General features: G+C 38.9%; 2 protein-coding genes and 1 pseudogene across 2 annotated transcripts; 1 reads left to right on the forward strand and 2 right to left on the reverse strand.

Annotated features, from left to right (window-relative positions):
• Positions 1–41697: 41697 nt before the first annotated feature.
• On the forward strand, positions 41698–59881 carry LOC149185654 (protein DMR6-LIKE OXYGENASE 2 pseudogene; annotated as a pseudogene).
• Positions 59882–60141: 260 nt separating this feature from the next.
• LOC149185655 (putative receptor-like protein kinase At1g11050) lies at positions 60142–61512 on the reverse strand. Its single transcript, XM_089409102.1, has one exon. The coding sequence runs from the start codon at positions 61510–61512 to the stop codon at positions 60142–60144; it is 1371 nt and encodes a 456-aa protein (XP_089265228.1).
• Positions 61513–99534: 38022 nt separating this feature from the next.
• On the reverse strand, positions 99535–101401 carry LOC149185656 (uncharacterized). The gene is made up of 4 exons (XM_089412453.1): positions 100967–101401; positions 100602–100892; positions 99961–100134; positions 99535–99784 (listed from the first exon to the last, which is right to left on the reverse strand). The coding sequence occupies exons 1-4, from the start codon at positions 101027–101029 to the stop codon at positions 99623–99625; spliced, it is 690 nt and encodes a 229-aa protein (XP_089268579.1). The 5' UTR covers positions 101030–101401; the 3' UTR covers positions 99535–99622.
• Between the last annotated feature and the right edge of the window lie 42778 nt (positions 101402–144179).

A 144179-nucleotide genomic window follows, 5' to 3' on the forward strand; every position in this document is an offset into this window, starting at 1 on the left:
TTGAAAAAGGAACAACAAAGTGGTGAGAATGATGTTCCTTCCTAAAAGGAACAACAAAATGAAAATGAAAAAATATGTACAAAAAATAATTTATGCTAACAAAACAAAAGAATTATGTACAGAATGTAAGAACAGTCTTATCACTTAATGAACCAAAGGTGAGGAAGATCTCTCTTCCTCCACTAGAATCTGCATGTCGGAGTCTTTGCAGAGTTGCTGGTAGAAGGATTCCCGAGTAAGTGGTTTGCGGTATAATCGAACTCGGTGGCCGTTTGCCTTAAAGGTATGTCCGGATCCATCAATGGTGGTTAGAGTAATGGCACCATTATCATGTACATTCTAGATTTCATATGGCCCCAGCCAGCGAGTTTGAAGTTTCCTCGGAAAATCCTGAAACCTAGAATCGTATAGGAGCGCCCAATGTCCTTCGTAGAAGACTTTCTTTTTAATAAGGGTGTCATTCCATTTGGCTCGCTGTTGTTGGATCAATATAGTATGTTGAAGGGCAGACAACCTGATTTCATCTAGCTCATTGATCCGCTGTAATATATTAATCTGGGCCTCGTTTAAGTCTAGATTGATTTCTTGTGCCATTCGCAGTGTCTGTATTTTGAATTCTATTAGAAAGATGGGTTCCTTTCCAAATGCTAGTTGGTATGGTGAATAACCAGCAGTACTTCTCCATGTTGTTCTGTAAGCTGACAAGGCTTCCGACAATCTTGTAGCCCAATCACGTCTATGTGACGCAATGGTTTTTGTCAGGATTGCTTCTATTATTTTATTCATGCTTTCTACTTGACCATTTTCCTGTGGGTGGTATGGAGTAGTAATTTTATGTTGGGTATGATAGTTTTTTAGTGTTGTAGCAATTTTATTACCAACAAACTATGGTCCTCCATCCATAATTATATCTCTTGGGATGCCATATCACACAAATATGTGGAACAGTAACTGTATGACGGAATCCTCTATAGCTCTCGGCAATGCCTATGCTTCAACCCATTTGGTGACATATTCTGTTGCTACCAAAATATATGTTTTCTGGTTTGATTATGGGTTAATTGGACCAATGAAATTGAGGGCCCATTGTTCGAATGCTTCAATGACTAGCTGTGGGTTCAAGGGAATTTTGTCGGACTGTCCAGGTCGTCCTGCTATTTGGTAGCTGTCACAAGCTTGAATGAACTTCTTTGCATCTTTGAACATCGTGGTCCAATAATACCCTATTTGCAGCACCTTGTGACCAGTTCTCCAATCTGTGAAATGTCTGTCACATGGCTCGTCGTGACAAGCTTTCAAAATGTCAAAAATTTCATCTTCACAGACGCATCTCCTGATGTGCATATCTGCCCCTGTATGGAACAGGTAGCCCCCAATCCAATAAAATCGAGTACTACGCTCGACAATCTGCTTTCGTTCATTGGGGATCAGATGTTTCAGTAATTTGCCTACTGCTAAATAATTTGAAACATTATCATACCAGGGTGTTTTAACAGTGACAGCGAACAAATGTTCATTTGGAAATTGATCTTCGACCGCTGCTACGTCCATTGGTTTTGGCATTCATGAGCGAAAGTCAGCTACATGATTTTCTTTCCTAGGTTGGTCCTTTATTGTGATATCGAATTCCTGCAAAAAAACAGCCATCTGGTTACTCTACCATTTGTGATTGGTTTATTTACTAAATATTTTATGGCAGAGTGATATGTATATAAGATAACAGGATATCCAGTGATATAATGCCTAAATTTATTGACAGTATGTATTACAGCTAAAAATTCTTTTTCAGTAGTGAACAATTAGGTCAAACTCGGACGAGAGATCGATAGACGGAGGCTGCTGGAGGCAATTCAAACTTCCCGCGCTTGACTGGTTCTACTCCCCAGGCTCTGCCTGGCAGGCTGCCGCCAGCCACTGCCTTCCTCCCTCCTGCGCTTCCATCCTCGGGGGCCTCCTTCACGGCCCTACGCTGGGGCCCTTTCCCTGATCTCGCCCTTTTGAGCTGGCTTCTCAGTCTTGAATGGCTGGAAACACCCCCCCTGATCCAGAGAACCATGCAGAGCTCTTCGCTTCCCTGATCCCTGATATTGCCTCTACAAAAACTCGTCCCTCTGTCTCTAATTTTATTAAGAAACTGGATGAAATCCCCGAGGTATCTCTCCCTCCATCTCTTCCAAGGAAATCTACAATCACCGTCGCTGAAAGAGGTCTCGTAGGTCAATTCACAGGCCTCTGGCCTTCTCCAAGATCAGTCCAAAAATGGGTGGAGCGCAACTGGATCGCAATGACACAAGGGAAAATAGCCATCAAATTTTGTGGAAGGGGCTATTATACATTCATCTTCGAAACAAAAGAGGACAGGAATCTCATATTTAGAAACGACCCCTACTTCATGGACTCAAGAGGCCTCTATCTGAACAGATGGACTCCAGACTTCGATCCGGAAATGGACATCCCAAACGCAGTTCCGGTCTGGGTCCGCCTCCCACACCTACCGCTCCACTGTTGGGGGGACGAATCAGTAAAGGTAATAGGGAATGCAGTCGGCAAATATATCGACAGATTCGAGCCAAGGGAGAACATGCATGCGTGCGCCAGGATTTGTGTAGAAGTAGATCTTGGGAAAGGCCTGCCAGAAGCCATCAAGATCAAGGTTGACCAATGGATGCACATCCAACAGCTGGACTACGAGCAACTGCCCTTCAAATGCAAGGTATGTCACGAATACAGACACTTTGCAAATAGATGTAGCAAATCAAAATCAAATGAATCTACTGAAAATGAAGAATATCCGGATGGCCAATGGGAACAAGTAAAAAAGAAAAAATCTTCTTCCTCTCAAGGGCCCAGCTCTAAGCCCTCCCTGGAAACCCCCCCCCCCCTCCCTCCCCTCCCCCACCCAACTCAGCACCCTCTTTTCCCTCCACCTCCAACCCTTTTGAATCCTTGGAAGTTGAAGATCCCTCTTCTCCTCCCCCTTCCCCTCGCAACAACTCATTAGCTGTCATCTCCTCTCCTTCGATCCCTCTACCCTCCCCTCCTCCAACAATAGAGAGAATACTCACCAGAAATAAACTAAAAGAAACCAGTCTTTCCTTAGATCCCCCAAGAAAGGCAGGTAGAAAGTCAAACAAGGAACTTAGAGACGAGGCAGCAGCAAAAGAAATGGCTACTGGAGCACAGCAACCAATGGACTCCTATCTAGACAGGCAAAAAGGAAGTGGGGAAAAAACCAAGGAGAGAAGCGAGACTCACCCAAAAACTGGTAAATGATGAATCTGGTCTGTTGGAACTGTAGGGGGATGGGCTCCTCCTTAAAAATAAATGCAGTTCGTGACTTAATAAATCAGGAGCAGCCAGACATTGTCCTCATCCAGGAGACCAAAATCTCAGACCAAGATTTTCAAAAGTAAGTTAAACTATTCAAAAATTTTGAAGGTTACTCAATAGGATCAGAAGGAGCATCAGGAGGTATAGGAACACTCTGGAACAAGAATAAATGGATTCACATCAACCTCCAATCTTGCAATTGGTGGATAAGAACAGAACTCAGAAACAAAGCCTCTCAAGAAGTCTACAACATATACAACATCTACGCACCAAACCATTACAGGGACAAATCAATGTGTTGGGACTCTCTATCCTTAGAATTACAGTCCTCCCACGACAGTAACATAATTCTGGGAGGAGATCTGAATCTCATAAGAAATGTGGATGAAAAGTTAGGAGGAAACTTTCATTTGGACCCCTCAAGAGAGGCGCTGGAGGCTATAATTCAGTCTCATAATCTCATTGGCATACCTCCCTTCAACGGGAAATACACATGGAGTAACAAAAGAACAGGCTACCACAATATCAAAGAGAGGTTAGACAGATTTCTCGTGCAGGAAAGAATCGCAGCAAGCTTCTCTACCATCAAGAGCAAAATCATTCAAGCTTCGGCCTCTGATCACAAACCTGTGGTGATGAACATGGAAAAAGGGATAAATCTGGGGTCCCTCCCCTTCAAATACAATAAAATATGGGATTATAAAGAATAATTTCACTCCCTTGTTCAAAATCAGTGGGCAAAGGAAGTGTGGGGATCGCCTTACTATATATGGGAAACCAAATTAAAATCCCTAAGAGCAGTCATTAAACAATGGGCCAAGGAATACGCTGCAATGGAGAAGAGGAAAAAAATGGATCTGCATATGCAAATGGAGCAGTGGAATAAAGAAAATGAGAAAAACCAACCCACAAACGAAGATATAATCCATGAAAACGAAATGTACAGGGAGCTATATAGACAAAATCGAGCTGAGGAAGAGGAACAAAGGCAGAAATCGAGGTGCCTATGGCTGAGGGCGGGCAGCAAAAATACATCCTTCTTCCACAACAACATAAAGCTCAGGCGCGCTGGGAATCAGATAGACAAAATTGAGGCAGAAGGGCATGAGTACAGCGACCAAGATGAAATTAAGGAGGCGACTTTCAACCACTTTAAATCTCTTCTAGCAGCAGCCCCCCAGCAGTCAAACAACTTTGACTTCCTTAGCGCAGTTGAAAACAAAATCTCAGACCCTCAAAACAGAGATCTGGATCAGGAGGTCACAGAAGAGGAGAATAGGGAGGCAACATTTAGTATGCAACAGGACAAGGCTCCGGGCCTTGATGGTTTTACGATGGCCTTTTACCGAAACCATTGGGACACAATCAAAAAATACTTTGTGCGGATGGTCAAAAACGTTTTTAAAAATCACAAGATGGGAGACAACACAAAATCCTCACATCTAGCTCTCATCCCTAAGGACGTTAACCCTCGTTCTTTCGACCGCTTCCAACCAATTTCCCTTTGTAATGTTTCCTACAAGATAGTAACCAAAATTCTAGCCAATAGGCTCAAAAAGCTCCTTCCTTATTTAATCTCAGAGAACCAAGAGGGATTTTTTCCCCACAGGCAAATCACAGATAATGTCATACTTATTCAAGAGGCAATTCACAGCAGCATCAGCAGGAAGGAACGAGGAATGATAATCAAACTTGATATGGAAAACGCTTTCGATAGAGTCGACCACCACTTCCTAACTACAGTTCTCAAAAAGTTCGGGATTTCAAACAACTTCATAAGCACCATCTCTGGTTGTATCTCCAACCCTTGGACTGCCCCTCTAATTAATGGTCACCCAAGAAGTTATTTTAGAAGCACCAGGGGATTGAGGCAAGGCTGCCCTCTCTCCCCTTTCTTATACATCATAATGGCGGAAACTCTGAGTATTCACTTAGAAAAACTCCGCAAGCAAAAAGAGATCATTGGAATTGGTATAGAAAGAGGGACTAAAGAGATTAATCATTCTCTCTTCATGGATGATACCCTTCTCATTGGGGGAGCCTCAAGCCTAATGGCAAAAAGATTCAAGAAAGTCTTGGACGCCTTCCTAGCTACCTCTGGAGGGATGCTGAATAACAAAAAATGCAAGATCTATACCTGGAATGTCCTTGAACAAATAAGGCAAAGAATCTCTCTGATTCTGGACATTCCAATGCAGAGGAACTGGAGTTATTTCTCTTATCTTGGTCTGCCTTTAGCCAAAGAAACAGTTAAGGCTGAGATATGGGCCAAACACATAGAAAAGATGAGAGGTCTCCTTCAAAGTTGGGGAGTTTCTTGGCTAAATCTGGCTGGCAGATCGACCCTTATAAAGGTTGTTCTCTATGCTCTCCCCATCTACCAATATGCGGTCACTTTGGCTCCCGCCAGCCCACATAAGCACATGGAATTATTAATGAGAAGTTTTCTCTGGTAGGGGGAAAGCAAGAATCCAAGAAATTTAGCCTTGTCAAATGGGAACAAGTCATCCTTCCCTATGACAAAGGTGGGCTTGCCATCAAAATTCTGAGCTTCTCCAACCGGGCTATGGGCTTTAAACTAATTTGGAGAATCCTCGCCAGCAAAGGCTCTTGGTGGGTGGAAGTATTGAAGAGGAAATATCTGAATGGACCAAATTTTAATCTTCTTTCTGAAATAATAGCTGAAAGATCTTGCACCCTTGTTTGGAAGCTAATTAAAAAATTCCTTCCTCAGTTCAAAGAGAACATTTCCAAAGTGCCCGGAAGCGGCCAGGAGGTCAATATCTGGACTGATAGAATCATGGGCGCCAGACCAAGAACCCACAACCAAAATCTCAGGCCTCTGCACATCTGGATGGAAGCTAAAAACTTAACCTCCTTGTATGATATTTCAACTTGGGACCGAAACACCTGGCAGGGCTGGAAGGACCTTCAAATCCCCAATGAACTCAGAGAACTATGGCTTAATCTTAAGGTCTCCCTCACAGGCGCAGCACCCACCAACAGAGGGGCTGAAGATAGGTATATATGGGACCCAAGCGGTGGGAAATTCACTGTCAGAGATGGTTACAAATTCCTCCAGGCATCCACTTCGACAGCCAAATGGAACCTCTTCACAACTGTTTGGAAATCAGAATGCATTCCAAAGGTCAAACATTTCAATTGGACTCTCCTCAAAGGAAAGGTGCTTATCGCTGAAAATCTAAGGAAAAGAGGGATCTTGGGGCCATCAATATGCTGCTTTTATCGCATTGAGGAGGAGAGCAACCATCATCTATTCTTCCACTACCCCCTCGCTCAGAGTTGTTGGACTCAGATTGTCAGACCAATGAAAATTGAAGAGACTTTTGATCAGCTATCCTCCCTTCAAAAAAACTGGGTAAAATGTTATCCATATTCTAAGAAAGGTAAAAACAATATCACCCATATGTGGAAATGCATCCTAGCTACCCTTAGTTGGCAAATCTGGTTAGCTAGGAATAGCTGTATTTTTAATGACAAGAAGCCCAACCTTGTCCGCATACTGGCAAAAACAACAGCGCTCATATCTGAAACAATAAGTGCAAACTTGGTAGCTCCTCCAGACCAATCAAGCTGGCACAAAGAAGAGATGGAATGGTATAACAAATTCAGCATCAATCACAGCAACAATCAACTAGCACACCCCAAAGCTAGCACGAGAAGAATACATTGGAAGCTCAGAGGCACAAGGGAAGAAGTAAGTCAATGGATCCTAGATCAGAATCACCCTACTTTGCATTTCGACGGGGCCTCCAAAAATAACCCGGGGGAAGCTGGAGCAGGGGGTATCATAAAGGACAGCCATGGCAAAACTCTGGTAAGCTACAAATGGGGTTTGGGCCAAATGTCCAACAACCTGGCTGAAGCTTACAGCCTCTACTTAGGCACCCTCATTCTAAACCGGCTGAGATTCAGGAATCCAATAATAGTGGGAGACTCGACCATCGTCATTGCAGCTATGGTGGCGGGAACAGAATTTAAAAAAGAGGCCCTTAATAATGTAAAGCTCAGGATTGAGGATAATGTCAAAGAAATGGGAGACACGACTTTCAAACACGTTCTAAGAGACAACAACACTGAAGCGGACCATTACGCCACTAAGGCATCCAGCAGACAGATCGGCCAAGTTAAAGAAAATGATATCATATATGAAAAACCAGTCCCATAGTCGGCTTAGTTGCCTGCCAAACTCTCCGACCAGTCATTCCAGCATCCATTCGACCTTCTGTCTTATCATTCCCCACCCTCCTTCTTGTGATCTCTGGCCAAAATCAGTCAAGTCGCACGCTGCAAGCCAGGCTTTGAATTTCGATCCCCCCTTCTCCATGCCCACCTCTCAACATTTTTGGTCCGATCATAGGATCTCGATATCCCAGCTTTCTCGTGACTCTCCCATGCAGAATTCAGGTAAAAGTCTTTTCACGATCTCCTTAGACTGCTGCATAGATTTTAAGATGGTGCCTAATCCTAGCCAGATCACTGAGCTTATATCGCATCCTCGACCCGCTCACCCTCCCACTCCGCTCTATATATTCACCAATCCTTCTCTCTACGAGCACATCAGAAACACGTCCCTTTCTTCGCAGGAGAGTAAAGGTTCTATTCCTAGCAATCAGCAAAAGAAGTTCGACATCAAGAGAGGCCGCTATCTGTTCAAATCGGTTGTGAGATCGTTCTCAGAAGCTCCCAGGGAAGTTAGCAATCTCCAAGATCAGAATATCGCCTTCAGCTCGGCTGCTCCTCTCCTCCTCGACAGTTTAGTAAAACTCTGTGCCTGGTTCTCCATTTTAAGTGCGATTTCTCCCCTGCTCTGTTCCTTCTTCATAGAATTTTCCCTCTTTCGTGCAGGTCTCCTTCCTCTTCATCCCAGCTCCTTTTCCCTGTTCCCGCTCTGCATCCATATCAGTTCGCTGGAAATGGCAGAGATCCCGGAAAACAGAGAGCATACTAAGGCTCCGGAAAATCGAGAGATGCCTGAGAATCCTCTGGACAGAGTGCTTGGAAACGGCAACTGCACGCTGTGTAAAGCCCATTGCTTTATGATTGCAAGGTTTGTCAAACATTTCAACGAGCTCAAAGAGGACTTTCAGGCAGATAGCAGATCAAAGAGAAAGGAACTGGAAAAACACAAGGTAGAGATAGAAAGCCTAAAGGAAAAATGCAAACACATGGAGGAGGAAATCGCCCACATCAAATCCATCACTCAGAGTATGCAAGCTGAGACTTCAACCAGAGCAAGCGTCAAGAAAGAACCCCAGATTGATGACTCTCTCAATCAGCTCTAGTAATCTAACTAATGACTAGCAAATTTTTTCTTCTTGCAGGTCTGTTTCTAAGGCTATACATCTGTTTTCTTTTCCAATCTACACTACTCAAGTTTGTCTATAAGAATTCAGGGTCTACGAACCCATTTTGGACTTCTCTTTATCTACTTCCATCCACTTATGTAACTAGATTTGGCTCCAAGTAGTTTTATAATATATAAGTACCCGATCATGTTAAAAAAAAAAATTCTTTTCCAGTAACAGTATAGTTCAATTCAGCAGGAGATAAATTCTTGCTAATATAATAAATTGCATATGGTTTTTTATCTTCTTCCTGCCCAAGGACTGCTCCAATAGCTGTGTTTGAAGCATCTGATGAAATTTGAAAGGGCAGGTCTCAATTTGGACCTCTAAGTGTTAGGGCCATTGACACAAGCTTTTTCAGATCCTCAAAAGCATAGTCACATTTATATGTCGAAACAAAGTCAACATTGCCTGCTAGTGCATATAAAGGTGCAGCGATATGAGAAAAATGTTTTATAAATCTTCTATAATAACCAGAAAATACAAGAAAGTTGCATACCTCTGTCTGAGTGGTAGGAGTGGGAATTAACAGAATTATTTGAATTTTGTCCAGATCTACTTATATTCCAGCTGATGAGATATAATGACCTAAAATAAGTCCTTCAGTCATCATTATATAGCATTTTTCATGGCTCAAACAGAGCCTGGTGGCAATGCATCGTTGTAGCACTTTTTCCAGTGTGTCCAATGTTGGGTCGAAATCATCTTCGTATGGTGTAAAATCATCCATGTATACTTCGAACCCTTCATTTATTAAATCTAAAAAGATGCTGAGGATAGCCCTTTGAAATGTGGTAGGGGCATTACATAGGCCAAAAGGTAAAACTCTGTAGGCAAATGTTCCCCAAGGACATGTAAAAGTAGTTTTGTCTTGGTCTTCAGGGTCAATCTAAATCTGATTGTATCCATTGAAGCCATCTAAGAAAGAAAAAAGTTTCTTTCCTGCTAAAGTATCTAATACCCGGTCAATGAATGGAAGGGGAAAGTGGTCTTTTTTTGTTGCTTTATTTAGCTCTCTGTAATCTACACAGATCCTCCATTTTCCATTCTTCTTTGGCACCACTACAAGCAAAGAGACCCATTTTCTATCAGAAATAGGGTAAATGAAGTTTACATCTAAAAGTTTTTGAAGTTCAACTTTTACAATGTCTTTTAAATGAGGGTTAAGTCTCCTTTGTGGTTGGTGAACAGGTCTTGCATCCTTCTCTGTGTAAATGTGGTGTGTACATAACTAGGGATCAATTCCTTTCATGTTAGGGTAATCCCATGCAAATGCTTCCTTGTATTTTCTCAGTAGTTGGATTAGCTTCTATTCTTGTTCAGGAGTCAAGTTGCCATTAATGTTTAAAGCTTTTCTTGGCTCAATTTCTACAATTTTGCTATTTGAGACAGAGGTAGTAGGTATTGTTTGATCGTGAGTGCCTTTGAGAGGATCTTCTTCTAATTCATTATCAAATGATGCTTCTATCATGTGACATTGTATGTGGGATATAGATTCAGCTTGGCTAATAAAAGTTTTAATGACATCATCTTCCATTTGATCTTTGAAATCGAGGGCATCTTCTATGGTTAATGGGGATCTAATATTTTCGGTGAGGTATGATACAGGATGTTTGTTAGTTGTTATTATTGTGACACTTGGCCAGGCCAGGAGGGTATAAATCTAGATTCTTGATATTAGCGCCTTTAGTTATGGTCATACTGCCTTGTCGACAGCCAATATAAGCATCAGCAGTTGCAAGCCAGGGTCTTCCTAAAATCAATGGATGTCCATCAAGTCAGTTTTTGGGGTTTATTATCAGCAAGGCAGCAGGATATTCCCAGGAATCAATGGATACCATGACATCATGCAGTGTGCCTTTTGGCCTAACCACGGATCAGTTAGCCAGTTCTAACAAAGTGGAAGTCAGTTCTACTGATGTAATGCCCAGTTTTTGACAAGTGGTGGTTGTTAGGATATTGATTGTAGCTCCTAGATCGACTAAGGCATTTGAAAAGGTTTGTCCATTGATTTGTACTGTTACTATTGGATTTCTTGGGTCTTCGTATTTAACGGGTGTTTCTTTTCCTGATAATAGATCAGATAAGGTGCCAACTACTTGGACTGTTGGGTTATTTTTTATTCTCCTCCTTGGTTTTCTTATACATAGTTCTTTGATGGTCTTCGCATATATTGGGATATCTTGGATGGCTTAGAGGAGTGGGATTTTTATGTATAGATTTTCAAGTTCTCCCAGAATGTCAAAATCAAGATGTTGTATAGGTCGAGGTATAATTAATCGTTCTAGGAATGGGGGAGAAGATGTGGTTGCTTGATCGTGAGTTTGCTATCTGATCACATCCTCTTCTTGTGGTGGTTGTTCTATAGGTAAATGATTTTCAACTTGAGCGGTTTTATCTCCCTCTGTTTATATAATGCACCCAGATCTTAATTCAAGGTCATTACACTCCTTTAGATAGGTTTCCGGTTCTAGTGTTTCAATTATTTGGATAGATTGAACCAGTCTATTATTTGGCTTAGGGTTGGGCTAGACCGGGAGTTGCAGTCTTAATTTAGACTGGGGGTTTTGTTGTAATGCTAGCAGTGTATGTTGAGGGAGTGGAATGGTTCCTACTGGCTGATTCATCAGTATTTGCCAGTTTTTCTGCCAGGCTTGACTCTGTGAAGTAGGAGGGGACCATTGTACTGGGTATACATTGTTTTGCCAATATGGTGGGGCATAGGGAAAATTTGGCCAATTGGATTGACTTGCTTGATTTGGCCATGGTGATGATGAAGGAAATGGTTGCTGTGACCAATTTGAGAGGGGAGGTTGACTTTTCCACATTGTATTATATTTTTGAGCATGATATTGTGGAGGATGAAAAGAAGAAGCTGGATCAGGGTACATACCTGACTATCGCGGCTGCCATTGACGATTCTGATTGAGTAGGTACACTAGTTCTGGCTCTTCTTCTGCTTCCTTGTATACTGCTTTCAATCCAGGAAGTGAGGGACAACTCTCTGTAGAATGGTCTTTTGTATAAATGGGGCAAACTTGAACCGCATCTAATGGATACTCTTTGTGGTTGTGTTTCTTTCTGCATCTAGGACAGAAGATTGCCAAATTCTATTCTTCCTTTGCTTGCTTCTACTTGGCCTGCATAATATCAAGTTGCATTGTCAGAGTCCCCAATATGTCAGTTTTAAAATTTTCTAATAAATTTCCAATTTCTGCGCAAGTTACTCCTTCTGTAGAGATCTTTTTGTCTCTTGTAAACCTATCATGTTCCGCTGCTTTTAGTCTTGTGTTGCCTCTCGAACTCCTCATACATAAATCAATAATTTCAGCAAAATTTTCCTGATAAATATCCCCTTTTCCCATAATATTTAGTGTTTCAATCCATTGTTCCTTCATTCCTCTAATTAATGTTGTTTTTAATAAATTATTAGGTAAGAGTAATGATTAAGGATATCTTTGAAGATTATACTGAAAACATTCCACATACTCTTCTAATGTTTCATTCGATCTAGGTACTATCTGAAATAATTCATCTTTTAATTCTCTAGACCTGCAATAGTCCTGATATTTTTTCATAAAAGCATATTTCATTTGATCCTAGTTATTTATAACACCACCACCCAATCCCATAAACCATCTTAAAGCAACCCCTTTTAATATAGAGGGAAATAATTTCAGTTTCTGGGGATCGGTGATATAGTCATATCCTCTACACAACACATCAAATTCAAACAAGAATGCATCCGGATCTGCTGATGTAAGGCCATGGAATGTAGGGATATGCTGGAGAGGAATTTCTTTCATATGTGCATTAGTTGCAGTATCCACAATGGGATATTGTAGTGTAGAGGTTTGGGTGTTTGGCTGGTTCTGGGCCGTTTGGTCAAATATATGCTAATAATCTTTTGGGATGTCTAGGAGGGTATTCCTAGGCTGACGAGGGGGAATGGCTTCAACAAGAATGGCCTTAACAGCACTTCCTTTATCTGGGATGATGAGAGTGCCTAATGTCTGGGGGGAATTCTAGTTCTTTAACTTCGTTTTAAATGATTTTTGCAGCACTTCCCTTATCTGGGCTGCTTAATGGTTGAATTATCCCAAGAGGAGATCTTGGTTCTTCAGTTTCCCCTGTTTCTCCTCTCCCTTCACAGAAGTTGCTAAGGTTCCCTTCTTGCAATGATTTTGGGCTAGAATTCTCAATTTCTTGAAAATATTGCTCTTCGGTTTGACTATGCACCTCAGCAAAGACTATAGATGGTGATCCTGTGGCTTGAAGGGAACTAGTAGGTTGTCTAGAAGAAACTTTTCTAGGTCCTACTGAAGGCTGAGATTCTTCCTTCTTAAGGATTTCATCTATAAAGGTCAATCGGCCAAGGGTCACCAGCCCCTTAGCTTTATCAGACTTGGGTAGTGGTTTAGGATTATTTTCAGGCTTTTTCTGCATAGTCATGCACACAAATCAAATGCTAATTGCTACCCAAAAAACAACAACAAATCTACAAGAAAGAGGGCAGGGGAGCAGAGCTATTACATGCTCCACGTGCAGGTTCTTACCTTTTGTTTTTAAAACCCAATTCTCTCCTAGCAGGTTCTTACATTACTTTGGAAAAAAAAACAAATGGCTACACTCTTCCCTAGCAACAGCGCCAAAATGTCGAGCAGTGAAAAGGGTTTTTTTCACCTCTATTTACCCTACATTAACTGTCAATCCAGGAACAATTTGTTATCTCAAAGAGTGTACTAAGTTTGAGGCGGTCATCTGTGAAAGTAATGCTAGTAGTATAGTGCTCTAAATACAAGAGTAAATGGATGCTTGGGATAAGATCTACCTAGAGAAAAGAAACTTAAAACTCAAATCATGCACTCAAAAAGATATAGTAATTTATTAGTCAAGGGTACAGTAATGATAACTCCTCCCTCTAACAAGTGAATAAGCTTCTAACTTGGAGCTGAGGGCACTAACTGAGGGCGCAAACTGGAGCTGAAGGTGCGAAAAACACTGTGGGCGTGATCCGGAGCTGAGGGTGCTAACTGCGGAACAGTTGTAGGCTGGAAATGCGCGTCATCGGAGTTTGAAAAGGTTTAGGGCCTGCCTCCAATGGAAACGAGTAGGGGAGGGAGCCCCCCTCCCTCCTACAAAACTATGGTAGCTAATAAAGGTAAGTCCCCTCTGGGCAGAGTCAGAGATTTGGAAGAGGAGGAACAGAGCAATAATGACAAGGAAACAGAGGGGGGCAGACCCAAGGAAAATGTCAGCACTAAAGACAAAGAAGAAGAAGACAAAAGTCAGGGTACTAAGAACAATAAACAAAAAGGACCGTGTAGACCCAAAATGGAGGTCACTCCCAGAGTGGTGCTAAATGATCCTGCTCTTCAGGCACACAGAGAACATATGGGGACCTACGCTATAATCTACAAGTTTATGGGCATATGGCCCACAGAAAAGGCTTTACAGTTATGGATTAAGTACCACTGGAAACCCAAAGGAAGCATAGATCTGCATCTAGGGTCCAAGGGTTTCTTCATGGTGGTGTTCACAAATATCAAAGAAAAAGACAGAATATTCGAAGGAGGACCCTAATTTTATGCAGCAGCTGGCCTCTACATACGGCCTTGGAAAATGAACTTTGTGCCAAAGCGGGAGACGTTCACCTCGGTACCAGATTGGGTAAGACTTTATTCTCTTCCTCTTGATTATTGGAAAACTGAAACGTTGGCTGCCATAGGTAACAAACTAGGACGTTTTATCAAAGCCTTAGAAGCCACAGGAAGAGGCAAATACACTTCATATGCAAGGATCTGTGTGGAAATGGATCTATTAGGAGCCCTCTCGGATGAAGTCATCCTGGAAGTTTTTGATGAGGAATGGGTTCAAATAGTAGATTACGAACATATCCCTTTCAGGTGTCGTAAATGCCATGAACACGGACACTTGATCAGAGATTGCCCTATTAGTCAAGCAGAAATTAAAAGTAAAACTAAGGAAATGAAGGATCAAGACAACTTCCAAAAAGTTATTAGCAGAGGAAAAGGTGGCAAAAAAGGACCAAGGCAACCACGTAATGAGGGACAAAAGGTTAGCGAAAATAAGTATCATGTTCTGGAGGAAAATGCAGAAATGGCAAATGGAGAACAATCTATGGCGGATGGCCCTAAGGGTATGGATATGGAAAGGACAACAGATTGCAACCCATCACAAGAGATGGAAAATAAGAAATAACAAACATTGAATGAAACAGAACCAAAAATGGATCAGGAAATGACCCAAAGTGAAACATATCTGGAAGACCATGAGCTTCAGAAAATTCTAGATAAGTAGCAGCTAGATCTAGAGGGATTCTTAAGGCAGGGGTCCACGGGAGGGATAGATTCACTACCATAAGAAGACTGTAACAAGATTCAGCAACTATTCTTATGGAAAACTCAGGATACATATTTAGAAAATGGAAAAATCAGTGATAAGTAGGAACACAAAGGAGTTAAGATAATGAAAGCTATTCCAGGGATAGTAACAAGAAATGCAGGAAAAAAGAGAGGAAGGAAAAAGCAGAAGGATCTCTTAGTGGAGTGTGGAAAGTTAATGATAGACTCAAATAAGATGAAATATCTAACTAGTTATTCTTTTACTAATCTTTAATCATGAAGCTCACATCATGGAATATTAGAGGTCTAGGTAGCAAAAGAAAACAAAGAATGCTCAGTCATAGAATGAAACTGGAAATGCCAGATGTTATCTTCATCCAGGAAACTAAATGTTCCATCTAGAAGTTAAAAAAACTCCATAGTAAATGGCTTAATAGATTTGATTTCCTAGAGGTTAAAGCGGAAAACACAGCTGGGGTATTCTAACTCTGTGGAATCCAAAGAAAATCATTATTACTGATGCAGAAGCATCTAGGAATTATTTATCAGTGGTCCTGCAACCAGTGGGGGATCCAAAAATGTATCTGGTCACCAATGTGTATGGTCTTCAAAGAATGTATGACAAACTTAAATTGTTAGACTCCCTTATCGATCTCAGGCACAGACAGGCTCGATTTCCTTGGATCTTGGGAGGAAACTTTAATATGATAAAATCACTCTAAAAAAAAAAGGGAGGTACGAGAATGCTCTTTAGAGACTCTTTAGCGTTTCATATTTTCACGGAGGACATGAAACTGGTAGATGTAGCGATAAACAATGGATTTTTCACTTGGAATAACAAAAGAGGAGGTAAGGCATAGGTTGCCTCGAAGTTGGACAGGTTTCATGATTTCAAAGGAGCTATTACTTATTGATACAGAATTAACTGCAACGGTCCTTCCCTTTGGCAACTCTGACCACTAGCCGATCCAATTGGATTTCAAGGGTTTTTTCTCTCCCATGAATAGGCCCTTCAGATTCGAGAACATTTGGCTCTCTCACCCAGATTTCATCAGCAATATTGAAAAGTGGTGGACAGATGATTTGCAATTCCAGGGCACAAAAATGTTCCTCCTTCATAAAAGACTTAAGCATGTCAAGTTTAAACTAAAAGAGTGGAACAAAAAGGAGTTTGGTAATATTTTCGAGAACAAAAGAGCACTGGAAATCAAATTACAAGAACTCAACTAGGCCCTTATCAAAGATGGATTTGACAAAATCAAAAGCGATCAGGCTGATAAATATCACCAAGAATGTGATAATGCATGCAAACAAAAGGAAACTTTATGGAGGCAAAAGTCTAGAATACTGTGGCTCAAGGAAGGAGAGCGAAATACAAAATTCTTTCACAGATCCACAATGGCCAACAGAGCACACAACAGAATCTCAATGATAAAGGATGAAAATGGATAGGTACAGAATACCCATATTAGTATTGAAGTGGTGCTTGTCCAATATTTCCGAGATATCACCCGAGAAAATAATCTAGACAGGGAACTTTCCATCAAAGAAATCACAAGGCACATTCCCAAATTAGTGTCTAGAGAGGATAATTTTAATCTCAACAGGCCTGTTACCGGTGATGAAGTCAGTGAAGTTCTTAAAGAAATGAAGAACTGCAAAGCTCCAGGGCCGGATGGTTTCAATGTGGACTTCTTCAAAGCTTGTTGGCACATTGTTAAACAGGATATTCTGGAGGTGGTGGAGGACTCCAGATCCAGTAAAACGATCCTGAAAGCCCTCAATACTTCCTTCATCTCCCTGATCCCCAAACAGGAATCAGCCCAAACTGCAGACAAATACAGACCCATTGCTTTATGCAATGTGGTTTACAAGATCATCTCTAAAGTAGTGGCAAACAGACTTAAACCCCTCCTTCCTTCTTTAGTTTCCGAGGAACAATCAGGGTATGTGGAGGGCAGACAAATCTTGAATAACATCATTCAAGCCCATGAGGTGGTCCACACACTTAACAATAAAAAACAGGTGGGGATGATAATGCAATTAGATATAGCAAAAGCCTATGATAAGGTCAATTGGAGCTACATCAAAAAAGTTCTCAGGGCTTTTGGGTTCGACCATAACTGGATACGCTAGGTCATGGCTCTGGTAACCTCTGCCAGTTTTTCAATTCTAGTGAATGGTTCCCCCTCAGAGACTTTTGTTCCTTCTAGAGGCCTCAGGCAAGGGGATCTGCTCTCTCCCTTTCTCTTCATTCTCATGATGGAGGGTCTGGGCAGATCTATTAAGCATGCTAAAGAAACGGGAAAAATCAAAGGTCTGAAATTATCGAAAAATGGTCAAGCTCTGACTCATCAACAATTTGTTGATGATACCTTGCTGCAAGGGCTCCCCACAGTCAAAGAAGCTTCAGCCTATAATCTAATCCTGAAGGAATTTTCTCTGGCTACAGGTATGGAAGTTAATCTTTCCAAGTCAATTTTTTTTTCTTTAATACTAATATTGCTATTCAGAATAACATTTCGAGAATTCTGGGCTTCCAAAGGGATTCCCTCCCTACAAAATACCTGGGAATTCCTCTTACAAACAGACCAATGCACAAAATTATCTGGGAACAGATGATTAATAAATTGCAAGACAAAGTTAGAAATTTGACTTTCCGGGTCATGAATCTTGCAAGTAGGTTGGTTCTAACAAAGGCGGTTTTTCAATCGATCTCAGTCTTCATGTTATTAGCCCTCCTAGCTCGGAAAGGTGTTTTAGAAAAATTCAGAAACATTCAAAGAGATTTCCTCTGGGGTAAAGAAGAAACTAAGAAGAAATGGCCCCTGGTCTCTTGGGACAAAATCTGCAAACCCAAAGGACAAGGAGGGCTAGGCTTGGATGATCAGGAGATTCTCAATAAAACTCTAGGAGCCAAGCTTTGGTGGCACTGGGTCAAAGAGCCATAAGCTCAATGGGCTAGAATCTGGAAAGAAAAATATGCAAGCTCTTGGCACATCAAGGATCTAATAAGAATGTCTGGCTATGTGAAAGGGTCTCACATCTGGAATAGAGCCTGGGACAACAGAAGCCTTGTGCAAAACAACTGCTTCTGGGAAATCAGAGCTGGTGATCTGGCACTCTTTTGGGAAGATAGATGGCAGCAAGAACCAATTCTACTAACAGAGGATTTTGTTAGTCTCAAATAGGAAACAGATAATCAAGGGTTAAATAAATTCAAGGAATCCTGGGATCAATCTCAGACCTCAGGAAAATGGAGAAGCTAGAGTAAACTTAAGTATGGAGAGGACAACCCCATGAAAATTAAGGCAAAATCTCTTGGAAGTATACTTAAACAAAGAATGATTTTAGCGACAGAGGGACATGACCAATTGAGATGGGGCAAGAACAATAAATGAAAATTTGAGCTTAAAGAAGCCAAGAGCATGCTTTTGGGGCTTGATAACAGGGCTCCAGACAAAACTTGGATGCGCCTCTGGAAGCACCAAGGCTAGATGAAAATTAAGATTTTCATGTGGTTGGTACACCATAGAAAAATCTTAACTTGGGATAACATACGGAAAAGGGGATTCTTGGGGCCCTCCAGATGTCAGTTTTGTGAAAAGAAGGAGGAAAACATGGAGCACATTCTCAACAGCTGCCCTTATACTACCTGGTTATGGGATTCCTTCTCTTCCATTTTCCAGCAGTCTGACAGGGACAGTAATAGTATCATTAATACCCTGAACAATTGGAGAGTTAATTTTTCAGAGAATGAGTTCATTAATCTAGCCTGGACTTTTACGCCAAGCTTCATAATCTGGAATATTTGGAAGGAAAGGAATAAAAGGATCTTCAAAAGTGAAAAGTCCACCCCTCAAGGTCTTTTTAATTTGATCCTGAAACAGCTTTGGAAGACTGTTAGTACCACGGTTGAAAATCTCCCTAATAAACCTCTGTCAGTATCTGAGCTGCAAATTCTCAGCCAACTAGGTATGAAAGGGATTATTCCTCAAGGTCTAAGCAGACAGGATCCGAGCATGGATATAGGGATGGAGTTCTGGCAACCTCCACCGAAAGGATATCTGAAATACAACATTGATGGGGCTTCAAAAGGCAACCCAGGAATAGCTGGTTATGGAGGAGTTTTAAGAGATGAAGAAGGCAAAATCATTTTTATCTTCCATTATCATCTTGGTAGAGCTACTAATAATATGGCTGAATTAATGGCACTAGAACAATGCCTGGAGTTTCTGATCCAACACCGGTGCTCCAATGTCATTATTGAAGCGGACTCAGAGATTACAATTAACTCTGTGAAAAGAATTAATTGTGGGACTCGACCAGAGAAAGTGTCTAATCACTGGAAACTTCTCCTGGTTTACCAAAGAATCCAGGTTCACCTCCAAGAGCTGCGAATGGTGAGTTTCAATCATGTTCGTCGTTCGGCCAACAAATTAGCAGACCTTCTTGCTAACCAAGGGGTGAACAATGCTAAAAAAGGGATAGCATACAAGTGGTGAGAAATTCATCCAATCCGTTTAAAAGTTCTCTACGAGGAGAAAGCCACAGAGGACATGGAAATGTTTGATTATCGATCCCGGATGACAAGATTAAATTAATTTTTATGTCAAGTTGTTTCTCTTCCTGTTGTTTTGCTTATGACAAAAATTCAAGCAGGGGTTTGTCGCATTCTCTTCTAGAAGCTCGTGAGGGGTATTATCAGGGTCTCTGAGGAAATTTTATGGAGTCAATTCTCAAAGGAGCTTAGGCTCCCGAATAGGTACACTACACAAAACAGGCAGAGATGGGATAGTGGTTTGGTGGCAATGGTTTTCACCCCTCCTCCCACTCTCAATTCTAAAAACCACGCTTGGGCCACTTGTCTGGTTATCGCAAGTCTCATGCATGGTAAGTGGTATTTGGGTTATGGCAGCGATCCCATAGATCAAGTGATGCATGGGCAAGGTACATTCCTAAATACCGCTGTCTCCCACACACTATTCTTCAAACAGGTTGGTGATTGTGATATTAACCCTGACTGTTGGATCCATCAGCCTAGATCAACAGTTGAGATTGCGGATGCAGTTTGGTGGGTCCGACAGCCGAGCCACATCATAACTTTTTGGCGTATTCTCCCGCCTCTTTTGTGGGTCTGGTGGATGCGTTCGGGGTTTGATGTTCACGTGGCAGAGTCAGTCTTTAGAAATTTTGAAGGATAGCAATTTGTTCTTTATGAGCAAAGCCTATCCTTTTTCTCCCACAGTATTGGGCAGTGTATCAGATATTTTTATTTCTTTTTTGCTCTCCTTTCCTTAGATTCTGTTGGTTTATGCAGTGTATTTCTTTTAAGTGTTTAGAGATTTGTTTGTTGGGCGCGATGCTTGTTACTCTTGCCCGTTTCCAGTTTCTGTAGATCATTTCCTTGGAGTTTTTCTCACCGAATATTGTTGTATTCTATGTATTTTTATTTGTTGTTTAAGATAATAGAAGGTCGGACTCTTGCTTTAGCATAAAAAAAAAGATAACTCCTCCCTCTGTAAACTGATGCAATTAAAAGGCAATCAAGGAAAAGATCATCAATCTAGGAACTAGACAGTATATGTCAATGTTCACTACAGTCTCAGATCGTTCTGCACACCAAAGAAATGATAATTCAAATGACAGGAAATGGAACAACAACTACTCTTATGAATAGGATTGAACAACAAAACCTTAACCTACATAAATGAATGCAATAGTCATTATATTCTACAGGAATTAAGTAACCATCCTTTCTCTCAAGATGAATTGGAGAGCACAAGGAAATAGAACGACAAACTAACAGAATTGAAATATAGAACAAAAACTTGAATCAAATAAATGTACAGCAAACCAGGTTGATTATTACACACGATACGCTCAATATTGAAAGGAACAGTAATCTGAGCTTTGATACAATGAGTATAAATCACAATTATAAAGGAGCGGCAATTATGATTACAATGGATCAACAATCCCAAATGAACAACAATCGTGTTTCAGTGTAAACCATATATAAATATAGTAAGACCGATTTATGAATATACAGCACGGTTACTCTGTAATCGAATAGCAATGGAAATTTGTAAGGAACAACAATGTTATATCAATGGTTAAATGAACAACAATGCGATATAAATTTAGAATGAACAACACAACATTCTTGTTACAGAGAATAACATTACTTAGTCAACTATAAATGAAATATAACAGAATCATTATGTAAAATAGCAAGGCACATCAGATTACTAAACAAAGGTAATAAAGAAGATCAAACCACACATGAATTGGAAATAATGGTACAGGAGCAAGTCTCCCACTAGGGCCAGGCCCTTAACCTCACACTGCTTGAGATTACTCCAGAATCAAAGATGGAAGGACGACTAGATTTACATATTAAAGCATCAAAACCGAGTTACAGTGAATTGCTCTTCAAAGAGAGTCGATGATCAAAGTTTCATATACAAAGGAGAATTTCATAAAAACAACAATAGTTCGTCCCCCGGGCTAGTAGTGTTTCCCCTTCTTATAACATCCGAGCGGAGATATCAACGATACAAAAAAATCGTTAATATAGCGATCCCTCAGGATCCTTTCGCTAAACTATTAGTTCTCAGTTATCCTCTTGTTCTCTTGTGCTCATTTGGTATCTCCTTTTCCTTTTCCTTGCTGATACGCTCCAATTTGGATCACCTTGTTTGCATGCGGTTCCCTGTCAAAGGGACAACAGTTAACTTTGTCTTGTCTTCCCCCTTGGGATGGCAATCTTCCGTTTTTTCCTTTTTCTGCATAAGAAAAGGGGAATTATTAGTTATTTCACGTTACATACAAATCTTCTAGATTTTATCATAATTTCTCATTGTCTACTTAGTTCATGATGTAAAGAGGTTATGAGTTTTAAAGAAAAGATGACAAAATAAATGATAATAACATACCTTCTCCAGTGCTCAACAAAAATCATTTTCACCAATCTTCTCAAGTATCCTAAAGGGTTCATACCTTATAGGCTTTAGCTTTTTACCTTCACCATGCCTCCTGTCCTTGCTGATATATAGCCAGATTTTGTGTCCAACTTGAAAACTATGCTCCATCCGATGCTTGTCATGCCTAGCCTTGTACTTGGCTTGGCTCTTTTCCAACTGTTCTTGTACTGCTTGGTGGATCTCCTGGATCTGTTCAATGAACCTAGTTGCCTTGTCCACATCACTGTGTCCATCAACCATGGTATCTTTACCAAAGACAAAATCAAAAGGAGACCTTGCTGTGAAACCAAAATAGGTCTCAAAAGGAGATCTCTGTGTAGAAGAGTGCTTTGCTCTGTTGTAAGCATGCTGCACATAACACAATAGTTCATCCTAAAGCTTAAGATGTTTGCTGCAATATCCTCTCAGTAACTGGATCACTATCCTATTTACTACTTCTGTTTGGCCATCTGTTTGTGGATAAAAATTTGTGCTTTTCTTCAATTTGGTGTCCATAAGTTCCCACAGACTCGACCAAAACTTCCCCACAAATTGGGTGTCTCGATCAGATACAATGGAAGTGGGTAATCCAAAATGAACCCATACATGTTCAAAGAATAATTTTGCAGTCTATTCAGTTGTAATCTGTTTATTACAAGGTATCAAAATACACATTTTGCTGAACCTATCCACAACAACATATAGATAATCATGACCTTTCCTAGATTTAGGCAGTCCTCCAACAAAATCCATGGAAACACTTTCCTAAGGGCGAGAAAGAACTGGAAATGAAGTGTACAAGCCTATTTTTCCGTTACTGGGCTTGCTTTTAGCACACTTAGCACATCCTCTTACATATCTAGAAACTATTTCATTCATTTTTGGTCAATAGTAGAATCTTTGCAGCTGTGCAACTGTTTTACTTACCCCAAAGTGACCTGATATCAGAGAAGTGTGTGCTTCCCTAATTATCTTTATCCTCTCAGTTTGTGGAATGCAGAGTTTCCCACAGTGATATAAGAGTCGGTCCTTTACATGATAATCCAATTCTTCTACTCTTTTTCCTTGACTCAAAGTTGCATATACATCTCTAAATTCCATATCCTGAGCATATTGTTCTATGTAGATTTCATGTAGTACAGAATTATGCTTAGGTATGGTAGATGCATTTATATTGGGTCTAGATAACATGTCTATAACCTTGTTATGTATGCCCTTTTTATATCTGATGACTAAATGAAACTGTTGTAGAAAACCCATCCATCTATAATGTCATGATTGCTACAACTTAGTTTGGGAGTGTAGATATTGAAGTGGCTGATGATCAATATGTATTACTGTCTCTTGGCCCATTAAGTAATGTTTCCACTTTTTCACACTCTGAACTAATGCATACAATTCTTTATCATATGTAGGATAGTTAACTACTGCAGGATTAAAAGTCTCAGAATGATAACGTATGGGTTTACTGTGCTGTGTCAACACTGCTCCCATGGCATAGTCACTGGCATCAGTTTGGATCTCAAGTGGTCTTTGTATATCTGGTAGTGCTAGTATAGGTGCTGTACTAATCTTTTCTTTCAAGGTGTCGAAGGTTTTCTGATGTTTGCCTCCCCACTGAAACACCTTATTCAATCCTGTTAAAGCATGTAAGGGAGCTGAAATTGAGGAAAAGTTAGAAATGAACTTCCTCCAATATTATGTTGCTCCTAAGAAGCTTTTCACTTCTGTAGTAGACCTGGGTTTAGGCTAGTTCACAATGATTACCACTTTAGAGGGATCTATTTTCAATTCACCTCCCACTACTATATGACCCAAGTAGTTTATAGATGTTTTGCCAAATTCACATTTTGAGAGTTTAACATAAAGTTTTTCTCTTATCAAAACATCTAATGTCTGCTTAACATGCTTTAAATGTTCTTCCCATGTTTTACTAAAAATCGTAATTTCATCCAGATACACAATAACAAAATCATCACGAAAATGTCTGAGTACATCATTCATTAATCTCATGAAAGTAGCAGGAGGATTAGTTAAGCCAAAAGGCATAACCAACCATTCATACAATCCCTGCTTTGTTTTGAAAGCAGTCTTCCATGCATCTTGCTCTGCAACCCTGACTTGATGGTAGCCACTATACAAATCCAGCTTGGTGAAATAAACAACTTCCTTCAATTGATCTAAAAGATCTTCTATGCAAGGAAGGGGATAACAATTTTTTATTGTTATCTTATTCAATGCTTGGTAATCAATGCACATTCTCCACGAGCCATCTTTTTTTTCTCACCAAAATGATTGGTGACCCACATAGTGATGTGCTAGGCCTAATGAACCCTTTCTCGAGCAACTCCTGCACCTGCTTATTGATTTTAGCATCCTCTAAAGCAGACAACCTGTACATCCCAATGTTAGGCAATGTAACATCTTGCTGCAAAATAATATCATGTACTATTCCCTTTTTGGGTGGCAGACCTTTAGGTTCTTGAAATAAGACATCATACTCTGAAACAACCTTTTCTATATCAGCTTGCTGTTTAGCATTACAGCCCTCAAATACATTGGTTTTATCAGGTTTCTTTTCCTTTACAACCATCAGTAATAATTGTTTGCATGAATTTATCATTCTTTTCATCTGCCCTGAGTTTATGAGAGTATAATTATTCTTGAGCTTATGAGCTCTTATAAAGTATTTGATTCCATCTTTAACAAGTAGATACTTGTTCTCAGCTCTATAGAAAATAGCCTTTCTATCATACAAGTAAGGACTTCCTAAAACAATTCCACATATATCCAAAGGAATTATGTCTAACTCAACCTCATCTACAAATGCTGACCCAAAAGAAAACTTGAGTTTGCACTGTCTAGTCACTTGTAGTTGTGCTTTATCATTCAACCATCCTAATGGGTATGGTTTCTTGTGAGGTGTAGTTGATAATCCCAATTTCTTTACAATTTCTTCAGAAATTAGACTTACTTGTGAGCCACTATCAAACAAAGTATCAATCTTTTGATTTTCTAAAATAACTCGAATATGGAAAAGCTCATGTCTTTTTCTCTCATTTTCTTCATCAATAACAGATTGAGCAGAATTACTAGTAGATGCTACAAAATTCTTACCTTTTAGACCTGTGGCTGCTATAGTTGTTTCATCTCCTGAGTCTAATCCCAAATATTTTTGAATAGCTGCAATAGTCTTCTTCTTCTTGCTCTTTGACTTCTTAGGTCTCAGCTTTGGATGCAGGATCCAACAATGCTCATCACCATGCCCATCTGTTGTGGGGAAAAGTATCCGACTCGGATGACCCTATCCCTACTCTAAAGGTGACAGTCTTTAGCAACAACTGAAAGTAAAGCTTTGATGTTTTCCTTTATGAAAGTACAGAGAGAAGGAAGAAAAGATTAACCAACCTGGTGTCTTTCGCTTAGTCGATCCTTATCCTCTCTCTTTGTCTCTTGTTCCCAGCTCCTTGCTCTCTTTGCCGGCCCAGCTACACACAGATCCTGCACAAAACAAGAGAGGAAACTACAAGATACATGTACTCATAACTGATGCATGGATTAGAGTGAATCAAATATACAAGTAAATACAATACATCAATGCAATACAAGTATATAGGAGAACATGCAAAACTTTATTGATAGAAGTAACAGGGTTCTGAGAAGGTTACAACCATTGATGGCTCCAATCCAGCAGCACCTCCCCAGCAGCAAGAACTCTCCTCTTCACCTCTAGTAAAACAATCACCCAATAGCTCTAACTGTAAACCAACAGCACCTCCTTGCTTTACACCAAATTCCAGCCTCCTTAGACCTCATAGAAGAGCTCTATATATAGGAGAGAAGAAGAGAGGATGAGTCAGCTTGAGGCTGGCATAGAGCTGACTAGTGTCCTCTCCCTCTTCAGTTAATCTTCAGTTCTTGAGTCCACTTGGAGATCCTTGCTTACACATGGTGATCAAGTACCTCTTACTCATCACAGGGCGAATCTCATGAACCAAGTGTCAGTTTGGAAGCTTCCTGGGCAGTTGACACCTTGCAGAATGACTGTGCCACTTGGCCAATCTCACCCAACGCAGGTAGCCTTCATTAGATTTGACTTCCAGCGCAGGTACAAGGAGGAGCAGTTGCATTCCAGCGCAGATGCTCAGTGGAGCAGCTGACATGATCCAAAATTAGCCTGTTTTGAAGTGTTTTCAGGTGGGGAACTGATTGGAAGTGCTGTTGTTTGCTGACCTTGTTCTTCTAGGGGTAAGAACAACATGTTTAGGGACTGAGGATCCCTGTAATTATTGACATTTCATGCTCCATGCTGCGAGGCACAAAAATGTCTATAACAGTTGCCCCCTAAAGTATGAGGCCGTTTATCGGGTGAAATGCTTTATCTAGAGGGTCCGAAGTTCATTCCAGTGCTGAGGAGGCGCCCTGTAATACAATACAATACAATACATTATTTTTCATTCTGTTTTCATGATCTAGCTGAGGCGGGCATTCCCATGCTCAGCTTTATAAATACATTTTGGTACATAGAACAGACGATCGTCTGATAGTAGACTGATAATTCTCTGCTGAAATTATCATCCTTTGAGTAGGATGATCATCTGCTGCAATGATGTACATGACAAATGCTTTTATATTTCCTGAATATGTATCGCAGCCCGGATGGATGAAACTAGATCCGGGGTCTTCAAACTCGTTCGATCTTCACTCTAAGTACAAGTCGATCCATGTGAGAATTTCGTTGAAGTCGAACATGGAAAGACATCGCTTGATTACCGGTCAATGGTGAAAACCGTTAACAAGCGCGAGAGGAATCACCGATAATGATAATGACCCTCAAGGTACTGCAGTACAATTCACGTGGCGTGAATAAAGGACTTGGCGTCGAATGCCACGCAAAATCTTCTGGTCGAAGGTCATTGATGTATACCTGTCGCCGGAAGTGAGAAACTTGCCATTGAGGCATGCAAGCTTCAAAGTACTGATGGGGGTTGTTCCTAGATCAACTTCTTGGATAATGAGCTGAAGTCGACAAGAAGCGATCCGTCAAAGGAGGGCCTTAATGAATCCCACATCAATGACACGGAACGGAGCTAATGATTTTAGTGGAGGTGAAAACAAACTGTGACATATGATTCAGGGTGGCGATCATGAATGGATGAAGGATAATGTATGGTAGTGGATGGGACACGGTTGACACTTTCAGAATGACCCCTCTTGAACATATAACGACACTGATGCGATGGATCGGTAGCATTACCCCAAATGTGGATGGTTTGGCGAGGACCATGGTGATGAGACCGGTGAATGAAACAACCCAACCCGATGTGGTACGGAGGAAAAGTGTCATGTTCAAGAGTGACTTGCTACCATTAAACTTTGATGTTCTCCCAATTTTTCCCCAGTCATTTCTGACCAGTACCTCTTTATTTTTGTCAAGCTTGAGGAGGATAACATATGCTTGTTCTATAACCTGCCCTTCGGGCAAGCCCATCGCTATGATTTAACGAGCTTAGCGATAGGGAAACTCGTTCTCGTCTAAAGACAAGTTTGTCGCTATTTAATCATTTTAACGAGTCTAACGACAAAGAAAACTCGGTCCTTTTCATTTTTAGAGAGTCTGAAAAGGTACAGAAAGTTAACTCCATAATTTCTTTTTCGTCATCTAATCCCTTAAGTCCGAAAAAGTATAAAACAATACAGAAGGGATGAGTGTTCGGTACTTTTAACGAGCCGAACAAGACAAGCGCTCGATCTTTTTGTGTAATAATCCCTCAGGTCCAAAAAGATCAAAGTCTAAACGAGGGATAGCGTTCCGGTCGTTTAACGAGCTGGAAGGCCAAAACTCGGCAAACTTTTCATATTTTACGAGTCAGTGAAAAGAGCTCAAAGAAGACTCGTCTTTTGAGGAACGAGTGATAAACAGGGATAGCAGCAGATTCCAGGTACAGGTTGGAATTTTCCAATCACGGCAGTGTCACAAGGATGGCTAGGTGAAATCACTCTTCGCAGCTGTTTCTCAAAAGAGGTAAACACACAAATGGAGGTGAATGATCGGCCAAATGAACAGTGGAGGTGACGGTGCACAAACACGACCAAGGCTTTTATGGCTGATGAATTTACAATCTCAAAAGGTTATTTACCGGTTCGTTTTTTTCTGAATGAGCTTGAACTCTGAAGGAAAGCCTGCTCATAAACTTATGTTTATTTTTTAACGAGCATGAACTATGTGCTAAAACTGCTCGGATCTTGCGTTTATTTTTTAACGAGCATGAACTATGTGCTAAAACTGCTCGATATACCAGTCATAATAAGAACGCCTCCTGTGAAATAGCTATTTTTTAAGGAGCTTTATCTCACGAAGCTATGCTCCAATTTTGGCAAATTTTACCTTTGCCCCACAGGCTTTCTTCATGTAAGGTCGGAAACGGCTAATCCTACGAGTTTAAAGGGTTAGACCTACGGGTTTAAAGGGAGGACCTAAAAATTTAAAAAATAACTAGTCGTCCCTTGCTTACATTCCAAAAGTTTGCATGCCCCCAGGTATAGGATAGAATTTCGAGGCTGCCCCTCCTCTCCCCTACCTCTGCTTTTCTTTGGGTGTTCACAGTTATTTGTCATCTTGCCAATCTAATGTTAGCGATACTTGTCTTCTCGTTATTTTAAGGGGTCTTACGCAGTACTCAGGCTTCCCGTCGGCCCACTTTTGACAAACAACTATTTGTGACAAAAGAAGAACACTACTCAAAGACAAAACATTGGTATTATTGAGGGAGGCTTGCCTCTTTCTTATTATCCGAAGAGGGTTTTATTCGCTGCCGCAAATCAATCTCTTTCTTCGGCGGTGTCTATCATTGGGTTACTCAAAGATGGTTACCCTCTGTCACAACAATATAATCTCCTTCTTTGGAGGCTGCCCCTACTTATCCTTCAAAACATTTGTTTTAATGGGTGAGGCTTGCTTTTCCCCAAAGATGGTTACTACTTGTTGCAATAAGGGAATTCCTACTTGGGCAGTGCCCACCTATTTAGACAAAGGTGAATGACTCTTTTGCCAAACACATAACTTTAACAAAAAAATACTATTCCAGAACAACCCCTCTTCCATCCACGGACGGGGTACGGACTAGTCATATTCTTCTGCGGAAATTCTACTTTATACCCAGGGTTTCTTCTGCCCGAAGCAGACCAGGGTGCATGCCCCCTGGGTTCCAGTCTTTCTTTCCGAATTACTCGCACTCATCGGGAAGGAGGACTGGGGGTGGAGGCGAATCTTGAGTGAACAGACCATTTAGGAATGGTATTTGACTATTTGCGATGCGAGATCCCGGAAACGAAAGTTGGTCTACGAGCTTGACCATCCTTCCTTCGTGTGGAAAACACATTACTCTAAAGAGTGAGGAGACTATCGCTCCCATGCAATAAATATAGTCCCGCCCAAGGAGTAGGTTATAATCCAAGGGTCCTTGGACGACCATCACGTTCAAATTAACGGTCTTCCCTTTCAATGTAACAGGCACATTGGGGAGGATTCCTAATGGTCGACTGGTTCCTTTATCAAAACCTGAGAGATTTCTTAACTCAGGTAAAAGCGCCGGGGAACCCAGTGCTTTCCAAGCAACAGAGGAAAGGATACTCACAGACGCCCCTTCATCAATGATAGTACCAGCCATGATCATTCTATAGATCTGGACAATGATTCTGAATGGTACACTGGCTGGTAACCGGGGTCTGCCTAGTTGATTCCAATCAAAGGATACAACCAGGTTGCTTGGTGGTGGGACCGAATATACGGCCGGATATGACCCTGATGATGTTCCTTCCTGCGATAAAGGAATGGGCGCATTGCCCTGACGCTCATCAGAGTCGGTGCTAATGAAAAGAACCTGGATGGTGTCATCCTTATTCTCTTCAGTGAGGGTGTCGCATGAAGATGACTCTTCGGCGACGGTGTCATTTGAAGATGAAACTTCTGAAGATAGAACCGGGTCAACTGCCATATTGACCTTTGGACTTTCGTCCGGTCTAGATTCAGTAGGTTCATTTTCAGTGATTGACGCTTCAGCCGACCACTTGAGTGGGCCAGCTGGATTTTCAACTATCGAGGGATTAGGCACGAGTTTTTGGTATCCAGGAGGAAGTCGTAACGGTGATACCGGACGATCTTCCAAAACTCTCTTCGCCTCATCTAAGAATGGACATCGGTGAATGGCGTGATCGCCTTCACACAACATACAGGGTGATCTTGGTCTCCCTTTTCGTCCTTCACTCTCGCTGGTTGATGGACTGCAATCAACATGACTACCAGAGGTTGATGCTACCGGATTGTGCAACCTGGGGGACCAGTCCCTTAGTATCCGGGGAATACAAGGACAATCACGATGGAAGTGGTTCCCTTTGCAAATGACACATGGCGATTTAGGCACGGTCGGTGCAGTGTGTGGGTTTTTGTCAGCTGTCTTTTGCTTGCCCCCAGTCACCTTCGCCATAGGCTCCTTCTGCTTCTTTCCTCTCTTCTTCTTTTCCTTCTTCTCCTTGGGAGGCTGACTTTTTCCAGCTCTACCTTGCGAAGAGGAAGGATCAGAGGAAGTATTGTAAGAAGTGGAAGGCTGGTGGGTAGTTCTAGACTGCTCTGACTGTTGATTCGACTGCTCAGGATTAGTGGCGATCTGGACTACATTAGTTGAAAAGAGCCATATAGGTAGGCCAATTGTCAATCCTGGAAGTGACAATGTCGCCATATGAGGCGCACCAACATCTCCCCAAGAGGAGAAGGGATTTGGACTTCCGCCAAGATTGCTTCCTTGGTTGGTGGGCTCCATACTTTTCAACTGAAAGATCAACGTGGGAATAACAGGTGATTATGTTCCGCTTAAAATAAATTTTATTAACGACGCTTTTAGACACAAACTTGCTTTTTCATGTTTTAAGAGTCGAGAAAAAGCTAAAGATGACTCTAGTCACCTTCGATGTATTAACGAGCCCGAAGTGACAAATGCTCGGTTGGACTTTTTCAGTTATAGAGTTTGAAAAAGGCCAAAAGAAACTGCTCTGGAGATCTAGGCAGAGGGTGTGCCAAACCTTTCGCGAAACCACAGAATACGTTTTACGGTACGGGTGGTCGATCTTCGTGAATGCTGTGTTCACTGCATCGCGATCAGTAGGGCGGCCGACACGGTTTCCTAAGGATAAAGGATAAAAGCCTATAGGGGTCTCCCAATATACGCGACAGTACGTGGGAGCACAAGTCCGTGTTAGTGCCACCGACTCTCAGGAGGAATCACCCACCTTCGTAGAGATCGACAGTCACTATGTTTAACGACGCCGGAACACGTCTCTACCTAGACTTCTAGATGTTTGCGTTATGTTACAAAGCGTTGTTATGTAAATTGGGTTTATTTTAATGTTGATCTTGCTTAACAGTTTTCCTTTCAGGGTCGCCACGAGATGTATATATACAACTTCCTATATGCAATCTAAGATGAGAAGCAAATCTTTTCAATCTTTCAACTTTGAAAACCTTAATCTACTGAGGGAAAAGAAAGACACAACTTTTTCCACAGATCATAGAACACACACTAAAATGCACATTTTCCTAAATCGTCAAACACACAGTCAAATGCAAAATGCACAATGCATGTATTTCTTTTCGTTATCCTTAATGTTGATGTAAGACAGAAAGGAAACTGTTGTATAATTTTGAATCTAATTTCAAGTAGAAATAAACAAGCTTGTCCAATAATCAAAAAGACACCTTATGATCGACTTGTTTAACCACAGGAAATGTATAGATCCAAACCATAAAATGAAAAACAAACAAACTCAAACAGCCATGAACAGTAATAAAACTAGCTCTTAAGATCACAAAGACACTTTTACAGTTCAGGATCTAAGAGGTCACAGCTATACTGGTTCGCTTTTCACAATGGGAAACTGTAACTGAAACAAGAAATACTGAAAGAACATTCACAGTTTCATCACACAACTGAGGCGGAATAATGTCAAGGAGAAGGGTTTATAGCAAATACAATGACCAGCAAGCAATCAGCAAAAAATCAGTGAAAACAGGGCTAAGACACAATGGGAAAATTGAGCAAGACAAAGGCTAACTGGACCAGCGCAGGCTCTGGTCTGTCAGTTTGACTCTCAGCGCAGTTCCCGAAGGGAGTACCTGCGCTGTAATGCAGACTGCCTGTGGACAGCCTGCTCTGGGACACGAGAGTTACGTCTACAAAGTTTTCCGGGTCATAAAAAGCTCAAAAATGCACTGTTTTTGCTGAAATAAAAAGCTATAGGTCAAGTACAGGCTAAGGGATGATCAAGAGGATGAAGATCTATCACAAAGAGTAAAGAGTCTTTTGTAGATAAGCTCTTTAAATCTTGAATTTGCTCAGCAAATGAGCAAGAGTAGCAGACCCTCTACTTCGCTTTTGATATAGTCAAAAGCTTTTCGATTTGGTACTCTTTTCTTCAAGAAATGAATAGCAAAATACTACAAACACCAACAAGATACTGGGTTCCCCAGCGGAGTCGCCAGTTTGTTGTGGGGAAAAGTATCCGACTCGGATGACCCTATCCCTACTCTAAAGGTGACAGTCTTTAGCAACAACTGAAAGTAAAGCTTTGATGTTTTCCTTTATGAAAGTACAAAGAGAAGGAAGAAAAGATTAACCAACCTGGTGTCTTTCGCTTAGTCGATCCTTATCCTCTCTCTTTGTCTCTTGTTCCCAGCTCCTTGCTCTCTTTGCCGGCCCAGCTACACACAGATCCTGCACAAAACAAGAGAGGAAACTACAAGATACATGTACTCATAACTGATGCATGGATTAGAGTGAATCAAATATACAAGTAAATACAATACATCAATGCAATACAAGTATATAGGAGAACATGCAAAACTTTATTGATAGAAGTAACAGGGTTCTGAGAAGGTTACAACCATTGATGGCTCCAATCCAGCAGCACCTCCCCAGCAGCAAGAACTCTCCTCTTCACCTCTAGTAAAACAATCACCCAATAGCTCTAACTGTAAACCAACAGCACCTCCTTGCTTTACACCAAATTCCAGCCTCCTTAGACCTCATAGAAGAGCTCTATATATAGGAGAGAAGAAGAGAGGATGAGTCAGCTTGAGGCTGGCATAGAGCTGACTAGTGTCCTCTCCCTCTTCAGTTAATCTTCAGTTCTTGAGTCCACTTGGAGAGCCTTGCTTACACATGGTGATCAAGTACCTCTTACTCATCACAGGGCGAATCTCATGAACCAAGTGTCAGTTTGGAAGCTTCCTGGGCAGTTGACACCTTGCAGAATGACTGTGCCACTTGGCCAATCTCGCCCAACGCAGGTAGCCTTCATTAGATTTGACTTCCAGCGCAGGTACAAGGAGGAGCAGTTGCATTCCAGCGCAGATGCTCAGTGGAGCAGCTGACATGATCCAAAATTAGCCTGTTTTGAAGTGTTTTCAGGTGGGGAACTGATTGGAAGTGTTGTTGTTTGCTGACCTTGTTCTTCTAGGGGTAAGAACAACATGTTTAGGGACTGAGGATCCCTGTAATTATTGACATTTCATGCTCCATGCTGCGAGGCACAAAAATGTCTATAACACCATCCCTTTTACAGTGAGTGCATGAAGCTTTGCTTTTCTGTGCAGTGTTAGCCTTCCTTACTTTCCACTTTTGCTTTCTTTTCTCCTTGCTCTTACTTGCAGTGGGTTGGGATGGTCCCCCAACTTTTGGATTTCCATTCTTTCCTCTAGCTTCTAGATGAGTAGCTTGTACAGATACCTCATCTATACTAGTGGGATTAAACATGAGGATGGTATGCCTCATGTAACTATGTAGACCACCAATGTACTTCAAAAAAGTCTCTGGCGAGTCTAATGAGATGCCCAACATCAATTCTCTCTTTCTAAATTCTTGAGTATACCCTTGCACACTTTGCCCTTTCAACTGTCAAAGAGTTTGCCAACTCATCATGGCTTGTTGCATGTAGGTCAATGGATAGAATTGTTTTTTTATTGCAACAACAAACTCACTCCAGACAGAGATGGCCTTACAATGTCTTTTCATATCAGCTTGGGTTCTGCCTTCCCACCAAACCAAGGCAGTGCCTCCTAGGCATAGGCTTGCCAACTGAATCTTACTCTTGTCTGAGTCTATGTTTTGTACCCTGCAATACACATCAATTTGTCTAATCCAATTGTCCAACTTTCATCATTTAGCTCTCCATAATATATAAGCAAATCAAATTTAACATCTAGCTTAATCAAAGATGCTTTCTTATTATGCATAGGGCTATTAGGAGGTGTGAGAAAGCTTTCCTCTTTCCCTTTTCCTTTTGAGTGGTCATGGAAGTGAGGCTCATCTTCTTCTTTATCTTGTTTAGAACCTGAGGAGTCTTCATTCCTATGCTTTCTAAAGTCCTTGTACATTTCTTCTACCATACACTTTATAGCTAGGAAACTTTCTATGAATTGAGGGTTTGGCCCCATAGAACCTTCCTCTAACATTGTCTTCTGAGGATAGACTCTCCCAATTTCAAGATTAGTTTCCACCAACTCTCATTCTCCTAATTTGAGCTTGGATCTAGTGAGCATTCATAGTTAACCAACACAAGCTTGTTTAACCTTACAGCCTAGAGCTCTAATACCACTTGATCTGATATTCACCCTATGAGTGACATCATTTAAAGATTTATTGAATAAAGGTATTACAGACTCATGTGCTGGTATGTGTGTGTCTTGTGTTATTTAAGCAACAGATCAATCAGATTTCCAATACATAGACATTTAAATGGAAAGACATCAGAGAAATATAGTAAGCAAATACAAGAACACAACAATTTAATAAGGATTTCAACCTATTTTCCAGGGCTACATCTCTGGTCCAGCCTTCAGTGGTGGCCTTATTTTATTGTGTCTTAAGTAGAGAATTACAATGCAGGGACTCAATGTGAGTTCTCCTGAAGCAGGTTTTCTTAGTAGGGTGGTTCTTAGATTCTCCAAGCCACTAGAGTGCACAGACTCTATTTGCCTTGCCAGCTCGGTGACCTTCTGCTTTACAGTGGAAAGAGCCCAATGTGGTGCTCAGTCTGGACAGATCCTCTCTGGGATGGCTTAGATCTTTCAATCCTCTGGTACTTGACACTACCTCTAGTTAGCTCAACCCTCTGTCCTCTTCTCCTTTTGCTTCACTATCCTCTTTCTCTATGTTTCGTCCTCCTCTAGGGATTTTGGTTCCTCTGTCTCTCAGGGTTCTCTATCCGTCTTAGTCTCTCAACTCCTCTAACTGTGTGTTCTATCTCTGTTCATGGCTTTTAGGCCATTCGTTCCAAGACTATTTGGTTCCTCCACTGCCTCCGTCGATTCACCTTCTGCAGCTGTGCTTGGAGTTCCTTGTTCAGCATCATCATCAACGCTCAGGGAGTGGCCACATGTCCTCCTCTAAACAGTGCTAGCCTGCTTCATCGGTTCGTTTCTTCAGTTACATCATGGATGAATTCTTCCTCCACTGTGGTGGTCAACGGACTTCAAATCCTTCTAAAACGTGGCTTAATCCTTCGTCAATTCTGCATCCTCCATCGGGCGCGATCTTAGCCATCCGATCTGGGTCCCCCAGATCCAACGCCATACGCACGTTTCACGCGATTGACATGCTCAACCGTTAGGATGTGATCAACGGTTGTTTTCTCTCACCTTCGCCTGCCACACGTCGATCATTGAATGGGATCGCTTCAATTTCTCTGAAACCACTTACTGTTCGAGGGCTCCCCGATCAATACCACCAGTTTCCATAGCACAGGTCTTGCCTTTGTCCTTTTAGCATTTTTTCTTTTTGCCTGCGGTTCTCCAGCTCCCCATGCGTCCATGTGTTTGGGCTTCCCCCATTTCAGCCCTGTTCGCCCAGCGATGAACGATCAAGGGCTACTTTGACCTCCCATGTAGTCTCCATGGGCCTCAGTCAGCACACTTTGACCGAGGTCCTCATCGTTCCACGCTGGCTACCATTGCCACTAGTTCAGGGTGTTTTTGATCACTGTTTTGGAATTTTTAGAGATTTTTCCCGACTTGATACAGTCATGGTTCTTTGACATTTCTTTATGGATCCAATTCAGATCAAACAACCAAGGTTCAACTGGAGCTGAATCTTCAGATTACTGAGCTATGGTTAAAGGCACAACCTTCCACTCCCCTGGAGGTCTGAGAAAAGCGTGCTAGTGTTATCGCAATGGGATTGGAAGAAATTGGAGGTGCAGTGTAAGACTGTACCACTTTGTTGGAGCAAGCACTTGAGGTCGTCACAACTTTGTAGGAGAACCCCAACATCCAAAGCCTGGAGACAGGGACACGCGAACATCAACAGTAATACGACAGTGTCACAGGAACTACAAAAATAGTAGTCCTCACTCAGTGACTTGCAAGGATGTAACAAGCAAAGGCACTGAAGGAGAAGGTGGACGCGGTGCAACATAAGGAGGCAGTTCTCAAAGCGGGCATCCAGTCGTGGATCAACGAGGCTTTAACTATCATGGAAAACATCGAAGGAAAGCTTGTGCACATACAGGGGATGCACACGTTAATGTAGAGAAGTGCCCCAGACATGGAGGTCTCAGAATAGAGGATGCAATAGATTCAGCAAGCAGCAGCTCAGTGCGATACTGACATCAACACAGTTCGAGGATAGTTGGAGGAACTCTATGCCAAGATCACCACACCAACATAGTGACTCAAGGGCGAGTCACGATCTTTGTGTTGGGGGCCTGTTGGGCATGGAATCCCCCCAAGACATGTTTTGGGGCTCAAAGCCCATGTTTTGACCAAATAATGTTGTAAAGCCCCAGGAATTGCATGCGCGGAAGTATGTTAGAGTCATAGGGTTGTCCACCCTAGTTTGTAATGTAATGTCAGCCTACCCATGGTCCGCGGACCATGGGATTGTTTAAATAGAGCGAGGCTCTAAGTGTAAAGAGGAGAGAAAATCAAGTCTAGGGGACTGAGTTGTAAGTGTCTAAGTGTGTCTTTGGGTCGTAGAGTATAAGAAGGTTCTACAGCTTAGTGTGCAGAGGCCTAGTTGTTCGCAGCTGAGTGCGTGGACCCCTGCAGCTGAGTGCATAGGGCAGAGTCAAGTCTGTAATCGAAGAAGAGAATAACAAAGAGAAGTTTTATCCAAATTCTGTGTATCTGTTCTTGAGTTATTACATGTTTTTATTTACTGCATGCACTTGTATGAATGATTTACATTTCTAAGTATACTTTACATATGCAAGTAAGCTAAGTTAACCAACTAACGGTGGAATACTAGTAAGGACTTGGGTAATAACAGTGTTCGGCCCCCAAGTAGGGCTGCACGAAGGCAACATCTTAGGTTGCGAGGTACGGGTAAGTGAGCGTAGCGATGTGTGCGTAGGGTCAAACCGTGGACCACTTGAACTCATGAGACATCTCCAGGGTGCAGAAACCTAGTTTTAACACCCTCCCATACTACTTCGGGTGAGACCTCAGTCCATGCTTTGCGGACTATTGTTGAAAGGGGAAATAGTACATGTATTTGTTTTCCTAAATCACCTCTGAACCAGGGTTAGGCCCCAACAAGCCAACATTTGTTGTGGAGTATAACATGTAGCAAACTATCTGTTGATTCAATGTGATTGACAAAACTCAATGAAATTTGTCAGCATATATTCACCACCTCTATCTGATCTCAAAATTTTATTATGATTTCCACTTTCCTTTTCAACCATAGCTTTAAATATTTTAAATACAGAAAATGCTTCAGATTTCTATTTCAGAAGATAAACCCATGTTTTTTGACTGTAGTCATCAATAAAGGTAAAAAAGTAAACATTAACTGTAACACCCTCCGAGGTAAATGTGCATATAAACAAGATAATATGAACATAAATACAATAAACATATCATATATCATTTTTGGGATTCAACTCCATTAAGTAAGTCATTCACGTATGACCATTTCCATGAGAGGTAGTCATGACTGACTAATTTCTCATTATTTTTGAATAGTTCACTTAGCACTCATTGCATCAGGTGATGCTCATAGGGGTGAAGAAGTGGGATTGAAACTAGTGAAATGAATCACATAGCATCAATCATCACTTCCAGGGCTTGCACCCTGGTAACCAGGTTTTCCCGGGAGGTCACCCATCCCAGATTGCCTCTGTCTCAAGCACGCTTAACTGTGGAGTTTTCCCCACAATCAAGCCCACTTAGCTTGCTACCCCATTTTCAAAACCTTAGCAAGTGTTGTGCCTCATGAACCATTCAAGAAGAGATCCATTAATTAACCATTCAAGTAGGGATCTCTACTTGAATGGTTCATGAGGCACAATACTTGCTAAGGTTTTGCAAATGGGGTAACAATTTAAGTGGGCTTGATTGTGGGGAAAACTCCACAATTAAGTGTGCTTGAGCTAGAAGCGATCTGAGATGGGTGACCTCCCGAGAAGTCCTGGTTATCGGGTGCAAGCCCTGGAAGTGATTATTGACGCTATGTGATTCATCTCACTAGTTTCAACCCCACTTCTTCACACCTTAAGCATCACCCAATGCAATGAGTGCTAAGTGAACTATTCAAAAATCATGAGAAGTTAGTCAGTTACGACTACCTCTCATGGAAATGGTTATACGTGAATGACTTACTTAACGCAGTTGAATCCCAAAATTGATATGTGATTCATCTCACTAGTTTCAATCCCACTTCTTCACACCTTGAGCATCACCCAATGCAATGAGTGCTAAGTGAACTATTCAAAAATCATGAGAAAGTAGTCAGTTACGACTACCTCTCATGGAAATGGTCATACGTGAATGACTTACTTAACGCAATTGAATCCCAAAATTGATATCTAATTTAATGCACTACGTAAACCCCCTAATACTTAAATTCAAAAAGAGTGAAGGGATCTCTACTTGAATGGTTCATGAGGCATAAGACTTGCTAAGGTTTTGCAAATGGGGTAGCAAGCTAAGTGGACTTGATTATGGGGAAAAATCCACAGTTAAGTGCACATGAGCCAGAGATGATCTGGGATGGGTGACCTCTAGGGAAGTCCTGGTTACCGGGTGCAAGCCCCGAAAGTGATGATTGATGCTATGTGATTCATTTCACTAGTTTCAATCCCACTTCTTCACCCCTACGAGCATCACCCGATGAAATGAGTGCTAAGTGAACTATTCAAAAATCATGAGAAATTAGTCAATTACGACTACCTATCATGGAAAGCTCGTGCACATATAGGGGATGCACACGTTAATGCAGAGAAGCACCCCAGACACTGAGGTCTCGGAACAGAGGATGCAACAGATTCAGCAAGCAGCGGCTCAGTGCGCTACCAACATCAACACAGTTCGAGGACAGTTGGAGGAACTCCATGCCAAGATTGCTGCACCAATAGAGTGACTCGAGGGTGAGTCATGATGTTTGTGTTGGGGGCCTGTTAGGCATGGAATCCCCCCGAGGCATGTTTTGGGGCTCAAATCCCATGTTTTGACCGAATAATGTTGTAAAGCCCTACGAATTGTGGGCACAAAAGTATGTTAGAGTCATAGGGTTGTCCGCCCTAGTTTGTAATGTAATGTCAGCCTACCCATGGTCTGCGGACCATGTGATTGTATAAATAGAGCGAGGCTCTAAGTGTAAAGAGGAGAAAAAAAGAAGTCTACGGGATTGAGTCGTAAGTGTCTAAGTGTGTCTTTGGGTCGTAGAGTAGGAGAAGGCTCTGCAGCTAAGTGCGTAGAGGCCTAGTTGTCCGGAGCTGAGTGTGTGAACCCATGCAGTTGAGTGCGCAGGGTGGAGTCAAGTCTGTAATCGAATAAGAGAATAATAAAGATAAGTTTTATCCCAATTCCGTGTATCTGTTCTTGATTTATTACATGTTTGATATCAATTGCAAATATATTGTTTATTTACTGCATGCACTTATATGAATGTTTTATATTGCTAAGTATACTTTACACATTCAAGTAAGCTAAGTTAATCAACTAACGGTGGAATACTAGTAAGGACTTGGGTAATAATAGCATTCGGACCCCAAGTAGGGCTTCGCGAAGGTAGCATCTCATGCTGTGAGGTACGGGTAAGTGCGCATAGCAACGTGCGTATAGGGTCAAACCGCAGACCACTTGAACTCATCAGACATCTCTAGGGTGTGGAAACCTAGTTCTAGCACCCTCCCATACTACTTCGGGTGAGACCTCAGTTCGCGCTCCATGGACTGTTGCTGAAAGGGCTAGTAGTACCGGGATTTGTTTGGCTAAATCACCTCTTAACCTGTGTTAGGTCCCAACAGTCCAACAAATTGTTAAGGCAAAAGGAAACAACATCAGCTAAGGAAAAGGTAGCGCAGGAAGTGACACAAAAAGCCATCGAGCAGAAAAAGGTTGTAGAAGCAGTAGCAGCAGCACAGGCGGCAGAAGAAGCAACAACGAAGGCGGATGCAGACCAAGCAACGTCATCACAAGGGCAGAAGGTAGAGGAAGCAGAAACGGAAAAATGGAGCGTGGACCCAAGGACCACGTCCACACACGTCAGAGAAAGCAGGACTGAGGAAGAAGGTCAAGGCCTCGAAGTTGGCCATTGACCCGATCACCTTAACCAAAGGTGACCACCATGACATCGATGAGACGGTTCGCGATGTCACTAATGAGACCCTTCAGGATTTTATGTAGGAGCACCAAACTATGTTAGGGGCTCTCAGGGCGCAGCTATAGGAGTTACAAGTGTGGCCCCCTCGGGTGGGTACCCTTTTGACCCACCTCATAGTAGGATCCTCGGTAGCAGAGTAGATGCTGCGTGCATGGATGGAAAACACAATAGTGTTACCAGAAGGGGCCCTAGTAGTAGCAAATGAGACCGACAGATTTACGGTTAACATTATCAAAGGCCTTGGCCTTAATTTGGGTGCCCTTCCGCGAGAGACACTGTATTTGCTACAGGATGGGATAATGACAGGGTTGTGTGCTAGGGAGAGCAACACGATCTTTATTCTTAGGAAACAAAAGATAAACATGGAACATCTCGGTCTGTAGCATGATGAATTGGTGTCACAGAACCAATAGTTGGTGCAGGTGGTAGATGACGCTTGCCAACGCATTCCGGAGCTGGCCATCCCAGCAAATCTACGAGTAGAGGTGCAGATCCACAGGTTGGTATCCGAAGTCCACGAGGCTAGAGAAGAAATGACCAAGGTTCAGCTGGAGATGAATCTTTAGATCACCGAGCTACAGTTAAAGGCGCAACCTTCCACTCCCCCAGAGGTTCGAGAACAATGCGCTACGCTATCACAATAGGATTGGAAGAAATTGGAGGTGTAGTGCAAGATTGTACCACTTTGTTGGAGCAAGCACTTGAGGTCCTCACAACTCTGCAGGAGGAACCCAACATCCAACGCCTGGAGACAGAGGTACGAGAACTTCAACATCAATATGACAGTGTCACAGGAACTACGCAGATAGTAGTCCTCTCTCAGCGACTTGCGAGGATGCAGCAAGTGAAGGAACTGAAGGAGCAGGTGGAAGCGGCGCAACATAAGGAGGCAGTTCTCAAAGTGCGCGTCCAGTCGTGGATCGACGAGCCTTTCACTATCATGGAAAACATCAAAGGAAAGCTCATGCACATACAAGGGATGCTCACATTAATGTAGTGAAGCACCGCAGACATGGAGGTCTCGGAACCGAGGATGCAACAAATTCAGCAAGCAGCGGCTCAGTACACGACCTTCATCAGTACAGTTGGAGGACAGTTGGAGGAACTCTGTGCCAAGATCCCTGCACCAACAGAGTGACTCAAGGGTGAGTCATGATGTTTATGATGGGGGCCTGTTAAGCATGGAATTCCCCCAAGGCATGTTTTGGGTCTCAAAGCTCATGTTTTGACCAAATAATGTTGTAAAGCCCCGCGAATTGCTGGCGCGGAAGTATGTTAGAGTCATATGGTTGTCCACCCTAGTTTGTAATGCAATGTCAGCCTACCCATGGTTCACGAACCATGGAATTGTATAAATAGAGTGAGGCTCTAAGTGTAAAGAGGAGAAAAAAACAAGTCTACGAGATTGAGTCATAAGTGTCTAAGTATGTCTTTGGGTCATAGAGTAGGAGAAGGCTCTGCAGCTGAGTGCACAGAGGCCTAGTTGTCCGCAGCTGAGTGCACGGACCCCTGCAGCTGAGTGCGCAGGGCGGAGTCGAGTCTATAACCGAAGAAGAGAATAATAAAGAGAAGTTTTATCCAAATTCTGTGTATCTGTTCTTGAGTTATTACATGTTTGATATCAATTGCAAATATACTATTTATTTACTGTGCGCACTTGTATGAATGATTTATATTTCTAAGTATACTTTACACATGCAATTAAGCTAAGTTAATCAACTAATGGTGGAATAATTGTAAGGACTTGGGTAATAATAGTGTTCAGCCCCCAAGTAGGGTTGTGTGAAGGAAACATCTCAGGTTGCAAGGTACAAGTAAGTGCGCGTAGTGACGTGCGCATAGGGTTGAACCGCGGACCACTTGAACTCATAAGACATCTCCAAGGTGCAGAAACCTAGTTCTATCAGCCTCCCATACTACTTCGGGTGAGACCTCAGTTCGTGCTTTGCAGACTGTTGCCGAAAGGGGTAGTAGTACCGAGATTTGTTTGGCTAAATCACCTCTGAACCTGGGTCAGGCCCCAACAAGCAAACATTTGTTGTGGAGTATAATGTGCAGAAAACTGTTTGTTGATTCAATGTGATCGACAAAATTCAATGAAATCTGTTAGCATATATTCACCACCTCTATATGATCTCAAAATTTTATTATGATTTCCACTTTCCTTTTCAACCATAGCTTTAAATATTTTAAATACAGAAAATTCCTCAGATTTATATTTCAGAAGATAAACCCATGTTTTTCAACTGTAGTCATCAATGAAAGTCAAAAAGTAAACATTACCTGTAACACCCTCCGAGGTAAATGTGCATATAAACAACATAATAGGAACAGAAATACAATAAACATATCATATATCATTTTTGGGATTCAACTCCTTTAAGTAAGTCATTCACATATGAACATTTCCATGAGAGGTAGTCCTAACTAACTAATTTCTCATGATTTTTGAATAGTTCACTTAGAATTCATTGCATTGAGTGATGCTCACAGGGGTGAAGAAGTGGGATTGAAACTAGTGAAATGAATCACATAGTGTCAATCATCACTTCCAGGGCTTGCACCTAGTAACCAGGTTTTCCCGGGAGGTCACCCATCCCAGATTTCCTCAGGCTCAAGTGTGCTTAATTGTGGAGTTTTCCCCACAATCAAGCCCACTTAGCTTGCTAGCCCATTTGCAAAACCTTAGCAATTATTGTTCCTCATTGACCATTCAAGTAGAGATCCATTAATTAACCATTCAAGTAGGGATCTTTACTTGAATGGTTCATGAGGTACAATACTTGCTAAGGTTTTGCAAATGGGGTAGCAAGCTAAGTGGGCTTGATTGTGGGGAAAACTCCACAGTTAAGCGCGCTTGAGCCAGAGGCGATCTAGGATGGGTGACCTCCCGGGAATTCCTTGTTATCGGGTGCAAGCCCCGGAAGTGATGATTGACACGATGTGATTCATTTCACTAGTTTCAATCCCACTTCTTCACCCCTGTGAGCATCACCCAATGCAATGAGTGCTAAGTGAACTATTCAAAAATCATGAGAAATTGGTCAGTTACGACTACCTCTCATGGACATGGTCATATGTGAATGACTTACTTACACAGTTGAATCCCAAAATTGATATCTAATATAATGCACTGCGTAAACCCCCTAATACTTCAATTCAAAAAGAGTGAAGGGATATCTACTTGAGTGAAGGGATATCTACTTGAATGGTTCATGAGGCACAATACTTGCTAATGTTTTGCAAATGGAGTAGCAAGCTAAGGTGGATTGATTGTGGGGAAAACTCCAAAGTTAAGCATGCCTGAGCCAGAGACGATCTGGGATGGATGACCTCCCGGGAAGTCCTAGTTATCGGGTGCAAACACCGGAAGTGATGATTGACACTATGTGATTCATTTCACTAGTTTCAATCCCACTTCTCACCCCTGCGAGCATCACCCGATGAAATGAGTGCCAACTAAACTATTCAAAAATCACAAGAAATTAGTCAGTTACAACTACCTGTACGAATTTACAAGGTAAGTTCCTCAGAAATAACACCAAAAGGACACCGCTCACAACCAGATCACAGATCAATACACCAGTATTTTTGACGTGGTTAAAACCCTCAAAGAGGGAAACAGTCCACGGCCTGAGCCAACGCGGCCACTTCAGGCAATTTGTTAATCAAAGAATGAAAATTTACATAAGCTTCTCTCATGCACGGATTACCCTACAAATGACCCTCCATGCGCTTTAAATAGAATTCATGGACCAATCGGGTGTCAAGCCACGGATCAAGTGTCGGTAATACCGAGGAGAGAATGAATCGTCGGATCACTACATATCGTGATCGTTGGATTGTAAGTTACAAAATGTACAACGGTAAAGAAACACACTTTACCTAACTCTATACCTAACTCTATACTAGACCAAGTTTACTTAACTATTTCCTATGTGTCGGAATATCCTAACATCCCCCCTTAAGAACAACTTGGGATAGGATTGAAGGATTTGCAAATATGACACAATAGGAGAAGGAAGGAGGCACTAGAGCCTATCCCCCCTTAGTGACAACTTCCTGAACTCCAACCATAAATCAAAGTTTAGTGAACTTCGCCTCTGTGAGAGCCTTTGTGAAGATGTTTGCAACTTGATCATCTGTTGAACAATATTGCACTTCAAGAACATGGTCGTGAATGAGCTTTCTGATGAAGTGCATGTGCAGTTCAATGTGTTTGCTGCGCTGATGTTGAACTGGATCTTTGCATAGCTAAATGGCACTTTGATTATCACACCAAAGTGTAGTCGGATGCTGCTGCTGAAAGCCAAATTATGACAGGATCTGACGAAGCAACAAGGCTTCCTTACTAGCTTCTACGCACCACGATACTCTGCTTCTTCTGATGAAAGAGAAATGGCAGCTTGTTTCTTACAAGCCCATGTAATAGGTCCTGAACCAAGAGTGAACACATAACCGACAGTAGACTTCCGATCATCAGGGTCACCAGCCCAATCGGAATCAGTGAAACCAACCAATAGAGGAGATGATTTTCCACTGTAATGAATCCCAAACTGAACTGTACCTCGAACATAACGAAGTATTCTTTTAGCTGCTTTCCAATGACTTTCACAGGGGTTTTGCATAAACCGAGAAACAAGGCCAATAGCAAAGGAAAGGTCAGGACGAGTATGGGTTAAATACAAGAGTTTTCCTACAAGTTGACGGTATAATGTAGCATCAACTTCAGGATAAGTACAAGTGACTGAAAGTTTGACTCCAGACTGAAAGGGAGAAGGGGCTGGCTTACAGTCTTCCATGTGAAAATGACGTAGAATATCACAAGCATACTTGGACTAGGAAAGGGAAATACCCTCCTTGGATTGCAAGACTTGAAGACCGAGAAAATAGTGTAAGTGTCCTAAGTCTGTCATTTCAAATTTCCTTTTGAGGCTAGACTTCACATGGTTTATAAGGTTGGGATCACTACCAGTAAGGATAAGATCATCAACATAAAGAACAAGGATGATAAGAGAGTTTCCCACTTTCTTGGTGTAGACAGTATTGTCAGAATGACACCTAGAAAAGCCAGATTCTAAAAGAAAGCTATCCATTTTGGCATACCAAGCCCGAGGAGCTTGCTTGAGACCATAAAGGGATTTCTTAAGTCGACAAACAAGGTTGGAGTCTGTTTGTATGAAGCCAATGGGTTGTTCCATATATATTTCTTCATGCAAGTCCCCATGCAAGAAGGCAGATTTAACATCCATCTGATGGACTTCCCATTTGAAAGAGGCAGCAAGGGAAAGAACAAGGCGGATAGAGTTCATTTTGGCAACAGGGGAGAAGGTTTCAGTGTAGTCAATGCCTTCAACCTGTGAAAAGCCCTTAGCAACAAGACGAGCTTTATGTTTATCAACTTTCCCATCTGGTCCATACTTGGTTCTGTAAACCCATTTGCATCTAACAAGTTTTCGTCCCTTTGGTAAAGGAACAAGATCCCATGTATCATTTGCCAATAATGAATGATATTCTTCATTCATAGCTGCTTCCCAATCTGGATGGCCTGAAGCTTCTGCAAAGGTGTCAGGATCATAATTTACTGGAGCTTGAGCCAGTAAAGAAGAGGCTCTCTCGAACTGAGAACGTGTGCGTCGCTGATCTGTAGGATCACCGGCAAGATCACTTGCTGCATCTCGAGTAGCACGAACCCATTTTGGAAGCTCAGGAGCTGAAGGAGGATCCTGAGATGGTGGAGGAGGCTTGTCATCCTCACTTTCATCATCTGAAGAAGAAATGTTTTCAAAGGTAGAAGAGATAGGGAGAGGTGGCACATCCGCCGGACTAGGCTCGCAGGCCGATATATTTTCATCAAATTTTACATCTCTTCTAATGATAACATTTTTGGACTTAAATGGAATAAGTCTATAGCCTTTGAAATCTTCAGAATATCCAACAAAAGTACATTTTTCACTCTTAGGTTCTAAAGCTTTATTCTTTTCATCTGGAATATGGGCCCACGCTTCACTTCCAAAAACACGAAGTGACTTACATCTGGTTTAATTGAACTCCATGCTTCTTCTGGAGTGATATTCTTTAGAACCTTAGTAGGAGTACGATTTATTATATAATTTGCACAGTTAATTGCTTCTGCCCAAAAACTAAGACTAAGTCCTTTAGATTGTAGCATACAATTAGCCATTTCCCTTAAGGTGCGATTCTTCCTTTCAGCTACACCATTTTGTTGTGGAGTGTATGGAACGGTATGTTGCATTTGAATTCCATTCTCAGTGCAAAAGTTGATGAATGTGTTTTTAACATATTCTCCACCATTATCAGATCTTAGCTTAAGAATTTGATGTCCAGATTGTTTTTCAACAAAGGCCTTGAAGGCCAAAAATGTGTTAAATACTTCGCTCTTGAGTTTTAAGAAGTATACCCAAGTGCGTCTGGAGAAATCATCAATGAAAGTTAAGAAATACTTGCAACCAGAGAATGAAGCAACTGGAAGTGGACCACATAAATCACTATGCACAAGCTGTAAAGGGGCTGAGGCGTGCCAAGAGGCACGTTTTTCAAAACTGTCCCGATGATGTTTTTTGAGTACACATCCGGAACAAACACCATCTCTGCAAGATACCATAGGAAGACCTGTCACCATATTTTCTTTACATAGATGCTGAAGGGAGAGATAGTTTAAGTGACCAAATCGCTCATGCCAAAGTTTGCTCACTTCATCGTTATGAGCAAAAAATACTGAGGGAAGATTTGATGACCCAAAGTTGTGAAACTTATACAACCTTGTAGAATCATCAACAATTCTAGTAGCCAAAATCTATTTAGGATCTTTTAAGTCCTTGATTACAACATCATGAGGTGAAAATTCAACGATTTTACCTTCACCTGAATGAGTTATCTAATATACAGATAGAAGGTTGTAGGATAAGGTTGGAACACATAATACATCATTAAACTGACCATTGTCTAGATGAACAGTTCCAGTCCCTACAACATTAAGAGATCTATCATCACCAACATATATATTTTTGGTGTTACAATCATTTAAAGAAGAAAACATGGCTTTGTTTTTGGCCATGTGATAAGAAGCTCCAGAATCAATGAGCCACTCATGAGAATGAGAAGAAGAAGATACATTTAATGCATAGCCAGACCGAGATGCTTGACAACCACATGCAGAAAGTGCCATTCCTGAAGATGAAGTTGAAGTTGAAGATTGCCCCAAATAGATGTTATGCTTCTTCATTGCTGCTTCCAAGGCTTCCATCTTTTTAAAGCATTTTGATTCTAAGTGGCCATCTCGATTACAAAAATTGCAATGTCTATCAGTCTTCTTCCCTTTGTTTTTATTTGTCTTATCATTTTGTTGAAATGATTTTTCATTTTGGGGCTGAAATTGCTTAGGACCCTTGTTTGGTTTAGGACCATTCTTTTTAGGATATGACTTCTTAGGATTCTTTGAATTTGGTTGCTGCTGGGCGGCTAACGCTTTCTTGGAAGAGTTTCCAAGATTAAGAAGACCAAGGTGTAAGAGTTTTTCTTGTTCTCTTATTAAAGAATCACAAAAAGAGTCAAAGGAAGGGGGCTTGTAGTCTTTTCCTTGAGAAATGAAGGCTTCTCTTGTAGAATGGAAGGTGGAAACAAATACAGAGTAGGCTGGTCCCAACTTAGTAAGGATGGAATAAATAAGGTTACTATCTTCTTTCTTAACCTTAACACTTTCCAAGAGATATCTAAGGGTCTTGAACTTGGACAAGAAATCTTCAATGCAAGAAAAATTATTAGGGTCCAATGTAAGCAACTCATTTTCAAGCTGATGGGCTCTAATTTCATTTTTAATCCCAAAAACTTTAGTGATTTGTTCCAATGCTTCATTAGGAGTATCAAGTTCTGCAATATGGAATCTAAGATCAGGAGAAATAGACATCCCTATCAAACCACGTGCTTGATCTTGTCTATTTTCCCATTTAGCAACCTTATCTTCATCCTTCGGTTTCTTCTCTTGGCCTGTGGCTATTCTGTAGAGACCTTTACTTCTAAGTAAATCCTCAATGTAGGACAACCATTGGAAGTAGTTGGTGCTGTCAAGGGTAACTTGGTATTGACTTTCCATTTCAACAGAAACTGAAGCTAAAGATGCTGAAAGTAAGTGTTCCAATGGATAGATCTTGAAAACTTAGGCTGGTTTAAAAAAAACGGCTCTGAAAAAGGCTTACGGATGAAGAAGTTATGGCTTTTTGAAAAAAAGTTGTTGAAGTTGCCGACGAAGTGTGGGAATGTGCGGAAATGAAAATGTCCGCCCCCACAAAATGGAGACTTGAACCCAAGACCTCTACTCTCTTAAAATAGCTTTGAACCAATTGATCTATACAAAAAATTTGAGAGAGAGAGAGAGAGAGGGAGGGGGGGGGGGCTTTGGGTTGCGTGCTTGCTTTGAGAAAGCTCTTTTTCCCTACAAAACAAAAAACACAAAACCCAACACGGACATGCAAAGAAAACGAACCTTATGGCTCGAAGTTAGCTTTAGCCAAAAAACTAAATATTTTCAAAAATGAACCTTGCGGCTCAAAGTTAGCTTTGGCCGGAAACTTAATATTTTCCTCAATGTTTCTGATTTTCCGAGATCACCCTAAGGCGCAGGGAAAAGAGCATACGCATGAGAAAAATCCTTCCTTTCTGTTTCTGATTTGCCTAGATCGCATAGAGTCACAGGGCAAAGAGCATACGTAGAAATGAAAGGTATAGATCCGTTAATAAAAAGGCTAAATAAACCGAAACCGAAATAAACAGAGAGAAAATAACAATAAACTGCAAATAAACACTGTATACCTCCAGATCTTAAAAATGATGCAGCTAGGGCTACCGGAAACCTTTTCGCGTGAAACGAAAGGGGTTCCTCACTGGAATAGATGCTCCGAACACAACAGAGCAGTCCTCTCGGCCCGAAAGCAGTCAGAAACAGTAGATCTAGGAAATGGCAGTCGGATGCAGTTCTGCCGGCTTCAGATTTGGATCACCAACGGACGCGGCCCTCAAATAGCTCTGATACCATGTAGGAATTTACAGGGTAAGTTCCTCAGAAAGAACACCAAAAGGACACCGCTCACAACCAGATCACAGATCAATACACCAGTATTTTTGACGTGGTTAAAACCCTCAAAGAGGGAAACAGTCCACGGCCTGAGCCAACGCGGCCACTTCAGGAAATTTATTAATCAAAGAATGAAAATTTACATAAGCTTCTCTCATGCACGGATTACCCTACAAATGACCCTCCATGCGCTTTAAATAGAATTCATGGACCAATCGGGTGTCAAGCCACGAATCAAGTGTCGGTAATATCGAGGAGAGAATGAACCGTCAGATCACTACATATCGTGACCGTCGGATTGTAAGTTACAAAATGTACAACGGTAAAGAAACAAACTTTACCTAACTCTATACTAGACCAAGTTGTACTTAACTATTTCCTATGTGTCGGAATATCCTAACACTACCTCACATGGAAATGGTCATACGTGAATGACTTAATATAGTTGAATACCAAAAATGATATCTAATATAATGCACTGCGTAAACCCCCTAATACTTAAATTCAAAAAGAGTGAATTTATCTCTACTTGAATGGTTCATGAGGCAAAATACTTGCTAAGGTTTTGCAAATGGGGTAGCAAGCTAAGTGGGCTTGATTGTAGGGAAATCTCCACAGTTAAGCGCGCTTGAGCCAGAGGCGATCTGGGATGGGTGACCTCCCAAGAAGTCTTGGTTACCAGGTGCAAGCCCGAAAGTGATGATTGACGCTATGTGATTCATTTCACTAGTTTCAATCCCACTTCTTGACCCCTATGAGCATCACCTGATGCAATGAGTGCTAAGTGAACTATTCAAAAATCATGAGAAATTAGTCCATTACGACTACCTCTTATGGAAATGGCCATACGTGAATGAATTACTTAACGCAGTTGAATCCCAAAACTGATATCTAATATAATGCACTGTGTAAATCCCATAATACTAAAATAAAAATATCATCCATCAAAATCCATATATACATCAGCACATTTGCACATGAAAATCAAGGGAATGAATTTTTCATTAATTAATGCAATGAACCAACTGGTGATGGGACTACCACGTTCCACCCGACCATAGATTGGCTGAGCCAAGTCTCTCTTCAGCCAATCACCCTCGTGCCATATTCCAAGCATGAATGTGGGACTCATAGAAAACATCAAAAAACACCAATCAATGTGCATGCCACCAGAGTTCTCTACCTACAGCATGAGGAATTTGAGTGCCTCCTAGTCTCTCGGGCTTTACCATGCATCCACAGTTTGATCCAGGGATCATTAGGCCCTACACTGAGACATACTGTCCAGGCTTTACTATTCATTCCATCCTGGAATCACTAGGCCCAATGGAGAGAAAATCCACCTCTTGGCTTTATCGTATATCCCACCATTCACCGACAAATATTCCTAAGCCCACCGAGGCACACAATTTGGCTTTATTGCAACCCACAGTCTGGCTCAGGGGTTACTAGGCCAGTGGCTTTGTGCATCCTCAGTCTGGTTCAGGGACCACTACCACCATGTGATTTTCAATTCAGAGATCCACCCCACTCAGATTCGAATCCAATCCAGCCATCCCCCACAAAACGCATGAGAGAACCCATCTCATCAAAGCTATCAGGAAATGGCAAGGCTAGGCTGAAAATACTGTCACGCCTAGTAAGACCCATGCCATGGTAGAAAAGAAACACATGCAATCCCATGCATGCCAAATCTAGCAAGGAAAATACACATGCAAGTTGATACCTGCAATGAAGCCTGTTGTCGCTTCTTGATCCTTGGTTTCTCTTGCCTTCTTTTCCTTTCTTGCTCCAATGCCAAAGTGCTTCATGAAAAATCTATGTATGAAAGAGCATGAGAGAGAGAGAATAATGAGAGAGCTCTAAAGCTAAACTGACCAGCATCTCTTTCTGAGATAGGTTGGGGCTTTTCTCTTCTACAGAGAAAGGCCATGTCTTTCAAGCCCCCTCTCGCTTGCTCACTCACCTACCCCCAAGCAATGGAAAGATATCCCGCCAAGCTATCCCTCACTCAAACAATATCGAAAGTCTTCTGCCACAATGGGTTCCTTCATGGAATGCCTGTCAGAGAGGAGCTTGATCATGGTGTTCTTTCTCGATCACACTTGCTTGATCGAACCACTCAATTTGAGTAGGGGTGTTCATTCAGTCACCACACTGTCCTTACCAAGAAACCTTGCTTTTGGTATCTCATCCATGCTTATCCTAGCATGCCGCAAACCACACTGCTTTCACTTTGTTGATGTATCCTTCAACATTACCTGTCATAACATAAACACGGCATAATACAAGTATATAATACTAAATCATATCCACATGATACTAACCTCATATATTTGTCATCACTACTCTTTCCAATTGATTCCTCGTAGATCAGGAACCTCTTCATGTCATTCTCCTGCATAAGCAAACATTCCTCCACAAGAATGATCCATGACAACGCTGTTAGATAGTAACATAGATACCTAGATACATACATACATACATACATATATAAACGTTAGCATAAAAAATTCATTATATTGTCAGACAAAAACATACATACATGCATATACAATCATTAGCATAAAACAATCACAGTCATGTTAGACAACGACATTCATACATATATATTTTGTATATGTATATAAGCATAACAAAATCATAATTATAACATAATTACCAGATAACATAAGGTCTAGGCTAAGAGAACTTCCTTATTTATGCAACACATACCCAACATTGAGAACAATAGTTCCCAACATATCCAAGGCATATGATGCCTCAAATCCATTTACTTTACCTTTTCATGTTACCTTCTTATGACTATACTGCTACAGTCCATTTACCACAATGGACCCAGCTAATCCAGCTGACTGTCATAGCCTTACCTTTTGTTGCGTTTACTCATGCACATAGATTCATCCGAATCTTACATTACCTTTTGAGTACCACACATCTCTCCTCAAGCTACATTAACTTTCCTCTTTCCCAACCAATTCCCAAGATTCAAAACGTAAAAGGTAAGACAAGAAACAAAAAAGAAGAAGACAATAAAAACCCATAACAACATGACTTTGCAAACAAAGTGGTATGACCATACACTAGACATAATAAAAGTTGCAAATCCAGCTCAACAATTTATAAAAGACCAAAAGCACAAGACTAACAACAAACATCATGACTCAATCCCCATGGTTCCCAGGGAAAACTCAACCCAAGCCATCTTCAAGATTTCATGGCAACCTGTATTGCCATGCAACTCCCTACATCATGTTGCCATGAACACATAACTATCAATGTATAATTAAGCATAATAATACACCAACTACCTCATCTAATTGTGCCAAGCACACTACTTGCAACTGAACACATCCACACCATCTCTCAAGGGACTCCAATCCTTTAACAGATCCACCTATAGCTAAATACTAGCTAATATACCTTTTTACCTTGTTGGAATCGAGGCTTACCATATGTTCTCACACCACTCAACTATTAGTTATATAGGCATATCAACTGTTACCTTTTCATGCTAATACCAAGCATGTTACCTTGCAATTGCTCACACATGTCAACCACATGTTCTAAATATCAAGACAATCATATATATCAATTTGAAATCAACTTTTACAAACAATCATGTCATAATCCATAGTCATTAGACATAATACTATAACTATCACCTACTATACTAAAGTACATATCAACTACCTCAACACATATATTTTAGTGCAATCATCTTAAAACAAGATCATTTGAACGCATACTCATATTATGCAATTCATCAAACATTCATACCATGTTAAATAAATCAACTAGATGATAATCAACAGTCAAGCACCAAATATATGACATAAGAAACTGATACCTTAGTGTATCTCAAGGGAGGTGATCTTGTCTACACAATCAATCTAGTTAGCACGATATAACTTTACAACAAATCAACGCAAGCACTCATAAGATCATGATATCCATAACAATATCTAACTAACATGTTGACATCGTAAACTCATACACATATGCAAAGTCAATTTAGATTAGTATGACACCATCTCACATATATGTTGGTTCATACCTGAATATTGCAACCATAACCATTTGCATAGGTCAAACTAGGTTAACACAGTACATATAACATAAAGATCTTTAAGGCAATGAACATAGCCATCACACATATGACCAATCCAAATTATAACATCAATATCTCAATGAAATGACCCTAATCATCAAGTTAATAGCATATAACAACAATAAGCTATATATCATACTCATCGACAACATACAACATAATCATCAGGTTATCTAATATAAAACAACAATAGCAATGCATACAACTACAGGTTACTATCATTCTTGACTATTTGACACAAGTGCATATAACCACACTAATCATCTAACATCTATCATGAATGTAACCGTAACATCAAATACATGTTCATAAACCTAATGTATATAACCCTAATGCATATAATAATCTTTAACTTACGTACCTGCATGCCAAACATATAATACCTGTATGCCGATTTTATCTTATCTCAAATTCCAATGCCGCAACATCATTATAATGATCTTCATCTCCTGCTCTATCTCAACCAACATATTAGCATCATAACATCCAATAGCACTATGATGACCTAAATTACACACAATGACTTCACAAGGAATATTTGACCTATTATACATGCATACTATAACCAAGACCATACATGCATAACAACTGTATATAGACATATAACAAATTAGTACCAAACCATACACACATTATTCTAGCTAGCGTCCAGTCATCAATGCATGACCATATCAACTACACAAACCATGACCTTATGCATGACAACAACCATTAATCCATTGTACACATTGCCACATGCAACCAACAATATACATAAGCGATGTCAAATCAACTACACCTACGCATAAACGCATGTAGTCGAACATAAGCGATCAAATCTTGTAATCAACCTACAAGATTGATACATGTAATCAAAAGTATTCAAAAACGTAACTTAACATACAAGGATGTAAGTAGGTATCATGAAATCAACATGTAAGCGACATATAATCCATACACAGCCAGTCAAGTCTTCCAAAAATCAAGGCATCGTGTCTATTAATTTGAAATCAGCATTCACAAATACTAACAACCTATAAACATACCCCTTACTATCCATGGTCCACACTAAGGTAGAAGGAGGAAGCTAATATAATGGCTCGATCTCCAATGTCCAATTATGGAAATGGGATCTCCAAAGCTCTACTAAATTTAACCACACTTGAAAATAACAATGTAAACTTTGAAACGAGAACTGATACTGTTACCCGTTTTGTAGAGGTGGCAAAAAAATGACCCGATTTTCAAAAGTGGTGATGCAGAATACACATGTTTTTTTAGAACATGGTTTTTGGAACTTTAATTTTTTTCATGTGCATTAAGTTTTAGAATGGTAGTGAATGGTAGTGATTTTCATCCTGATTTTAAAAAGTGAGTATTCTGCATCACACCCTTTTTTTAAAAGACCTATTTTTTGACTTTAAATTTTCTAGTGTGTGAAATGTAAAAAATTATTTTCTAAATTTGATAGTTTCTGAAGTCGTCATTGTATTCATATTTTCTTGTTCTCTATCTTATTTTTTATTTTTTTTAGTGGGGTTTTTATTGTTTTGCGTTTTTAAATTAGAAAGTCGATAGTTTGAATTTTAGATAATCTACATGTTTAGACATCCTTAATTATTTTTTCAATCCACATGAAATAATTGTTTCTAAAAAACAACATTTTTTAACAATGGACATAAAAAATAACCATTTTTAACATAAATATAACAAAAAACTAAACGTTTTGATAATTTTTTGCTAGAATTAACATGTCAAAATCACAATTTTTATACAAAAATATTAACTAAAAATGGTCAAATAATATTTTTTTTTATGAATTACATGTCAAAAAGATAATAATAACTACTTTTTTTTTCAAAAAATAATGATTAACTTAAAAATCAATGCAGAAATCACATATTACCAATATTGAACATATAACAACCCTAATTGAGTGTTTATTCTTCTCATAAAATGTCAAAGTCAAAACATTGCAAAGCTTGATTTACAAGCATAACTTAAATTTAATCAACAATGTCACGTAATCCAAATTCTTCGTCCTCTAGAGTTTCATCATTGTCCTCTTCCACATTATTTTCTGTTTCATTTTGGTCATTTTCCTCTTCTAATGGGTCTTTGATGTCTGCAAATCTCCCAATATATGTCTTTCCAAACATTCCATGTAATGGTGGTTGGGGTTCCTTTACCTTTTTTGCCACACGTGATTCACTAAAGTCCCCTTTCTTCAACCCAATTTCTTGCATTGCATCTCGAAGAAATTGAAGAGCATTAATTCTTTGCTGAATGAAATTGCATTGTAATGGATCTTTCTCAATTGCCGTTAGATCTAGCAAGGAGATTCGATGATTAAGGATATGTATGTAGGTAAAGCGATGTCTTCCTCTGCCGTTAGATCTAGTGAGGAAATTCGACGATTAAGGATATGTATGTAGGTCAAGGTGAGTGTTATCCTTTGAGTTTGTTGTGCTTCATGGTGGGAATCGGTGGATTTTGGGTGGACTACATGCTCGAGGGTTATCCCCCCGTTCAGACCCAAAATCCTTTTAGAATGGTCTGTATTTCCTCATTGGGTTTGATTCTAATTTTAACGTGGTTGCAGGTTCTCGCCCCGATATGAGCCTCATCCTTCAGATCTTTGAGGGGTGATCGAACGGTATTGACTTATGTTTGTTTTTCGAGGGTTTTGTTGTTCTGTTTGTGGGTCTATGGCTTTAAGCAGTTTGATATTTCTTTAGCCCAAAGTTCCTTGGGGACTGTTGTATTTTATGTATTTTTCTTTCCGATTTAATGAAATAGAAGTTACAACTCTTAGTTTAGCAAAACAAAAAGAAAATTGTCTGAGGGGGAGTTCCAGTACAGGTACCAGTTCCCATTGGTTGGGTAGAGCATCTTTCTATTCACTATGGTTTTGTGGTAGGCCAAGTCATTTATTCATATAAGCGAATGAATGTTAAACATGTATTTTTTTTTTTTTTCTGATTTTTGTCTTTATTTTTTATGCTTGTGGTTATTCCAATGTATTAATGTTTTGTAATTTGAAAATTATGAAATCAAAAGAGGAATGTAATATTTCTTTGGGTTAGGTTAGTTATCGAGGTGAATAAACAAACTATAAGTCATTGAACCAAAGGGGAACAATCATAAACGCTAATTAATAGGCTTGAAGATTGCTGCAAGCCCTAGGTTAAGCCTGCATTATCCACAGACTAAACACACATACACACACACACATATAAGTACTCTTGAAAACATAAAAAAATGTGTAAATGAATGTGTAGATTGTTGTTAATACTAAGTGAATTTATTGTTCTAGATATTTCTATCTAACACACATAAACATAATATGTTGAATGAAGGCTTTCAAGCTATTTTTGAAAAGTATCAACTGTAACTAATATAATGTAATGAGAAAAATATCAGAGTCGAAGAAAGTAATACATGAGAGCTGAGAAAAATTGAAAGAAAAACTAATTTAAAATTAGTAATATTAGTAATATATGTCAAGCATACTATTATAGGATTTATCATTCACATGTGTTTCCTTCCAAGGTGTTTAATACCCAAAATGGTGAAACAAAATTTAGATGTGAGAACATAAGGGTTTTTCTTTATTTTTCTAATGAAAAATGAACAACCACCAAAGAAGATGTACAAGCAACATGCATAACATAATAGGTAACCTTTTACTATCCCTAGCAAAACATAATTAATTTTTTTTACATCTAGTTGCCTGGGGATACCATAGTTCTCCACACAATGTACCCAGATATGATTTATAAAGCACTTGTACAATCGACAATTTGTATAGAAAACCATAAAAGGAATATACTACATAATTAAATCTCCACAGGTAACCTCAAAAGAGCATGTTCTAGTAATGTAAGTGTGAGCAGTCAAAGACTCATTAAGAAGAAAGACAAACATTTCTAAAATGTATTTGGTGAGAGTTATAAACCCCAACTCGTAAGCTTTTCACGCCAAAAAGGGTTCTTGGTCAAAACATTAAGTTATGAAAATTAAAGAGAAATATAACCAATTAAAAATAATCCACTCAATTAAAATATAGCATCTATCATCACTTATTTTTATTATACTTTATTAATATCCTAATTAAAACCGTAAAAAAATTAAATTACATTTATAATACAAAACCATGAGTACACACCATGAGATAATATTTTAAAAAATTATTGTGCCAATGAATGCATGATACTTGAGAACACCAATGTTCTAAAAATTATTACAACGCACAATTGATGATCCATTATAATAAATTGGGAATCAATGACTTTTACTCATTATTTTGGCAGAAAACTTTAAGTTTAATATTCAATGAATATAACAAAGGGTAATTTAGACTAGATTTTTTTTATTTTCCACCCGCCCCCCACGCCCAGAAAGATCTAATAAGCACCTTCAAATTACCGAGCTTGATATTGCATACTCTAATCATAATATTTGACTACCTACACCATATCTATGTGTGAAAGCTCTGAAATGTTCATCCATCCGGAAACCTACCAAGAAGTAGTGGAAGATATGGCGGATATATATATATATACCATGGATTTGGCACCCTAGATCACTCTTTCTTCACTATAATAGCACAGAATGGATATATGAATACTTTCTACAATATAATAGCATGACTAGGGATGTAAATAGCATAAATATAATCAAAACTTTATTCGGGAAGATATGGTACATACTGTTTCAGAAATTTGTAATTTTTCTACTTCAACTTGAAACTTCTAATAATTTTTTTAATATAATAGAAGATTCAAATTCAAACTTACTCATTGTGATCGGGTCGCATATGTCAAGCACTTATTTTAATGTAAACGAACCCTTGTGTAAGTATTCCGAGATTCAAATTTAAATGATTATATATATAATACGAAGGTATGTGACATTAATATAGATTGCATAAAAAAAAATTCAACGTTATAATTATCTAACAACTGTAGTTTAAAGATAAAATATTTTTTGAAACTACTCAATTACCTTATTGTCGAATGCTAAATACAATTTCTTGAAACTATGCTTCGAACGATCAGAGTTCCGTTAAAAATGATAACAATCGTGGGCTTGCTTATATTCTCATGGAGATCTTTATTGTGGAATACTAAATACAATTGCTTAAAACTGTAGTTCAAACGTTGAGAGTCAAGTTAAAAATGATAACAATTGTGGGCGTGCTTAGATTCTTAGGGAGCTCTAAATTCTATCGTGCATTTGGTCTTGTTATTTCTGTTGTACTACCAAATGTCTTGATTTTGTATTAAGACTCTAAGAAATTGTGTTCGATTATCGATTACCATTCAGCCCTGCTACTGTTTAGTATGTAGAGATTATATTTATGCTATTTACATCCCTAGTCTTTCTACAATATAATAGCATAGAATGGAGCGTCGATTCCGGGAATCGACGCTCCGGCAATATTCTTTCAACTTGCTTGTTTTAGGATGGTCTATATGCTGAATAGAGAGTATCCATTTTGAATTGGGTAGAAGACCTCGATTCTCTTCATCCAACCTAATAGAAAAGGGTTGTTAATTGATACCTTCCTTCATAGAGTATGTATGTGTAAGACCGGAATGTTTAAAAAATTGATGAGCTATAGTAGGCCCCTGATTGAGAATCGTTGTTAATGAATATGACAGACAAGCGTGCCGTCTATACTCTACAGAGGTAAGAGCACTTGCTCTGAGGCTGTTGGAGGCAATTTCGGAGAGCCTTGGACTGGAGGTCGATTTCCTGGACAAAGCACCAGGGAAGCACGAGCAACATATGGCTGTGATTTTGTACCCCGAGCAGCGGAATCCCGAGCATACATTTGGTCTAGAACCACATTCAGATCGGGATGTCCTCACACTTCTTCTTCAAAATGAAGTGCCCGGTTTACAAGTGCTGCACAATGGAAACTGGATTGCTATGAACCCTGTTCCTAATTCTTTTATTATCAACATCGGCGATCATTTACAGGTTCCATCAAACTGCTTGGCTGTCTAATTAATTTCATCTTCTTATTAAATTTTTTATTTTCAGAATAATTAAATAATTGATTTTGGAATGCAATTATGTATGTGCAGGTTTTAAGCAACGGAAGATACAGAAGCGTGCGGCATTGTGCTGTGGTGAGCTCTTCACGTGCACGCATTTCAATTCTGACCTTTTACTATCCTTCTCCGGATGTGGTCATTGCTCCTGCAACAGCATTGATTGAGAATAAGCAACCGGCTTTGTTTACAAGATTCATACATCAAATACAACTAAAATCCTCTGCAGCACCAAGATTCATAAATCCTCTGTAGCATAAAGAAAATTGCCTGAGCGTCGATTCCCGGAATCGACGCTCCGCCCCTCGGGCGGGGTGGGGGCGGCGCCCGCGCAGCGCCACCCCCGGGCGGGGTGGGCGCCGCCCCCACCCCGCCCAAGGGGCGGAGCGTCGATTCCGGGAATCGACGCTCAGGCAATTTTCTTTGTGCTGCAGAGGATTTATGAATCTTGGTGCTGCAGACCATCCTAAAACATATATCATATATCAGAAACCGCTGGTGACCTTCCCTCTTGTCGCTGGCCACACAGAAGCCCCTCAAAACGACCAAATTCCGTTGCCTGACGCTGTTGATGATCTCCACTTCGTTGAGGAATTCAGAATCCCCCTCCGGCGTGCAGTTCCTGATTCTCTTCACAGCTATCTGCCGAGCATCCGGGAGCGTTCCCCTGTACACCATACCGAAACCTCCTCGGCCGATGAGATTGGCGTCACTAAAATTATCAGTGGCGTCCCTGATCTGTCGAATGTCGAACGACACTGCTCCATTGTTGGGCCTCAGCACTGCCTGTAGGAGTTTCTCATTCCGCCTCACGAATCTTCTGTGCACCACAGCTTTAGGATCGATCATTGTTACCAACAGACAGTAGAAAAGCCCTAAAACGAAAGCGATGGCAATGCCAATAAAACTGTAGGCTAAATATTGGCTACGAGACACGTTTTGGACGAAGGGCAAGCTGAAGATACACGTGGCAGTATCTATGTTTTTCGGGCCGAATTCATTAACCACTCCAGCGGCATACAGACATATGAAATACCAACATTTCACAACTTCAGATTCAGTTTTGTTTGTCACGTTCTTGAACTTGTATGTCAGCATGTTAATAGCGAGTTTTGCACCCTCGTTGCATTCCGAACAGTAGACCCGATCTGTGAGATCGCCTTTGCAGGCCGAGTCCACGGAAGAAGTCACCCCTGTGCGAATCCAGTCTTGCGTGGTCTGTATGCCGTAGCACTGGCGTGGGCTCGAAACAAACGTGGACACATTGAAACAACTTTCCACCAAATCTGGTGAGAGAGCCAGAGATTCGAGTTGCTGCCGATACATCCCGAGACAGGAGACGGCAGAAGCATGGCTGGGAAGCTCAAACATGGACGCGTCTTTCAAATACTGAGCCAATCCTATGCCCATCACCCCCCGCAACGTCTCGCAGCAATTGTCTTTATTCATCACCGGGTTACAGCTGGACTTATCCCATGGCAGTTGACGGACATAATCAAGGTCGAGTGGACATTCGGTCTCAGCGCTCATTACCCAATTCAACGCCAATAATTGCATCACCAAAGGGATAGTATCCACATTCATTTTTGCTAGTCGTACTGCTTGCTAACCCAAAAATAGAGGCAATCACGGCCGCCGACACATTGTGGCCTTCAGGTTTGCCGCATTAGTGGTAAAGATCGCCGCCAGGCCAAATTCCAGAACATTTTTTCTGCATTTACAACGTATTCGACGGCGAGGAACATTTTTGAAATGTAAAAGTGATTGGTAAAAAAAATTCAAATCGGAAAGTTTCCCTCAAATTCTAGACAAAAATTTACGAAAAGCCCTTATTTCTTGTCACATTTTTGGCCAATTTGCTGAAATGAGACTTTTACAAATACAAAAGGAATATAAAGAAAGATGGGAGTAGTGCCCTTCTGTAGTTACACACAGTTGATATCCATTTTTTAAACAATTTTTGGTGTTAAAGAATTAAGATTAGTAAGCTATGGTGTTTAGAAGATTCTTCTTCAACAAATAATAGACCATCCTAAAACAAGCAAGTTGAAAGAATATTGCCGGAGCGTCGATTCCCGGAATCGACGCTCCATTCTATGCTATTATATTGTAGAAAGACTAGGGATGTAAATAGCATAAATATAATCTCTACATACTAAACAGTAGCAGGGCTGAATGGTAATCGATAATCGAACACAATTTCTTAGAGTCTTAATACAAAATCAAGACATTTGGTAGTACAACAGAAATAACAGGACCAAATGCACGATAGAATTTAGAGCTCCCTGAGAATCTAAGCACACCCACAATTGTTATCATTTTTAACTTGACTCTCAACGTTTGAACTACAGTTTTAAGCAATTGTATTTAGTATTCCACAATAAAGATCTCCATGAGAATATAAGCAAGCCCACGATTGTTATCATTTTTAACGGAACTCTGATCGTTCGAAGCATAGTTTCAAGAAATTGTATTTAGCATTCGACAATAAGGTAATTGAGTAGTTTCAAAAAATATTTTATCTTTAAACTACAGTTGTTAGATAATTATAACGTTGAATTTTTTTTTATGCAATCTATATTAATGTCACATACCTTCGTATTATATATATAATCATTTAAATTTGAATCTCGGAATACTTACACAAGCGTTCGTTTACATTAAAATAAGTGCTTGACATATGCGATCCGATCACAATGAGTAAGTTTGAATTTGAATCTTCTATTATATTAAAAAAATTATTAGAAGTTTCAAGTTGAAGTAGAAAAATTACAAATTTCTGAAACAGTATGTACCATATCTTCCCGAATAAAGTTTTGATTATATTTATGCTATTTACATCCCTAGTCATGCTATTATATTGTAGAAAGTATTCATATATCCATTCTTTGCTATTATATTGTAGAAAGAGTGATCTAGGGTGCCAAATCCATGGTATATATATATATATATATATATATATATATATATATCCGTCATATCTTCCACTACTTCTTGGTAGGTTTCCGGATGGATGAACATTTCAGAGCTTTCACACATAGATATGGTGTAGGTAGTCAAATATTATGATTAGAGTATGCAATATCAAGCTCGGTAATTTGAAGGTGCTTATTAGATCTTTTTGGGCGTGGGGGGCGGGTGGAAAATAAAAAAAATCTAGTCTAAATTACCCTTTGTTATATTCATTGAATATTAAACTTAAAGTTTTCTGCCAAAATAATGAGTAAAAGTCATTGATTCCCAATTTATTATAATGCATCATCAATTGTGCGTTGTAATAATTTTTAGAACATTGGTGTTCTCAAGTATCATGCATTCATTGGCACAATAATTTTTTAAAATATTATCTCATGGTGTTTTTTTTTATGTCCTGGAGCACCACCAGTAGTGCATCATAGAAATTAAGGGCACATCAATACGGCCATGAAATTTGTCTATTAATGTACTTAAGATCTATTGGAGCATTGTTAAAGGTGCATTACTACATTTAATAATAATAATTGACCGACAATTGCAGGAAATTTTAACTCAATAGCGAGTTAAGATGTACCAAATCACCATAAATGGTATGTCCTTTCTTTCTAAGTATACTAACAAGCATAATAAAGAAACAATATGCACTATATATTAACCCATTGTACATAGTGTGGCTCGTAAAAGCATCAATGATCACTGCGAGTTGATGCACCACGTGGAATTTTTTTTGAAAATAATGAAAAGACAAACAAGTTAAAGAACAATTTTAAATTTTAAACCACTAAATACGTAGAGTGGGGGATAACAATCAATTTACTTGGTCCCTTTTTCATTCAAATAAGTATGGTTATGTTATGGTTAGTGTGTAGAGAAAAAATATAAAAAAAAAATTAGTATTGTTTGCAAAAATCCACCATGGAAGTAGAGAGGAACTCTTCGCTTCAAGACGACAGAGATTCTAAAAAGGTTGTTACCAGAAGGAACAGTGTTGACATGGGAGTCTGCTAAAACCATCATAGATTTAGAAGACTTTTGAAACCTGGAATGTTGGGCATGCATGTGAACTCAGATGGGGCACTAGTTGATGAAAGAGAAGAATATGGAACATCTTCGTCAGCATCCAGTCACTCATTTGAAGATGTGAATTCTGATGGTGTGCAAGAAAATATGAGTGATTTTGAATAATTGTTTAAGATAGTTTATATAACTGATGTATGCATCGTATCTTCAAATAAAATTAATGTTTTCCATATTTTGTTAAATGAGAAGTTATGAAGCATTTTTATGTTGTTGGATTATGTCTTAAGTATGATAAATTTTATTGTTTAAATATCTACAATGCAATATCAAATTAGAGATATAATGTCTGTTTTATTCAGTATACAAATAAAGACTTTTGAATTCATTCAGTGATATAATTTGTTCATAATGTCATGTTTTTTTAGTTTTATAGTTGAAAAAATTTCAATTTCTTTTGTATCTAGCATGTTGTGGTTGAAAACATGTTAAATTTATACTTAGGAAAGAAAAATGATATTCTACCAGAAACATTAATGTGTTTTTTCCTTAAAATTTAACTTTGTTTGAGACATAAAAAATTGGTTTTATTAGCATTTTTTAAAAAGTATGAAAATTGACCCTAAAAAAAAAATCATTATTCCAGTATCAACACTTTCGTTCTGAAGCTATATTTTGCAGGAAAATTTCGTAGAAAATTTCGTAGTCACTGCCATTTTTAAAACAGCCGCAAAATTGACACCTAAAAAAAAAAACATCGTTCCAGTATACACACTTTTCGTTTTGAGCACTGTTTTTGTGGTTTTTTTGAGGTTTTTGGGCCAGAGTTCCCGTTTTGAGTTTATAGTTCCCGTTTCAAAGTTTACATTGTTAAATAAATTGATTTTCTTTTCTCATACATTTTGTATGATATTAAGTCAAAACTTTTCACTTATTCCACTTGTAACATAATAACTAAAAACATGCCACTTTTCCATTTCCTTACATGCAACTTTTCAAATTCCTTAAATGCAACCTTTCAAATTCCCTACATGCAACTCTTCAAATTCTTTGCATGCAAATAGTAATTGATAAACTACATCCATATTATCATACTACGATATTATCCCATCCAAAAAAAATAACATTTTCTTCAAACAATTACCATACTTTTACATTTTCTTCAAACAACTACTATATTATTACATTTGCATGTAAGCATTTCTTCAAACACTTTACATGCAAACTACCATAGCAAACTATTTGCATTGTTGGGCATCAGATCCCCCGTAGCATGTTTTTGGGGCTCAAAGCCCAAGTTTTGGTCAAGTATATTGTAAAGACTCTGCGAAGTAAGGGCACGGAGTGTGAAGTATAGGATGAGTCATAGGGTTGTCTGTCCTAAAATATTGCAATGTAATGTAAAGTCATGTCATCCTACCCATGGTCCGCAGACCATGGGAGTGTATAAATAGAGCGAGACTCTAAGTTGTAAAGATAGGGAATTAAGAAAAAGAATGGGAATGGTTCAAGCATAAAAGAAGAGTCTAAGTGTACTGGGTCGTAGTAGTAGGAAGAGGCTCTGTAACTGAGTGCGCAGAGGCCTAGTAGAGTCCATAGCTGAGTGCGCAGACCCTTGCAACTGAGTGTGCACAGTGGTGTCGAGTCTGTAATCAGGATTGAATATTAATAAAGATAAGATTGATTCTAAATACTGTGTATCTGGGCTTACTCTTACTTTTATGCATTTATATTGTTTGATGATTGCACACAATTATATGAATGTTGAATGATAAATAAGAATATTAGGCTCACACAAATAAGTTAAGTACTATAATAATAATGCAGTAAGTATAAGGAATTATGGTAATACTTTCTTCGCACTGCAAACAGAGTTGCGTGAAGGCAGCTTCACAGTTGCAAGGGATAAATAGCTGCGTGAAGCAGCGTGTGCAAAGGGTCGAACTGCAAGCCTCCCAAAAATCATCAAGACATCCCTAGGGTGTGGAAACCTGGTTCCAACACCCTCCCATACTACCTCAAGTGAGACCTTAGTCCGCGCACCATAGAGTTTTGCCGAAAGGGCTGGTAGTTTCGGGATTTGTTTGGCTAAATCACCTTCGAACCTGGGTCAGGCCCATACAAGCCAACAAATGGTTCTGTTTCTGGGACGGGGATCTACATAAGGGATGTCTGATGTTGTTTCACTGGAACCCAACAAAGAAATAGATTTAAGAGTGGTTGGATAAGAAGATTCATGAGTTCGTGACACAGGAAAACAGAACTCTGTGAGTATCTAAGGAATAGTAGTTGGAACGCTACTTGTATACAGAAATCCACAAAATTTTATTTGCATCCTTTCCTTCTGAGATGTATGAGTGGATCGCGAAGCTAGCAGACAGCCAGGGAAGGTGTAGGCTTGACAAACCAATAGTGTGGACTCTGGAACTAGTGTGAAGACTAGAAGCCTCAGAAGATAAGATAGTGTGAGATGTGGACCACTGGCTCAACCAAATAATAGAAGGATTTATTACTGAGTTCACGGTAGACACGACAGTCGGCCACAACAAGGCAGAGCGACGTTTTCTGAAGATTTCTTTTCCAAGTTCAAGACCCTTAGATATCTCTTGGAAGGTGTTAAGGTTAAGAAAGAAGAGAGTAACCTTATCTATTCCATTCTTACTAAGTTGGGACCAGCCTACTCTGTGTTTGTTTCCACCTTCCATTCTACAAGAGAAGCCTTCATTTCTCAAGGAACAGACTACAATTCCCCTTCCTTTGACTCTTTTTGTGATTCTTTAATAAGAGAACAAGAAAAATTCTTACACCTTGGTCTTCTTTATGTTGGAAACTCTTCCAGGAAAGCGTTAGCCGCCCAACAGCAACCAAATTCAAAGAATCCTAAGAAGTCATATCCTAAAAAGAATGGTCCTAAACCAAACAAGGGTCCTAAGCAATCTCAGCCTCAAAATGAAAAATCATTTCAACAAAATGATAAGACAAATAAAAACAAATGGAAGAAGACTGATAGACATTGCAACTTTTGTAATCGAGATGGCCACTTAGAATCCAAATGCTTTAAGAAGATGGAAGCCTTGGAAGCAGTGATGAAGAAACATAACATCCATTTGGAGCATTCTTCAACTTCAACTTCATCTTCAGGAATGGCACTTTCTGCATGTGGTTGTCAATCATCTCGGTCTGGTTATGCATTAAATGTATCTTCTTCTTCTCATTCTCATGAGTGGCTCATTGATTCTGGAGCTTCTTATCACATGGCCAAAAACAAAGCCATGTTTTCTTATTTAAATGATTGTAACACCAAAAATATATATGTTGGTGATGATAGATCTCTTAATGTTGTAGGGACTGGAACTGTTTATCTAGACAATGGTCAATTTAATGATGTATTATGCGTTCCAACCTTATCCTGCAACCTTCTATCTGTATATCAGATAGCTCATTCAGGTGAAGGTAAAATCGTTGAATTTTCACCTCATGATGTTGTAATCAAGGACCTAAGAGATCCTAAACAGATTTTATCTACTGACATTGCTGATGATTCTACAAGGTTGTATAAGTTTCACAACTTTGGGTCATCAAATCTTCCCTCAATATTTGTTGCTCATAACGATGAAGTGAGCAAACTTTGGCATGAGCGATTTGGTCACATAAACTATCGCTCCCTTCAGCATCTATGTAAAGAAAATATGGTGATAGGTCTTCCTTTGGTATCTTGCAGAGATGGTGTTTGTTCCGGATGTGTACTCGGAAAACATCATCGGGACAGTTTTGAAAAACGTGCCTCTTGGCACGCCTCAGCCCCTTTACAGCTTGTGCATAGTGATTTATGTGGTTCACTTCTAGTTGTTTCATTCTCTGGCTGCAAATATTTCTTAACTTTCATTGATGATTTCTCCAGACGCACTTGGGTATACTTCTTAAAACTCAAGAGTGAACTATTTAACACATTTTTGGCCTTCAAGGCCTTTGTTGAAAAACAATTTGGACATCAAATTCTTAAGCTAAGATCTGATAATGGCGGAGAATATGTTTAAAACACATTTATCAACTTTTAAACTGAGAATGGAATTCAAATGCAACATACTGTTCCATATACTCCACAACAAAATGGTGTAGCTGAAAGGAAGAATCGCACCTTAAAGGAAATGGCTAATTGTATGCTACAATCTAAAGGACTTGGTCTTAGTTTTTGGGCAGAAGCAATTAACTATGCAAATTACATAATAAATCACACTCCTACTGATCCAGGTGGATGTTGGTGGCCACCCACCAACCCATTTGGACCCCCAAAACTGTCTCTTTCAGTCTTTTCAGTTTCCTAAATTGCAGCACAGTTTACTATTTTTAGCAGTTTTTTGGGTCCTGAACTTCCGGAGCCGTTTTGAGGCCCTAAACGACGTTTTTTTGGGAATCTGGGGCAACATGGGTCCATGGACCGATGTTGCCTCCCAAAGTGGTAGTATTCGGATAGATATTTCTAACGAGCTATCATACGCGTCAAACGGAGATTGTATGCCAAAGTTACGACCCCGGGAAATTGATGTACCAATTTACCCAAACGGGGCCCACAATTTGGCGTTTCATCTTCTAGGGTTAGGTTTTGGAATGTGAAGGGTTTTCCATTGTTTCTCAACAATAAATAGGCCTTCGAGCCTCATTGTAACACAGTTCAGAACAGTTCAGAGGCATGTAGCCATCACATCTCTTCTCAGAGATAAGCTACCATCGCCCTAGCTAGTTTATTGCCATTTCTGTTTGTAAGCATATTTCAGTATTTTCCATTAATGAAATGAAGTATTATTTCCGCTGCATCTTTGTGTATATGGTTATCTCTGAAATTTGTTGCGTTCCTGTATATGGAAACTTTGTCGCCCACCTGAAACTTGTGTGGTACCCCTGTGGGTGAGGAGGAGTTGTTCCTGTGTCTTGTCATGACTGTATCCCTTTGCTGCTGCTGCTGCTGCATGGAGGAACCCTTCGCGGGGGTCATGGATGTGATGGCAATCTTCCCCTTACTTTGGGAGTGAACCTGACAGATGAATTTCCTGGTCTGTGAGATGAGCTTGCTGCCTTTCTTAGCGGTGATCAAAGATGTGGCGGTAGGTGGGGCTACCTCCGGTATCCTGTATAATGCATTATTCAAAGAAATAATGACAGCACGAGGCCTTGATTCATACACAACATGTCGCCTCCACAAGTATGGTTGGCCTAATAATACATCACAAACATCCAGAGGTGTAACATCACACAATACCTCGTCTGTGAAGGGCTTGATGCTGTAGGGAAGGCAGCACTGCTGGCGAACTTTGAGATCTCGTCCTTCATGAAGCCGCCCGATACTGTACGGCTGTTGGTGTGGTGTAGTCGGTAGACCCAACCGCTTCACGACCTTTGCTGAAATGAGGTTCTTTTGGCTGCCACTTTCGACAATGAATTGCAGCGGCGAACCCTTCACCCACATTTGTGAGTGGAAAAGACGCTCCCCTTCCTCTGGATTTTCAAGCTCATCTTTGTGGATCTTGGCGGTGGCAACAGTGGCGCTGGGATCGGCATCAATGATCTGCTTCCCTTTGCCATTCCCCTTCTCGGGTTCTAGCTCAGGGTCGGAACATGCATCTGATTCAGAAGCCTTCAACTCAGCCACCAGCGACTGCTTGGTCTGACACTCACTTGTGTTATGAGTGGGACTCTTGTGGAACTCACACCACTTCCCTGTGTCCTTCTTCGGCTTCATGGTGTTGTTCTTTTCTTGCGGCTTCGACAGGTTGTCTTGGGTCACCCCGCCTTGGCTTTGTCCTTTGGGCTTCGGATTTGCAGATCCAAAGTCTCGCTTCTTCTATTTGAACTTTTGCTCGATTTTGACAGCGTATCTGTATGCTGTGCCGAGTGAGGAGATGTTCAAGAACACCATCTCTTCCTGGATGTATTTATGCAGGCAGCCACGGTACTTGAGTACAAGATGAAGCTCAGAATCTTTGATACCCAACTGTGTGCGAAGGGTATGAAAAATGTTTGTGAACTCCGGCACATCTTGGTCTCGTCCCTGCCGCAGTGTGGTCCATTTGATGTATTTGTCCTCATAGCTTCCGACAGGGTAGTACTGCTCCTTGATGGCATCCCGGAAGTCATTCCAAGTGGGTGTGGCTGAAAATAGTGAGCCTGTACTTTCATCCTTCTGCTCGCAGTAGGTTTCCCACCAGTCCTTGACGTGGGGGGCTGCTTTGAGAAGAGCGAAAACAATCTTTTCCCGACTTGAAAATTCATGAACAGAAAAATACCCATCTAGCAGATTTAACCATTTATCTACAGCATCTGCGTCTATTTGACCCTCGAAGATGGGGATTTCAAAATTAACTTGTACCTTAAACGGTGTGGAGTTTCCAGAGTCGCTGTTGGAAGCCGATGCGTCGCCTCTGGGCAACCGTTGAAGGATCTGCGCAAAGCTATCCATCATCGCGTTCCTTTGTCGTTCGAGCGCTTCTTCAAGCAAGATTTTGATAGGATCTCCTGCCCCCTCGTCTTTCTTCTCATCTGCCATGGGAGGCCGTCGAGATTTTCGAGGCTGGTCTTGCAAAGGTTCGACCAGTTCAAGCCCTAACTCCTTATATCCCGACCTCGTTGGGGACATGCAAAGAAACACAGAGAAAAAGCAGACCGCTCTGATACCACTGATCCGGATTTAAACAGGAACGCAACAAATTACAGAGATAACCATATACACAAAGATGCAGCGGAAATAATACTTCATTTCATTAATGGAAAATACTGAAATATGCTTACAAACAGAAATGGCAATAAACTAGCTAGGGCGATGGTAGCTTATCTCTGAGAAGAGATGTGATGGCTACATGCCTCTGAACTGTGTTACAATGAGGCTCGAAGGCCTATTTATTGTTGAGAAACAATGGAAAACCCTTCACATTCCAAAACCTAACCCTAGAAGATGAAACGCCAAATTGTGGGCCCCGTTTGGGTAAATTGGTACATCAATTTCCCGGGGTCATAACTTTGGCATACGATCTCCGTTTGACGCGTACGATAGCTCGTTAGAAAGATCTATCCGAATACTACCACTTTGGGAGGCAACATCAGTCCATGGACCCATGTTGCCCCAGATTCCCAAAAAAACGTCGTTTAGGGCCTCAAAACGGCTCCGGAAGTTCAGGACCCGAAAAACTGCTAAAAATAGTAAACTGTGCTGCAATTTAGGAAACTGAAAAGACTGAAAGAGACAGTTTTGGGGGTCCAAATGGGTTGGTGGGTGGCCACCAACATCCACCTGGATCACCTACTAAGGCTTTAAAGAGTATCACTCTAGAAGAAGCATGGAGCTCAATCAAACCAGATGTAAGTCACTTTCGTGTTTTTGGAAGTGAAGCGTGGGCCCATATTCCAGATGAAAAGCATAAAGCTTTAGAAGCTAAGAGTGAAAAATGTACTTTTGTTGGATATTCTGAAGATGTTAAAGGCTATAGACTTATTCCATTTAAGTCCAAAAATGTTATCATTAGAAGAGATGTAAAATTTGATGAAAATATATCGGCCTGCGAGCCTAGTCCGGCGGATGTGCCACCTCTCCCTATCTCTTCTACTTTTGAAAAAATTTCTTCTTCAGATGATGAAAGTGAGGATGACAATCTTCCCCCACCATCTCAGGATCCTCCTTCATCTCCTCAGCTTCCAAAATGGGTTTGTGCTACTCGAGACGCAGCAGGTGATCTTGCCGATGATCCTACAGATCAACGATGCACACGTTCACAGTTTGATAGAGCCTCTTCTTTACTAGCTCAAGCTCCAGTAAATTATGATCCTGACACCTTTGCAGAAGATTCAGGCCATCCAGATTGGGAAGAAGCTATGAATGAAGAATATCATTCATTATTGGCAAATGATACATGGGATCTTGTTCCTCTACCAAAGGGATGAAAACTTGTTAGATGCAAATGGGTTTATAGAACCAAGAATGGACTAGATGGGAAAGTTGATAAACATAAAGCTCGTCTTGTTGCTAAGGGTTTTTCACAAGTTGAAGGCATTGACTATACTGAAACCTTCTCCCCTGCTGCCAAAATGAACTCTATCCGCCTTGTTCTTTCCCTTGCTGCCTCTTTCAAATGGGAAGTCCATCATATGGATGTTAAATCCGCCTTCTTGCATGGGGACTTGCATGAAAAAATCTATATGGAACAACCTATTGGCTTTATACAAACAGACTCCAGCCTTGTATGTCGGCTTAATAAATCCCTTTATGGTTTCAAGCAAGCTCCTCGAGCTTGGTATGCCAAAATGGATAACTTTCTTTTAGAATCTGGCTTCTCTAGGTGTCATTCTAACAATAGTGTTTGCACCAAGAAAGTGGGCAAGTCTCTTATCATTCTTGTTCTTTATGTTGATGATCTTATCCTGACTGGTAGTGATCCCAACCTTATAAACCATGTGAAGTCTAGCCTTAAAAGGAAGTTTGAAATGACAAACTTAGGACACTTACATTATTTTCTCGGTCTTCAAGTCTTGCAATCCAAGGAAGGTATTTCCCTTTCTCAGTCCAAGTATGCCTCTGATATTCTACGCCACTTTCACATGGAAGAATGTAAGCCAGCCCCTTCTCCCTTTCAGTCTGGAGTCAAACTTTCAGTCACTTGTACTTCTCCTGAATTTGATGCTACCTTGTACCGTCAACTTGTAGGAAAACTTTTGTATCTAACCCATACTCGTCCTGACCTTTCCTTTGTTGTTGGCCTTGTTGCTCGGTTTATGCAAAACCCACGTGGAAGTCATTGGAAAGCAGCTAAAAGAATACTTCGTTATGTTCGAGGTACAGCTCAGTTTGGGATTCATTACAGTGCCGAAGCATCTCCTCTATTGGTTGGTTTCACTGATTCCGATTGGGCTGGTGACCCTGATGATCGGAAGTCTACTACAGATTATGTGTTCACTCTTGGTTCAGGACCTATTACATGGGCTTGCAAGAAACAAGGTGCCATTTCTCTTTCTTCAGTAGAATCAAAATATCATGGTGCCGTAGAAGCTAGTAAGGAAGCCTTGTGGCTTCGTCGGATCCTGTCATAGTTTGGCTTTCAGCAGCAGCATCCGACTACACTTTGGTGTGATAATCAATGTGCAATTCAGCTATGCAAAGATCCAGTCCAACATCAGCGCAGCAAACACATTGAACTACACATGCACTTCATCAGAAAGCTCATTCATGACCATGTTCTTGAAGTGCAACATTGTTCAACAGATGATCAAGTTGCAGACATCTTTACGAAGACTCTCACAGAGGCGAAGTTCACTAAACTTCGATTTATGTTAGAAAATTATATATTACAGAGCAATGGAACACATTAAATATTGCAGAAATATAAACACAGAAAACGCACAAAACAAGAGAGACACAGATATACGTGGTTCACCCAGTTTGGGCTACGTGCACCCCGAACAGCCAGTCATTCCTTTCTATTATCCAGCAAAATGAAGAGACACAACCTACAACAAATCCGTTGTAATATCATCTGTTTTCTCTCACAGTCTCACCTCTCTGTTTCTCACTCACAGAATACACGTCTATCACACAGCCTCAAATACAATACCCTCATACAAAGAGAGGGGGTTTCCTTCTAGGGAAAAAAAAACCCTAAACTAAACATAAGTTCTACCGTCAGATCATTCACCTAATGAATGGCCTAGATTGACTAGAAATTACTATAATTTTACAAGGCAATTTTACAGTTGTTTTTAGCTTCGGGGGCGCTGCCCCCGAAACCCCCCGCCAGGGGGGGGCTCCCAAAGGTTGCAGCCGCCCCCCCTAGACCCCCCCTGCAGCGAATATTTTACGGGCGGCGTTGCCGCCCCCATTTCGATCTGGGGTCCAATGTGGCGATACCTTTGAATATAGAAGATAATTAGGCTCCACATCCAACAATCTCCCACTTGGAGACTAATTGTAGCAATTCCACTGCTACTCCATTTGCTGGACAATTACTCCTCTTTGGACCTGGTTGTTCCTCATCTTCATCGTCATCCTTGAAGACCAATTGAAACTGAGCATATTCTCAGTTTCTCCCTGGTTACGACTTTTGTTAGCATATCTGAAGGATTCTGGCTAGTGTGTATCTTTTCCAGCTTCAACTCTCCATCTTCCAACACTGATCATATGAAATGGTACTTGAGCTGTATGTGTTTAGTCCTGGAATGAAATGCTGAGTTCTTTGCAAGATGAATGGAACTTTGGCTATCACTGTATAACGTGCCCATATCATGCTCCTTACCCAATTCACCCATAAACTTTTGTAACCAAATCATTTCTTTACTAGCCTCTGTAGCAGCAACATACTCTGCTTTTGTTGTTGAAAGTGCAACAACACTTTGGATTTTTGAAACCCAACTGACAGTTGTTCCTCCAACAGTAAATACATATCATGTAGTGCTCCTCCTATTATCTTTGTCACCTACCATATCTGCATCAACATATCCTTGTAGGGAGATGTTTGAACCACCAAAGCATAATGCTCGATTTGTGGTACCTTTCAAATATCTGAGAATCCATTTCACTACCATCCAATGTTCCTTTCCTAGATTGTTCATGTATCTTCTTACAACTCCCACTGCATGTGCAATATCCGGCCTTGTGCAGACCATTGCATACATTAAGCTTCCAACTGCTGATGCATATGGAACTTTAGACATATAATCCATGTCTTCTTGGGTCTTTGGGCACATTTCCTTGCTAAGTTTGAAATGGCTAGCAAAAGGTGTACTAATTGGTTTTGCATTGTGCATGTTAAATCTTTTCAACACCTTTTGTATGTACTCATTCTGAGACAATGTTAATTTATGATTTTTCCTGTCTCTAGTTATTCTCATACCAAGGATTTGTTTTGCAGCTCCCAAATCCTTCATTGCAAATGAATTTGCCAATTTTCTTTTGAGAACATTTATTTCCTGCATGTTAGATCCTGCAACAAGCATGTAATCTACATACAATAACAATATAATATAGCTGCCATCATTTTGCTTTTTCAAATAAACACAATGATCAAAGTGACATCTAGTATAACCTTGTTCAGACATAAACTTGTCAGATTTTAGATACCACTGCCTTGGAGCCTGTTTTAAGCCATACAAGCTCTTCTTCAACCTGCACACTAGTTTCTCCTTCCCTTTCACCTCATATCCTTGTGGCTGCTGCATATATATCTCTTCCTCCAAATCCCCATGGAGAAAGGTTGTCTTTACATCTAACTGCTCAAGATGCAAATCTTCAGCTGCTACAAGACTTAAAATAGTTCTGATTGAAGTCATTTTAACAACAGGAGAAAATATTTCATCAAAATCAATACCTTTCTTCTGTGCAAAACCCTTCACCACAAGTCTAGCTTTATACCTCTGTTTTCCTCCATGTTCTTCCTTCAGCCTGTAAACCCATTTATTCTTCAATGTAGTTTTTCCTACAGGCAACCTGACTAAATCCCAAGTCTGGTTATGCATTAAGGAGTCCATATCTTCTTCCATGGCTACCTCCCACTTCTTCCTGCTTTCAACCTGCATTGCTTCTTCATAACATTCGGGTTCACCAGAATCAGACAACAATAAATAATCTAATGAAGGAGAGTATCGTTCAGGGGGTCTACTTATCCTGGTAGATCTTCTAACACCACTTTCAGGTGTTTGGGGTGCCTGTTGTTGTTGTGGTGGTTGTTGTGGTTGTGGTTGTTGATTATTATTATTTTCAGGCACCTTTCCTTTTTTAGTGATTTCATCAAGAACTGCGTATTCCTTGTTTTCCTTTTCCTGTTTCGTTTCCTGCAACTGATTCTTATACAAGACCTTTTCATTGAATATTACATCTCTGCTCCTAATGATTTTGTGATTTTCGTAATCATATAAGCGATAACCAAAATCATTAACACCATATCCAATAAAGGTACATTTCTTTGACTTTGCCTCAAGCTTTGTTCTATTTTCTTTATCAATATGGACAAAGGCCTCACAACCAAAAGGCTTTAAAATAGAGTAGTTTACCTTTTTACTTGTCCATGCTTCCTCTGGAACACCACCATCTAAGGAACTTGAAGGCCCTCTATTTATTAGATAAACAGCAGTATCTACAGCATCTGCCCAAAACTGTAAAGGCACTCCTGCATGCAATCTCATGCACCTTGCACGCTCCATGATTGTTCTGTTCATCCTTTCTGACACACCATTTTCTTGTGGTGTTCTTGGAACTATCTTCTCTCTGCAAATTCCATGCTCTGAACAGTACCTATCAAACCCTTTGCTTCAATATTCACCTCCATTATCTGATCTAAGACACTTCAATTTCTTTCCTATCTCAATCTCAACCAAAGCTTTCCATTTCTTGAAAGTATCAAATACATCAGATTTATTCTTAATACTATAAATCCAAGTTTTTCTAGTTGCATCATCAATAAAAGTAACATAATAACGAGAGCCACCGAGAGATGATACCTGAGCAGGTCCCCATATATCTGTATGCTCAAGCTGTAATTTTTCATTCTTCTTTTCTTTCCCAACTCTGAGAAATCTGACTCTCTTCTATTTTCCATAAATGCAATTCTCACAGAAGTCCAAATCAACATTCTTCAAACCCGGCAAAAAATTCCTTGAGTGAAGAATCTTCATCCCCTTTTCACTCATGTGTCCGAGCCTATGATGCCATAATGCTGCATCTGCTCCTTTGGAAGTTAAAGCATTAACAAAGTTAGAAATACCATTGCATAAATACAATGTACCAACCTTTTCGCCTTTTGTTATTACCAAGGCTCCTTTGGTGACCCTCCAAGATTTATCTGTGAAAGTTGTCACAGAACCTTCACTGCCTAACTGCCCTGTTGAAATCAGATTTTTCTTTAGATCTGGAACATGCCTTACCTCCTTTAATAGCCATTGGTTTCCATTCTGCTGTTTTACAAGAACCTTACCCATTCCAACAATTTTACAGGGTTTATCATCACCCAGACGAACTTGTCCAAAATCTCCTTGAACATAGTCATGAAAGTATTTCTTATCAGGTGTGGCATGGAATGAAGCCCCTGAATCTACCACCCAGGAATCAGTAATATTTTCGAAAGAAAGAATCAAAGCATATTATAACACCTCACCTGTCACATTTGCTTCATGATTGTTTTCTTGCTGTGCATCTCCTTCCTTTCCCTTCCGAGATCTACAATATTTCTTTAGGTGTCCTTTCTTTCCACATTTCTAGCACACTATCCCCGATCTGGACTTGGATCTGCCTTTCCTTGATTTACTTCGATATCCTGAGCTCTTTCCTCTTTCCATTTTTCTTCCTCTAGACTCTGCACTCAAAGCATTTCCCGATGTCTCACCGGAGCTTTTCCGTCGCATTTCCTCGCTAAGGATAACGCCGAAAACATCATCAAACTTTAAAGTACTAGATCCAAAAACGGAGTTACTAATGGCCATTACCAAACCATTCCAACTTTTTGGTAATGAGCACAAGAATAACAGAGCTCTAACTTCATCATCAAATTTTACCCCTACAGAACTTAACTGACTTGTAACTGTATTAAAATCATTTAAATGGTTTGCAATAGACCCACCTTCTGACATATTCATATTAAATAACTGTTTCATAAGAAATACCTTGTTTGAGGCCGAGGGTTTTTCATATAGTTTCGACAACGTCTGCATCAAACCCTCTGTCGTGGTTTCCTTCGAAATGTTGAAGGCGACTGACGCAGCAAGGCAAAACCATATTGTTCCAAGTGACTTTCGATCGAGAAGGTTCCATTCTTTGTCTTTCATACCCGTCGGCATCTTTGTTTTTCCGCCCAATGGTAGGTATAGATCTTTCTGATACAGATAATCTTCCATCTGCATCTTCCACAGCGAGAAGTTTTGGCCGTTAAATTTCTTGACCCTAAACTTACCATCTTCCGCCATTGCTCCCACTCGAACCAGGAACCCTTCTTTCCTGCGAGTTTATCAGCCAAATATACCTTCGGCTCTGATACCAGTTGTTAGAAAATTATATATTACGGAGCAATTCAACACATAAAATATTGCAGAAATATAAACACAAAAAATGCACAAAACAAGAGAGACACAGATATATGTGGTTCACCCAGTTTGGGCTACGTCCACCCCAAATAGCCAGTCATTCCTTTCTATTATCCAGCAAAATGAAGAGACACGGCCTACAGCAAATCCGCTGTAATATCCTCTGTTTTCTCTCACAGTCTCACCTCTCTGTTTCTCGCTCACAGAATACACGTCTATCACACAGCCTCAAATACCCTCATACAAAGAGAGGGGGTTGCCTTCTAGGGCAAAAAACCCTAAACTAAACATAAGTTCTACCGTCAGATCATTCGCCTAATGAACGACCTAGATTGACTAGAAATTACTATACTTTTACAAGGCAATTTTACAGCTGTTTTTAGCTTCGGGGGGACTGCCCCCAAAACCCCCCGCCAAGGGGGGGCTCCCAAAGGTCGCAGCCGCCCCCCCTGGACCCCCCCTGCAGCGAATATTTTACGAGCGGCTTTGCCGCCCCCATTTCGAACTGGGGTCCAATGTGGCGATACCTTTGAATATAGAAGACAATCAGGCTCCACACCCAAAAATTTATGGTTAGAGTTCAGGAAGTTTTCACTAAGGGGGGATAGGCTCTAGTGCCTCCTTCCTTCTCCTATTGTGTCATATTTGTAAATCCTTCAATCCTATCCCAAGTTGTTCTTAAGGGGGGATGTTAGGATATTCCGACACATAGGAAATAGTTAAGTACAACTTGGTCTAGTATAGAGTTAGGTATAGAGTTAGGTAAAGTGTGTTTCTTTACCTTGTACATTTTGTAACTTACAATCCGACGGTCACGATATGTAGTGATGCGACGGTTCATTCTCTCCTCGGTATTACCGACACTTGATCCGTGGCTTGACACCCGATTGGTACATGAATTCTATTTAAAGCGCATGGAGGGTCATTTGTAGGGTAATCCGTCTATGAGAGAAGCATATGTAAATTTTCATTCTTTTATTAATAAATTGCCTGAAATGGCCGCGTTGGCTCAGGCCGTGGACTGTTTCCCTCTTTGAGGGTTTTAACCATGTCAAAAATATTGGTGTATTGATTTGCGATCTGGTTGTGAGCGGTGTCCTTTGGTGTTCTGTTTGAGGAACTTACCCTGTAAATTTCTATTTCCTTTTAATTGCTTTAAAGCAGGACTGTCAACTGTAGAGAACATTGGTTATTGCTTCCTCGTTCCCAGATTGATTGTCTTGTTCTAGTTTGATTTCAATTGCATCAATCTCTAGAGGAATGAGTTATTGCTACTGTATCCTCAATTGATGTTTGTTGAGTGAATAGTTGGATTTCAAAGCAGTTGAGCTTATGTTATTGTTAGATTTCTTTTTCAAGCATTCATTTACTTTTGGATTTTAAGCACTATACTGCAAAGCATTACTATTTAGTAAATAGCTACCTCACACTGAGTACACTCTTGAAATAAAAAGTCGTCCCTGGGTTGATAATTAATGTGAAGGTAATTAGGAGTTGAAAAGACACCTTTTTATCGCTCGACATTTTGGCACCGACGAGTGATTCTTGAAAGAAATTTTAAATGAAACAAAGGAATTTCATCCAACTCATTACCCAACGGATTCATAATAGAAGAAATGAAGAATTGATTTCCATTTGAAGATTGATGTCATGTCTTTGCTGCCAAAACATTTTTCGAATAAATCATTTTTTTGACATAACATCATGGCTGTTGTAACTTAGTTTATTTATTTACATACTATTTTTTATTGTTTCTTTTCTAATTTCTCTTATATTTTGTGTTTCAGGTGTTGCTTCATTCAAAGTGTAACTCATCCTCAACATCAATACAATGAACAACTAATTCATTCTTTGCGTGCTTACATTTTATGCTTGTGCATTTTGCTGTTCCTTTTCTAAAGGGACAACATTTGTGTGCACTTTTGTTGTTTCTGCTGTTCCTTTTTCAAAGGGACAACATTTTCGTTTTGTTGTTCCTTTTCCAAAGGAACAACACCTTTTGGGTCAGCAGTTCAATTTGTTGTTCCTTTTTCACTTTCATTTTTCTGTTCCTTTTTCACGATTCAGTTTTGCCGTTCCTTTTCACGATTTGACGCGCATGCCACAAATCTAGAAAAAAGTGACACACGATGAGAGGTTTCTAAAATGGTTTTTGCATGTAACCTCCAGCTGCTAAAATTGAATCCCTAAAATCTAGGGATGCTTTTTGTTTTTTTGTCTTTCATTTTTTCGAGAAAAGTAGTCCATGCATGCAAATCAAGATTGCTCAGTCCTAGAGGGAACTGGTCAACCTGGGAGAACATGTAGCAACCTGCAAGCCAAGGAATGACATTTGCATAGTTTCTGGGTTGAGCAAGTCTGGTTTCCCCTCATGCATTGCATAATTTTTTAGATGAAGCCTAGTGTTGGGCTGCATTGCGAAGTTTCTAAAGGGAAGGCTACTTGGGTGTTCTATGCATTTCTGGAGAGAAGCAGGCAGCCCAGATGAATTGTGCAATTTCCAGAGGGAGGTTCAGTTCCCCTCAAGAATTGTGCAATTTTCTAGGTGAGCATCACAACCAGAAACTGACCAAGTTCTAGAATGTCAGCCTGCAGGTGGAAGGGAAACAAGCTGACAAGCACAGGCTAGCAAGCCACTGAAACTCAGCTGAAGCATATGTACCTGGACAGTGAAATACATGCTTCTAAGGATGGTTGGTAGGGAGGATCCAAAACAAAGCTAAGGAAAAATTTTGGAAAGTTTTGTAGCCGCTACAATGGAACCCTTCAAGTTGTGTTAAATATACCTCTTCCTTGAACTCTCCATTTAGAAAAGTTGATTTTACATCTAGCTGGTGTAAACTCCAATGGTACTTTGTAGTTAGAGTTATTAACATTCTAATAATATTTAACTTATCTATAGGAGAAAAAGTCTCCTCATAATAAATCCCTTCTATCTGTGAGTACCCTTTGGCCACCAACCTAGCTTTATACTTGTCTACAATACCATCTACTTTAAACTTAGGTTTATAAATCCATTTACAACCTATGGGCTCTTTTCCTTTTGGCAGTTCAACTAATTCCCAAGTTTTATTTTTAATTATGGACTCATACTCTTCTTTCATAGTTGACCTCAATTCATCATACTACGTTCCAATGGAGTTCTGTTCTTTATTTATGCAACCCCATCCTGTTGTGGAGTGTGGGGTACTGTAAATTGTTGTGCTATCTCATGATCTATACAATATTTTATGAAGTTACCAAGCCTGTATTCTCCCCCTTAATTTGAGCGGAGAATTTTAATGAAGTTTCCTATCTTCTTTTCAAACATGTTTCTAAATTCTTTAAAATACTCGAAAGTGTCACTTTTCCTTCTAAGAAAAAAAATAATAAGCTCCACCTAAAGACCTTGTCTGCATGGGTCCACAAATGTCAGTATGCACAACTTCAAGTATATCTTTCTTTCTCCCACTTAGGCTGGAGGGAAATTTATCCCTGTGCATTTTTCCAAGTGCACAACCTTCACAATCCATATGTTCATTTCTTAAAATAGGAATTCCATCAACCATACCTTGTTTCTACATCAACAATAAGTCATGAAGTTTTATGTGACCAAACCTTTGATGCTAAAGATTCTTTGTTTTCCTTATCATTGAATTTAAAGCTTGATGTGGCATGCTTGTAACATTCAACTTATATAGGTCTCCAAGTCATACTCCTAGTGCGACCAACTTCTGATGATCCAACAAATCCTTTATAAGAGAGTAAGTTTTGAAAAATTCTACCTTTAAATTCTGATCTGCAATCATGGAGACAAAGATCAAATTATTTTTAATTCTAGATACATACATGACATTCGATATGATATGGATATTACCATTAGGAAATATCACAGGAATATCTCCATCCCCTTTAATCTGATATGCTATGTCATCTCCAAGTTAGATGTTCGTATCATTGTTGTTCTCCTTAAAATTTTCATACCAATGTTTATTACCTGCCATATGAGTGGATGCTCCAAAATCCACAAACCAAGTTTTAGCCTCATCGGTCTCAACAAAAAGAGAAACATCAGACACAAATAATTTAAGATCATGATTCTGATCTTCGCTAGCAAAATGCCCTGTATGCCTCTTGTGTCTATGTCTAGTTTCATCAGTCTTCTTTTTATAACAATCTCTAGCAATATGACCAGTTCTGCCACAATAAAAACACTTAATTCCTGAATCATTTCTAGCGGATGACATACCTTGAAATGGCTTTTTCTAGGATGGACCACCACTTTTATGTCCTCCTCCTGGTTTCCCTTTGAAGAACTTTTTCTTTGCCACCAATGCCAAATTTACATTCTGAGGCTTCAGATTCATACACCTCTCTTCTTCCTGCATCAAAATCCCTATCAACTCTTCAAAGGTCGGAGCTTTCTCCCTCGCTGGAAGCCCTTTAATGAACATATGATAATCCTTTGTCATGGAATTTAAGGTAATTGTGACGAGATTAGTGTCAGACACTTTCTCCCTTATGTCGCCTAGCTTGTCTCTTGGTTCTTTGATCCATGAGATGAATGCAACAACAGATTCATTATCCTCCATTCTAATGGAGACAATCTTAATCTTTAGAAACAACAAACGATTTGTATTTTTTGTTTCATACAAATTGTTGAGCGTCACCCAAATGCCATTAGCAGTTTTCAATTCTCGAATATGAGGGATTATGCTATCTTTTACCAACATCTTCAACAACACCTTCACTTTATTTTCCCCCTTTTCCCAATCTTGAACTGATGTGGTTGTGGCACCACCGGTTGTAGTCGACTTTGCTTCATCTCCATTTTCAATTGTCCACGCACTGGAACCCTCGAGCAATGTCTGCAACTTGAACTTCCAGTTGGCGTAATTTGACCCATCGAGCTTATTACTCTCATTAAGGTATGTATCTATAATGTGATTATTCATTGTGATAGAACCACCATTCCACTAACAAATCCACTGGTCCAGTCTACAGATCTAGTAATCCAACGCCTAATCTACGGATCCAATACAAGATCCTCCACCAATCAATCTATGGATCTAGCTCTGGATCCTCCAACAGTCGATCTACAGATCGAAATCCAGATCCTCCAACAGCTCTATATCTGGGTGGTATGGATCCAACTCCAGACAGATGGCCTTAAAAAAAAAACACTGGACAGGACCACCAACACAGGTGCATCTGGTTTTAGGCCGCCTCTAATAGGAAAAAAACACCAACACCCTTTCCCCTTGCTACTGGTTGCGCTCACAAAAATTTCTTCAAGTTTTCGGGATCAACACAGGCAGTAACAATGTTCAACAACATTGATTAGCACCCTTTCACTTTGTATGTCTAGCGTTGATCAACACGACTTCTCCTTGTCAGGTTCACGCTGATCAGACTTACTCAAAATATCAGCGACCAGTCACAAAAAAAATTGTACTAGCCACCAAGGATTACATGCTCTCCAATCTCAGGCACAAGGGCTCTTGACCACCAAGGCTCAACATAGACCCAACTCAGCCACCAAGGCTCTCAATCTAGTGACCAAGGCTCTAATACCATGTTAACAAATGGAAAGATAGATTAGAATGAAACTTACAAACTGATACTAGCAGCTCACGGGTGAGCAAGATACACCTAAAGACTGCCCAAGCAGTACCACTCTATTTCATTAATCATCAAATTAGAAATATATAAATTTACATTCAATTTAGAAATATCAAAACTATCTCTTAGAAAATAATAACTAACTCTAATCTAAGACACATAATTGTGAAACAAACTTTCTCCATTATTTTCATATAACTCCTAATACTAAAGGCATAACCAATAGTGTTATCTTCAATTATCAAAGTCGTCAACTATTAATTCTTGGTAAACGAATCTCGAACCCCCTTCGCATGACCATACTACCCAAATTAAAAGAAGAATTTACCAAACTTCCTCTTAACATGTGTTTCCTCTCATTGTTTCAAATAAAAACAATTTTACATAATGTTGTTTAAATAAAAATCATTGTATATTGTTTTTGGTTTCTTAGAAATAGAGGAATAGTATTATTAGTGTGTGTAAGGAGGATTATAGTAATGGATTTGGCTATCGAATATTATTAATTTATGGAATAATGTAAATTATAATATTTAATTTGAAAAATAAATATTATTAAAAAATTTATTATAATTTTTATTTTATAAAACAACTATATATTTTTAATAAAATATAATAAAGGAAAAAAATAAAAAATACTTTAATAATTAGAATAAATTATAAAGATATGGTAAAAGAGATTCAATATATGAAACTACATATAATTTTATTTATGAAAAATTATATAATTTTAAAAATACAAAAAAAAAACCTTATAATTAGAATAAATTATAACGATATAGTAAAAGAGATTCAATATATGAAACTATATATAATTTTATTGATGAAAAATTATATAATTAAAATGCATATATAATTTTTAAAGGCTGTTTTATTTTTCTTTTAACATTTTTTTTTACCATTTTTAAATATAATGAAATTTTTTAATTTAAATTTGAAAATATTTTTTTCTTAATATTTTTAATATTAATTTTATATTTTGTAAAAATAAATAAATTCGGTAAAATTATCATTAAGTGTTGAGATGGAGTTTGAATATCTTATTATAATTAATTTTTTTTAAGTGTTGTGAAGATCTTAATTTGTATTTGTTTGCCTTATTATTTGTTTTCTAAACAAGTTATTCCAGAACTAAAATACTTGTACTTCTTAACTGAACTCAAGGGTGATAAATAAGGTTATAACAAAACGATATATGTATTCTTCAATCTATCGAGTTGGGCTAATTGAGTATCTTTTGATTTCTTAGGGGTTGAGCCGAAGATATCCTTGTTGCATATCAACTTATTGATAATCAAGGAAAGAGTTGGATGTAATTAAGCAATTCTTAATCCAATTTTAGGTTTAAGTTATGTAAAGGCTTATTAGCAATACTAACCATTAGATTTATTGTTGGGTCTCTTATGACCCAATGATACAATCCAATTATCATGAGCATACTAGCATTTGCACCCGATGTTGCAAAGAAAACGTCGTAAGACATAAATCGAGGAACAATCTTGACATGTAAATGATCATTTAAAATAAGAATTAATAAAGAAAATTGCATGCAAAAATGGAAGATAAAGCTAAATTATTTACATTATGTGAAGTTTATAGATAATATAATGCTTGTAACAAAGATTGGCTCTTGATCTTCTAAGATGTGAAAAATATGATGGTGATATTTCCACATTTGAAATTGATCACAACTTTATGAATTATTCTTTATACATAGATTGGACACTTGCATCTATATCCCATGAGTTCGTGTGAGCATTCTGTATATGGTGAGTTCTAGGAAGAGTAGTCCATTAAAATTGACCAATATAGGCCAGTCAATACTCATAATACATAATACTCATAAAAAAAACATATATTCCTCTATTATGTATACTTATTTACTATGTTGTTTTGAGTAACGTTGTTGAAAAAATATAATCATTAAATTAAAGGATATACTCATCTATTATGTATATTTATTTACACTAAAAGGTGATTAACATTACCATTGTCTATTATTTCCATTTCTTTCTTTAAAATTGCAAGCAACATAACATCAAATCAATGCCATGTGATTGAAACTCAAAACCTTTCATTAGTGGCTCACCATGGGATTGAAACTCAAAACCTTTCATTTGACTTCTCGTAATTTTTTGTTTGAGCTTTAACTAGAACAACAATTCAAAGTGTTTGACAATTTGAATATGATTATTCATTAATTTTTCAGTTGAAGATGAGTACGTTTAGCATTGTACAAATTTCATGAAGAACAAAATGATAATACGGGATATAATACAAATGTCACAAAAAGCATTGGCAGAATTTTCTGCGTCATGAAGAACAAACAAAATGCTGATATAGGATACAATACAAATGTCACAAATGATATAGGATATAATACAAATGTCACAAAAATATCCACAACGATATGCTAATAATCTGCAATTTAGCAAGTTGCATAATAAAATCTAAAAAATTAGCAACCGCATTTATTCTCGCTTAGAAGATGAATTAAATTGACTATGTTTGATTAGAAGAGAAGTTCAATTATAACTTTATTTTAAATTATTATTATTAATTATAAAAAGAAACATACACACACACACATATATAAAAAGTAACAAAATTCTTAGTCATGAAAATTCATCACCATTTTACCATGGAGATTCTTAATGTAATGATAGGCTTTGTTACAGTAAGATTTAATCACTCTCCTCTTTGGGTTCCTCTTGTTGAACAAACAAATGGTACCAAAAACACATTAACCTAATCAAGTACCAACAACACTACCCAAATTTTGTAAGCAAGAATAAATGGAAAGTTCAAAGTAGTCAAAGTAGTGCCAAGGCCAAGTATCAAGGAAAATTATAATTATATATTTTATAACAAAAGATTGACCTCTTTCTCTTCAACTTCAAGGGCAAGAGTGGTAGTGGTAGGAGTACCACCACCACTAGAAGGACCAACTACAAAAATGTAGAAGCACCACCACCTCCTGCATCACAACCATCAAAATTCATGTTTACTAAAATAAACTACCAACTTAATGTACATCCATACATGCATCAAACTGTGCATTCAATTATAGCGGGAATTGATGTAGAGATAGGCATACCAGAGCCCACACTCATAAGGACATCTTCAATGTTTCTCTTTTCTAAAATCTTGGGCAAAATATGAGGTCGGTAGGATTCTATTCACCCCCCCATGTCTTCCCACCTAATTACTAGGTGTCACTGTATACTAAGGAGGTCGATTTAGATCTGGCCTTAGTGGAAGATGGAATTGTCTACCAATTTATATAGGAGGTAGTCTAACATCTTATTGTGGAGGATGTTGTGAATTTTCTGTCTCTTGGTAATTTCAACATGTTTCCTCAGTTGTTTTCATTTCCTCTTTGTTCGAAAATCATGTGATGGATCATACCTCGGTAAGTTGCAACATAAAAAATAAGGCATCAAAAAATCAATATTTGCTTTCTATATTATGGGGCGAAATATTTACCCCTCCAAAACTAGAATTAAACTTGAATGGAAATTTAATTCTAATAGAACAACAATTAATGCATATATACTTAAATAAAACCAACCTGCTAGATGCAAGGGACAAGATCCATCTAAAATTATTTAACATCAAGTAGATCCTTTGCACTTATTCTCTATGAATTAGAAGACCAATTAGAACATTCCAACACCAAACAATGATTTTTTAGGGAAAAAAACACAAAAAAGAAACATATGATCAAAAGTTCCATGGATGCATCTTTCATAAACCAGAATAAAGACAAAATAAAATATTCACACTCCACAAAGATTTCTTCATGCTTGAATTAAAACTTCTACATTGTGCAAAATGGAAAAGATACCATCAAATATGGAATGAAGTTCAACGAAAGTAGTAATGGCGTGTTTATTGATGATTTAGGAAAAGAATGAGTAGTTAAATGGAAGTGACAATATATTTGACTAGGATCCAAAGTGGGCATTTTTTCCACAATATCCATAGCATACCCAATAGAGAACTTTGTAAAATTTTCCTTGCTATAATGTCATACCAGCTCAGCAACTCCCAATATGTGTCCTTCCATTACTTCGAGAAGCTTTTCCTTTGTCATCTGCAATGTATTTTCATTGCAGATATTAATTTAGTTTAATATTTTATAGGCCTTTCAAGCCTTGGATATATTTTGTTGCAGTTGTCCCTCATGAATGTATAAGCATGAATAGTCATGTGACAGCTGTAGTCTAATTCATTATATTGAGACCAAGTTTTGAGTACCACATGAATGTATAAGCATGAATAGTCACATGACAACTTATAGTCTAATTCATTATATTGAGACCAAGTTTTGAGTACCAACCTTATTTCCAATATTTATGAAATCATCCAGCAGATAAAGAGTAGTGAATTCGTAGTGAATTCATATCGATGATCCCCAACAGGTGGATTGGGTTATTGTAACCCTCTTTAATCATTCAATACTTACTATCTTCACCAACGTCTTTAGGAGAGAGAAATTTACAGTAAGACTTGGGAAGCCAAATTATATTAAACATCATGAATGAATGGATGAGAGACTAACTTGGAATTTTTCCAAAAACACATATACATCCCAAACAACTCTAAAAAAAGAGTAACTATATTAAACATCATGAATGAATGAATGAGAGACTAACTTGGAATTTTTCAAAAAACCCATATACATCCCAAACAACTCTAAAAAACGAGTAAAATTTCCAGTAAGACTTGGAAAGCAAAATTATATTAAACATCATGAATGAATGGATGAAAGACTAACTTGGAATTTTTCAAAAAACCCATATACATCCCAAACAACTCTAAAAAAACAATATATATATTATATATACAAATCAGGTTAAAATCAATGACAATGTACATACACAATGGTTGAACGTAGCTAATTAACCCTATACATACACAATGGCTAAAAATAGCTAATTAACTCTCAAGAAAGGTTTACAACTACACTAACTCACCAAGCAACCCATCACAAAAAGAGGGCAAAAAATATTGTATGTACACTGAGATTTACAATTAAATTAAATTTAACAAAAAGATTTACAATTAAACTAAATTCAACAAACAACCTCATATCCAACGTTAAAGTAGATTTCATAGGAGAGAATAAAAAAAAATCTTACAAAAATACGCTATCAGCTCTCGAAGATTTAACCAGAGGTCTTTGATCCATGAGTTCATCCACTGAAAAAATGGTGAGCCTATTCATCCACTACGTGGTTTTTATTCAACCAACTTTCCTTAAAACCAACCAAAAATTAATGAAGATTCCAACCATTTGTCCATTCTACATAAATGGAGCTTGGAATGAAACCAAATTAATAACATTTTCCATTGGTCGATTCAGAATGAATGGAGCTTGGAATGAAACCCAATTCTCAACGCTCCCTCGGGCTTGGAAAAATCACCTCTCGTTACATTGCTATCCTATTGTTTTATGCATTAGGGTAATATTGCTATCCTATTGTTTTATGCATTAGGGTAATAAAAGATTGTAGTGAAGTAAGGTTAAGGGTTGTTTTTCTTGGACTACGTTTTTTTCATAATGAACATGCTTCGTAAGTTTATATATATATATTCAAACTAATTCATAACTATTTTTGTTTTCACCCATTTCGTTAACCCTGGCAAAAAAAATTTATTTTCCATACTCCCCTAATGTGATGTGGGTATTGAAGCAACTCAATTGATAGAAAGTAAATTGATTTATGACCCTCATAATATGGTTATTGAAAGAACTAAATTAAGGGAAAACAAATTTATTTATGACCCCAATAACGTGGGTATTGAAGGAACTAAATTGAGGGAAAATAATTTTATAAGTTAATAATTTTTTATTTTTTTTTTTAATTTCAAACTAATTCATAACTGTTTTTGTTTTCACCCATTTCATTAACCATGGCAAAAAAAAAAATCTTTTACATACTCCCTGAATATGGGTATTGAAGCAACTAAATTGATAGCAAGTAAATTGATTTATGACCCTAATACTATGGTTATTGAAAGAACTAAATTGAGGGAAAATAAATTCATCTATGACCCCAATAACGTGGGTATTGAAGGGACTAAATTGAGGGGAAATAAATTTATCTATGACCCCAATAACGTGGGTATTGAAGGGACTAAATTGAGGGAAAATAAATTTATCTTTGCCCCAATAACGTGGATATTGAAGGGACTAAATTGAAAGCAAATTGATCTCTTCTCCCAATAATGTTGGTATTGTGGGTATTAAAGGGACTAAATTGAAGGTAAATTAATATCTGCTTCCAATAATGTGAGTATTGAAGAAACTAAATTAAGAGAAAGGTAAATAAATATTAATAAATTTTCTATTTTAAAGAGTTTTTTGTTCTATATTAAATACTTCAATTTGATTTTACACATATCTAAAAAATAATAAAATTTATGTCACAACAAATGTATACTATTTATTATTTAAGAAAAAAAGAAAAAGAAAATATTACTAATTATTTCAAAAACTTCAAAATTCTAACGCTGAAATTCCAGAGCAATAGATATCAGAATTTTTAGTAAATAACTTTTTTGCTTTTAGCTACCTTCAAACAAGCTATGAAAATCTACATAAAGTCTCATGAACATAAATAATTTTCATTTAATAAATAAATAAATATACCCTATATATCTTTGATTTGCATGCATAAATGACATATTTGTGCAATTTTACAACCATTGTCTTCCTACTCACTAATATTCCTTGTAATTACCCTATTCACTAATATTCATTTTGTAATTATCTTTTTTTGTTTCAAGCTTCTATGCAAAGCCTTTTAAATATTCCTCACTCACTAATATTCCTTGTAATTACCCTATTCACTAATATTCCTTTTGTAATTACCTTTTTTTGTTTCAAGCTTCTATGCAAAGCCTTTTTTAATATTCCTCTTAGTTGTGTATAGTATTTTGATTTTTTAAATTGAAAAAATTGTTTTTTGAAGCCTAAACTTTGTGCTACGCTACAAAATAAATGTGTTTTTCACTTCTTATACTAAAAACAAGAAATTATGTTTTATATTAAAAAATATTATTAAATTCATGATTCAGAAAAATGTTCTATATTAAATATTTCAATTTTATGCACATCTAAAAAATAAAATTGAATAAAATTTATATATGACAATAAATGTACACTATCTTTTATAAAAAAAACTTGAAAAAATCATTATTAATTATTTCAAAAACATAAGAGTTCTCAGACTCAAATTCCAATAGATATCCGAAATTTAAGTAGATAACTTTTTTTCCTTCACAATAAACTTTGTTCCGAGTTTTAAAGTTGATCTTTGAATTTAGAAAACTCCCTCTAGTTTATGGATTATTGAATTGAAATTTAGAGAAAAAAAAAATCAACCGTCTGAATTTATAAAAGTCATTCATGCGTTAAATAATAATTAGAATTTTTAGCTATTTTGGAATGAGCTTTGAAAATCTGCATAAAGTCTAAAGAACATCAATTAGGGAAGGTTTAAATTACAAACTTCTTACTTCTGAATTTAGAACTTAGAGACACATTCTAATTTCGATCGATTTTTAGATTTATAATATAGAAAACCGCAGGAAATTCATCTCCTCCATGAACTTAGATTTAAGTAAAAGTAATCAAATTGCTGTAACTCTGTAGGCTATCATTCAACTCTGCAAAATGCTTCAATTATACTCAAGACAACTAATAAAAGAACATAGTAAATGCTTAAATTATACTCGAGACAACTAATAGAACAACATAGTAAAGTGATTTCTGGTATTATTCTTTACTGTAAGACTCCCCTGTGGCACCGTGCAATATTTAGCTTCACTGTAAGACCCGCCTGTGGCACCATGCAATATTTAGCTGTTGTATTCGAGTTTGTATGTGCGCATAAAGGTTATAAAGAACAATATTTAGCAGTTGTATTCCAGCTTGTATGTGCCCATAAAGTTTTTAAAGAACTAAATATTTATAGAAAAAATAATAACGAAGATTTTTTGGACAAATTCTACTTTGAAAAAAACAGCTGAAGTTATGTCTAAAATTCTAATAGGGAGAGCCATAGAACAATTGAAAAGGAACAATTGTAAAGGCCACTCCAGATTACTTTGATCTTATTCTCAAAACAACCAATACACTCCATTGCGCTTAAAATGACAAACAAAAAGAAAGTGACAGATTAACCAAGGAGTGAATTCCAAACAAAAAGAAGGTGACAGATTAACCAAGGAGCGAATTCCAGTACATCACCCGTTTCATCAAAACCTTTTCAGATCACGGATTCTCATACCAAAATGCTCATCAAGAAGTTGGGAAACTATATAACTTCCAAACCAGTTTGCATGAATTGGTTGTTGGTGTAATTTTAGTTACGATTCATTGAACCACTTCCTTTCGTCTTTCCGTCAAGCTGCGTAAATCAAGGAGGCAGGATGATGCATTGAACCACTTAGTTCGGTCTCTCCTTCAGCGGCGCAAATCAAAGAAGCAGTTACTAGCGGTAATCAGTCTCTCCTTCAGTGGCGCGAATCAAGGAAGCAGTTACTAGTGGTAAGTGGTGAGATCTATGGCCTAATACCTTTCTATCGTCTAACATTAAATACATTTATTTAGTTACAATGACTTTGTGCATTAAGAAACAACAGAAGAAGGAGATTAAGACTGTTACTGGAGATGAAGTAGTCCAGAAACGTCCAGAAATGTCCCTGAAAGTTGAATCGCCCAAAAACAAAGCCTACATCTCATTTACTGGAAGAAAACAACAAAGCCTGTTATGAAATTATGTACTGAGACTACTGATGGTTTTTCCATAGAAGCTAAAGAGCATGCTTTGGTTTGGTATCATCTTGATGTTGATCTGGATTTTTGTTCTTGCCAATCCAAGGAGCTGTTACACCAACCACAATGGATTTCCAATTATTCAGGTACTCCTATATCATTGTTTTATGGCATTAGGATATCAAAGAGATGAAAACCATGGTCTTTATAGCTAGACACTTTTTTTTTGTAGTTTTTCCAGATGTCTACGAAAAGAGTAATTAATTTATCCTACAAATTTTACCACTAGTTATATTTTTACATGAGGAATTAACCCATGGATAAAGTAGAGTATATTTCTCAAATAATTTATATGAAACAAAAGGTTTTGTAAACCATACATCAACAGATGAAAAAAAATTCTCTTTCAAAATTGGATAAAAGGACCATTGGATAACAGGTGGCATAGTTGACCCTGTTTAAAGGGAGGTTGATAGATTTTCAGGAATATTTACAATAGATTCAAATTTGCAGGCAGGATATCAATAGTCAAAGAATCAATTTCCAATTTGATGGCAGAGGATTTTCTATCATTTTCGTATTCCTTGTAGCAACTTAAAATTTATTTTATTTTTAGTTCACTGTTAGGATTTTATTCCTAAAATCTTGTAACAGCTTGAGCTAACGAAGTCAAAATGACCAGTATTGCCTGTTTATTGTAGCATACAACCCTTGTAACAGTAACTCCATGGGCATGTTATTCAGAACCCAGAAAAATGAATGAAAATCCTCATTCTATAGCCGATAGCTAGAGCATGGAACCAGGTTGTAGCATTTCTAAAAGGAAATAAATACAGTCCACCTTAGCCAGCATCAAATGAGAATGCTTATGTATCTGTTTATTAAAAAATTCCATACTTACGAAGGCCTAAATCAATCCGTTTGTGCCTGCTCGGACATTTCCTAAGCCTTAATTGGCGTGTCTACATTTTCCAATCCAGCAAAATCTAGATACCTTGGAATGAATACAGATTCTAGAATGTACGGTCCGCTTGTTTTGGTTGTGAAAGAATACATTTGACATGCAAGCATTAAATTTACTTGCAAAACAATAACTAAAGTCCTCTTGTTATTTTGATTGTCTTTTACTCTATTAGGGATATTTGCCTCTTTTGGACTATATATATCCAGCCTCTCGTCTCTGCAGCATTTAAAATATTAGTGCCAAACAAAATTTCATCTGAAGTGTTCACATTAGAAAACCCTAAACATGGAGCATCTTTATAAGCACTGTGCAGTCCTCTTCAAACACAAATGAGGCCTCAACTGAATAAGAATACATTGGTCTATATAAGGGAATTGACTGCCAGTGATGTTGTTGGTAAAAGCCTTTTCTACATAGTTATTAGAAGGGGTTTTTGATGTTTTTATGAATAAGGAAGGCTTGAATACATTAATGGAACCAGAGTTGGCTCTTAGGCTGAGGATTAAATTCCTCTCTGAGTTGAAGCATGTACCTAGAAGTGTAAATTTCTTAGTACCAAAAAGGGAGGATGCTGGACAATTTCAAATATTACAACAAGAAACAAAGATGGTTCGATCATTTTTACTGACTGAGAAATTGAACAAAGATTTGACTAAATCAGTCTTGTTACTTATCCTTGCTGCTAAACGACAGGTTCTATCACTGGTTTGAATGTTCATTTCACTCTTGGCTATGCTTATGAAGAATAAATACAATGACTTTGTGCATTAAGAAACAATAGAAGAAGGAGATTAAGACTGTTACCAGAGATGTAGTCCAGAAATGTCCTTGAAAGTTGAATCACCCAAAAACAAAGCCTACATCTCATAAACCATTCTGCAAGTGGTCATGCAGTGGTATTGCCATGAGTCAGGTTTTCGCAGGAACCCAATAGCTTGCGTGAGAAAATCGATATTAGCTGGGGTGCTTTTGCAGCGTTGAATATGCTTGGCACAGAATAACAGAATAACCTCAAAGAGGGTGCCATATTCTGATAGAGAGAAAAACCATGTTGCTGAAAAAAACGGCTTACGCGGCCCTCATGCAGCCTCCTCTGCCGCCCTCGTCATCATTTTTACGTCGTGCTCTGCACAAACCCTTCTCTGCAAGTCCCAACCCTCCTCTGGAGTGACCCCGCCTACGCCCTCTTGAATACCCCTGCCCCCTCTGCATCAAATGCTGATATCTGCGCGTACGACGGTTTGTTAATGTGGTTAGTTTTAAGGGTTTTTTAATGTTTTATTATTAAATTAAACTGCTGATTTTTGTTCAATCGTCTAACAAAAGATCTGACGGCTACAATTAAGCCAGAAAGAGACATTCAGAGAAATACTCTAACAAATATCTCGTAGACATTGTTATGAATTTTATAATAGCCCGGCGGGACACTAGTGCGATTACTCTTTTCTGGTTTTTTCATTTGCTTTTCCATAATCCAGACTTCGAAGAAAGGCTTCTCCAAAAAAAATCAATGATGTGGTCAAAGAGAATGAATGTGCGTCCCTGGAGAATCTATATGTATGTTCGCTGAAAGCCTGACACATATAGTGCTGGACAAGATGCACTATCTTCATGTGGCTTTGACAGATACTTTGCGCCTGTATCATCTTATTCCTGTGGTGAGTTATTTTCCATGAATTATGTTGTCATTACAGTGAATAAAATTACTATCTTCATGCCGCTTTGATAGATACTTTACGCCTGTATCATCTTATTCCTATGGTGAGTTATTTTCCATGAATTATGTTGTCATTACAGTGAATAAAATTATGCTATTATTACTGTTATAATAGCCTAGTATTATAAAGATGAAATTTCATATTGAAAAGTAATTATATTTAAGTTTTGACTTTTTTCATGTTTATTATATATTGAGAATAAAGATTAATTTACATTGAATATCTATATAGTTAGTTATATATCAAGTTCTGTTGAGCTGCCTCCACAACTCGCTTCATTTCCAGAATCATGATCTGTAAAGCTTTCCCCACGAGTTAAGTCATTTTCAGAATGTGGTGAATCACATTCATGACCTTGTTGCATGGTTTAACATAAGTTATATTTTTATGGGTTACAGAGTACAAAATTTCATGTTTCTAAATACTGTCTTATTTTTAATTAATTGATTCACGTATTTTTGTCACGTATTTTTTGTCGTAAGCTTGGCGGTTCCCACCTTATCCGTGAGTCTTCGATAGGCATTATGTGTCTGCACAGGATAAAACACGTAGTATATTCATTCTCCATCCATTATGTGTCTGCGCAGGATAAAACACGTAGTATATTCGTTCTCCATCTAAGGGAAGAAATTTATATGTCATATAAGTAATTTGATTTTATGGGTTACACATGATCAACTTACTTTCATACTTTTTAAATATGTTTTATGTTTTTTATTAGTTTTTATATTAATACATCTCATCGCAATCCAAGAATGATGATCAACTTACTTTCATACTTTTTAAATAATGTTTTATGTTTTTTATTAGTTTTTATATTAATACATCTCATCGCAATCCAAATCTGATTGAAGGTCGTTAATATACACATTTACTTCTACTATTAGTTTACTATTAGTTCTTTCGAAAAGTTTATCACTTCACACTTTGTTTATGTTCCGATTTCTTTCTCAGCATGCTTTTCATCATAAGCCTTTTGCAAAACATTCCAAGCAACAAAGTATATACTAGAAAGTAGGTACTAAATTTCCATTTGACTGTTACAATATTTTCTGCTAGAGTCTAATGCTAAGAAAATGGTTGATTTGTTAAACATTCTAAATCTCTAAAAAATTGTTGATTTGTTAAACATTCTAAATCTCTAGATTGATGAGAAATTTGGCATGGACCTGGAATATGTGTAATTGGCAAAAGCAACAAGGAAAATTTGGATCAGTTAATTGCATACTATTGCAAATCATTTATTTGCGCACCATTTATATGTTAAGCAAGTTTGGAGTGAACCAATAAAGCGATCAAATGGGAAAAATGACTCGTGAGGAGAAAGGAATGGTCTACATCTTGGATCGAACAAATCTCGACACTCTTAGTACAAACATTCAAACAACGCAGAACTAATTATTTTAGTAAACTTAGGCTTCTACATAACAATCAAGTCTCCCTTCTTCTGGGATTTCTCTAGTGGAAATCTGAAATATGCAAAACTTAGAGCTTAGGTGAATATCAGAGAAAATATTTGTTTAACAATCGTCTTTGTTATGAAATTTTTCAATAGGTTGTGCATAAACAAATCTACTCTAGGATTAAATTGGACCCAAAATAACATTCAAGAAAATTTGAAACAGGAATGGTCTACATGGTGGATCGAACAATTCTCGACATTCTTAGTACAGAGGTTCAAACAACGCGGAACTGATTATTTTAGTAAACTTAGGCTTCTAAATAACAATCAAGTCTCCCTTCTTCTGGGATTTCTCTAGTGGAAATCTGAAATGTGCACAACTTAGAGCTCAGGTGAATATCAGAGAAAATATAATATTCGTTTAACAATCATCTTCGTTATCGAATTTTTCAATAGGTTGTGCATAAACAAATCTACTCTAGGATTAAATTGGACACAAAATAACATTCAAGAAAATTTGAAAAAGGAATGGTCTACATGTTGGATCGAACAATTCTTGACACTCTTAGTATAGACGTTCAAACAATGCAGAACCGATTATTTTAGTAAACTTAGGCTTCTACATAACAATCAAGTCTACCTTCTTCTAGGATTTCTCTAGTGGAAATCTGAAATGTGCACAACTTAGAGCTCAGGTGAATATCAGAGAAAATATTTGTTTAACAATCATCTTCGTTATCGAATTTTTCAATAGGTTGTGCATAAACAAATCTACTCTAGGATTAAATTGGACCCAAAAGAACATTTCTGGCTTAAAATATATGGGATACTAATTAACATGTTTGATAATAACTAAAAATGTAATATGGGGTGCAGGTTGCATTGTAAATGTATTTTTTAAATAGTTAAATATTTAAAAGATAAAAATTCTACTGTAAATGTATTTTTAAAATAGCTAAACATTTAAAAGATAAAAGGTTGAATTGTAAATGTATTTCGTATCAAAATGAGCCTACTGTGGTAAAGCTACTGGGAAGATGTAAGATTGTTACGTATTTACTTTTTTTATTTCGTATCAAAATGAGAGCCTACTGTGGTAAAGCTACCCGGAAGATGTAAGATGAGAAGAGTACACATCAGTTATGAAGTGATAGAGCTAATGGTTATTATGAGGTAAGTGAGTGATTTATATGTGTATTCATATTCATGGGCTGGAATTGAAGCAAAAAAGAGGTAAATGATTCTTGCATCAAGGTTGAAGCTACACTCAGAAATGACTAAAATAGTAGCATTTTGGTGTAGATCTGGGCGACTCAGCAACCCTGGAGACAGGGATGGTGAAGGCAGCAACATTTCCTGGCCGAGAAGCAAATGGGATTCCTATGGTGAAGGCAGCAACAATTCCTGGCCGAGAAGCAAATGGGATTCCTCTTTGTATCAGAATCGCTAATGAGACCTCCTCAATAGAGGTGTTAGCACAAATTACAATGTATAAAACTCAACACCAACATTACTGCAATTTTTTGTAAACTCCAAGTTGTTGAAAGAGTATCAATAACCAATTCTCTTGCAGAAACCAGGATTCAGGAAAAGCATTTTTCTATACAATTTCTTTAGCTGAGTGTAAAATTTAACTAAATTGAAGAAGTGCAGATCTGTTAAAAATTTAATACCTGTTAAACATGTACAAATTAATGGTTAAGATTATTCAATTCGAATACAAACAAAATTATGAATCCCAATCATTAAAAATTTTACATTATTAATGAAAAAACAAGAAGTTCACGGTTCTGAAGCTTCTTTTTCCTTACTATTTTTGCAGATAATAACTTATTGTACTTTGCTTTTTACAGATAAAGCTCTGCCTCCGCTGAAAAATACATTGCAATCTTCTAGGTTGGAAGGAACTTGCAATGAAGCTGACCTCGTTGACAAACATCATCTGATAATGCAAATTATGTATAAACAACCCTCCATTGATCCGAGTTATATTTGCATTGGAGAATTACTACACTCGTAGTGTCAAATCATACACAGAGATCTCGGTTAAAAACATCGTGCAGTAAAATTTCTGAGATTCAGGTACTCAGAGAAATGGGCGATTGCAGAGGTTTTCATTGGGTCTTCCCTTTGCATTATTGTCCCTCATCTTTGCAGTTTTGTGTGCAATCATCTGGATCTTGGGGTAAGTTTCCTTTTTTCAAATCTCTCAACATATCCACTTTTTTAGATTTCTGGGTTCTTAACATTTAGATTGTATGGCCAATGGATTATAAATTTCTGGAATATGAGTTTTTGTTGCCATATCTTGTATCAGTTTTGAACCTATTCAAAAGTAACAATTCAAAAGGAACAATGGTAAAGGCCACTCCATATTACTTTGATCTTATTCTCAAAACAACCAATAAACTCCATTGCGCTTAAAATGACAAACAAAAAGAAAGTGACAGATTAACCAAGGAGCGAATTCCAAACAAAAAGAAGGTGACAGATTAACCAAGGAGCGAATTCCAGTACATCACCTGTTTCATCAAAACATTTTCAGATCACGGATTCTCATACCAAAATGCTCATCAAGAAGCTGGGAAACTATATAACTTCCAAACCAGTTTGGATGAATTGGTTGTTGGTGTAATTTGAATTGTAAATATTGGATGGGTAAGATTATTTTCATCGTCTAACACTTAAATCAAAGGCTCAGAAATGTACACATAACCCAAGAGGAAAGTTGATTTTAAAGGGAAACATCTTACGGCGTAATTAATCAAAACAAAAACCAATAAAGGTTTACACTATATAAAAAGCAATAGGTTGTTAAAATAAAGTTAGCTTGAATATTTGTTAATTATCAATGTAACTGGGAAAAAAAAAATTAAGAGTACAATCATGTTCACGGACCTGAATTAAGTTTTTCAAAATAACTTTGATATTACGAGAAAATAAATATATTTTGACCTAAATTATTCTCAAAATAACTTTTATATTACCAGAGAATCAATATAAAATGTATATATATAAACCCAAGTCTATGCTAACCGTTTGTTGTTCATTACAGAAGCAAAAAAGAGCCCAAGGTTGCCAAAGATTATATGTTCATTGGAGATGTGAAAGAGCTTTCAGCTGCTTCATATCTTCTAACCTTTTGGAACCTTGATACTTGACCTTCTAGATTAAAATATGAGTTAATAACTAATTTTTTCTGTCAGTTCAGAAAATAGCAAAGGCAATTGTTCTGACCTGTAGATAGTTGCTTGACCGCCTGTGAAATCAGAAGTAGCCTGCCATATCGTGTGCTTCCTTGGCAGGGGATTGGACTCCTTGAAGAACACAGGAGACCTAGATAACTGGACAATATAACAAATGGAAAATCTTAATTTTTAGTGTTCCAACTTACAACTGAATCCACAGGAGGCTTGGATAACTAGACAATATGACAAACAGAAAAACACTTTACTTTGAAATAATTATCTTAATTTTTAGTGTTCCCACCTACAATTGAATCAACGTTCTTGTTCCATACCTCAATAATCAATGTAGCAGGCTTATTTTCAGGGCATGTTGCCTTCAGACCAGTAATATCTGACCACTGTACTTCTATCTTGCTCTTCAGTCCACTTTCCAACACCTCCCAGAGAAGCTTCCGCTTAGCAAAGTAACATTTTACTACCAAGTCACCTTCATATCTCGAAACACACTGTCAAAACGAAAACAAAAAACCTTTTTGAATGAATGATAAGTGACCAGAAAAAACTAATAATGGCATCCATAGAAGTTAGATGTTGTTACAGGGCCTTGATATAACATAGATCAGTCATAAACCCAAATCCATTAAGGATCAAAAGATTTGCTGCTTAAAATATTTTAGCTCCCTTTAACATGGATCTATTCTATTTTTTTTTTATAGATTTCATGTTAGGTGATCCTAACAGAAAGAAGTTTTCTATACATTTCATGTTAGGATCACCAAACAGAAAGAAGTGTTAGGATGCGAAGTGTTAGGATGTCTTCTGGGATTCTACTAGACAACTATATTCCACATAATACCATCAGCAAAACCATGAATTCTTATAAACATGAAATTCATAAAAACTATTTAGAACTAGTCAAGTTTATTGAAAACACCCTAACATTTCACAGCTCTTAAAAGTATACAACATTTACCTTCCACGAGCCAATTCTTAGAATTGAGGCAGAGAAGTTAGTTGCCTTCTTTTTATGAAGAAAATTGGCGTGAACCACTGCACACCTCCGGTTTTCTATTTCCCCTGCTTCCCCTGCTTCCTGGATGGATCTCACTGTATGCACATATCCCAAATTTTCCTGGTTTTTCAGACATGATAAGCTCAGCTGAGCAAGATCTAGCAAGGAAGGGCTCTTTCTCAGCTTCAACCCAAGCGGGCTATTCCCATTCGTTGCACTGAATGAATTATCAATCGATACAGCACTTGCCTCCTGAGAAAATGAAATGGGTATTAACTAAAACTCCATAAATGGAATAAATTCTTAGCCAAGTACTAGAAATCTACCTGGACCATAAACTTGGCACGCTTGGAGCTCGGGATTTCATGTTCCTCATAAAATTTCTCCATGCGAGCAAATGATCAAATATATTTACAACCTGCAATTTTTGCAATTTGCAATTTGTTGCTTCTGGAAACTTCTCACCCCAATTCTTGCGCGGACTAGGACCAGTCTTGGAATATGCTGAGAATCGAACCCTGGCCAATTGTGGTAGAGGACCAGATCCCAACAGGAATGTTTCTGTAATGCGATAAGCAAGGCTGGTTTTTTCTGCGACCTGGTCAATATTGAATAGATGTCTGTGAATAAACAATAAATTCTTACAGCAGCAGGAGGCTTGTCACGCTATATAACTCTTTGAACCTTTGTTGCCATATCTTGCATTTCAAGGCTGCTTTACGATTCATTGAACCACGTCCTTTCGTCTTTCCGTCAAGCTGCGTAAATGAAGGAGGTGGGATGATGCATTGAACCACTTAGTTCGGTCTCTCCTTCAGCGGCGAGTGGTGAAATCTATGGCCTAAAACCTTTCTATCGTCTAACAAGAAATCGAACGGTGCGGAACCGTCCAAAGTGGCAGCTGGGAAAGTCTTTCTCACAGGGAAAAGCCTTACAGCCTAAAAATAATAAGAAGGAAAATAATTTTAAATATTAAGGGTTGACATTACATAATTCAATTGTAATATAAGCATTCAGGAACTAAAACTATACATATGTACTAGAAACAATAACTTCATTAATAAAAAAAATTACAAATTTAGTAAATATTTCTTAATTAGAATTTGGGGACAACAAATATAAAAAACATCTAAAACATAAAATGTTTATTCTTCTACCATTGAATTATTTATTTAATGTATAAATTAAAACATTTCGAAAATATATGTATCTCTCTTTAATTTCATTTATAACAAGAATAGGGAAATTAAAATTTAATTTTCATTATCATATATATTACCAATTATTACAAGCCTTTTGAAAATCTCTTCCATTTTCAAAGCATTCCCTTTTTTCTTTTCAAATCCCTATATGTAAGACATGCTACATCTTAGACTTTTTCTTACTATCTTGGAAAAGAAACCTACTTTTTGGTACATTGATTTTCATACAAATTTTCAATTTCTCTTTCTCATTTCAATTTATCCACTTTGTAGGAAAAACAAAAATGGATATATCGTAAGGGTTCTCGAAATGGAAAATCTACATCCTTAGATTCTTTATCACATAAATTGTTATTTTCTTCCTGTCGGATAGTCTAGCAATATTAATATATATAAAACAAAAAACAAAAAATAAAAAAAATAAAAATAAAAATAAGAAAATAGTAAATATTTAACCATCATTATAATTATAATTATTAAAATTTTGAAATAATGGTTTTCTCTTATCTCATCCCTATTAAGCTTTTTCATCAAAATGGCATATTAACTCTCCACATAAACTTATTTTTGTGATGGCCCTTGGTAGCTTGGGAAGTAATTTATTAATTACTTTAGTTTGAAATTAATGTCGGAAGTTTCCATTGAATGTGGCCAAAGACAAAGTCAATATGGATAAAAAAAAATATGCTTTAGTTTATTTATTAAATTAAATAACATTTTCTTCTTTTAACTATGATTGAGAAGCAATGCTAGAGTAAAGCATATTCCAGGCAGTTGGATAGTTATGAGTAGTTACCTACTCAAATTAATTCTTGGAATCAAAACCTCCCAAAGGAAAAGCCAAGAGGGTAATGAATTAACCTGAGGCGAGGAGGAAAAGGAACAGAAAAGAATGAAATAAAAGACTCAAGAGCTGGTGTGCCAGTAGAGTCATTATGGAGCTATGACTCAGATTCCGACTAAGTCTGGTAGTGACGAGATAGCATAACATAATCTTATAAATAAATTGTCGTGGAAGCTCCCTGGAAAGCTAGCTTGTGGGAGAGGTGCAGAAGGACAAGTCACCTCGTGGTTGGGAGGAGCATTGTTTTGGGAAGGGGTCCCTCGACTAAATTTTGGTAAATTTTGTAATATCTTTTTGTAAACATGTAAAGTCTCCGTGAAATGTGGAAGCGAAGAATGAAGATAGTCAAAGTCAAAAGGACTTTAGTCCCTTAGGTGGGTAGGTGATAGGAAGGTTTTAAGACCCACCCATGGTCCACGAACCATGGTATTGTAAAATAAAAGCTATGAATAGAAGAGTCATAGTGAGTCCAAGGAAGTAATCTAATTGATAAGAACCTTTGTAAGGGCGAGTAAGCTAAGGCATGAAAGGTTTGTTTCCTGTACTTAGGTGAAGGGGAAGGCTGCTGCAGCTGAGTGCATGGAGACCTTTGTAAGTTTGCAGGTTGAGTGTGTGGGCCCATACAACTGAGTGCGTAGGGGAAAGAAGTCTGTACTTGAATGATCATATCTAATAAAGACATGTTTGAGCTGATTCTTGTGTATCTGTGTATTATTTCTTACTTCTGCAAGTTTCTGTATTTTCACTCTATGTTGCAATTTATATGAATTAGTGCTTATCTGGTGCATGTAAATAGTAGATTAGTATTATTTATGCATGTTGTGAATAATTAAAAGCCTTCGTGAAGATCTAGATATTGTTTAAGAGAAGTTACTATAATTATCTATTTCAAAAGGGTTAGGGTTCGTGAAGATAGAACTAAGCCCTAGGAACCAAAGGAATCTATCACATTGACCTTTGGATGTAGAAACCTGGTTCTGTCATCCCCCAATACTGATTCGAGTGAGACTACAGCCTGTGCTACATGGGTTGTAGCCGAAAGGGCTAGCGAGTTAGGGTTTTGTTTATTGGCGTAGATAACTTTGAACCTAGGTTAGGCCTCATCAAGCCAAGAAATGGTTCCATTTGAAATGTTTGTTTCCTGTACTTAGGCGAAGGGGAAGGATCCTACAGCTGAGTGGGCAGAGACCTTGGCAAGTCTATAGGCTAAGTGCGTGGGCCCCTGTAGCTGAGTGCGCAAGGAAAATAAGTTTGTACTTGAATGATCATATCTAATAAAGACAATTTTTAGTTGATTCTTGTGCATTTGTATATTATTTCTTACTTGTCCAAGTTTCTATATTGTCACTCTATGTTGCAATTTATATGAATTAATGCTTATCTGGTGCACGAAAATAGTAGATTAGTATTATTTATGCATGTTATGAATAATTAAAATCCTTCATGCAGATCTAGATACCGTTTAAGTGAAGTTACTATAATTATCTGTTTTGGAAGGGTTAGGGTTCACGAAGATATAACTAAGCCCTAAGAACCACAAGAATATATTACATTGACCTTTGGATGCAGAAACCTGGTTTTGTCATCCCCCAATACTGCTTTGGGTGAGATTGGAGTCTACGGTACGTGGTTTGTTGCCAAAAGGGCCAGTAGTTAGGGTTTTGTTGGTTGGTGCAGATAACTTTGAACCTAGATCAGACTCTATCAATCCAATAAATGGTTCCATTTTCGGGACCAGGATCTTGCTAAAGGGATGTGTGATAAGTGATTCCCCACTAAGAAAGAAATTGACAATTGGATCGATCAGAAACAACATGCGTTTGTAGCTTAGGAGAAAACGAATCTGTGCTTGCTTAAGGAAGAGTGGTTGAATAGATACCCATATATAGAGGAACACAAAATATTGTTCTACTCTTTTCCTTATGAATTATACGAATGGTTGTCCAAATTAGCAGATAGCTAGGGTACGTGGAAGCTTGACGGCCATATTGTGTGGACCCCAAAACTGGTAAGGTGCTTGGAAGCTTCAGAAAATAAAATCTCGCGGGCTATCGACCACTGGATCAATCGTATTATGGGAGGATTCATCACTGAATTTGCGATCGATATGTCTATCAGCTACAGTGAAGCAGAGCGCAGGTTCTTCAAAAGACCAAGAGGTAAGTACCTTAAATCTCTGAAGGCTTGCATTAAGATTTTATTGTGTGAAAAGAGGGTCATTCCTTTACATTGATGTTTGGGACTACACGAAGTGGGAGATCATTCAAAAGGAATGAAGAATCAGGTTCTGAATACAATTTGCTGCTAGGATCTTTTGATAATGGCGACAAAGGTAATATTATGAGAACACTGCGAAGTGCGCTACAGCTAGTAAGTCAGGGTATTATTGTACCTATTTCCTGTAGGTAGTTCTTGGTTGCAAAAACTACGCCAGGGAACCAACTCAACCAAACTTTAGGTTTAAGTTGTCCCTTGAACCAGAGGGGGCTCCCTTAGTGGTTATGAGGCTTTGTTTAACATTGTTCACCTGTTACTGAACAACAACCTTTGAAGCATAATGGCCATATTTATGGCTTTAATTGGGGGTGGTTGGAGATCAATGACAATCTCTATCCATGATTAAAGACCTCTCTCATAGGGTCCCTTTAGAACGTGTCAGCTTCCTGCCTAACAAAATGACTTAGTTCTTCAAGGACTATGATAGAAGAATATAAGGAGATTCCTAATAATTGAGGAGTCAAATAGACTGCTTAACAACTAGGGAACTTTGGATGTGTGTAGAAAATTTTTATAGCCCAACAAAACATATTCAGGGAAGATAGAAGTAAAAACAATAAAATCAGTTTAAAGAGGAGCTAACTCAGACAAACAGTCCAATATACTAATTTATTTAAATGATTATTAATTTGAAGGGGATTTCAGGAAGATTGAAACTCAATCTATCCTTACCCAGACCTTTTATAATGCTTGGAACATGTGCAAAAAACAAATCATGGAAACACTAGAAAGACATACAAGAAAACACAAAATTCTACCATAAACTGGAGCCAGAAGGCATTCATTAGAAATCCTATAATAGAATCTATTACAAAGTGAAGAGCCTTGGCATCAAAATCCCACACATATTACTTCAATTGATGAAGTATTTATACAATTTCCTCACACAATATCTTGATAAAAATATCAAGAGCTACTACAAATATCTGAAAACTGTATTACAAAAATAGAATACAAATAAAGGTAACTAAAACTATTTGAAGAGTTTTGGTACTATCCTTGAGGATTTTTGCTCATATGTAATATTCCTAACCCTGAATATTCCTCAAACCCCCGCAAAAACTCCAACCAAATATGTGCAAATGATATAATAACCCAGAAGTGACAAAATAACAGTGGAAGAGCATATAATAATGTAAACCAGAAATATAAGCAAATACACAAGAACTACAGCGAGAAATGTTAAGCCATTTTATTATACTGAGTAATAAATGAGTACAAGAGGTGATTAGATAGATGGCACCTCGACTTGCACAAGGCAAGTGAAGTAATGCTCTCAAAATGATGAGAATGGCCTCTCTGTGTGGATGCTACTGCTGCTGCTCTTAGAAAACAAATGATGATTTGGGGCCGCTCCCCTCCTTAGAAAAAGCTGAAACTCTGGATTCGGGCTCTACTCAAGAAACCTAGGAAAACCCATAAAGCTTTCTTGGAATGGCCTCACACTGATCTGTGTCCCAGCTACTGGAAAACTGTCGTGCTACTGCTGCTACTGGAAATCGAATGAGGATTTGGGGTTGCTCCCCTCCTTAGAAAAGTCTGAAACTCTGGAATCAGACTCTACTTAAGAAACCCAAAAAAAACCTAGAAAGATTTTCTGAAATGGTCGACCCCCGAAAACCACCCCCTTGGGGTTCTGTGTAGTTCCTCAAAGACGCTGATGAAACTGCTGCTGAAATGCTGATGAAACTACTGTTGGAATGCTGATGAAACTACTATTGGAAAGCCAATAGAAATATCTTTCCCAAGCAGGCACTCGAAGTCCCCTGGGGCTAAGGGTGAGATATCCGAACGGAGACACTCAATGCAGTAAACAATGTTGCAGACTAGCTAAACAGCCAGTGTGCTCTAAGTCGAAATGATCAAAATGAGGGGGCTCCTCTCTCCTTTATAGCCTTTGCCTCTCTCAATCCCAAGGGTCACCTCCTACTGCATGATTCCTCTCTTGCCACGTGTTTCTTTCCTCCGGCGCAATCTCTCCATGTGTCTGCGTGGGCTCCATTTCTGCGTCCCCCTTTGGGCCCCTTGGCTCCCCTCTAAGTCACATCGTCATGCTACTAAGAAGTGACTTTTTATTCTAAAAGTGAGCTATGTCCCCCGTCCTCACTTTTTTTTATTTAAAAATAACTATAGAAGGAAAAAATTGAACAAAATCAAATATTCCAATTAGCCATGGCTAATTAGGAATATTACATCATAAAGAAGAGAAATTCGAATTTGATTGTAACTCATATTTGATGAGGTGGCCTCCAAGTCACTAACTGTCTTTGAGCTTTTTCCTCCTAAAATTTTGAAAAATAGGGTCCTGTAATACCTATTTTTCTCACAAACGATAATAGTTGTTAGAAACTTGAGGGAGTTTTTTATAAATTATGATGTTGGCAACAAAAACCTCTTTCATATTTTGAAAATTTATTTCCACCTACTTGGAAAACACTGACTAAAAACAAGAAAATTTGGGAAAATAGGTCTGCAAAGATTCATTCGAATCTCCCAAACCATAACCTCAGTTACAAAAATGAGAGAGGTTTTTGTATATGAAAATGTGAGGAACAAAAAACTCCTCCAGTTCACCACAATTAATTTTTGATTTTCTAAAATATGCTTTGCAAAACGGTGACTGAAACAGGAAATTTCTGGAAAATATGCCTTTAAAAAATCATTAGCATCTCCCAAATCATAATATCTGTTAGAAAAATGAGAGAGGTTTTCGTACATGAGGATGTTATCAGCAAAAACTTCTTTCCAGTTTTGAAAATTCGTTCTCAGCTATTTGTAAACCATGTTTTAATTTACTTTATTACATCATTTAATCATGTTTAAATGCATGCTTAACTAAATCAACCAGCTAGTGAAACTTAAATTTACATTTTGAGGGTGCATTTACTCTTGCAGACCCATTTATTATTTCTAAACTACTAAAACCTATTATATCAGCAAATTTAAATTATCAAAACTAATCATGTTACAACAAGTATCATGGGGATACCTCATCCATCCACTCCACCTCCACCTCCACCTCCATCATTTAATATGGTGAATACAATGAAGATGCCTGTGTTTAAGTGTGTGGGGACTGAAGATCTCGAACAATTTTGGTTTGTCACAAATGTTATATGGACAACGCAGCATATCACTAATGATAATATGAAGAAAGCACAGCTAGTCAAGACATTGTAGGATAGAGAACTGAGTTGGTACATTAAGTTCTGCACAGATAGACCTAACTCGACTATGCTATAGATTCAACAAGCGTTGAATAGTGAATTCAAAAATCCCAAATCCCAGGCTCAGTCTATAACAGAGCTCAAGGAGATTTAGCAGAGGGTAAATGAGTCTGTGTGGGATTTTGATCAAAGATTAAAATTTTTTATTCAACAAGCTAATATGACTATTATAGATGCTCAACATAGAGAATGGTATATTTCTTCGCTCCTACCACATCTGAGAGTGATGTAGGTTTTAACCTCATATAGAAATTACCTGCATACGAATTCTAAAACATAGAAAATAAACACTGCGAGAACATAACACATAAAACACATATACATAGAGATTTTCCCTTGGATCCCAAAACCAGGACTACCAGATTGATTTTTCATTATGTTCCTTTCAATGTTACAATACATATTTATACATTCTGAAGCATCTAATACCATGGACTGAAAACCATCACGTCCAAAACCATGGACTAAAAACCATCGTGTCCAAAACCATGTGCGAAAACCATGCACAAAACCATAGGTAGGTCCACCCAAACTAATATAGGGTCCAAAAAATTTTTCCACAAGACACTACCCCAGAACATGTAGAGGGGGTCTAACTGCCCCCCTCAAACCCCCTGTGATCTCCCCCCCCCGCTGCGTAGTTAGCGCAACAAAGGAGGCACTCCGCCCCCCCTCTAACCCCCTAGTTAACTAGGGCGACCAATCATGGAAACAATATAACACAACCCAACATTCTCCCACTTCTTGTTTTCTTTCCATAGGGGGCCATAAGAGAGCTTAGTCATTTATCTAGCCCTGAAACACCCATTTTTTCTCTCCACCAAGAGAACTTCTCAAAGCTCTCATATTTTGTCAATGCATCTACATTATTCTTCAAAGTGTCCACCTTTACCAGCAACACCTTTTTGTCTTCTATCATATCCCTCACAAATTGATATTAAACATCAATGTACTTTGTCTTTGAATGATAAGCAAGGTTCTTTGCCAAGAAAATTACACTTCAGCTATCATAGTCTATCCTTATAGCTCCCTGTACTAACCGCATACTTGAACACAATCTCTACAACCAAATTGCTTCCTTGCTTGCATGAGTGGCTACCATGTGTTCCGCCTCTGTAGTTGATAGTGTCACTATAGATTGTTTCTTACTCATCCAACTAACTGCACCTCCAAATAGGTTAAACACATACTCACTTGTAGATCTTCTCTGATCTAGATCTCCAGCCCAATCTGCATCAACAAAGCCATGAATATCCAATGCTCTGTCCAATCCTAGCCTTCCTTGGTTGCATAAACATAATCACTAGTGCCACACAAATACCTGAAAACTCGCTTCACTGTTGTCTAGTGCTCCTTCTTTGGTTTTGATATAAACCTGCTTAATACTCCCAGTACATGTGCAATGTCTGGTATAGTACATACCATTGCATACATCAGGCTACCGACTACACTTGCGTATGGAACATGGGACATGTCCTCTTCCTCTTCTTGTGTCTTGGGACACTATTCAGCAGATAACCTCACACCTACAGGAATAGGAACCTTCACCGGTTTACTATCCTGCATATTAAACCTTTGCAGTATTGTCTTGACATACTTCCTTTGGTTTAACTAGAGCTTCCTCTTTTCCTGATCTCTTTTAATTTCCATGCCCAAAATATAGTTTGCAGTGCTAAGATCTTTCATGTCGAATTTGGAGGACAATTGGGTCTTCAAATCTTGGGTAGTTTCTTTGTTATTTCCAGCCAGCAACATTTCATCCACATACAAGACCAGATAAATAACATGGTCACAAATTAATTTAAAATACACACAGTGATATTCTTTGCTTCTAGTGAAGCCGAGTCCCCGTATAAATGTATCAAAATTATGATACCACATCTTTGGTGACTGTTTTAACCCATACAGAGACTTCTTTAACTTACATACCAGTTCTTTCTTACCCTTCACCGCAAAACCTTTAGGTTGCTTCATGTAGATATCCTCTTCCAAATCCCCATGAAGAAATGTTGTTTTCACATCCATCTATTCTACCTCAAAATCAAAAGAAACAACAAAAGATAAAAGTAATATAATAGAAGCTACCATAGAAATAGGAGAAAATATATCACCAAAATCAATTCCTGACACTTGGGAATAACCTTTTGCTACTAATAGAGCTTTGTATTTTTCCACCTTTCCTTCTGCATTTGTCTTCTTCTTGAACACGCATTTGTTGTCGATGGGTTTCCTTCCAACTGACAACTGCACCAGATCCCAAGCCTCATTTTTGTGCAAAGATGCAATTTCATCAACCATGGCCTCTTTCTAGAGTTTTCCATCCTCTGAATCTACTGTTTCCTTCATAGTTTTGGGATCATCATCAGTTACAATAGATAAAGAAAAATTTGAATAGAAAGCAAATGGACTATACCTTTCTAGCTTCCTTCTTTCTTGAACTGATCTTCTCACACCCAAAGATTATGGCTCTTCGTCTTCTGATTCCTCTTTTGATGTAGAGTCTGATTCTTCCTCCTTAAGCTCAAACTCTATCTTCTCATGTTCCTTTGGTTGGAATTCCTGTTTAATAACATATTTCACCTCTCTGAACACCACATCTCGATTGTACGCAACCTTCCTTATTACTAGGTTCCAAAGCTTATAACCCTTTAAACCATCCTTATACCCAATAATGATGCACTTTTCAGATTTACTTTCTAACTTGATTATTTTCTCCTTTGGAACATGTACATATGCATCACATCCAAATACCCTTAGATGTGAAAGAGAGGGTTTCTTACCAGTCCATACCTCTTGTGGAGTCTTGTCCTCCAATAGTGATTAAGGTGATCTGTTGACCAGGTAACATGTTGTCTCCACTGACTCTGCCCAGAATTCTGGTCCTACCCTGACACCACTGAGCATGCCTCTTTCCCTTTCCATCAACGTTTTATTCATTCTGTCTGTAACTCCATTTTTCTCAGGTGTGTATGCAGTAGACTTCTGTCGTGCTATACCACACTTCTTACATAATTCTTCAAATTCCTTACTGCAAAACTCTCCACCGTTATCTGACCTCAAAACCTTTATCTTCTTCTCTGTCTGGTTTTCACCAGAGCCTTAAATTCTTTAAACCTGTCAAAGAATTCAGATTTATTCTCAAGGAAATATACCCTATGTATTCCTTGAGAAGTCATCTATAAATGATACATAGTACACAGACTTACCCAATTATGGAACCTTCACAGGTCCAAACACATCATTGTGCACAAGCTCTAATATCTGTTTCGCCCTCTTACCACCAGAGGGGAAACTCACCCAATTCTACTTCCCATATACACAATTTTCACAGAAATCAAAATACAGAGAGCTATTACTCATACCTTCTACCATACCTTTAACATGATGTATTTGAAGGCCCTTGTCTCCAATATGTCCAAGCCTTTGATGCCACAGCATGGTCTTCTCTCGAGAGACCACTAGATTTTCTGCTCCACTTTCAGGAACCACATATCTGTTGCACCCATCAACAACAGTGCTACCTTACAGCTTGTACAGAGTTCCAATCTGAACTCCCTACATCAATAGCAGTGCTCCCCAAACCATCTTGCAGGTATCCTTCCCGAACACTATTTTTACACCTGCATCATCTAGCTTGCTTACAGAAATCATATTTCTGGCCAATGCAGGAATATACATAACACCTGGAAGTGTTCTAACCCTTCCACCTTGCAACTTCAATTTTGCTTTTCCATGACCAAAAATTCATCCCCTAAGAAGACATCACCACCATCATATTTCTCATACTCGCAGAACCACTCTCTATCGGGAGTGAAGTGAAAGGATGCACCTGAGTCAATCAACCATGCCTCATTATCTACATGTGTACTTGAAGAAGCCAAGTACACATCCCCACCTTCATCTGAGGTGGTTTTCACCTCTACAAAAGGAGCATCATCAGATCCCTTTCCTTTGTCAGGAGATTTAGATTTACAGTCCCTTTTGTAGTGCCCTTCCTTTCCGCATTTCCAGCACACCACCTTTACAGGTTTTCCTGGAGATTTAGGTCTCCCACTCGATGACTTATTTTTGTTTCTGTTCTGGGACCATCCTCGTACTGACAAGGCATCACCATTCTGGATATCCATATTTTTCCATCTCATCTCCTTCGTCAGCAACGATGAGACTATTTCATCAAAATGCAAGGTAGTTGCATTGCTACCTATTGCAATAACTAGATTATCGCACGAATCTAGTAGAGAACACAACAAATTGATGCACTTATCTTCATATGAAATTTTAATATCAACAGATAATAACTGATGTACCACATTATTAAATGCGTTCAGTTGTTCTGTCACTGAGTCTCCATCTTTCATCCTCAGGTTATACAGCTTTATCCGTAGGAATAGTTTATTCACCAGAGACTTAGATTCATATAAAGTCCCTAACTTGTCCCACAAAGCCTTCGTCGTAGTTTCCCCTGATACATTCAGCAATACTGAATCTGAGACACACAATAGTATTGTGCTCTTAGCCTTTCGATCCAACTTCTTCCATTCTTCATCAGACACTCTCGTTGGTTTAGTACCTTTATCTACCACGATCCACTATTTTTTATCCACAAACAGATCCTCCATCTTGAGTTTCCATAACTCAAAACTCTGACCATTAAATTTCTCGATCTCTATCTTTCCACTGCTCGTCCTCTTCTTTCACCACCAGAATCGATCCCGAGATCTCCCATTGAACAGGGTCTACCACAGGCCCGAGTGAAACCCCTCAGTAATAAAGGCATCCCCTTGAAGCCAAAACAACTCTGATACCAAATGTAGGTTTTAACCACATATAGAAACTACCTACATACAAATTCTAAAACATAGAAAATAAACAATGTGAGAGCATAACACATAAAACACATATACACAGAGATTTTCCCCTGGATCCCAAAACCGAGACTACTAGATTGATTTTTCATTATGTTCCTTTCAATGTTACAATACATATTTATACATGCCGAAGCATCCAATACCATGGATCGAAAACCATCGCGTCCAAAACCATGGATTGAAAACCATCACGTCCAAAACCATGTGCGAAAACCATGCACAAAACCATAGGTAGGTCTACCCAACCTAATATAGGGTCCAAAAAAATATTTGTTGGGGTGTTTCCCAGCACCTTGTAGAGGGGGGATAACAAGCCCCCCTTTAAACCTCCTTGTGACCCCCCTGTTGCGTAATCGGTACAACGAAGGGGGGGCTCCACCCCCCTTTAACCCCCCAGTTAACTAGGGCAACTAGTCATGGAAAGAATATAACACAACCCAACAAGTGCCATTGTCACAACATAAAATAGGAACACAAGTAGAAGTAGTGGAGATTGCTATGAGATTAGAAGCTTCCCTAGTCCAGGATATGAATATAGGGGTACATGAGATTCAATCACAGCTAGAAATCTTGCACATGGAGTTGTAAAGCCTGAAGAAGGGAAAGGAAGTGCAGCCTTAGGTGCGCGCAAAAGTTTGGTTTCTAAAGTGTAAAGGCCAGTGTCATGATAAACACCAATGCCTCGTTTATCATAACTACTTCATTGGGGGAGATCTTGTTCTTCTAAAACTAGAAAATATCATTGGACCAAGCACAGGGGTACCCTTAGGGTGCACTATCTTTCAAATAGAGGGGAAGCACGTGACTGATAATTGTCATCTCCTAAAAAAGTTTGTGCAGACACCACAACAATTATTTTTTACTTTCTGTAAATTAGTTTGGCATGAAGAGCGCAATTGTCAAAGCTATGAACTAATGATGGAGTGGACCCCTACGTATATAATGAAAAAAAAAATCGGCCTCAGGATCAGGGCACGAATACGGCACGTGGAGGATTTCAAGGCTAATGAAGTGGATGACGAGGGGACGGCAAGGGTCACAGAAAAATCATTTTCTATAATTCTGGAGAGGCCAGTCATTTTGCGTGCAATTGTCAAATCCCAGTGCATCAATCCTGCCAGTATTGCTGACAATTTGATCATATAATAGAATATTTCTTGGTACTAATAGCTAAAATGCAGGAGAAGAAGATGAAAACACCTACACAGAACATTGAAATGATGAGAGTGGAGCCTCACGAAGAACCTAGTATTAATATCATAACGCAAAGTGGTATTGCCACAGGAGAAGATAAGGGAAACCACCCAGAAGTTGAAGGATGGGTACGCAAGGCTGCTAAGAAGGAAGTTGGATTCGATCTAAACTGGGCTAAAGAAACCTTTATGGAAGCCAAAAAGGTTTTCGTTGAGGCCTTTACCTCAGGAAATCAGGAGAAGTTTGGCAGGAACAACGAAGCACATGACATTGATCCTTTGCTATTAGCTACCTTTCTTAAGATGTGTATGAATCTATTACAGGATAGAAAGGCGGTAGAAGGAATTCAAGATTTAATTGATAATTGCACTGGTAAGGTCAAACCTCCTCCAAAACAACGCGTTGCAAGAAAAGTGGGCAAAAGAAAAAAGTGAACAGGGCATGAGATACGGCTAACAATGCAGATATGAGAGTACAAAATGGAGCAAGTAATTCTCGATCTAGGATTAGATGCAAATGTAATGCCAAAAAAAACTTAGGAAAGAATGGGGAGGCCTGCGTTGTAGTGGTCTCCTATCTAACTTCGCATGGCCAATCAACAGAATATCATTCCTATAGGGCGCCTGTATGGGGTGATGATGGATATTGAAGGAGCAAGCTCCTTGGTGAATTTCAAAGTAATAGAAATAGTGGATGATAGTAATCCTTACCCAGCGCTATTGGGAATTTATTGGGCCTTCGATATGGATACGATCATTAATCTTAAGAAACACCGAATGACATTTGAGAGGAAAGAGCTCTGAGTAATTGTTCTATTGGATCTAATTGAAGGTGCATGATACATAGATCCATTCTGTGACTATGAAGAAAAGGACGATTTGGATCAAATTTATAAGGTCACTACGCGTGATGAAGACTTGATCAATCCTACAACAAATGGAAGAATTACATGGGATAGATATAGCTCCTTGACCTCAAATTCCAACACAGAGCTTGAGCATTGGCAGAATAGATTACATGAAGTCTCTTCACTGTGTTGCAACATGTTGACTGTGGAGCACCTGGAAGGTATGCTTTTGACTAGCAATCTAGTGGTTTTTCAATAATAATTGTAACCTTTTCTGCATTATGAGTTCAAAGAAGATAAAGGGTTTTGATAAAATGTGCAACAATCGATAAAGGAAGCTCAAGTGCTAATGATTGACGTTTTCTATGCAAGAAGACGTGGGAACAAAGGATCGACGATTGAAAGCAAGAAGCAAAGGGAAAATAACTACTGTCCCTCCAACGGGGAACCGGATGCGGACAAGATCAAGTAAAATTAGAGCCGAATAGCCCAGAGAAAGAATGCAGGATACTGAGACGGAGAACGCAAGAAGGGAAAGAGAAGAATCGAACGATTAGCGAATCCCTCAGGATCTTTGATCCTGAGGGATCGCTGCTTTAACTTATCTTTTGATTATCTAGATACCTCCGTCATTTCTGTTATTTAAAGGCACCACACCATTGAGCAGAGGAGGACCGTTTTTGTAATTCTAAGTTTCAGAACCAACTATAATCATTGAGTCTCGCTAAGACCTGACTTTGTTATACTTTTGTTGATGCGATTAATATAAAAGACTTGGTGTTCATTTCGTCTCTGCATCTGGAGTAACTTAAGGCAGTGTTCCATTGGCAGCCAAGGGCCCAGCTCCGAAGGACACTTGCTTTTGTATTATTATACTGTGTGGTTTGTTTATTTCCATTATTTAAGTAATCTGATACATCTTTTATGTGATATACTATGCTTCATTATAACTGATATCTGAATGAGTTCTTTATCTCATGTCTCTGCATTGTATAAGTGGATCTATTCGAATTGCATCTCTCAGCTATTTCTGTAGCGGAATGTTGGTATGAATGTTATTGTTATCAGATCCATGTGAAATAGTATTTGTAAGACTTGAAAGCAATATTACTTCGTTCAGAAACATAGTCATATCATCCATTACTCTCAGATTGTTGTAGTAGTAGAGAACGTGTACATACGGTTGAGGATTGTTGTTCCATTTCTTTACTGCTGTTCCATTTCTTTACTGTTGTTCCATTTCTTTACTGCTGTTCCATTTCGTTACTGTTGTTCCATTTCTTTACTGCTGTTCCATTTCCAGACTGTTGTTCCATTTTACTTTTCGCTGCTTGATTTACCTGCCTTTGTTGTTCTTGGTGTGAGAGCAGGCCTAAGGCTGTAGTGAGCCTCAGCAAGACGCTGCTTAGCCCCAGACCTATAAGTCCATGCTCTGATTTCCTTTCTTTATCAGTTTCTAAAGGGATGGGTTATTGTTTCCGTACCCTTGACTGATCAACTGCCTTGTGTGATTTTATCTTTTGGGTTAGTTTCGTTACAGCTTAGCATCTGTTTCCTTTCAAATCATTAGGACACTATACTACCGAGCATTACTCGGACAAATAGCCTCGGATTGAGCTACTCCTTGCAATAACAAAACGTTCCCGGATTGACTTATTAATGTGGGATAATTAGCGGTGTGAGGGACCCTAGTTACAGCTCTACATTTTGGCGCCGTTGCCGGGGAGGAGTAATAGCCATTTGCCCTTTACAGAGTAGTGCGCAAATCTGCTAGGGGGGAGTTGGATTTTAAAAACGGAAGGTAAGAACCTGCGTACGGAGCATGTAAAAGCCCTGCTCCACCGTCCGCTCTCTTAGTAGAATTGCTGGTTGATAGGATTTAGTAGTTTTTAGAGTGCATGACTAAGCAGAAAAAGCTAGAAAAGAATACCAAACCCCCAGCCAAACCTGAGAAAGCCAAAGGACCAGTGACCCTTGGCCGAATGACCTTCATAGACGAAATCTACAAGAAAAATGAATCTCAGCCGTCAGTAGGCCTCAGAAAGATTCATTCTAAGCAGCCTACTAGTTCCCTTCAGGCTACAACATCACCATCTGGAGCCTACGCTGAGGTGCATAGTCAGACTATTGAATAGGACTTCCAAGAAATTGAAAATCTTGTGTCAGAACGGCTACAAGAAGGGAACTTAAGCAACCTTTGTGAAGGAGAAGGGGAAACAGGGGAAATAGAGGAACCGAAATCTCCTTCTAGGATAATCCAGCTGTTAAACAGCCCAGATAAGGGAAGCGCAGCCAGAATTAATACTGAAGGCACCCCATTCCTTCAGATAGAAATCCCAGATAAGGGAAGTGTCATTAAGACAGCCCCTGCCAAGGCCGCCCCTTCTCAACCTAGGAACACCCTCCTAGAAATTCCGGAAGGTTATTGGCACATATTCGATCCCATGGCGCAGAATCAGCCAAATACCCAAACTTCTACATTGCAATATCCTATAGTAGATTCTGCTGCAAATGCCCCCATGAAGGCAATTCCTCTTCAACACATCCCAACGTTTCACGGACTCACATCAGAGGACCCTGATGCATTCTTATTTGAATTCGATGTGTTATGTAGAGGGTATGATTACACCACTGACCCCCAGAAATTAAAGTTGTTTCCCTCTACTTTGAAGGGAGCAGCTCTGAGATGGTTTATGGGTCTAGGTGGTGGAGTCATAAACAATTGGGAGCAAATGAAAGAGTCCTTTCTCAAGAAATATCAGGATTACTGTAGGTCAAGAGAACTGAAAGACGAAATCTTCCAAATGACGGCCAGACCAAATGAAACTCTAGAGGAATATGTAGAACGCTTCCAGTATAATTTACAGAGATCCCCCTATGCATCATTACCTCTGCCTGATAATGTGTTGAAAACTGCATTAATTAGAGGTATGAAAGAACAGTGGATTGAAACATTGAATATCATGGGAAAAGGAGATATTTACCAAGAGAATTTTGCTGATATCATTAATTTATGCATTAGGAGTTCAAGAGGTAGCAGAAGGATAAAACCAACAAAATATGATAGGTTTGTTAGAGATAACAGAATATCAACAGAAGGGGTAACACGTGTAGAACTTGGGAATTTATTAGAAAATTTTAAAACTAATATCCTAGGGACATTAACTACTCAGCTTGATATTGTGAAGGCTAAACAAAAGAAAATGGAGGCAGAGAAAAATCTGGCAATTTTTTGCCCTCGATGCAGAAGAAAACACAGCCACAAAGAATGTCCGCTAGATACAGTTCAAGCATGTGCTATCTGTACGAAAGACCACCTTACTGAAAGCTGCCCCTCACTTCCTGGATTGAAGGTTGTATACAAAGATGCAGAAGAAGAATCAGAACCAGCATACTTTGTTAATCAACGTCGCCAATGGCAACCTAGGCAATCAGGTATGTTTTCGGATCCAGCTTCTTCTTTTCAACCTCCACAATACAATGCTCAGCAATATGGTATGTGGCAAAACCAATCTACACCCCCAGTCCCGAATTGGTCATCACAGTCGTTTCCTTCTCCGAATCCATGGATGAATCAGACAAACCAATTCGGATGGCCAAATTTTCCCTACACCCCACCATATTGGCAGAATAACTCATATCCTCCGCAATGGATTCCCCCTACTTCACAAGGTTCACCCTGGCAGACCAATTGGCCAAGATCGACATATCAGTCAACAGGAACTATTCCACTCCCTCAACCAACTCTGCCAGCCTTACAACAAAACCCCCAGTCTAATTTAAGGCCACAACTCCCAGCCCAACCCAATCCCAATCCTAATAATAGACCAATCCAATCCATCCAAATCATAGACACATCAGAAACTGGACTTGACCTAAGGGAGTGCAATGACCTTCAGTTACGATCTGGACGTATCATAGAAACAGAGGGAGACAAAACAGGTCACATTGAAGATCAGTTACCAATAGAACAACCGCTACAACAAAAGGATGTAAATAAGGAACAAACCCATCAACAAACAAATACATCCTCTCCTCCTTTCCCGGAACGATTAGTCATACCACGACCAGTGCAACATCCAGACTTTGACATTCTGGGAGAGTTACAAAACCTGTATATAAAAATTCCATTCCTCCAGGCCATTCAAGATATTCCCATATACGCAAAAACTATAAAAGAATTGTGCATAAAAAAATCAAGGAGGAATATAACTACTAACCCTAGAGTCCAAGTAGTTGGAACTTTATACGACCTATTATCAGGAAAAGAGACACCTATCAAATACGAAGATCCCGGGAACCCAATTGTAACTGTCCAAATCTATGGTCAAACCCTGACTAACGCTTTAGTCGACTTGGGAGCTGCAATCAATATTTTGACAACTTCCACCTGCCAAAAGCTTGGCATCACATCAGTAGAACCTACTTCTACTTTGTTAGAATTGGCAGATCGATCTGTAGTTCGACCCGAAGGTACTCTATATGATGTCATGGTTTCCGTAGATTCCTGGGAATATCCAACTGATTTCCTGGTAATTAATCCAAAAACCTGACTAGATGGACATCCGCTAATATTAGGAAGACCTTGGCTTGCTACTGTCGATGCCTACATTGGTTGCCGACAGGGAAACATGACTATAACTAAAGGACCAGATGTTAAAAATCTAGTTCTATATCCTCCAGCACAGCCAAGCCTGCCAATGATCAAAACCAATCAGTATCCTGTGTCATACCTTACTAACAATATCAGAGCCCCATTGACTGTACAGAAGGCTTTAGATTTTAAAGATCAAATAGAAGATGATGCCATCAATAACTTCATCAGTCAAACCGAATCTAGATCTCACACACAGTGTTTTATGATAGAGGCAGCATTTGATAGTGAGCTAGAAGAAGACCCTTTAAAAGATCCACATGACCAAACAATACCAGTAACTATTGTTGCCAATAGTAAAGTAGTGGAAATTGAACCTGGTAAGACTCTAAATATTAACGTCAACCTTACACCAGATCAAGAAATGAAGCTTGTTAATCTGTTACAAAAATATAAGGGAGCATTTGCGTGGGATTACCCTGACATGAAGGGGATTGATCCTCAATTATGCACCCACCACATTTATATAGAGAAGGATGCAAGACCTGTTCGTCAGCCACAAAGAAGACTCAACCCCCATCTAAAAGAAATAGTAAAAGCCGAACTTCAGAAACTTTTAGATGTTAATTTTATTTACCCCATCTCCGACAGTAAGTGGGTCTCTCCCCTAGTGGTGGTACCCAAGAAAAATGGGAAATGGAGGATTTGAGTGGATTACAGGGAGTTAAATAAGGCCACACAGAAGGATCACTTTCCCCTCCCATTTATAGATCAAGTACTAGACACTTTAGCAGGGAAGAAATTTTTTTCTTTTCTGGATGGCTTCAGCGGATATAACCAAATCCAAATTGCCCCTGAAGATCAGGATAAAACTACCTTTACTTGCCCTTGGGGAAAGTTTGCCTATCGAGTACTACCCTTCGGCCTATGCAATGCCCCTGCTACATTCCAAAGGGTTGTTCTCAGCATCTTTGCAGACCTAATAAACGACGGACTTGAGGTGTACATGGATGACTTTACACCATATGGAGATGATTTTGACCCAGCTCTGGATACCCTGGAAAAAGTCCTACAACGTTGTATCGCTACCAGACTTTGCCTGAGCCACGAAAAATGTTACATGATGATGACGGAAGGGCTCATTCTAGGGCACTATATTTCAGCAGCTGGCATCCAGGTAGACCCGGCTAAAATTCAGATTCTTTTGCTCATCCCTACTCCCACTACTCAAACAGAGGTACGCAGTTTCCTTGGATTTTCTGGATATTACAGACGATTTATAGAACATTATTCACGCATTGCTGCACCTCTATATGCTTTAACTGGCAATGTTGATTTCTTGTGGACAGAAAAATGCGACCAGGCTTTTAAGGAATTGAAGAACCTGTTATCAACAGCTCCAGTCCTTCGAGGACCCAACTGGAATTTGCCATTTCAAGTCTCATATGATGCCTCGGACACAGCAATTGGTGCAGTCCTGGGGCAAGAAGAGGATAAGAAGCCATATGCTATTTACTATATCAGCAAAAATTTATCCTCTGCCGAACTCAATTATACTGTTACTGAAAAGGAATTCCTAGCTGTAATACATGCTGTTAACAAATTTAGACATTATATTACAGGCTATCCTGTTGTGTTATATACAAATCATTCTGCTATCAAATATTTGGAAAATAAACCTGTTACGAATGCTAGAATAACCAGGTGGTTGATCTTATTGCAGGAGTTCGACATCACAATCAAGGATCGACCTGGCAAGGAGAACCCTGTAGCTGATTTCCTCTCACGGATACCAAAAGCAATTGAAACAGCAGCAGTGGAAGATCAATTTCCTGACGAGCACCTTTTTGTTGTTGCTGTTCGAACACCCTGGTATGCAGATGTCGCCAATTACCTCGCAATCGGTAAGCTACCAAAACACTTAACCCCTCAGGAACGCAAGCAGATTGTTCAGAAAAGCACTCGGTTTTCATGGATTGGAGGCTATTTGTTCCATACAGGGGCAGACAGCAAATCAGAAGGTGTATTCAAGAAGACGAAATCTTCGACATTCTAAAAGCTTGCCATGACGGGCCATGCGGGGGACATTTCGCTGAAAAAAGAACAACACATAAAGTATTGCAGACCAGATACTATTGGCCTACAATTTTCAAGGATGCGAAAAAATTTGCACAAGCTTGTGACAGCTGCCAGCGAGCAGGAAAACCTGGCCAAGCCGATGAAATGCCTCTGAGACCACAATTGGTCATTGAAATTATGATGCCTTGCTTGTACGAGGACGGTCCCAGAACAGAAACAAAAATAAGTCTTCGAGTAGGAGATCTAAATCTAGAGGGAGATCTAAATCTCCAGGAAAACCTGTAAAGGTGGTGTGCTGGAAATGCGAAAAGGAATGGCACTACAAAAGGGACTGTAAATCTAAAGCTCCTGATAAAGGACAGGGATCTTATGATGCCCCTTCTGTAGAGGCGAAAACCCCCTCAGATGAAGGTGGGGACGTGTACTTGGCTTATTCAAGTACACATGTAGATCATGAGGCATGGCTGATTGACTCAGGTGCATCCTTTCACTTCACCCCCCATAGAGAGTGGTTCTACGAGTATGAGAAATACAATGGTGGTGATGTCTTCTTCGCAGATGATAGGAAGGCTAGAATCATTGGTCGTGGAAAAGTAAAGTTGAATTTCCAAGGTTGAAGGGTTACAACACTTTTGAGTGTTTTGCATATTCCTGCATTGGCCAGAAATCTGATTTTTGTAAGAAATTTGGATGATGTAGGTGTAAAAACAACGTTCAAGAAGGATACTTGCAAGATGGTTTGGGGGGCACTGGTATTGGTGCGGAGAATTCGAATTGGAAATCTGTACAAGCTGCAAGGTAGCACTGTTGTTGATGGGTGCAATAGTTCTCTGGATCCTAAAAGTGGAGCAGAAAACATAGTGGTCTTCGGAGAGAATACCATGTTGTGGCGTCAAAGGCTTTGACATATTGGAGATAAGGGCCTTCGAATACTTCATGGTAAAGGTATGGTAGAAGGTATGAGTAATATCTCTCTAGATTTTGATTTCTTTGGAAATTGTGTATATGGGAAGAAAAATCGGGTGAGCTCCCCTCTGATAATAAGAGGGAGAAACAAATATTAGAGCTTGTGCACAGTAATGTGTTTGGACCTGTGAAGGTTCCATTACTAGGTATGTTTGTGTACTATGTATCATTTAGAGATGACTTCTCAAGGAATACATGGATATATTTCCTTAAGAAGAAATCTGAAGTCTTTGACAAATTTAAATAATTTAAGGCTCTAGTGGAAAACCAGATAGAGAAGAAGATAAAGGTGTTGAGGACAGATAATGGTGGAGAGTTTTGTAGTAAGGAATTTGAAGAATTCTATAAGAAGTGTGGTATATCACAGCAGAGGACTACTCCATATACACCTCAGAAAAATGGAGTTGCAGAAAGAATGAACAAGATGTTGATGGAAAGGGCAAGAAGCATGCTCAGTGGTGTCAGGTTAGGACAAGAATTCTAGGTAGAGAAGGTGGAGACAGCATGTTACCTGGTCAATAGATCACCTTCATCAGCGTTGGAGGATAAGACTCCATAAGAGGTATGGACTGGTAAGAAACCCTCTCTTTCACATCTAAGGGTATTTGGATGTGATTCATATATACATGTTCCAAAGGAGAAATGAACCAAGTTGAATAGTAAATCTGAAAAGTGCATCTTCATTGGGTATAAGGATGGTTTAAATGGTTATAAGATTTGGAACCCAGTAACAAGGAAGGTTGTGTACAACCAAGATGTGGTGTTCAGAGAGGTAAAAGATGTTATTAAACATGAATTCCAACCAAAGGAACCTGAGAAGATAGAGTTTGAGCTAAAGGAGGAAGAATCAGACTCTACAGCAGAGGAGGAATCAAAAGTTGAAGAGCCACAAACGCCGGGTGTGAGAAGATCAGTTCAAGAAAGAAGGCAGCCAGAAAGGTATAGTCCATATGATTTCTATTCAAATTTTAATTTAACTATTACTGATGATGATCCCAAAACTGTGAAGGAAGCAATAGATTTATAGGATGGAAAACTCTGGAAAGAGGCCATGGTTGATGAAATGGCATATTTGCACAAAAATGAGGCTTGGGATCTGGTGGAGTTGCCAGCTGGAAGGAAACCCATTGGCAGCAAATGGGTGTTCAAGAAGAAGACAAATGTAGAAGGAAAGGTGGAGAAATACAAAGCTTGGTTGGTAGCAAAAGGTTATTCCTAGGTGCCGGGAATTGATTTTGGTGATATTTCTTCTCCTGTTGCCAAGGTAACTTCTATTAGATTACTTTTATCTATTGTTGTTGATTTTGATTTTGAGGTAGGACAAATGGATGTGAAGACAACATTTCTTCATGGGGATCTGGAAGAGGAGATATACATGAAGCAACCTGAAAGCTTTATGGTGAAGGGTAAGAAAGAACTGGTATGCAAGTTAAAGAATTCTCTGTATGGGTTAAAACATTCACCAAGGCTGTGGTATCAAAAAATTGATACATTTATATGGGGACTTGGCTTCAACAAAAGAAAAGCATATCACTATGTATATTTTAAATTAATTGGTGACCATGTTATTTATTTGGTCTTGTATGTGGATGATATGTTGCTAGTTGGAAATGACAAAGAAATTATCCAGGATTTGAAGACCCATTTTTCCTCCAAATTCGACATGAAAGATCTTGGTGCTGCAAACTATATTTTGGGCATGCAAATTAAAAGAGATGGAACAAAGAGGAAGCTCTGGTTAAACCAAAGGAGGTATGTCGAGAGAATATTGTAGAGGTTTAATATGCAGGATAGTAAACCGGTGAAGGTTCCTATTCCTATAGGTGTAAAGTTATCTGCCGAACAGTGTCCCAAGACACAAGAAGAGGAAGAGGACATGTCCCGTGTTCCATATGCAAGTGAAGTCGATAGCCTAATGTATGCGATGGTCTGTACTAGACCAGACATTGCACATGCAGTGGGAGTATTGAGCAGGTTTATGTCAAAATCAAGGAAGGAGCACTAGACAACAGCGAAGCGGGTTTTCAGGTATTTGCGTGGCACCAATGATTATGGTTTGTGCTACCAAGGAAGACCAAGATTGGACAGAGTGTTGGATATTCGTGGCTTTGTTGATGGGCTGGAGATCTAAATCAGAGAAGATCTACAAGTGGGTATGTGTTTAACCTATTTGGAGGTGTAGTTAGTTGGATGAGTAAGAAACAATTTGTAGTGACACTATCAACTACAGAGGTAGAATACATGGCAGCCACTCATGCAAGCAAGGAAGCAGTTTGGTTGCAAAGATTGTGTTCAAGTATGGGATTAGTACAGGGAGCTATAAGGATATACTGTGATAGCGAAAGTGCAATTTTCTTGGCAAAGAACCCTGCATATCATTCAAAGACAAAGCACATTGATGTTCAGTATCACTTTGTGAGGGATATGATAGAAGACAAAAAGGTGTTGCTGGTAAAGGTGGACACTTTGAAGAATACTGCAGATGCATTGACAAAATCTGTGAGCTCTGAGAAGTTCTCTTGGTGTAGAGAAACAATGGGCATTACAGGGATGGATAAATGACTAAACTCTCTTGTCGACCCATATGGAAAGAAAACAACAAGTGGGAGAGTGTTGGGTTGTGTTATAATATTTCGATGACTAGCCCACGTAGTTAACCAAGGGATTAGAGGGGGGGCGGAGCCACCCCTTCGTTGAGCCAATTGCGTAGCATGGGGGTCACTGGGGGTTTGAGTGGTGCAGGTAACCCCACTCTATGGGGTCCAGGGAAGCGCCCTGGAAAATTTTGGTTTTGGACCTTATATTGGGTTGGGCAAACCTACCTATGGTTTTGTGCATGCTTTTCGTACATGGTTTTGGGTGTGATGGTTTTCGATCCATGGTTTTGGACGCGATGGTTTTCGGTCCATGGTATTGGATGCTTCAGCATGTATAAATATGTATTGTAACATTGAAAAGAACATAATGAAAAATCAAGCTGGTAGTCCCGGTTTTGGGATCCAGGGGAAAATATCTATGTATACGTGTTTTATGTGTTATGCTCTCACATCGTTTATTTTCCGTGTTTTGGAATTCGTATGCAGGTAATTTCTGTACGGGGTTAAAACCTACACTTGTATTGCGCTAGGTGTGGTGCAAATCCAACCATGTGAAGGATATATTGATCATCCTATAGAATTTTCTAGTAGGAAGTGGTCTAAGGCAGAGAAGAACTACTCAACTACAAAATGTGAAGGACTAGGTATGGTGTACGTGCTACAGAAATTCCGACACTATCTATTAGGTGCACACTTCAAAATGTATACAGACCATTTTGTTCTGAAATACCTGGTCAATAAGCCAGTGTTGGAGGGCAAGATATGCAGATGGTTGTTACTCTTTCAGGAATATGATTTTTAGGTAATTGTGAAGCCCGAACAATTGAATGTTGGTCCTGATCATCTCTCCCGGATTGAGTCTAGGGAAGAGCCTACTAGTTTGGAAGAAGGGTTTCTTGAAGCACAACTCTTTGTTATTCGTGTCACAATTGTTTGCACAACTGATTTTTCTATGATCACTGGACACCTGTATAAAATGGGTTGCGATGAAATACTGCACTGATATGTCCCAGAGTTTGAATGACGGAGTATCCTCGCAGGAGTGCATGGAGGAGTGGTAAGAGGCCACTATGAAGGAAGAGCGACCGTGCAGAAGATTCTGCACGTAGGAATTTCGTGGTCAATGGTACTTAAGGATGCAAAAGCATATTGTAGGGCGTGTGATTCTTTCTGAAGGATGGGGAGACCATCACAGAGGGATGAATTTCCCTTGAATCCATAGATCACTTTGCAGGTGCTTGATAAATGGGTGATTGATTTTGTGAGTCTGATCTAGTCACCAGGGAAGAAGAATGGTGCGCAATATATTATTAAAACAACTGAGTACCTGACGAGAATGTACCATAGCTATCGCTATGAAGTTTATCATTGATAATATCTTGTCCCGATTTGGATGTCCTAAGATATTAATGAGCGATAAGGGTATGAACTTCTTAAACGGAACAATTTTCGCGATGCTTGAAGAATTTAAGGTTTATCATCAGAAGAGTATTCCCTATCTTCCTCAGGAGAATGGTACAGTTGAAGCTTTCAAAAAAATTCTAGAAAGCGATCTAATGAAGGTGTGAAATGCATTAAAGAGAAATGATTGGGATGTGTGCGTACCAGCAGTTCTGTGGGCGTATAGAACCACTTGTAAGAAGCTGACAGGCCAAACCCCTTTCAGATTGGTCTATGGGCAGGAGGTTATGATGCCCATGGAATATATTGTGCTGAGTCTGTGGGTTGTGGCACTGACCACTATGGCCGATCGTGAGACTATGTAAGATCGCCTTGTGCAGCTGATGGAATTGGAGGAGGATCGTTTTTTAGCAAGATTTCACCAACAAGTGCAGAAGGAGCACGAGAAGGCATGTCACAGTCGACATATAAAGCAGCGCACCTTTTAGGTTAATGATTTGGTATTATTATATGATAGTAAGTTTACGAAATTTCCTGGAAAGTTTCAAATGCATTGATTGGGACCTTATGTAGTCAAAGAAAATACGAATGGTGGCATAGTTCATCTCGCGAAGCTGCATGGGGAATTGTTTCCAGGAAGATTCAACGACAATCAATTGAACTTGCACAAGGGGGATCCTTTCCTTGCGTAATGACTATATGATGGCAGGATAGTCTTAGTACTCTAGGTCACTGCAAGGAAGTACGTGACTATCAACTACACTGCCTAAGAGTTGGAAAGACGAAGCAATGGGGCTATGCGATGGAAGAAAGAAGGGCGCCAAGAGGAGTTGTGCCAAGATGGTTGCACCATGGAGGTTGGTGCCATGTAGCTGGGTCAAAAATTAGTTGGAGCTCAACATTCTAGCAGAAGTGTAATCAATAGAAAAGATACAAAAGTTGGTTGCAGCGGTTAGATAATCAAAGGATGAAATTGGCCAAGTTCGATTTGAACTCTAGCTACAGATTTTGGAGTTGCAGTTGAAGTTGCGGCCAACAACTTTGCCAGAATTTCAGGAGAAATGCGGAGAATCAATTAAGTAAGGTATGGTCACGTTCAACACAACAGTCAAGGACTACACAGACTTATTTGAGCAGGCCATGGAGCTCTGGACATCTTTACAGGAGGACCCCACTTTGTAGAAGATCGGCACTAACCTTAGGGGTAACCAACAATAGTTTGATGAAATAAGGTCAACTGCACGCACTTTGGTGCCAGTCCAATGGTTTGCACGCTTACAAGATGGAAAGCAGCTGCAAACAGAAATTGAAGAGCTACACCAGAAAGAGGTCATCCTAAGGGCCATAACACAACCTTGGATGGAGGAAGCAAGCCAACGCACTCTGTCAGTTCAGAATAAGTTAAAGAGAATCTAGTCGGAAAAAAGGACAATGGGCCTCGTGATGGAAGGCCCTACTACAGAGAAGCTCGTCGAAGAAGTAAAACTGGTGGCTATGTAGGGAACACCTGATTTGTAGGTTCGGAAGATGGATTTCCGTGAACTTTAGGACACTATTGCAGCACCAACTGAGTGACTCAAGGACGGGCCACCCAATTGTGTTGGGGGCCAATTAGGAAAGGTGTCTCTGGGGTAAATATTGGTAAATTTTATAATATCTTTTGTAAACATGTAAAGTCTCCATGAAATGTGGAAGCGGACCACGAAGATAGTTAAACTGAAAGGGACTTTAGTCCCTTATGTGGGTAGGTGATAGGAAGGTTTTGAGACTTGCCGATGGTCCGCGGTCCATGGTATTATAGAAGAAAAGTTATAAATAGAAAAGTCATAGCAATTCCAAGAAAGTAATCTAATTGATAAGAGCCTTTGTAAGGGTGAGTGATCTAAGAGAGGAAATATCTATTTCCTAGAATTAGGTGAAGGGGAAGGCTACTGCAGTTGAGTGCATGGAGACCTTGGTAAGTCTGCAAGTTGAGTGTGTAGGGAAAAGAATTCTATACATGAATGATCATATCTAATAAATATAGTTTTGATCTGATTCTTGCGCATTGGTGTATTATTTCTTACTTCTGCAAGTTTTTGTATTTTCTCTCTATGTTGCAACTTGTATGAATTAATGCTTATCTAGTGTGCAAAAATAGTAGATTAGTATTATTTATGCATGTTATGAATAATTAAAAGCCTTCGTGAAGATATAGATATTGTTTAAGTGAAGTTACTATAATTATCTATTTCAGAAGGGTTAGGGTTCACAAAGATAGAACTAATCCCTAAGAACCACAGGAATTTATCACATTGACCTTTGGATGCAAAAACCTCGTTCTGTCATCCTCTAATACTTCTTCGGGTGAGACGGTAGCATGTGCTACATGGGCTGTTGCTGAAAGGGCCCACAGTTAGGGTTTTGTTGGTTGGTGCAAATAACTTTTAACCTGGGTGAGGCCCCATCAAGCCAACAATTGCAATCCTTGAAGATTCACATCTTACAAAAGAAAACAGATAAGAAATTGTGAAATTTTGATTAGTTTTGCATATGTGACTGAAATTTAAATAGTAAATTTAAGCTTTTACTTATTTAAAACTGTGTAATACTGTATCAAAGAAAATGTAGTAGGGTACCAGAATTGCAAAAATATAATTATTGACTCTAGACAACAGTACTCAATACTGAGATAGAAAATAATGTTTTCACTCAGTAGAAAATAATAATGCTAAAGAAAGCAATTGAATTTTTAAGGAAAAAGGTCTCGAGCCTGTATAGTTTAATGTAACCAATACGTAATATCTAAGTAGAGAAATGTATTAAATAGATAAATAAAAAGACATTGCAGTATCATTATTGAAATGAAAAACTTTCTGAGTAATGAAAATTGAATAACTAACTTTAGTCAACTAGAAATGTTATTTATGTCCCAATGTTTTCGAGTTATAAACAAATTAATAGAACAATCATTCCTACTATGAAATTGGAAGTAGACCCAAATTTTAATATTGTATCAAATGTACATATCTAGACTAAAAACTATAGAGGTCATGTATCCATTATTGAACAATCAAGGAAGGGATTTAATCACAAGAAGAAGAGGGATGTTTGGTTCGAGAACATTATTTTCAATTCCAAGATGTAACAGTAAATACATAAATTTGATTATGGAAATACCCAAAAGCAAATAGAGAGAACCGATTGTAATAAATAGGTGAAATTCACTTAAAAACCCAAATCTAACATAACCATTATATAATTTAAGCAGTAAATCAATCAGGTTAAGAAACTTAATCAACTCCACCTGCATCTTGAAGTCCAACACTATAACTTATCAGGGACAAGTGCCATCTACATAAAAGGAAGAGAACCATGGATGAGAAAGTATAATAGTCGAAAGAAAATGGTCATGCCATATTCGAAGGGTCGGAAGAAAAACTATTAAGTCCATTATTGGACCCATTTTAATTACATTATGATTGGTGACTATCTACAAACTTGAACCCTTTCCCCTATATGCTCAGTTGCGACTATTATCACTAGTGGAAACCCCCCTTTTAAGAGAACTAGCGTTACCTGGACTCATTCCCAGCAGATGGGGTGTTGGAGAGATCATCACATTACTCGAAGAACATGGTCGTGGACTGAATACCTACAAGAAAAAGAAACAGAAAGACATGAGATGCAACAATGAGGGTTTATTCAGTAAGCATTTGCACAATTACCCTGAGTTGAGGCATAGCAAAAGCATACTCACCTCTGCAATGAAGGGCTTTGTCTGAGCAAAGTAGGCCAGAGCTATGATAATTTCTCTGAGAAGGATGGGAATCAAATGAATCTACCTGAATAGTCACTGTAATTCCTGTTTCGAAGTTTTCCAAAACCCTCCAGTGAACAATGCAAATGAACTGAGACTAGAGTTGGCAGACTGGGTGGTTCCCAAAACTTTCTCGAGTGAATCTCCTCCGTTTGTAGCGTGGGATCGATGTAGGGCCATCGATGTAGCCCACATCTCAAGTCAATGACCACCAGGTGTAGGGCTACCAGACACACTCTTGAAGTTTCCCAAAACCCTACCATAGTAACTTGGGTGGGGTAGATTATAGGGTAGGTGAAATTTATTTCTCAAATGAATAAATGTGCAGACAACAAAATCGAGTGAACCATAGTTATTATAGTAAATGAAACCTCACATTTGAACCATATCCAATATGTTAAAATAAAATCAATTGGATTAAATATTGACGGATGTAATTATTGAGTTTAGTTGATTTACCTTTTCATGGTAGAAAATTTGTTGTTTTGTTTTGCTTAGTAGGTATGTTACAGCTGGTGTTAGATAAAAGGTTCCACATTGAGGACCTGATTGAATGTTACAAAACCTACCTTTTGTGCGTTCACAAAGAGAGAGAGAGGGAGAAGAAGATAAATCATCATGAGGAGGAAAAGTGGACTCACCTCTACACCCTCAGCAAGACCCAATATAGAACAAGAGACGATACCAGTAGAAGGAACTAATTATGAGTTATGGATTCAACTGAAAAGTGAATCACGTAAAAGGGCCACTACTATGATGGAAACAATCCAACAACTTCAAGCAGAAATGGCGACTCTTCGAACAAAAAATGAACGACTTGTACGAGGACAGGAACGAATTATCAAAATCCTGACGGATAAGCAAAATAATCGGAAATCAAAACCAAGTTCTAATAATGGAAATCAGTGTGAGTCTCACTGGAGAAAAGAGGATTATGTGCCAAAAGGGACCCAAACTCGGGAATCTGGAGGTTGTTAGGAAACACAAGATAGTGAGACCGAGGAGACCTCTAGCAGTGAAGAGTGTAAAAAGAAAAAGAAGAAACTGAAGGTTGAGTTATAAGGACAATTTAAAAATATTTATCCCCTAAGCTATGATGGTGAGACAAAGGAAGTTTCAAGTCCTGGTTAATAAACTTAGCGAATTACTTTCAGATTTATGATTATGACGAAAATTTAAAGTCTCAGTTAACTATTTATCAATTACAGGGAAATGCTACCCTATGGTGGGGGGGAATAAAGGAAGTACATGCTGTTGATGAGAAATCAATTACCTGGGATACATTTCAGAAATATTTCTGAAATAAATACCTCACATAATGGTTCTATGATGATAAAGCTAAAGAGTTTCATGAATTGCGACTCGGACAATTGACCATGGATGAGTATGTGGCCAAATTTACCACTTTTTTGCGATATGTACCATATTTGAAAGAAGAAAAAGCTAAGGTGCAGTTGTTTGTTAGCAGTTTTCTAACACACATAAAGCAACGACTTGAATTTGAATACTCGAAAACTATGGATGATGTTGTACAGAAGGCCCGAATATTTTACCAGCAGATGTAGAAAAAGGAAAATAGCAAAAGCTAGATAGTGAAGAAGGGGTAGAGGGCCACACCGAATAATAGAAGTAATCGAATAGGTAATCCCCAAAATACTTTCAAAGGATAGCAAGGGAAACACATAGAAGGATATGAGCAAAAAATATGATTCACAAATGAAAACAGGTGAGTGAATTGATCCAAATTGGATCCTAGAACACTCTCTAAGTTTTCATGAACTCTGTAAAATTCATTCCAAAGTTTCAAAGTCTTATAAAGATCAAGCTATCAGAGATCTCCTTGTAACAGTTGCAATTTGTGATCAGTGTGGAGCAACGAGGACCCTCAGTCAAGCGTGCAAACCGTTGGCCCATGCTAATGCGTGCTATCACAAATTAGCAAAACAAGAGGCCAGTTCGAGAAATGGGGGCAGTTGCTAATCGCATATCGCAGGGAAAACCCCTTAAATAAGGAAGGGTCTTAAGCCCCCGGACCTGAAAAATAATAAAATGTAATCGATATCGTTCCGATTCTGTCAGAAGCAGGGTCCCACAAAAACTGGCAGAATATCGGAAGGGCTTCAAGCAGTAAGCAGTTTCAACCGAGTCCCACCCGATGCCACACAATGGGTGCCAGTGTTCGGCGGAAGAGAGAGAAAACTACTCACATCAGACGTGTAACCATCATGTTACTTATCTGCCCGATATGGACGATGACCATAGGATTTGGAGGCTTCAAATCAACGACGGAGATGCGTTCGAAGGGATGACCGGACTTGACGAGGTAAACAGACAGAGTTGTATAGGATTTGAAGTCTAATATGGATGATGCATTGGCAGAAGGTTGTGTTTCGCGAGCATTCTTGGAGTAATGGAATAAACAGCCATGTCTAAGAGAACTGACACTCATCCGTTACGGAATAGGTGGCCACCTCCCTGTGAAGTGTTATACAATGACTGATGATGCAGGACAGGGGAATTCGAATGGATAGAGGCAGGGGAACTAGAAAGCTAGGAAGTGGAAACGAACAATCAGAAAGAAGACTGGGTTTAAAGCGACGAACTGACAGAGAGAGAGGGAGGCAAGTTAAGAAAAATAAGCGTAGAGAACTGAGAGAGAAGAAGTCGAGCTGAGTTGCAGAAGCAAAGGCAGCATCGAGATAGAGACAGAGAGAGTCAGAGAGTCTGTGTACGCCAGAAAGGGCTTGAGAGGTTCAAGCGAACTCCTATGTATATGCCTGTCATGTATTGAGTCTCAGATTGGACTCATACCATTGTGACCAATAGAGGTCGAGATTCAATAAGGAGAGTTTATGTACTTTGTTAGAGTCGGTCTGGTCAGTCCTCCGTCAGAGATCAAAACTCTCTATGCATTTCATTTTTAGGTGTCCTGCTCCATTCACTCAGCTGCATTCTGCTAGGGGCATGCCATAATCTGACGGAAAAGGTCATGCTAGTCATTTCCCTCATGTCTAGCTCCTGCTGACTTTGGTATTTTGTCAATGATCACCAAAGTCCATGACAATCAAGGTCTGGTCCTTTAGTGGACAAAAGTCATTTTTGATCATTAGGTCTAGGGATTAATCAATTTGGTCTTTAAATATGTCCAGTAAAACCATGCAGGCTAGAGTGATGCCCTTACAAAGTAATGATTCAGAGAGTTTCATCGTCATACTGATAAACTGCGATTGTTCTTCAAAACTCTGTTTTGAGGAAAAGTCAAACAGTGTCATTGGTGATAAAATTTCCAAAAACATCTTCAGTTGATTTCTTCAGGTGCAATCATGGTTTCCATGGCCAAATGTCCTGTCATGCAATCCCTGGAAAGAGTGCCGAAAATTTCATCATTTGAGCTAAAGTTTCAAAGGGAAAGTGAAAATCAATGTTGCTTTAAATCAGGGAAAAAGTGTCAAAACATAACATTAGAAAAATGGGTTTTTGAAAAGAAAAGATTTAACTCATGACTTTCAAGTCTTTAAATATAATTTTCCACCAAAATCAAAGTCATTGTGCAAACCAAGTGCTTGGGGAAACATTTCAAACTGTTTGAGTGTGCATCGTGTGTTTTAGAGCAAGATTGGAGGCGATTTCAGGGTGTGGCGCATATATGCAGGGTCGCGGTGCACACAGAGGGCGCGGCGCACACAGAGCCAACCCTCAGTGTATTTTTACAACGAGCGCGGCACACACGCAGGGCACGACACACTGGGTTTTGCGCACGGCGCACACAGACAAAGCACTCAGAACCTTGCCAAACTTCCTCAAATATTTTGTGAAGCCCACCAAATTGCGAGATATCACAAAAACAACACCCAGCTTCACCATCATCAAAGGTCAGCCTAATTACAGTACATAAATAGTAGTCATGGCATCTAAGGGTTCATCAGAGTATGAGGTGGAGACTCAAAGTGATACATCCCCAGAAGAACAGGCTCCCGGGAGACATCACAAGAGTGGAAAACATGTTAGGGATGAGCCAAACACCCTCACTAAATTGCAGGCATGCCCTCTTGTTATGTCATGTTTCCAGCACCTAGCATGTTTTGAATTTTGTCAAAGGGTGGCTAATGTTAGATTTCATCATGAGTTGGCCCGTCTTTTTGTGCTTCACCTACATGGAGGTCAGTCTATCTTGGCCGGGGTCACCTTCACATTGACACCCGAAACTATCTCAGTGTCATAAGAAGAAGAAGGTGGATAGGAAACATTATGAGCCTTACATTAAGGCCAGTTGTTTGAGGCAGCTCACAATAGTATTTCCATTCCGATATTTGAGAAATGAGTATGATCCACTCATGAGGTTGATCATGAAGTACTTCAGCTGTGAGGGGAGGTTCTCTCAACTATATACCTATCACATCAGGTTGCTCATGAACTTTACCAGGGTGTGGATGATGAACCTCCCATTTTTAATTTGCAAGAACATAGAGAGGATGAACACTTTCATGTAGCATAAGGCCCCTCAGCAGCAACTTAACAATGTTTATCACTTTGCTCTTATCCGGATTTTGGTGGATCATCAGTTGGGATTGCAGGGCATTGCTTGGGAGGACTTCATCTCCCGTGACTTCTTCAGCACTCCACAGGTATTATCAGAGGCAGAGCATGAGATAGGTGGTCCTTCTCACCAGTATGAGCACCATGAGTCCGCTACTATGCTAGTATTCATCACCTATCAGAGAGGCAGTAGACATTTGTTTGCAGCGGCAAAACGAGTGTTATCTCCACCCCGGGTGGAAGGGGCCTCGCTTCCGGCATCGACGACACAAGAACAGGACAGAGGTAAGGAGCCAATGCATGATGAGGGCCCTTCAGGTGAGCCATCAGGTGAATGAGAGATAGAATTCGTTCTCCTTCATGATGATGAGACATATACATAACTGACAAATGCAGAGCTTAGAGAGATCATCCAGGAGCAGCAATCAGAGATTGAGGCCTTATCCCTTAACTTGGAGAGGGCTAAGTGGAACATGAAATACCTAGAGCAGAGGAACAAATAGCTGGAGGATCAGCAGGCGATTATGGAGCTACAAAACATTTGTGAGCATCACCAAGCTACACAAAGGAGAAGATTTGAGATCACATCATTGGAGCAAGAGATCAATGAGGATCGGGAGGCCAATCTCAAGAGATTTAACATGCACTAGGAGAGGCTTCTGGACAAGGCTGACAAGGACCATGCCTTACTGAGACACATGGCCTTCCATTATAGGGCACAAAATATGAGTGCAAAGGCCCAGATAAAGAGCTTGAAGGCAAAATTGAGCAAAGCAACAAAAGAGGAAAAAGAGCAAGATCGGCTTCGAATCTTGGCTGAAGCTTCCTTGGCATAGCATAGCACTTCATAGAGGACCTCCAGCCCAAATTTCAAGAAATTTGGGGAAATTTTGGTCACATAACAAATTTTTTGGGCAAAACACAGGTTTTTTCTCCCTGTGGCGTGGCGCTAAAAATTGGGAGCTCCAAATGAAGAATGGTTTGCATTTTTGGATTCAGCATGAAAAATCACGACCATTGGTGCTTGGACAAGAAATTTTGGCAAAATATGAGTCTCCAAGAGGTCAAAAACACCCAAAAAATGACCTCTCTACCCCTATTTTGACACACAGGAAGCAGTCTTGGGAGAATGAATATTTGGAGGGGAAAATGAGCACCAAATTTAGAAATCCCACTTTGGTTAGAAAGTAGACGAGACAGGCTTTCCAACAAGCACACTTGGGCACATTTTGGACTCCTGCAAGTGCCTCAAAACAGGCTCTAAATTGGCACGACGCATATAGAGAAAAAGGCCAAAATCGCGCCCGTTTCGCGAAATTTCGATTCACGACTTCTCCAAGTGGGCCCGCTCATCTACATTTCTCTTTTTCGGCACCTAAGGCGACATTTAAATTATTTTCACTCCATATTGGCTTATATCCAAGTGGCAAAGGAAGGCAAATAGTCACCCAAGCCATTTGTCATGCTTGTAACGTTGCACCTGTAGCTAATGGTTGGCTTTTCACCTCCATTTTGTAATGATTCGAGTAACTCCCCAACCCTGGGGTGTTCTATCTCTTCATGGAAAATTCTATATATTGTATGCAAACTATTTGCAAAGGGTTGGTTGGCTTGTAACTTCTGGGAGACTGTGGGAAAGAAACTTTGTTTCTTCACTGTATATTTTTGACAGAGAATTAATGAAAGGCAGCGGCTCTGTTTCATGAGATTCATGTGGTTGTGAGTGTAGTAAATGTGTCTCTTATGTTTCATATGTATTTCTTAATGTTCATAGTTCAATTCATATTCATTTCCAGTGAACTTTTTTGAGTTAGATAAGGTAGAATTCAATTTTATTGCTCTGCCTATGGGAAAATTTCATGTTCATTGTTCTTCTTCTGTTGAAAACGATTCATGTACTTATTCCCTTTTCACTCTCCTAAGCAATCTCTCCATTCCACGTTATTTCAAACTAAATTGCTACACTTTCTGCCTGTCTTGCCTCACAGAGTAATATGTGCCTTTGTATTAAATTCTCTTTCATTGCTGTTCGTTTGGTCCCATAACATCCCAGAAGCTCAGTCATACATAAAAATTGTTTATGTATCCATATTCACTTACTAGCCTAAGATAAATATTTCACTGTAAGTCATCTCAGACCGTTTCGTTTATCCATTCACTGAGTGTGACTCGGAGAGAGCCCTCTCCTGTTCTGGTAGGGCTAGCTACCAGACTGAGCGTGGTTTGTGGTTACCTTGAATTTTGCCTTCCTTCAGCCTAGGGCAGTTTTAGGTGCTAACATACTCCAGAGACTTGGGAGATCCAAGTACAATCTTGCTGATTTATGTCTGTTGAGTGAGACTCAAATTGAGCTCACTGTTGTAAAAACTCTGCTTTGAAAACATAATAGAGAGGCCACCACTGAAGGCTAGACCCGGAGACGTAGCCCAAGAGTATTGGGTGAACTCTTTATTAAACTTATCGTGTCTATATGTTTTCCTGTTGTGTTTTCTTTAACTGCTTCAGTGTCTCTGTATTTCACAATCTTATCAATCCGTTGAATAAAATAACATGGACACATCCATGCACATGAGTTTGTAGTACCTTATTAATTGTCTTGGATCAATTCCAGATCAAGTGGTATCAAAGCTCTAGGTTGCTAAGGTTAGACAAGTTTGTGTTGGATTTTGTTGTTGAATGCTAACTAGGACAAAGCTCAAATTAGGAGAAGGAGAATTGGTTGAATCTAACCTAGAAATTGGAAGAGTCTACCCTAAGAGGAAAATGGCAGAAGAAAGTCCCTTGAAATCAGGCTCCCAGTTCATGGATAGTTTCATGACCATGAGAGCCATGGTAGAAGAAATGTATAGAGAATTTAAGAAAGGTAGAGTTGAAGATTCATCAAAATCCAAACAAGATAAAGGAGCAAAAGAATCTCTCCTCCATGACCATTCTAGAGGCAAAGGGAAGGAAGAAAAGCTTCCTACACCTCCTAATAGCCCTAAAAATAAAAAGAAAACATCTTTGATTAAATTAGATGTTAAATTTGATTTGCCGATATATGATGGAAAGTTGAATGCAAAGAAGATGGATAATTGGATTAGACAGATTGATGTGTATTGCAGGGTGCAGAGCATTGATTCAGAAAAAATTAAGATTCAACTGGCTAGCCTATGCCTTGGAGGCACTGCCTTGGTATGGGGGGAAGGTAGGACACAAGCTGACATGAAGAAGCATGGTAAAATTCTTTTTGTCTGGAGTGAATTTGTTTCTGCAATTAAAAAGCAATTCTATCCACTAGCTTATATGCAACAAGCCATGATGAGCTGGCAAACTCTTCGCCAATTAAAAGGGAAAAATGTACAAGACTACACTCAAGAATTTAGGAAAAGAGCTTTGATTCTAGGAATTTCTTTAGACTCACCTGAAACTCTGTTGAAATATATAGGTGGTCTACACAGCTATTTAAAGCACACCATTCTCATGTTTAATCCCACTAGCATAGATGAGGTATCTATTCAGGCTACACATCTAGAGGCTAGAGGCAAGAATGTGAACCCAGAAGTTGGGGGATCATCAAAACCCACTGCAAGCAAGAACAAGGAAAAGAGAAAGTAGAAATGGAAAGAGAAGGCATAAATGGAAAGAGAAGAAGACTAATGTTGTACAAAAGACCAAACCTTCATGCACTCACTTCAAGAAGGACAGGCATGATGATGAACACTGCTGGATTTTGCATCTGGAGCTGAGACCCAAGAAGTTCGATGGCAAAAAGAAGAAGGCTGTTGCAGCGATTCAAAAATATTTGGGGTCAGACTCAGGGGATGAAACAACAATCGCAGCCACAGGTATAAAAGGTAAAAATTCTGAAGCATCTACTAGTAATTCTGCACAATCTACTGATAATGAAGAAAATGAGAGGAAAAGACATGAGCCTTTTCATATTCAAGTTATTTCGAAGCATCAAAAGATTGATAGTTTGTTTGATAGTGGCTCACAAGTAAATTTAATTTCTAAAGCAATTGTAAAGAAGCTGGGATTACTAACCATACCTCACAAGAAGCCATATCCATTAGGTTCGTTATGTGATAAAGCAAAACTACAAGTGACTAGACAATGTAAACTTAGGTTTTCTTTTGGGTCATCGTTTGTAGATGAGGTTGAGTTAGATATAGTCCCTTTGGATATATGTGGAATTGTTTTAAGAAGTCCTTACTTGTATGATAGGAAAGCCAGTTTCTATAGCGCTGAAAACAGGTATCAACTTATTAAAGATGGAATTGAATATATTGTAAGAGCTCATAAATTCAAGAATAGTTATACTCTCATAAACTCAAGGCAGATGAAATGAATTGTAAATTCATGAAAACAATTTTTACTGATGGTTGTAAAGGAAAAGAAACCTGATAAAACCAATATATTTGAGGGTTGTAATGCTTAAAAGCAAGCTGATTTAGAAAAAGTTGTTTCAGAATATGATATACTATTTCAAGAACCTAAAATTCTGCCACCCCAAAAGGAAATAGTACATGATATTAATTTGCAGCAAGATGCTCCATTGCCTAACATTGGAATGTATAGGTTGTTTGCTTTAGAGAATGAAAAAATCAAGAAGTAGGTACAGGGGCTGCTCGAGAAAGGGTTCATAAGACCTAGCACATCACCATGTGGGTCTCCAATTGTCTTGGTGAGAAAGAAAGATGGCTCATGGAGAATGTGCATTGATTACCGAGCACTGAATAAGATAACGATCAAAAATCGTTATCCCCTTCCTCGCATAGATGATCTACTAGATCAATTGAAAGAAGTTGTTTACTTTTCCAAGTTGGACTTGCATAGTGGCTAGCATCAGGTCAAAGTTGCAGAGCAAGATGCATGGAAGAATGCTTTCAAAACAAAACAGGGATTGTATGAGTGGTTAGTTATTCCTTTTAGCTTAACTAATGCTCCTGCTACTTTCATGAGAGTAATGAATGATGTACTTGGGCCTTTTATTGATGATTTTGTCATTGTATATTTAGATGACATTCTTATATTTAGTAAAACATGGGAAGAACATTTGAAGCATGTCAAGTAGACTCTAGATGTTTTGAAAAGATAAAATCTCTATGTTAAGCTATCAAAATGTGAATTTGGAAAAACATCTTTGAATTATTTGGGTCATATTGTAGAGGGTGGTGAATTGAAGATAGATCCCTCTAAGGTTGCAGTCATTGTAAATTGGCCTAAACCCAAATCTGCTATAGAAGTTAAAAGCTTCCTAGGAGCAGCACAGTATTGGAGAAGGTTTATTGCTAACTTTTCCTTGATTGCAGCTCCTTTACATGCTTTAACAGGATTGAATAAGGTGTTTCAGTGGGGAGGCAAACAGCAGAAAGCCTTCGACACCTTAAAAGAAAAGAATAGTACAACACCAGTACTAGCACTGCTCGATCTTCAAAGACCCTTTGAGATTGAAATGGATGCCAGTGACTATGCCATGGGAGCAGTGTTGATACAACACGGTAAACCCATATGTTATCATTCTGAGACATTTAATTCAGCAGAAGTTAATTATCCCACATATGATAAGGAATTGTATGCATTAGTACAGAGTGTGAAAAAGTGGAAACATTATTTAATGGGCAAAGAGACAGTTATACATACTGATCATCAACCACTTCAATATTTACACTCCCAAACTAAGTTGCAGAAATCAAGAAACTATAGGTGGATGGGTTTTCTACAATAGTTTCATCTTGTCATCAAATATAAAAAGGGCATACACAATAAAGTTGCAGATATGTTGTCCAGACCAATCATAAATGAATCTACTATACTTAAGCATAATTCAGTATTGCATGAAAGCTACATTGAACAGTATGCTCAAGATATGGATTTTAAAGATGTATATGCAACTTTAAGTCGTGGCAAACAAGTAGAAGAATTGGATTATCATGTTAAGGACCAACTCTTGTATCATTTTGGAAAGTTATGCATTCCACAAACTAAAAGGGTAAAGATAATTCAAGAAGCACACACTTCTCTAATATCGGGTCACCTTGGTGTAAGTAAAACAGTTGCACAGCTGCAAAGATTTTGTTATTGGCCAAAAATGAATGAGACAGGTTATAGATATGTAAGAGGGTGTACTATGTGTGCTAAAAGCAAGCCCAACAATATAAAACTAGGCTTGTACACTCCATTACCAGTTCCTTCTCATCCTTGGAAAATTAATTCCATGGACTTTGTTGGGGGACTTCCTAAATCTAGAAAAGGTCATGACTATTTATATGTTATTGTGGATAGGTTCAACAAAATTTGTATTTTAATACCTTGTAACAAATAGACTACAGTTGAACAAACAGCAAATTTGTTCTTTCAGCATGTATGGATTCATTTTGGATTACCCACTTCCATTGTACCTAATCGAGATTCCCGATTTGTTGGGAAGTTTTGGTCAAGTCTGTGGGAATTGATGGACACCAGACTGAAGAATAGCACAGCCTTTCATCCACAAACAGATGGCCAAATAGAAGTGGTCAACAGGACAGTGATCTAGTTGCTCATAGGCTATTGCAGCAAGCATCCAAAGCTTTGGGATGAACATCTGTGTTATGTGCAACATGCTTACAACCATGCTAGACATTCTTCTACACAGAGATCTCCTTTTGAGACCTATTTTGGTTTCAAACCAAGGTTTCCCTTGGATTTTGTCTTTGGTAAAGAAATAGTAGCTGATGGACACAGTGATGTGGATAAGGAAACCAAGTTCATTGAACAAATCTAAGAGATTCACCAGGTAGTACAAGAACAGCTGGAAAAGAGCCAAGCCAAGTACAAGGAAAGGCATGATAAGCATCGAATTGAGCATAGTTTCCAAGTTGGTGATCAAGTCTGGTTGTATATCAGCAAAGATAGAATGCAAGGTGAAGGTAAGAAGCTGAGGCCAATAAGGTATGGACCTTTCAATATACTGGAGAAAATTGGTGGGAATGCTTTTCACCTTGATTTGCCAACTTACATGCACATCTATTTGGTAGTTAATGCAGAAAGCTTGAGACTATTTGAACCTTCATTGATTGAATATCCTAAAGAGCAGAGTCAATTGCCTTCTATTGATGATCTGTTACCTGAATATTTCAATGAATTGCAAGAAGATATAGTTCTGGATAGGAAGGTGAGAACTATGCACAAAGGGGACGTTGAGTACCTCACGATTCGACTCAAAGGTTCAAAACCAAGTAGTGCAAAATGGATAGAAATTGGGCAAGTGAGGAATTTGTACCCTCACTTGATTGATGCTTAAAAACCAACTATTGGTGGTCCAAACGTTTTTTCAGTGGGAAGACCATGATCCAAATTGGATCCTAGAACACTCTCTAAGTTTTCATGACCTCTGTAAAATTCATGGCAAAGTTTCAAATTCTTATAAAGATCAAGCTATCAGAGATATCCTCTTAACAGTTGCAATTTGTGATCAGCGTGGAGCAATGAGGACTGTCGGTCAAGCGTGTAGACCTTCAGCCCATGGTAACGTGCGCTATCACAAATTAGCAAAACCAGAGGCCAGTTAGAAAAAAGGGGACAGTTTTTGATATGTGATTAGCGACAAGTCGCTAATCGCATATCGCAGGGAAAACCCCTTAAAGAAGGAAGGGCTATAATCCCCCGGACCTGAAAAATCATAAAATGTAATGGATATTGTTCCGATTCTATCAAAATCGGGGTCCCACAAAAACTGGCATAATATCGGAAGGGCTTCGAGTGGTAAGCTGTTTCAACCGAGTCCCACCCAATGCCACACAGTGGGTGCCACACGTTCGGCAGAAGAGAGAGAAAACCGCTCACATCGGATGGGTAACCATCATGTTACTTATCCACTCGATATGAATGATGACCGTAGGATTTGGAGGCTCCAGATCAACGGCGGAGATGCGTTTCGAGGGATGACCAAACCTAACGAGGTAAACAGACAGAGTTGTATAGGATTTGAAGTCCAATATGGACGATACGTTGGTAGAAGCTCGTGCTTCATGGGCATTCTTGGAGTAACTGAATAAACGGCCATGTCCAAGAGAACTGACACTCATCCGTTATGGAATAGGTGGAAACCTCCCTGTGAAGCGTTATACAATGACTGGTGACGCAGGAGAAGGGAATTCAAACGGACATAGGTAGGGGAACCAGAAAGTTGGGAAGCGGAAACGAACAGTCAGAAAGTAGATTGTCTTTAAAGCCACGAACTGACAGAGAGAGAGGGAGGCGAGTTAAGAAAACTAAGAGTAGAGAATAGAGAGAGAAGAAGTCGAACTGAGTTGTAGAAGCAAAGGCAGCATCGAGACAGAGACAGAGAGAGTCAGAGAGTCTATGTACTCCAGAAAGGGCTTGATAGGTTCAAGTGAACTCCTCTGTATATGCTTGTCATGTATTGGGTCTCAAATTGGACTCATACCATTGTGACCAATAGAGGTTGATATTTAGTAAGGAGAGTGCGTGTACTCCAGAGACTTGGGGGATCCAAGTACAGTCTTGCTGATTTATGTCTGTTGAGTGAGACTCAAATTGACCTCACTGTTGTAACAACTCTGCTTTGAAAACATAATAGAGAGGCCATCACTAAAGGCTGGACCTGGAGACATAGCCCAGGAGTATTGAGTGAACTCTTTATTAAACTTGTTGTGTCTATATGTTTTCCTATTTTGTTTTCTTTAACTGCTTCAGTGTCTTTGTATTTTGCAATATTATCAATCCGTTACATAAAATAACATGGACACATCCATGCACATCTGTCTGTAGTACCTTATTAATTTTCTTGGATCAATTCCAGATCATGAATCCATCCAGAAAAGCTAAAGGTAAGCTAGGAAAAAGGCCACCACTATGGTTTTGGGGTTGTGGAGAGCCGCATTATATTAAAAATTATCTGCATCATGAAAGGTTGGAACCAATAACGAACCTATAGGAGGCATCAAAAGTGGGTGATGTAGCAAGGGTAATACCTAAGATTAATGCAGCCTTGGAAGATCGGCAAGCAGATTATCAACCCAACATGATTGAAATGGAAGGTAAAATGTTTAAACATGCTGTTTTGATTTTGATAGATCCTGGCGCTACTCTAAGTTACATAAGTCCTACAGTAGTAGATCT

This window comes from Pinus tabuliformis, chromosome 3_1, assembly GCF_031772625.1.
Source record: "Pinus tabuliformis cultivar Carrire ecotype Pingquan chromosome 3_1, CPIR1, whole genome shotgun sequence".
In the NCBI taxonomy this organism is placed as follows: Eukaryota; Viridiplantae; Streptophyta; class Pinopsida; order Pinales; family Pinaceae; genus Pinus; species Pinus tabuliformis.

Excerpts from the sequence above, each read along its gene's own strand:
- LOC149185655 (XM_089409102.1), bottom strand. The coding sequence starts at position 61,512 with ATGAATGTGGATACTATCCCTTTGGTGATGCAATTATTGGCGTTGAAT.
- LOC149185656 (XM_089412453.1), bottom strand. The coding sequence starts at position 101,029 with ATGGAGAAATTTTATGAGGAACATGAAATCCCGAGCTCCAAGCGTGCC. Across the intron at positions 100,893-100,966 it reads GTGCCAAGTTTATGGTCCAG|GAGGCAAGTGCTGTATCGAT; the intron begins GTAGATTTCTAG and ends TCATTTTCTCAG. Across the intron at positions 100,135-100,601 it reads TAAGAATTGGCTCGTGGAAG|TGTGTTTCGAGATATGAAGG; the intron begins GTAAATGTTGTA and ends TCGTTTTGACAG.